General features: G+C 40.3%; 1 protein-coding gene across 1 annotated transcript; it reads right to left on the bottom strand.

Moving 5' to 3' along the window:
- Positions 1-34,320: 34,320 nt before the first annotated feature.
- LIN28B (lin-28 homolog B) lies at positions 34,321-113,961 on the bottom strand. The gene is made up of 4 exons (XM_082251485.1): positions 113,830-113,961; positions 113,260-113,435; positions 66,569-66,753; positions 34,321-34,822 (listed from the first exon to the last, which is right to left on the bottom strand). The coding sequence occupies exons 1-4, from the start codon at positions 113,837-113,839 to the stop codon at positions 34,453-34,455; spliced, it is 741 nt and encodes a 246-aa protein (XP_082107611.1). The 5' UTR covers positions 113,840-113,961; the 3' UTR covers positions 34,321-34,452.
- Positions 113,962-144,179: the final 30,218 nt, after the last annotated feature.

The following is a 144,179-nucleotide window of genomic DNA, read 5'->3' as shown; positions in this document are numbered from 1 at the left end:
TGCAGAACCTGAACGAGTATGAGGGTGAACGGCACAACAGCACCAACTCCAGGCACCCTCCAGCAGGACAAATAAAACTGATACCAACTCCCTTTACCCCGGCAATCCTGGAATGTCTGACCATACTGGGCTCTGCACCAGGTAGACTTCACCTCTCGACCTGTAAAGCACCATGCAGCTAACTCCCCGTGCTGCACTACATGCAAAACGTGCCTACAGCAGGGTCCAGTGCAAAGGAACATTACAGGCTGGCCTGAGTCTACCACAATTTGTGGTCTGGGTATAGTCCCCCAAAGATCTGCCCAGGAGTCCACTAATCTGGAAGCAGCATAAAAAGTCTCAATGGCTATGGCACAGCCGAGTGATGAAGAAATCAATTTGCAATGAATCATCTTGAAAGACATCACTCAGAGATTGAGTAAAAACCTCAATAAAAATGTAAGTTACTCTCAGTAGAGAGAAGGGGTCCATTACCTAAGGACAATTGAAAAAAACGGAAGCTAGTATGAAGTGGAAGGATTTATAAAGGGTAGGGGGGGGTCCCTGCAACATTTATTTTTCGCCAGTGTCTAGTCACTAGAAGAAAGCTGCATAAAACTCTGCCAGAGTGATATAACTGTTTGCCGACCGTATTACCTACATATATGGCAGCAAGGCCACTCTCCTGCGCAGGATTAATATGTACCTACTACTTGATCTTACACTTCGGGTCTGATTATACACAGTGGGAGCTGACCTGTGGGTACTACAAACTCGATGTCTGCTGCCACAAGGCAATCATTAGGCAGAGAGCCAGAAAGGCGATCTGCCTATGTAAACAAGGTGAATTGCCATTCTGTCAGTAACATGGATCAATGCCTTCCCTAAAAAAGCACCTTCCAGACAGTAAACAAGCACTGGCTAGGCACACAGTTAACCCTTTGATCACACCTGATATAAACTTCCCAGCCAGTGTCAATAGTTAAGTGACAGTGCATATTTTTTAGCACTGATCACTGTATTAGGGCTCTTTCACACGGCCGCTCCGCTTGTCCGCAAATCATCCTATTTTTTTGCGGATGATTTGCAGACATAATGTATGTCAATGGCATTGCGGATGTCAGCGGAATTCTATCCGCTGACATCCGATTTTCCTCCTTTCAGTTCTGTTCCGTTTTTTGGAACGGAACAGAACCCTATTTTTTCATCCGTGTAAAAAACGGAAAGGAAGGAAAATCGGATGTCAGCAGTGTCATCCGCTGACATCCGCAATCCCCATAGACTAACATTATGTCCGCATATCATCCGCAAACGGATGGGATAATATGCGGGCACACGGAGCGGATGACACAAATGTCATCTGCTCCGTGAAAAAAAAAAAAAAAAAGTACCGCAGCGGACTAAAGCAGCGGAGCGGCCGTCTGAAAGAGCCCTTAGTGTCACTGGTCCTCAAAAAGTGTCAGCGTCCAATTTGTACACTCCAATATCGCAGTCCCGCTTGCTGTACGCTGCCATTACTAGCAAAAATAAATAAAAAGATAAATAAATATAGCCCATAGTTTGTAGACTCAATAACTTTTGTGCAAACCAATCCGTTTTTACTTACTTTTACTTACTTATTTTTTTTTTTTTAACCAAAAATATGTAGCAGAATACATATTGGTCTAAAGTGATGAAGAAATTCGATTTTTTTACATTTTTTTATTTGATATGTTTTAAAGCAAAAAGTGAAAAAAAAAAATTTTTTTTTTTTCAAAATTGTTGGCCAATTTTTTCGTTTATAGCGCACAAAAATAAAAATCGCACAGGTGATCAAAAACCACCAAAAGAAAGCTCTACTTGTGGGAAAAAAAGGACATAAATTTTATTCGATTCGGGTACAGCGTTGCACAACCGCGCAATTGTCAGTTAAAATACGCAGTGCAGCATCGCAAAAAAATTGCCTGGTCATGAAGGGGGGTAAATCTTCCAAAAGGCCAATCTGTTAAAGAAGCCTGTTTCCTGTACTGTACTGTACAATTAGGAAAAGCTCATTACAATGTTGTTAAATGTATAAAAAAAGCAGTTAGCCAACAACAAAAGCTTTTTGCAACATTATAGCGTGTTGTACTTGTAAATCTAATAATGCAATAACTGATAAATAAAATAACTGAATTATAAAATACTGCACATAATATACAGTATATTGATAGACTTAAAATTACTTTAATTCATAAACAAAACTGCCACCAAATAATACAGTTTACGTATAAGAAATATATACTTTAGTGAAAAATCCCAGACAAATTGAGTTTATCCAGGAACATTATTAGAGTACAACTGGAAATGTATTTTGAAGACACCATACAAGCACAATGAAGTATGTTAAGTATGTATTTTCTTTGTTCCAATCAGTGTGGATTTCCTCTCAAATAGCTCTGCAGAAAGCATTTGCTTCAACAGACCAAAGTCATATTGCACATTTGATTTTATTCACATTGACCTTGACATGAACTTCTGGAGGGATTTTAATTAGGAAGAGAAGCACTTTACACAACCACTAATGAGTACAAGTCTTCAGTTACATCCTAATACAAATGCAATAAAAATAGTTAGCACTTTAAGCTGTGCGCTGTATCCACGTATGTGGGTTGTTATTAATCAGATGTGAAAATTAGATTGTATATATTCTTTGATTGCCCTTTCTTAGAGGTTTAGTTTGAGAGAAACCACAGACAAACTTCCACAAGGAAATGGTGAGACTTAATAAAGTAAAATTTTAAGAAGCACTGAGAAGAGCTTGTGTCCTTTAGAATCTTAACTGCTTCTACTACAAGGTGTCCCAAAAGTCACCATACATAGGGAAAATTGTAGCTAAATGTACTTTCTTTTACAAGATATTCATTACAAAAATGTATAAAATATTCTGTACATGTTGGCCATCTCTTTTTACACACACACAAAGTCTATTCCTCAACTCATGGTGACCACGTTTCAAGATATCTGCTGTTATGCAAGTAATTGCAATTTAAATGTATTCTTTTAAATGATCCATGTTTCTAATTTTTTTCCTGTAAACCACATCTTTTAAATGGCACCACAAGTAAGAATTGAGTGGCAAAACATCCAGGGATCTCGCAGGCCATTGCGTTGTGTTAAAAAAAGATGGGAACTCTCCATCTTTGTTTAACCTCCCTGGCGGTATGATTCTTTTGGATTTTAGTTGCTGAAAGCGGTACCATTATTTTGCATGTAATTCTTGTGAATGAGCAGCCCAAACCTGCTGTATACATTTATTATATATATTATATATATATATATAATGTACACAGTTGGTTTGGGCTGCTCATTCACAAGAATTACGTATATTTATTTATATATATATATATATATATATATATGCGTATATATATACAGTATATATATATACTGTATATATATATATATATATATATATACATAAAAAGTACAGTAAAACTGCAGGAAAGGGCACTGGGGGCAATGTAATGTGATTTTTTTTTATTTTGAATGGTATCAGTGTGTTTGGTGTGTTTTACATTTGAATTTGCCGCCGGTTCCACCCCCCGGCGGACGTCACGTCGCTGGAGACGGAAGCCGGGGCTCGCAGACGATCGGGAGGAAGCTCCGCCGCCGCATACCGCTCGCATTTTTCGCTGGATCCCGGAGAAAAGGTAAGTAAAACCTCTACCAGGATTCAGCGATCTTCCTAGCGCTACCCCGAGTGTGGCTCGGGGTCACCGCTTTTGGCTCTAAAATCTAACCCCGAGTCACGCTCGGGAATACCGCTAGGAAGGTTAAGAGACACAGCATTATGTTATCCTGTAGCATGTATAAATGTAAATATATAAAAAAATATAAAAATAAAATATAAAATATAATATGAAAATGAAATGTGATGTGGGGTTGCGCAGCCTCACAATATTCAGGTCAATATAACAACTCAGCAGTGCAAAAATAATTCCATAGATTCCACATTAAAAAAATCCAATGAATTGTGCAAATACTAATAGTGAATTCAGTGAGTTCATAAAAATAAGCTAAGAAAAGTCCAAACTTTAAATGTGATAAATGCCAACCACCTTCTTATAATTGGGTAGTATCCACGTATATTCTTAGATAATCAATACAGTGCACTTCCACCTCTGTGCGACCATTCTGGGCTCACAGAACTCTCACTTCATTTAGGGCTAATGAGAGCATTTTAATAAAAAGCTCAATGGGCTTCCAAGACACTCCAGTAATCTCCAATTCCAGTAGATAAATACCAAGGATAATATGGTACTGGTCCCCTTAAGACGTCTGTGGTCCCTTTAAACCTCTGATTCATCCGCTCAGCAACATGCTAGAATAAAGCATAGCATGCAATAAGAAGCTCATGTTGCTCTCCGCCGATCTTCTCCTTACTGATGGCACGTCACCGACCACTTCCGTCCACCCCTTATCATAAGAGTTACATTTTTCCTATGTAAGAAGACTTTTGGGACACCCTGTATTTCTGTGCAATACAAAAAATCTCTTCAAACCTAGATTCTTGAACAATGCAAAATCAGAGATAAGCTGTTTAGGAAAATTTTGTCACGTGTGGATCTATGAAAAGCGTCCTAGCTTTTCCTATATTTGCAGCAGGTGAACTCACATAACTGAAACACTATGTAGTTACTGTGTCCAGGCTCTCTCCCAGTGACACCAGTGAGCTAGAAGTCCAATGTCGGCAAAATAAAAACTGAAGGGGATGCAAATTGTGGCTTGAATGTAAACAGCTAGAAATGTTTTTTAGCAGTTGCCTATGGTTGCCAACATTCCTGTATGTAGAGGCAAACAAAAGGAAGAACCCTCAGAAGTGGGGCTTAAGCAGCAACACAAGCTGATGTAGTAGACACTCTGTTGATATCATATAGTATAAAATATAAAACTTTATTTTTACAAAGTACAATAGAATAAAAACATGATCAGAAAGAGTACAAGCTATTCTTATAATTTTACCACTTTAGCAACCTGATAATTGTATAAGTGTTTCAATAGATGTAGTGGATCACCAGTACTGTGGTCCCCAGATGGTGGACATCAAATGCGTTTCAAATGCAATTTTTCTCACCTAGTCTTCTTCAGGGATATACAAAAACCAGAAAGGGGAAATGCATTCTATAAAAGAAACATAACATTAGATATACAGTATTATAGATAAGTATATCACAGAAGTGTATCACTCATTCTATCTGTCCAGGGGTAGTTGGTACCTGTTGCAGTGTAGTATAGCATTGTTGCAGAATAGCCACAATTAGGAATCAGATAAAAACATGAAAGAATGTATACTCAAATGACCAACGAGGGTAAGCAGAATGCATGAATACTCCCTTATTCAGATGGTGAGCTTGGGGTACACCACCCTTCCCATCTGCATTATACTCTGGGATATCTTCTGATTGCTACATTGCTAGATATAATAAAATATTTACAAAAATGTGAGGGGTGTATCCACTTTTGTGAGATACTGTAAATTAAAATCAACAAAAGAAAATTATGTACACATTCAAGCGTAGCCTATGCATTCAAATAGAATAGTAATACTGTTTCATTGACTGTACAGTTTCTTTTCTCCTAACAGTATAATACTATTATACTGAATACAAAATACTAAATACATTTAAAATGCTACCTCAACCAATTCTGAGCGTTTGGCCAAATTTCCTTTTTACATCGGATTTTTGCTTACAAGAAAGTTTGGTAGGAAGAGCTACTAAGTACATGGGAAAAGATCGACACTACAGGAAGTGACAGTTTCCCAACTGACTTCAGGAGGAGATTTCTCAGCAAGGAGCCATGCCTGCACTGTAGGGCTGTCTTCTTTTCAGGTAACAGCTTTATTTGTAAATGAAAAACCCATATACCGTATATACTCGAGTCAACAAGAAAAAAAAAAGTTCCCGGCCGCTCCGACGTGTTTAAGATTTAAAAATTGCGCCGCCCGGCGTATACGTGTCCCCGCGCATGCGCCGCCACCGCTCGGGACAGGCCTGGAATAGCCAAACGTATACCAGCTTTCCCGAGCGGCGGCGGCACGTGCGCAATGACGTGTCGGCGCCGGGCGGCACCATTTTTAAAATGAAGGCGCCTCTGGAACAGGTAAGTGAAACACAGCCGCACTAGTATGCCCGCAACCCTGCATCCTCTTGTACCATGCTTGCCACCCTGAATTCTCCTGTACATGCCAGCCACACTGCATTCTCCTGTACCATGCCAGCCACACTGCATTCTCCTGTACCATACCAGCCACCCTGCATTCTCCTGTACCATGCCTGCCACCCTGCATTCTCCTGTACCATGCCAGCCACACTGCATTCTCCTGTACAATGCCAGCCACACTGCATTCTCCTGTACCATGCCTACCACCCTGCATTCTCCTGTACAATGCCAGCCACACTGCATTCTCCTGTACCATGCCTACCACCCTGCATTCTCCTGTACCATGCCAGCCACACTGCATTCTCCTGTACCATGCCAGCCACCCTGTATTCTCCTGTACCATGCTAGCCACACTGCATTTTCCTGTACCATGCCAGCCACCCTGCATTCTCCTGTACCATGCCAGCCACACTGCATTTTCCTGTACCATGCCAGCCACCCTGCATTCTCCTGTACCATGCCCGCCACCCTGCATTCTCACCCTAGGCTTATACTCAAGGCAATCATTTTTCCCATCTTTTTGTGGTAAAAGTAGGGGCCTCGGCTTATACTTGGGTCGGCTTATACGCGAGTATATACGGTAATAGTGCAGTTAGACAAAGTCCATATCCAGGAGACAACGCATATGGAGATAGGAGCCTAACATCTGACGTCCCTCTGCCATTCCTAGCTACATGGTGGCAAGCTGGTGTTTGTGTTTTGATTGGACATCAGCTGGCATGGCTTAAGTGCTTTTTATATGAGTGGAAATTTACACATTTTAGTAGGAATAAAATGCTTTTAAACAGAGAGCACTATATTCTGTACCTTCTGTTGCATATGACCATTATTCTGCAAATATAGCTACAAAGGAGAGAGTCAGATAGAAGAAGTGGATGATTTACTTGCCACACCACAACGTGTTTGAGTATACCCTAAGGGGAACAGCTTGCTATGACTCGCTGGTCATAACATGAGGTCAGTGGCCAGTGAGCACAGGTGGAAGATTACACGGTCACTTTATGTACTGTAATGATTACGTTTTTTGTGTGAAAACATTTTTTACACTTGCTGCTTTTTTCTGATGAATATATATTTATATATTACTGGTATATATATTATATATATTAATATATATATATTATTTTTTTTATGCGATTGATCATTATATACTGTAAGATTTACAACAATTAATATGAGATAAATAGCACTTGCACTTTAGGTTTAATAAGCAGTTGTGCTGCACTATTAAATGGGTTTATGATTCTTTAAACTGATGTGAAAAAAAGGTTTTTAAGTGCTAGCAGCAATTTATTGAGGATTCACTCATGTTTACCACCTTTATAGATTTATTTCTTTATTTTTTAAACTACCAATATTTGATTGGTTTATTTGCTCACTGCACTTTGGTAGTTAGAGGTTGCGCTGATTAAGACACACACATTAGCGTTATTTGTAAATTGAATTGGACAGCAGGGACCCTTATATTTAAAATTCACATTATATCTCATTTACACTTTGGAGGCATGCACATAGGAGGCTCTAATGTAAGCTGGAAAAATGTTCTATGGTCTGATGAGATCCAAACTGAGCCTTATAGCTAAACGTCATTTGGATGTATAGATATTAAGCATTCCACTGCACTATAAAGCCAGACCTTCTCACTGCTACATGAATGCCAGGTGCCAGGGACAAACACAATGAAGCAATTAGAGACTGCCAGACACTAATGATGTCACTATAATACAAGTCTATGACTAAGCCTTGATGGGTAAAAAGCATCAGAGGAGGTGGTCCAATGGTGGAGACTGCTATTGTGATTGTTCTGTGGAATAAACTTGGATTATAGTGACATCATTGGTGTGCAGCTGACACATTGATGTAATCCAAGTACTGCACACCATCATAAACGCACCATTCTAATGTAAAGCATAGCAGTGGCAGCTGTGGTGATTCTTCAGTAGGACCTGAAAGGCTTGTGAGACTAGAGGGTAGGATAAACTTAGCAACATGCAGAGAAATCCTGGAGCAAAGCCTGATGTTGTTTGCATCTAACCGAAGCCTTTGGAGAAGATTTGTCTTCCAAACAAGACAATGACCTTAAGCATAAAGCCAAAACTGCAGAATGGTTTAAAGTGGTTTTTGCTTTGTTTTTTAAATAACAAACATGTTATACTTGCTTGCCCTGTGCAGTGGTTTTGCACAGAACAGCTCTGATGTTCTTCTTTTCATGTCCCCCACCAACACTTCTGGCTCCCCTACCTCGAGTAGTGCCTCCAGAGAAAGCCGATTGCCCTGGGGGCACCGCTGCATGCTTGCTCCCGAGCCCCTGCTCTATGCATCCATAAGACACATAGAGCTGCAGGTCCCTAACGCCCACGCTCTCTCCTCATTGGCTCACTGGCTGTGATTCACAGCAGTGGAAGCCAATGGGCTTCCACTGCTGTCCCAGCCAATGAGGAGGAAGAATCCCAGGACAGCCACGGCTATCATTAATATCTCTGGATCGGAGGGAGCTCAGGTAAGGATTGGGAGGGCTGGGGGTAATGGCTGCACACAGGTTTTTTACTTTCATGCATAGAATGTTAAGGTCATTTATTAATGTTTAACCTACAGATATGTCTATAATAAGGCTTACCTGTAGCTACTGTAAATATCTCCTAAAGGTGCACCGTTTAGGCGATATTTATTTATGTAGCTGCCGGTGAAGTCACCAGCGTATGCGCTGTGAAGGTACAGCATACCTGTGCTGTTCCTTCAGAGCCCTGTGCCATAAACAGTGGCTCCTGCGTGCATGCGCAGGAGTGGCATCATTGCGGTTTAGCCAAGAATACCAGGTGAAAATGGAAGCCTTGCCAGTGGTGACAGCGAGCTGCTGGGGAGCTTTGTTTGAAGCTAATACAATACGATGCGTACTAGCACATTAAAACATTGTCTTGCAGTAGAAATGTTTTTTTAAATTACTTTCAAGTTTTAAGACCAATAAAACAACACAAAAGCATAAAAACTCTTCAAAGGAAGGGAACACCTTTTGTAGAAAATGAATTAGTCCTCTTGATAAGAAATAGAAATACACATCCAGTTATCTGTCTTTCTGGTAACAATGTACCAGGCACACCTCGGTACATTAAACATTAGGAAGGTTTATGGGTCCAAACCATGATGGAAATGATGGCCTCTGACAGAACCTGGGCATCAACAGCCAATTAGATACTGTGCATCGAGATGATATATTGGTATCTAAGACAGAAGAACTGCTTGAACAGAATTGGGCCATGGAGTGCACGTGATTAGAAGAATTATTCTGAACTGTCAGAATATTGGGAATTTCCTCTAGCTTGAATCTTCATAGAAGTCTTGGTAGAAGCTTGAGCAAAGAAAGCTCATATCAGCAAGTGTCGTACCCATGGAGAAACCTGATCAATTGATAAATATGATTGAGAATCCCTTTATTTGGCTTTGAACCTGTCACTTGTGACAAAGCACTGCCAGATTCACATCCAGAGTACCAGCTTATTGACAGATCTGAAAATATAGGTCCTGGTGGAAAGAATTTTATCCTTAGGAAGTGGTCCCTGAGCTGAGATGTCCAATAAATGAGGGGGATCGCATTAGTGATAGAACCTCTGGCAGTTTCTATTTGGCAAAACCCTAATATAATGGGATTTCAATTTGGAGACTTACAGGAAAAAGTCATGCTCTACCCAGATGACACCATGCTGCTAGTGAGGGACATTGAGGCGGCAATGCACACTGTTACTAGATTTGGGGAATTCTGTGGTATCCTCATTAACTGGGACAGGAGTGCAGCCTTAGGTGACAACACTGCTCTATAGATAGAGTTCATTTGTTACTGAAGTATCACCAGGTGAAAATAAAGGATAAAAAAACTTAAAAAGGAAGTTACATCTAGGGGCTGGTAAACTGTAATATATTAAACTTTTGTTTTTGGGTTAAGATATGCTTTATTTTGAGGATCTGATGCACAGCTAGGATGGGAATGTTTGAATATATCCAGTGACAGTTGGTGTATCCTCTGACAGTTTCTGTTTGTTAGGTGAAGAGGATAAGTCCACACATGAACTGTGCTCAGTGGTTTAGGGCCCTATGGAAGCAGATTATATTACGTGCTCTGAAGCAGTCTTAATGGACAAATCAGGGGAAGAAGGGAGACACTTGTTGTAACCCCCAAGATCAATTATTATTATTATTATGGATTTCTATAACGCCAGCAATTTACGCAGCACTTTACAATATTAGAGGGAGACAGTACATATACAATACAATAAAATACAAGAGGATTTAGAGGGCCCTGCTCAGAAGAGCTTACAATCTACAATCAATGCCTATGCTCTGGCCCATCACCTAAGCCAGTTTAGAAAAAGCATTACTATGGAAGGTAACTGTGGAGAACTAGAGATTCTAGCTGCAGCCACACCTTGGGGGTCCAGAGAGGGATCTTAAGTGGAAATTAGGTAGCTGAGAGGGATTTTACAAGCATCAGGGAGCAACTCAGTCTTACCACAATCATACAAAAAGATGCTTGAAGCACAGGGAAAGTGTAAAACACGTTGTGACTGTAATCCAGTATTAACATGGTGAATTGCCCTTGCCCTTTCTAGTGTTAAACATGCTGCCAGAATCAGGGTCAAGGTCTAGAAAATGACAGGTGTTATCCCCTTTAAGGAACTAGAAACTAATTACAAGCTCATCACCTAGGATCAGATAGTAGATAGAACGCAACATCAGTTCACTAGTTTACCACTTTACCGCTGCTCACGTTGAACCTACTGCGGCAAAGTGGCTGTTGTAGGTCTGACGAGGTAGACCTACGTCGGCAGACCCTCCCCCTTCTAGGCGGCGCACGCGCGCCGCCGGAGGCGCGTTCCCGCTGTATTCAGTCACAGCGGGAGTCGGGCCAGGGGAGGAGCAGCGGCGATCGCCGCCGCTCTTCCCCGATCGTCGGGGAATCGAGTGTGGAGATCTGCCCGCCTGTGTAAACACAAGCGGGCGGATCTCCGAAGTGAGAGGCAGGGTCAGATTGCAGGGTTCAGCATAGCTGAACCCTGGATCTGTCCTTGTGTCACACAGTCACCTCCCCCCACACATGTTAGTAAGCACCAGGCATACATTAACCCCTCCCTCTCCAAAATAATTAACCCCTTCACTGCCAGTGTCATTTTTACAGTAATAGTGCATATTTATAGCACTGATTACTGCAGTAATGTCACTGGTACCCCCAAAAGTGTCAAAAATGTCAGTCAGGGGTCCGATCTGTCCACTGCAATGTCGTAGTCCCGCAAAAAAAATCACAGATCGCCGCCATTACTCGTTAAAAAAAAAAACACCAAAAATGACAGAAATCTTTCCCTTAGTTAGTAAACCCAATAACTTTTGCGCAAACCAATCAAAATACGCTTATTGTGATTTTTTTTTACCAAACATAGGTAGCAGAAAACAAATTGGCCAAAAATTTAAAAAAATTTTGATTTTTACATTTTTTTGGGGGGGAATTTCATATAAAAAAATGTGAAAAGTATTGTTATTTTTTTCAAAATTTACACTCTTTTTTGGTTTATAGAGCAAAAAGTAAAAATCACACAGGTGATTAAATACCACCAAAAGAAAGCTCTGTTTGTGGGAAAAAAGGGACGTCAATTTAATTTGGGTATGGCGTCGCACGACCGCGCAATTGTCAGTTAAAGTCGCACATTGCCGAATTGCAAAAAGTGGCCTGGACGTAAGACAGCAAAATCCTCCGATGGTAAAGTGGTTAAAAAAAAATAAAAAAAATGAGATGCACTGATTTTTTTTTTTTTTAACTAGATCCAGTCACCAATAAAATAATAATCTTCATTCTAAAATTCTCCTTGAACAAAAGGTGCTGTCAGGTTTGCATGAAAGAAAACCCAGGGCCTTGCTAATAGTCAATCTTACCCTCCTCTTGCAGTCCAGACAGTATGTTAACAAACAGCCATGAGCTGAAGCCAGTCCCTGAGCAACAGGTCATCAAAATGCCCCTAAGCCAGTAGTCCCAGAATGGCCTAGAAGGTCTGCTGATTACTGGGATGAAAGGGGTAGAGGTGGAAAACCTTTTGTGAGGAAGAGAAAATATTTTGAACCCTGTGAAAATCATTCTTAAATGAAGTGTTGCAATTGTGGTGAAAGCAAAAGTCATCAGCAAATTTTGGAAATCTGACAATCCCATGGAGGGATGTGTGGGGTCTTATATGAGGTCTGCTGTGAGGGACTAGAGCTTTTCTTTTCTGCAAAACTTTAGCCTTGTGGGTCTGGGTGCACTCACTTTTGTTACCAGCGGTTTGGACATTAATGGCTGTGTGTTGAGGTATTTTGAGAGGACAGCAAATTTACACTGTTATACAAGCTGTACACTCATTACTTTACATTGTAGCAAAGTGTCATTTCTTCAGTATTGTAACATGAAAAGATATAATAACATATTTACAAAAATGGGAGGGGTGTACTCACTTTTGTGAGATACTATACATGAACTTTAATGGCATCCCAATCTTAGTCCGTAAGGTTCAATATTGAGTTGGCCCACCCTTTGCAGCTATAACAGCTTCAACTCTTCTGGGAAGTCTGTCCACAAGATTTAGGAGTGTGTCTATGGGAATGTTGGACCAATCTTCCAGAAGCGCATTTGTGAGGTCAGGCAAGGATGTGGACAAAAAGACCTGGCTCGCAGTCTCTGCTCTAATTCACCCCACAGGTGTTCTATGGGGTTGAGGTCAGTACTCTGTGCCGGCCAGTCAAGTTCCTCCACTCCAAACTCGCTCATCCATGTCTTTATGGACCTTGCTTTGTACACCGGTCCAAATCATTGGGTGGAGGGGGGGGGGATTATGGTGTGGGGTTGTTTTTCAGGGGTTGGGTTTGGCTCCTTAGTTCAGAATACCAAAACATTTTTGACAATTTCATGCTCCCAACTTTGTGAGAACTGTTTGGGGATGGCCCCTTTCTGTTCCAACATGACTGTGCACCAGTGCACAAAGTAAGGCCATAAAGACATATATGAGCAAGTTTGGGGTGGAGGAATCTAACTGGCCAGCACAGAGTCTTGACCTCAACCTGACAAAACACCTTTGGGATGAATTACAGCAGAGACTGCAACAGGTGCATCTGAGGCACTACATCCTGTGTAATGCCTGGTCAGCCTCAAGAACACAGCACTCAGTCTGGGAAGTCTCTGCAAACCTCCATGTGCAATCCATGCAAAAAAGGTAGAAAGGCTAGTGGCAGAGAAGTCAGCTAAAACGCCATTTTATTAATGCAGGTGAACAACAGTCAAAATCCAACACATTTCAGCCATCAGGCCTTAATCATGGCTATCTACAGAAGGTGTAGTAGCAGCCATTAGCACCAAGAACGGGCTACTGCATAGATATTGACAAATCTATGATTGTTACATATACAGTATATGAATATAATTTTCAGTTTAGGAGCTAAAGGGGTAATAATATTTTAGCTGGACTCCAGTTTTACCAAGTCAGTAGACAAGGCTCCCTCTAAACACTAACAACTTTGCCTGGCTGCTCTGAAAATACTAGGTAATCAAGAAGCAGGAAAAGCATTTGTGATATGGCAAGAAGTGGACCTAACAGGTAGCAAAGACAGGGACAATGTTTTGGAAAAAATCAGAGCTAACTAAGGATGGGTAATAGTATGGGGATAGTATGCAGCCATTGCTGTGTACTCTGACCAAGTGGGAACCCAATTCCTGCCCATTGCATAAAGCACATGCATTAATCATTAGACAGTACTGACTAAAGTTAAGTAATTAGTACTTTTCTTAGGTATAGATAGGTAGGTGTGTATGTGTGCAGGATTCACTATTCATCCCTACATTTTCCCCTATTTAATGATTTGTATACTTTTTTACACCTTATTTGTTTAAATGTCCATACTTACACAAAAATCACTATGGTACATTAAGATTAAAATTTAAGAATAAAAATAGCTACCCCTGGACCCAGCAAGTAGAAGGGTACACACATGAGCAGAGATAAGTCTAAGTTTGAGGAAGTGCTAGGACATCAGGCTGTTGTGACTCTCAGAAGCACAAGGCAATCCCTGCTGTACAGAAAGCTAGAACCATGCTGTGTCCCTTGAAGGAAAGGCTTGAAGCAGAGTACACAGCATAGCTCTGGAAAGCTATACTACGCAGCAGAAAAGGATCCAGCTAATACCTGTGATGCATGTCTAGCTAGAAAGAATGCCTCGTACACACGCATCGATAGTTGGCCGTGAATTTTCGGCCAACGTCCGATTTGCCGATTTTCGGCTTGTTAGTATGATGCTTTCGACAACCGACTCCGACTTTTCGTCCGAAAAAAATCTGGTGTGCAGGCTATAAAATTTTTGTTGGCCGTCAACATAACGGCTGATTTTCGTGCAGTCAGTACAGATTTCGGCAGACAAAAATCTGATGAGCAAGACTGGGCATGCTCAGAGAAGAAAAAACGCACGGAAAGTAAACCAACACATGGCATCACTTCTGAAGTAGATTTTTGTTGGCCGAGAAAATTCGTGTGCAGTCTAGAGCACATTTCAACCAACACAACAACACCGGAAAAAAGTCGGACGATCGGTCGGCCGATAATCGTTGCGTGTGTACGAGGCAGAAGGATGCAGAAGGAAGGCTGAATTGATGTCAAAAGTGAGGGCAGGTGTACTTACTTTAATGGCAGTGGAAGGTGGGTTAGAAATAAAGTAAAAGAAAGAACCCTAAAAGAGTAATAAAGTGTAGGCTTTCCCCAAAAACACAATGCAATCAAGGAAATGGCCTTTTACTCACAGCTTGTGATCTCAGATCCTGTAGGGCCCTGGTGAATTCACAAATCTGGGATGACATCATTCATGTAGCCAGTCTTAAAGTGCTAAGAACTGTCCTTGGATTGACTACTACTGTGACTTATGCTGGCCATACACATATAGATTTTTGGACGAGAATGTTTGTACGAAAATTCTTTGAACATTCAATGAATAGATAAATGTCGTTCCAAAAATTGTCTTTTTCTTTTAAAATTCAAGACTAAAATAAATGTAATTTCTGAGCTATCACCACATACGCTGCCTGAAAATTCATTGATCGGGAAAAGTTTTCCTTTCTGCCCCTTCAAATTTTCCCATCATTGCAGTCGAAAACGGACATCGATTTGACCCCACTAATGATTAGAAAATCAATCGAATTTCCTTAAAATGAAAGTCTATATGTGTATGGCCAGCATTAAGGGGAAAAACAGGGCCACTGTAGCGAAGTACCAAATTTGAGGGTTACCCGGGAAAGCACTACACCCACTGACTTCTGGAGAGTTTACCCAGGACCTAGGAATCCAGCATGAAACTAGCAGCAGCTTGTTGAGTCTAAAACCTATCGGCATTGGAAGAGACGCTGTTTTTTCAGGATACTAAACAAAAGTGAATAAGCAGACCTCATTCACATGGGTCTCCTACATTTATTTTACTTAAATACAGGAAAAAGTGATCTAGGAAGTATAAACAAACGTTATACTTCCCAGATCAAGTTCTCCTGCGTTTAAATGTATTTGCGCTTAAATGCGTTTAGATGCATTCTAATTTGCCCTCAGACTCACAGGGAAAGACTTACTAAATAACTGGGGCACTCAAAAACCGGTTCAGCTGCCCATATGGAAGAAAAATATATTTCCAATATATTTAGGGAAAAAATGTGAGAAATATATTGAATATGGCCAAAATTGTAGCATTTCAAATATATTTCCAATATATTTGGGAAAAATAAATTAAAAATGTTTTTTAAATATATTTTAAATATATTTTTCTTCCATGTGGGTGTGCATGGTTGCAATCAACTTCTAAAATCAGCTTGTTCAATTAAGCTGTGGGAATAAAACCTGGAAGCTGACTGGTTTCTATGCTGAGCTGCACAACATTTTGCACTTTCCAGTTTTAGTAAATAAACCCCACAAATTTCTATTATTTCTAAAATACAGTTAAACTGAATGCACCTAAACACAAGAAAACCCAGTGCGAATTATACCATTTAAAATCATTACATGCATTCATATGCATTTAGAAATCTCATACAAACCCATATAAATGCTCTACAATTGCACTCACTTCTGAAAGAGCCCTAAGAAAAGCTGTGTTCTAGAGTGAATGTTGTAGTAAGTAGAACTGTGTTTCCTATATCCATGTAAAATAAATCTCATGTAGAGCTGCACATTCCTGACAGCATTCAACCAGATAAAATCCAAGAGGATGCGTGTAGTGCCCGCAACAGATGTTACCGTGCAGGAACAAGTGTTAAATAATAGACTCACCAGTACTCCAAAGATATATGTTCAAAAATCTATTATGAACACGTGATGTCACATACAGTCAAAATGCCTTGAGGTCCTGCAAGGTCTCCTTCCTCAGAGTGACTGACAATTAACAAACAAGTGCACACAATATACAGTATATAATGAAAACATATCCTGACCAAATACACCTAAATGTTGCAGAAAATCACTGTGCCAAGACAAACATTGATGCAATCGTTTTCTAATCCCTAAAATATTTTGACTGCAAAAAAAATTGAGTACAGGTCTGTAGATATCAGGCAACAACAAGGTGGATGGTGGGGGTGTGTTATGAAGTAAACTATGCTTATGAGTGGTCCTGCTAAATAAGGATCCACCTGACTGTTCTACTTCACATAATTCTTGCTGTCTATTTGCAGAGTGGTATGGCACCTTCAAAATGAGTTTCTGAGGCCCATTCCAAGCTTGAAAGGTTCATGTGACAAAAGCAGGATGTCACTGTATCCTACAGTTGTAACCCTACACTGTGTGGTGTACTGCATAATTGTTTAATATCAGAAATTGTGGACACTACATTTAAAATTAGTATTTTTTTTTTAAGCAAATAATTTACTGTAAAGTGGTTAGCTTCCTCCCTATTAGAGGAGCTGCTGAGATCTCTTGATCTCACCAAACCTTTCTCTAATATCTACAAGACTATCCAGCCTTCTGTACATAAAAGATTGGAGTTCCTGTAATCTAATGGCACTTTTCCACTGCAAGTACCGGCTCGGCTCTACTCGGCCCTGCTTGGCCCGGTTTGCTTTTCCACTGCATGGTACGGTGTTGGAACGGTTCGGTACGGTATGGTTTGCTTTTCCACTAAAGTAGTACTAAAGTTAAGTGGGTGGGATAACAACGATTCTCTGACCAATCAGTGGCTAGTAGTGACTGCATGCAAAGGATTGTGGGATATGGTACCGGGTATGGTACCTGTTGGAACCACAATCGAGGTGGTACTGTTTTTGAGAGCCGTACCGTTCGGTTCCATGCAGTGGAAAAGCGCCGCCGTACCGTACCGAACCGTTCCTACACCGTACCATGCGGTACCAGCAGTGGAAAAGCACAATAGCGAGCCGAACCGTTCGGTTCCATGCAGTGGAAAAGCGCCATAAATGGTGTCGGGAGGTGTCAGACCTGGACGAAGATGACTGGGATGAGGTTTGTGAATATCCTTTCCTTCAAATAGTAACAGCAAGGAATCAACTAATTCAGTTTAAGATTTTACATAGAATCTACCTCATGCAAGAGCCTTAATAGAATTTATCTGAGTATCTCTCCTACCTGTTGCTGCTGTGGGAACAAGTCGACTGATTATATGCATAAACTTTGCATTTTATTACTCACCTTACCACTGTTCCTGTTCCTTTACAAATTCCAAGTTTGTCTACTAGGTTTGGTAGAACCATTAGCCAATTCCAGGGCAACCAGAACTCTACTGGGCCTCCACAAGAAAGGTGATTATCAAAGTTGAAACCGTCCATTATTGCCGTTTTCTAGTCAACTCGGTAAAACCTTTACACAAGGCAACATCTTTATCTCGAGGCTGCCTGAAGAAATTCAGTAAAGTGTGGGATCTCTGGATTAATTCTGCTGACACCACCAATTCCTAAACTGAGACATAACCTCATATCATATTTCACTATACAGCCTGTTGCTCTATTGCTGACCTTTTTTTTTTTTTTTTTTTCAAATATAAATTTTATTCAGGAATTTTCATAAAAAATACATACATTTGCATTCCAAGTGAAATTTACATCACTTTTTAACACGTAATTTAATCTTCATCTTCCACTTTTTACCTCTTATATTCCTTCTCTTTTTTCCCTTCCCTTTCTTTTCCCTCCCTTCCCTCCCTCTTCCTCTCCCACCCGAGAAGAGAAAAAAAAAAAGGGAATCCCCCCACCCCCCCTCCTTGAATTACCCATTTATCCACGGCGAATGACCGAGGCATTCAGTAAGCTCTTCCGGGCTGCTTTTATCCTATTATAAGTTGCTTCCCTTCTTCAGAGACTATAAACTGGCCCCACACATCCCATACTTTCTTATATTTTCCCTGTCTATTCTGAGAGGTTGCAATCAATTCTTCCATTCTCCTTATTTCCTCTACTCTGTTTACCCATTCTCTTATCAAGGGGGGTTGTACTTTTTTCCAATTACTCGGAATACATGCCTTAGCTGCATTTACCAGGTATGGGACAATCGAGTTTTCATATCTCTTTATCGGGATATCCGATAGATGCAGCAAGAAAAAGGCTGGTTTTTCCTCTATTCTGCTTTCAGTAAGTTTCTGGATTATGTCTTTTACTCTTCCCCAAAAGGGTTTTACTTCTGTACAGGTCCAGAGGATATGGATCAGTGTGCCTGCTTCTTTTTTACATCTCCAACATTCACTGGATTCTCTTGGATACCAATTATGTAATTTCTCAGGTGTGATATACCATCTCGTCATAAACTTATAGTTCATCTCTTGAGTCTTGGTACATCTAGCTGGTTTAAAAGCTAATCTTACTATCCTCTGTACCTGCTCCTCTGTTAGTTCACACTCCAAATCTCTCTCCCATTTTCCCACCCACGGGGGTTTGAATTGCTCCTCTGGGTCCATCAGTAAATCATAGGAGATTGATAATGTATGTGATAAATATCCTGGTTCTATACAGTGCTTTTCAAATTTTGTTAATTCTCTACTATACCTCTCTGAGTTCTGTATCGAATCCAGGAAATGATGTAGTTGCACTGCTTGCCAAAATGGCAGGCCATATAATCCATTTCTCTCCAATAATTCACGAATTGAAACCCAGTTATTTTGTATAAGAAATGATGAAGCTTGTTCCTGTTTCTTTTCTCTCAATGGTATAAAGCTTCTGGGATCTAAACCCGGGGTAAACTGTGGGTTCCCTAATATTGGGAATAAGGGTGATTCCTTCTTTGTTAGTTTACTATATATGTTTGGGTGCGAGCATATCCGTAGTGTGTTTCCTATTAATGGGTGATGTTTCAATTCCTTGGGTAACCACTGGAAAACCCATATCGCCCTCTTTAGATCTATCTCTGTTTGAGTCTGTTCAATTTGTATCCATAGTTTGTTTTCCGAGTGGTGCCACCAATCCAATATCCTACTCAGATGTGCTGCATAATAATAAGTTTGAATGTCCGGCAAAGCTAGGCCCCCATTTTTTTTCGGTAGAGTTAAGGTTCTGCGTGCTATACGGGGTCTTTTATGGCCCCATATATATTTCACAAAAAGAGAGTGCATTGTCTTAAAAAAAACACTCGGTATCTTAACCGGTAATGCCCGCACCAGGTACAAAAATTTTGGTAGCACTATCATTTTCAATAAATTACATTTACCGAACCAGGAGTGTAACCCGCCATGCCATTGTTTAAGTAATTTCCTGGTCATTGCCAAAAGGGGTAGAAAATTAAGGTCAAACACCTGTATTAACTTCGCTGGTATGTAAGTCCCCAGGTATTTCACTGCCTCATCCTTCCATCTAAAACCAAAACTGGTTTTTAATAAGTTGATTTGAGCCGCAGATAATCCCACGCCCATTGCCTCTGATTTTCCATAGTTGATTTTTAGATAAGACATGGCATTAAATTTTTTAAATTCCTGTAGTAGGTTTGGCAATGAAATACCCGGTTTAGTCAGGGAAAATAACAAATCATCTGCATAAGCAGCTACTTTATACTGCTTCTCTTTTACCTCTATCCCTTCAATATCCTGGTTCAATCTAATTCTGCACAGGAAAGGTTCCACCGTCAGGGCAAACAATAGGGGTGACAGGGGACATCCCTGTCTGGTACCATTTCTTATTGGGAAAGCTTCTGATAATAGCCCGTTGGCCTTCACCCTGGCTATCTGCTCTGTATATACCCTAGTAATCTTCTCTAGCATATTTTTTCCCAGTCCAATGTGTCTGAGTACGGAAAACAGAAACGGCCATCCCACCCTATCAAATGCCTTCTCTGCATCCGTACTCAGCACTACATAAGGGATCTTTTTTTCTTTTGCTATTTGCATCAAATTGAGGATTCTTGTGGTATTGTCTTTTGCCTCTCTGGATGACATAAAGCCTACTTGATCTAGGTGTATTAATTTTGGAAGGAATTCTGCCAATCTACTTGCTAAGATTTTAGTCAATACTTTTAAATCCACATTTAATAGGGATATTGGCCTATAGCTGCCACATGCAGCTGGGTCTTTACCCTCTTTTAGTATCAATGAGATATGGGCTGTGAGTGTATCTCTCGTCAGTTTCCCTTCCGAGCCTGATGCATTATATAACTTTACCATATACGGTCCTAAGATATGGAACAGTACCTGATAATATTGTACCGTTAGACCGTCTGGGCCAGGTGCTTTCCCAGGGTTCATTGCTTTAACTGCCTGTTTTATTTCCTCTAATGTAATCTCAGCCTCCAAGCTTTCTCGGTCTTCCTCCGAGAGTCTAGGTAGATGTGATTGAACTAGATATTGATCCATATCTTGCTGTTGGGGAGGTGTCTCCTGTAAGTTATACAGAGAAGTATAATATATCTCAAATTCTTTCAATATTTGTGTAGGTAAAGTTTTTTTAATTCCCTCTCTTGAGGTAATATATGGTATATAAGATCTCGTCCTCTGCTCACGAACAGTTCTAGCCAATACTTTCCCACATTTGTTACCCGCCTCGTAATTTAACTTACGGCACCTTTGTAAGGCAGCTTTTGCTTTATACTGCAACAAATCTGTTATCTGTTTCCTGACTAGCTTTAACTCAATCAAGGTTGCATCTATCGGTCTTTGTTTATGTTCTGTCTCAAGTTCCCTAAGTTTTCCTAGGAGTTGTGACAGTTGCTCATTTCTTTCTCTTTTAATACGTGCTCCATGTTTTATAAGGAGTCCTCTCACCACTACCTTATGGGCCTCCCAAAGTATTCCCATCTTACAGTCCGGTTGCTCATTTATTTCAAAAAAGCTTTTCATTTCTTTCTCGACTTCCCTTAGTATCTCTTCTCTTTGTAGTAAGCTTTCATTTAGCCTCCAGAAGCTCCTCCCCTGTGCAGAATTCGCTGTTAAATTATATAACAAGGATATAGGTGCATGGTCTGACCATGTGATACTGCCTATACTTGTATTTTGAACTGATTGTAATTGGGCATGTGGTATAAAAAAAAAATCAATTCTAGAGTAGGTCTTATGCGGTGTAGAGAAAAATGTGTATTCTTTTTCAGAGGGATGTTGTAACCGCCATGCATCTATAAGTTGAGCATTATATAGTGTCTTTAAGATCTTTTTATTCCTTCCTGCTGAAAAAGTCGATGTCGCTGTTGATGTATCCAGTACTGGTGTTAATGGGCAATTAAAATCTCCCCCCATAATTAACTGTCCCTCTGAAAACCTCATAAGCTTCTCTACTACCTTAGATATAAATCTATCTTGTCTGTTATTGGGTGCATATATTGTTGCTATTGTTATTTGTATTTCCCCTATTTTCCCCTTAATAAACAAAAATCTTCCTTCCGGGTCCTGCATTTTGTCCTGGAAAGTCCATGGGACAGAGTTTGCAATAAGTATGGAAACCCCTCTTGCTTTTGCTTGTATATAAGTGGAATGGTATGCATATGGAAAATTTCTATTTTTAAGGAAAGGTAGTTTATCTGTCCTGAAGTGCATTTCTTGTATCAGCGCTATACTAGTATGTAGCTGCTTCAGGTCAGATAATAACATGTGCCTTTTTTCTGGGACATTAAGTCCCTTGACATTATATGAGACCACCTTTACATCTTCCATCATTCGCTTGTGGATAAAAAAAAAAAGACCCCCCCTACCCCCTTCCTACGGGTTCGAGAAGGTCGATCTCTACAAGAGAACGGCCTTCTCTTCCGTAGTTTCGGATAATGAAAAACTTATCCTTATTTCACACGGCCACTTTCGTGCCACTTGTGTGACTTTATTAGTAGGGTCGTGCCCCGAAGTGATTCTCTGTGGATTCTCCCTCACCTCCTCCCGCCGCTTTTTATAAACATATTTGACCATATCATATTCTGAGGTCAACCGGCATTTCTCTCTTTCCCTTCATGGGCTTCAGCTTCCCTTAGTGGGCAGTGGCTTTCCCTTCTCACTAAATTACCAAGAGACATCAAGATACTTGAGCAATAACCCCGGGGACTGGTGGGGAGGGAGTAGGGTCGAGGGGAACCTCCCTCTTCCCTTCCCTCACTTCCCCATCTATCCCTCCCCCCATCCACACAAACGCCATTCATCATAGTATGAGTATCTCAACATTTTCATATTCAATAGTTCAATCCTCCCCTTCTTCCCCTTCTCATCCTCCTTCCTCTCCCCAATAGTGGGGAGGAAGGCGCTTGGCCTGTAGATCCCCTCTTATTCTACCAAATTTAATTATAAGTTAACCTTTGTATACTTCATGAAATACAAAAGAAAGGAAAAAAAAAAGAAAAAAAAACACCCCCCCTCCCCCTTATCACCCATATAATTAGTGACAAGAGGAGTAACTTCCATCCTAGGTTTCAAAACTGTGTCAAAACCCCCCCCCCCTTCCCCATACCACCCATATAATTAGTGACAAGAGGAGTAACTTCCATCTCAGGTTTCAAAACTGTCTCAAACCCCCCCCCCCCCTCCCATACCAGCTATAAATTAGTGACAAGAGGAATAACTTCCATCCTAAATTTCAAAACTGTGTAAAAAAAAAAAAAAAAAAAAAGGCGAGACTGGTATATATATCAAACCAGGCCAACATGGTAATAAATAATAAATAGAACATAGTTCCCATGGGGGGACCTCACTACCGTCTCTTAATGGTTAGGTCTCTTTATCTTCTCTTGGCAATGTCTCTAGTCTTTTCTCACGTTGTTGGTGGTATACCGACGGGGTTTCGTTAGGCAGTCGGCTCAACCAATTCACTACTTGAATAGCTTCCATCTCTATAAACGGAAAGAACGCTATTCTATCTTGGTATGTCCTAAGGTTGAAAAATTTTCCGTTCCTACGGAATGTTACAGAAAATGGGTACCCCCATCTGTATGTACACCCTGCTTTTCTTGCCAGATCTAATAATGGTTTCAGGAGGGCCCTTCTCCTCAATGTCCCTCTGGCGATGTCTGCGTATATCTTGACTGGTACTCCTTCCACCCTTATGTCCTGAGCTTCCCATGCCAACCTTAGAATAGCCTCTTTATGCACATAGTGAAATAGCCTGCAGATCACATCTCTTGGACTTCTCTCATCCTTGCTTCTAGGGCCAAGGATCCTATGTATCCTTTCTATCTCCAGTTGTTCCGGGTATTTATCCTTCATAATCTGCTTAAAGATCTCCTCTGCTACTTCTGCCAGCTTTTCCTTCTCTACCGTTTTGGGTATACCACGTATACGTAGATTATTACGTCTGTTTCTGTTTTCTATTTCCTCCAACTGTAATTGTGTCATCTCGTCTATTTCTCTCTGTATGTCTCTTGTTGCCTCTAATGATGTTACCCTCTTTTCTACACTTTTTCTGGCTGTTGACTCTTCTACTAAGCATGTTGTAATATTTTGTATGTCTTTCCTTATTTCCTGTATTTCTCTTTGATGTGCTTCTTCTATTTTGCTGATCATCTGTTCAATATCCAATTTAGTTGGAAGGGCCTGAAGCATAGCTTTAAGCTCAGCGTTATGGGGTGAGCTCTGTGCATTTATACAAGGTAGATCATTCTCCCTTTGTCTTGTCTCTGGGCTTTCAGGATAATTTTATGATGTCGGGGAGGTAGTCAATGAGCTAGGCGCATCTCCTGACTCTGGGCTTGTTAATGCACTATTTCCACATCCTGCCATTTTTGCTTCTCTTGGTGTTTTGTGGTTATTAGAGAAGTATTTGTCTATTTCTCCTTCTGTTCTACCTGCCTTAGGTTTTGTCACGTTCTTCTTTCCTTTACGTTTTTTAGATAACGTCATCCTCCTCTATCTTAAACCCCCTCCAAGTTTTTAATAGCACCTCCAGGGAATTCTCTCAAAATAAAAAATTCAGTCCTTTTTCCTCTTATATTTCTTAATTGTCAATACCACTTCCTCCACAACTTGCTTAGTAGTTATTGGTATAACGGCCGACGGCCACAGGACATATAATGGAGATAGGCAGTAAAACAGAAAGGGGAATATATTATCTCACCCACGTTCGTGTCCGTCTCCTTCCAGCCAGATTACTATCCTCTCTCCTAAGAATTGTAGTTGTAGAGGGAAATCTGGGTAAATGAACTAACGAGGTCTCTCCGGCGGATTACCTCCTGTGTTTCTCATAGACAGCCGGTATCACCAATATCCCACTACCTCCAGATACCTTGCTCTGCTGGATGTACAGGACACCTGGTCCAGTAAAGCCACGATTTCCGGCCCTGATGTTCAGCTTCTGCCTCCTCCAACCTCTCTCTCCGTCCCCTGCAGTCGGCAATCCAATCTGTCCGCTCCTATAATCTGTTGCCCTTTAAGGCCGCCGTTGCTTCGGGGACGCCAAGCGGGTTGCACCTTCCTTCAGATGTCCCACTCCTTCTCTGAATCCCGGTCACCTCCCCTCCTTCGCCTGTAGCGTAGGCTCTCGAGAGGTCGGTGGCTGAGTCTCGGTTTGGTGACTCCGCTGTTTTACAGCGTCCCCCCGTTGTCTCTGCAAACTCCGGTGGAGGAGGCGTTTCAGCGGGGAAGTTGAAGCAGGTGGCCACCGCCACCTCGGGACCGCCAAACAAAGCGAGCTGGCCGCCGGCTGATCTGTTCCTCCACTAATGCCCAACCACTTCACCTCTACTCCTCCTTCGCCCGAAGCGTGGGCTCCCAATAGGCCGGTGGATGGATCTCCGTTTGCTGGCTCTGCTCTCTCTCTTCCAGCGTCTCTCGGCGCCTTCACGAGCTCCGGCGGGAGAGGTGTTCAGCGGGGAGTCTCACAGCTCTCACTCACATGGTCACTTCCGGGCACGCCCCTTATTGCTGACCTTTTGCTGATTGTGTTTTTATGTGCCTATTGCCCTGGTTGGGTTTTTTCATTTCACATGTTTATACTGGGTAGTTTACTTGCCCTGGGGGGCTTGTTTTCCTTTTGTGTCCCCCTTGGTGTACCTTTCCTTGTCAAGTTAACAAGAGTGTTACTATGTACTTTTCTGGCCTGCTTATTCCCAGTAGGCCATGTTTTGGAACTACCTACTTTTATATACCTTAATAAAGAGAAGTAAAAAAAAAATATATAAAAAAGTGGAGTTTGCATGTTCTCCCTGTGCCTGCATGGGTTTCCTCCATGTACTCTGGTTTCCTTCAAAGACATGCTGGTAGGTTAATTGGCTCCTGTCTAAATTGGCCCTAGTATGTGTATGTATGTATGTATGTATGTGAGTTAGGGACCTTAGACTGTAAGCTCCCTGAGGGTAGGTACTAAAGTGAATGTACAATGTATATGTGAAGCGCTACGTAAATTGACGACGCTATACAAGTGCCTGAAATAAATAGTTAGCTTCCATTATATGTACATAACCTTCATTTTATGTACCTGCACTGGTCTAATTATATCTGGAATAATATGATGAGGGTGTTTTCCTATATGTATATTAACAGAAAAAATGTTTTTAACTTTTGTCATCAATCGTGACCACCTTGGAATCCATAGGAGAACAATATTTCATTATATTATGATTATCATTGTGTTCATAATGAATTTTGTTACGCTAATGTACACATTTATTGTTACACATCCCATACTACAACAATTAATTTTAAGACCTTTATTGATATCTTATTCTAGTCCAAAAGATACTAGCATTGAGATAGAAATTCTGTGGTTTATTGCAAAATGGGCTACAGAACTGATTTGAGTGGATATATGGTGGACAAGGTATTTTGAATTTTGCTACTCTCTAGCAACAACTTACCTTTACTATGCAAACTGTAACGAAACAAAACCTCTGGAAGAAAATTAAAAAGCTAACTATAATGCTTCTTACTAATGAGTATTATGCAGTCATGCTATTAATGCAATCATAGAATAATGGCTTTCCAAAACCAGGGAGTACCTTCACCCTTTTGCAAAAAGGGTTTCCTGCTTTGACAATAATTATCCCTGAGGCAAATCAAGACATGTAAGTGTTCTTGCTAAATTCTCCAAAAAGGAATCATTGAGAATTAAGGAGAGAGGTAAGAAAACAAGGTAATAATGCAACTCCAGCAGTGTCGTGTAAATAAAAAAAAACAAGGCTTTAAATGCCAAAGTTATACGTTTTTATTTATTTTTTTTTAATCAAGTAATTCCTTTAAAACCTCACAATTTCCATGATTGACAGATATAAAAAAGATACTAGGCATGAAATGAAAATATAAAAAATACATGATATGCAGAAAGGCATTCAGTGCTTCGGTCCACTGAGAAGACAGTAAACAGGTATAATAACCCATAACTTCAATTGATTTCCCCCCCCCCCCCCCATTTTTTTGTTAAAGAATACATACAATTCAAGCAATGTGGGTTTATATTGTTGTAAACTTATTTTAATAAACATGGAAAATAAAGTATTCTAAGCTACAAAGTGTTAAACTATATAATAGAATTGGTACATAAAAATTAAGAAATAAGTCAGTGTACTTTGGTCTCTATTGTTGTATACTTTGTTATTTAAAATGCCCAATAGCAATAAATGCTGGCTTCAGAATTCTTTGGCTCACCAAAACAATTCTGCTAAATTAGGGGCAAATTCAGGAGAGATAGTCCTTACAATTACATCAAAACTGGTAAACAAGACTGAAATCAATCAAAAAGCATGCTGTGTACACAGGACAATATTTCTATTACTGGCCTCAGTAGCAGACACATCCTACTGGCTGTGTAATAAGATTAAGGAATGGATTCTTATGAGAATATAGCTTTCTAATACTTAGACCCTAATATGTTATATATAAAGAAGGAAAAAAGTTACAACTCAACCCTGTTGACTCTGAAGACCAGCCTCCTGTGGGTTCATAAGCACTATGATGGACGCACAAATGCCTAGCAAAAATTACAATTTCATCCACCACTTGGGGTACATCTCCCAAAGTTCTGTGTAAATACCCTAGGCCAAAGTTCTATATGCAGTGCCCCAGGGAGCAACCTCAGGAGCCTATGTAGTCTGCAATTTTATTGTCTCTGCAACTGGGTCCATGATGACTCCAATTGCTAGTTCCTTTGAGTTGTGCAGTTTGGTAATTAAAAGAAACCTGTCAAAATAGAAAACGGGAGTGGTTATTGCTGACATATATGAAGATATAAGCTCCAAGGCTGTCATCCTTATCCTTCAATACCTAGTTAATCACTAACCAGATAAATGTGCGTTTCAACACTTTGCTGGCTGTATGCCAGCCCCTGAACTTGCACCTGCATTAGCAACGCCCATACTTCTATCCTGGCAGGCTCTTTTTAAGGAGACCGCAAATTGCACATATAGCACAAAAACTACAGAAAACTGTCTATCAAGCCAACAGAGCGATCCCATTTTTTAAAATGTACTTAATACATAGTGCAGTATACACTAATATAAAAAAAAAACAAAACAAAAAAAAAAAAAATCTGATGAAAATGACTAATATCTCGCTGTTTATTGGCCTTTGTGTATTTAAACAAATGACAACATAAAGAAACCTCTTGCTTTTGTGGTTTATTGTTGCCAAGAGGGTTTTGTGCTACTACAAAGTAGCTGCAGATGACATATGTAGGTACAGCTCTTGGTATATCCAAAAGTCAGTTTATCCTATTTTTTTTTTCTTTTTATAAGCCACATTATTGAAAGATCTACATACAGAACCCAGCTGTAGAGATTTCCCCAACGCTGATCTATCTTATAAAAGGGTTCATTTGACATATATAACTTTGATAAACATTTCTTACAGGAGATAAATTAATTTAAATTACCTTTAAGACTTACTGAGATTCGTTATTTATCTTAATAAAAGAATGCTATTTGCTGCATAAAAATATAGAACACTATCTAAATAAAAAAATACAATGGTGTTATTAGTTGTACAATTTGGGTAAAAGTCTCAAAAGTATTATGGAAATGGAAACACGTTCACATGAAGAAAGTCAGAAATTTTACCAAATGTCACATTGTAGTTATAAATGTCCAAATACAGCATCCCAGCAGAGACTGACAAATAGAAATAAATTAGCATCAGAATGCTCCTAAAGTAACACCAAAATTCCCTCTGCCAACCACAAGCAAAATTAAGAATGCCGTGGTTGAAAGTTTGCTGCAGACTATTAATGACAAAATGTGCATTAATCACTAACATAAAACTTGCAGACACCCTTAGGGTCCTTTCACACGGAGCGGACCATTTTTTTGATCCGCTCCGGCACTTTTTTTTTTTACGGACACAGGTGTCATCCGGTCCGTATGTCCGTTTATCATCCCATCCGTTTGCGGATAATAAACGGAGATAATGCATGTCAATGGGATTGCGGATGTCAGCGGATGATACCGCTGACATCCGTTTTTGCATCCGTTCCGTTTTTTTAAAACGGAAGAAAAATAGGGTTCTCTTCCGTTCCAAAAAACTGAACTGATAGGAAAGGACACAAATCGGATGTCAGCGGATGGTCATCCGCTGACATCCGCAATCCCATTGACATACATTATGTCCGTTTATCATCTGCAAAAAAAGGGATGAAAAACGGACATACGGACCCCGCCCGTGTGAAAGGACCCTTACTATATTTTATTTTAGTTGCTACAGTGTGGTGTGCCCCTAATACAGCCTCTTGACAAATTTGCCATTGGAAGCTCCTAGCATTGACTGCAGTAAAGACAACCTGTCATCAAGCAAAATAGATTTCTGATGGACGTTACCATTGTTTAAACCATGAGCTGTATGCTAATCATAGAGAAACCCCTGTTCAGCAACAATGTGAATGCCTTGAAATTAATATGCAACTTGTCAGGTCTAAATGAGCTTGGGTTTGTTTGATCCCAGTACGAAACCCATGTGAGCGAGCACACCACAGAAATCAGTCACCTGTACTGGGCTAATCATATGAGGCCAGGGCATTCCTCACCCCACTTGGACACGTATACAAGAGGCATGTGTACGTAAGGCTGTGGGACGGGGAATACCTTAGCCACAGATTGCTGTCCCAGTGCAGTGACAGATTCTTAGTGGGCTCATTCACATAGGTTCAGAATAGGATTCCAACACACCCTAGCTCATCTCTAATGGCCACACACAACTAGAAATTTTAATTTTCAGAACCATAGTTTGATTCTCCAATAGTTAGCAGGGAGAAATCAACAGTCATTTTTGACTGTAGTGATGAGAAGCTTTAAAGAAGCAGGATGGAAAACGTTTTTTGAATTAATGGAAGTCTAAACTGTGAATGTGGCTTTCTTCTGGGAAAAATTGTACATGCTATAATACATGTTTAATGTGTATCAGATTCAATTCAAATAGCAGGTCTGGATGATGCTAAGTTAAGACTGAAAACTGAACGGTCAGCAGTCTTTGATTGCTCAGTTCTCAGTCTTAGAAGCAGCGAGGGTCAGATACAGCATTGGATCGATGCTGCATCCACCTAGGTGATTATAAATGTTTTTTTACTTCTCTTTTAAATCAGCTGACTCCAACGATGGCAAGAAAGAATGCCCTGAAGAAGAATATTTCTATGGACATTCAAATGAAAATCTAAAAGTGTTAGGCCAGTTTATGCTATACTGGCGATTTTTGGTATCTCAATCATCCAAGACTAGAGATTTATCATAACAGATATGAAAAAAGGACTCCTAAAGTGTAAGCTATAGAAATGGTATTCAGTAGCAATTAACTGCACACAAATGCAACCTTGGGTGATCGCGTGCTATTAACTTCTGCCACATGCTAGTCCTGAAACTCACATAATAGGAGACTTATTTGTTCTGATAGTGACTGATTGCTACTCTTAGCAATTGCCACATACAAGCTTGTAAGTCACATAATAGGGAGCCATTTGTTCTGTTATCGATTGGTCACTAGTTTCGCAACTAATCACAGATTTTAGTAGCATGACTGGGTTACGAAAAATGCCTGTGTAGCGCAAGCCTTAGACAATGGAAACTTCCAACAGACAGGTATTTAGCCTAATGATAGCCTTCATTATTAAAAAAAAAAAAAAAAAAACAACAGAAAGAGGGCAACAGCTGTGATTTTCACTGTAATAAGTGCTGCGTACCCAGGATCAGTTGCTGAATTCGGTTTGACAGGTTTGCTTTAGGGGCATATTTAATGTACACCTCACACAGCACCTATGATATGTGTACTCTAGTAATAATTCCAGTATAGTAGTGATTCCAGGAAATTCAAGGAAGGTATTAAAGGCATTGTAAATGCATCCTACCCTAATATTCTGATAAAATTCCTTCCATCACATATTAATGCCAAGGAACCCAAAGGCTCTTTTATTATTTATTATTATTATTATTTTTTTTTTTTTTTACAAATTATGAATCCTTAAAAAAATGTCTGACCACTGGTGACTTATCTTACAGTTAACTATGTAGCTCACTGTAATTGCATTCCTTACAATGAATCATGAAATTGTATTAAAATAAAAAAAAAAAAGTACCATTTTATTTGACAGTTACCAATACGACTGGAGCAGCATTGAATATGCTATGTGGTTATATGAGGTAGCCTTTTGCTGTAAACAGAATTAAAAAAAAAAAACAAAAAACAAAAATATAACGTATGTAAGCATTGTGAAAACAACCAAAAAAGAAGTAACATCACAAATATTCACATACAGTAAATAATAACCTTTTACAGTTAACACATGAAATAAAAATACATATAAAATTACGTGATTATCAGAATCGTGGGTTGATATGAAATGTGAGAGGTAGTTACTAACACCAGTACATAACACTTAATATATTAGATATAAATGTCTACATCTATTTGGTTTGCTCTGATATAGCAGGTCTGTAGACGATTCAGTAATGGGAAACAAACATTACATGGTATATTCCCTGAGCTAAGTTCTTAATCCTGAGTATGTTCTGAAATTAGTGATAAAATTTTCATACAAAAATAAAACCTAGTTTTAACCTAGGCTTGGTATGTGCTCACTGTAAGTTCAGACTGAGATGATGTACATATGCTGATGGCAGAATGAGGATCAGTAGCAACCCAACCCCTTCCTGTCCAGTAAATCTCAGTTCAAAACTCTATGTAAACAGGGAATGCCCATTTTTTTTTTCAAATTCCACAATCCTCCTATTGGCAGAAGGTGAGGAGACTTTGGTTTCAAATGTTCAGTGACATCACATGATTTCTTATTCAAATCATACAGTTGCTGCATAACCCACAGAGCCAGAGCATCAGGACATTTCTGAGTGCATTAACAGCACCTGCCTTAGGTTAGGCAATGCCCCTTTGATTCGTCTACATAACTTAAATAAGACAACATTTTTCCTTACTTAAGGCAAGGAAGTACTCCATTATTTCATCACATTCAATATCGTCAAAAAGTTAAACTTTGCATTAGACCATGCTGATAAAAATCAGCATAACCATTGAGAAAACACAGTCATGGAATTCAAGTGTAATGACTCGATATGTGCCTGGTGGATTAAATAATTAGGAGCAGCAACAATTCTGTGTTAATACTGCAAATTCAACTAGTTCAGCTCACTTAAAAGGAATTTAGTACTTTGAAATGGTTTTCATTTCATACCAGGGCAAAACATTTCGCCATGGTACCTTCCTTATGAGCCAAGAGACTTCGAGATGATCAACATTGCAAATAAGCCAAATCTTTGATGGTTGGTTCTACCATTTGCCAGACACAATCAAATCATCAGCAGCAGTATACACATTCAAAACGTTATTCCTCACCATAGAACTGATGTGTATCATGTGGGGATGGGGGGAGTACAAGTGAAGATCCAAACATTTCATACAATTAGTCCACACAAAGAAGTAAAAAATACCACATTTTAAATTCCATGTTTTGGAATTATTCTCTACAAAATCTAAAAATCTCTTGCAGCTTTGGAAAAGCAACAAAGCCAACAATATCTGATGTGAAATCAAGAAAAAAAAAAGTCAAAAATGTGTTTGCTGTGACACATTCATTATTTTTAAGCACAATTGTCTGAAAAGTTTACAGTGTGTCTTTCCATAAGGACACCTGGCTTTGTCAGCTTAGGATCAACCCTTTCAACCCAAAAAGCTCAAATTTGTATTAATCCAAGAAAACAATTGTTTGGCCACAGTTTTCTTGTGCAAGAGAAAATAAGTTGGGTGGTTTATCAGATACCTTACATTGCATGACCGTGTAAATGTTCGCTTTATAACACATACTCACAGTAGCACACAGATCAGTGATAGGCAGGTACAGTTACATGTGCTCCTATATTATGCTTTATACATGAAATTAATCAGAATATACTTTAAAAAAAAAAATCAGCATCATCACGTTTCTAAATAGATTTAGAGCCGGTTCACACGACTCCGACTTGGGACACAACTTGTGTGCCCTCAAGTCGCCCCAAGTCTCTTGTCATCACAAATTCAATGTAAAGCTCCGACTTCAGAAAAGGTTCCTGTACTACTTCAAGGCGACCTCTACCCGACTTGTGCACATAGACTTCAATGGGAGTCGCCTCTAAGTCGGATCCTTATCTATTTTCAAGCGACTATGATCAGACTTTCCAGGAAGAAGAAAAAGATTAGCCAGGCATTCCCCACAGACAAAGTCGCCTATCATTTAAGTCTCTTCAAAGTAGTGCACAAGTCTCTTCCAAGTCTCTTCCAAATCTCTTCAAAGTCACGCTAAAAAGTCTCTCCTTCATGGGGCGACTTTCTGGTCGCGGTAGTGTGAACCGGCTCTTAAGTGCTGCTTTTTTCCACAACTTAGCCCAAAAAAATGCTATTTAATGGTACAATGTAGACTATTGTCTGCAGGTGTATGATTTTTTGCATTGTGGTATGCTTGTAGTAGGGCCAGTGCACAACTTGGAGGTGGAATCAATACATAATATGCCTTGGTTCCTGGCCCACAAGACATCCAGAAGTCATTTTCATGACAAACGGAGGTATTCGCAGACACCTGCTAGTACTTGCTCCTAAAGGCATAAGGCCAGGTTTAATGTTAAATGGGACTTCCTTTTTTTAACGAGGCAGATGGCCTAAACCTGACGAATTAAAAGGCAGATCAGCCACCATATTCTGGCACGTTTTAAAGTTAACATGTGTATACATAACATAAAGAAAACCTGAATCTGTGTGCTACTGCAGTCTGGACCCTAGTAACTAAGATGGGGGCCTTGGTAATGTATTTTACTACTGCATTCTTTACCCCGTACAGTATCACTCAGAGTATTAAACAAAGCATTTATCCTAAATTTCAAGATTATTCGCTGTATGTTCAGAATTTCTCCCACCTGAATTATTTGAGAATACCAAAAGCGATGAAGGAAAATCGTCCTTGACAATGGATCAAAAAAACAATAAAAAAAATGAAAAGCAACAACTGGGATGTTAATACTAGATATAGGTGAGAGGTCACTGAGCCTAAATAGTAAAAACATACTGAAAGCACAATACTAATTCAACGGTGGGAGAAAAGAAAATAAATAGCAGGAGTGTTTGGAAATAATAATGAATATTGCTTCATTCTCCGATGAATGCTAGGAATGCAGTTTGTTGTGAATATACTCACGCATACATACTGTATATACTCATTTGAATTTCAATCAAAAATTATTAGGAGTATACATTAAAAAAAAAAAATTCTCACATACACACACAAATGAGGTAAGAGATTAACACCCTGCATGTTCAGTTTGCTTGAAGTGATTTGTCTTTTTGTAGGTTTAATTCACAGTTCCTAAACAGTAGTTAAAATTCCAGATATGTTGCGAAAAATGAAATGATTTCCCCTGTACTTGTATGAGGTAGAACTTCCAAGAGAAGGTCAGTTTTAAGGGAGACACCAAGACAATGCTAAGTTTTTTTCCTTTTTTGAACAGAAGGCCCCTTCCTGCTTTGTTCTTCAGGCGATGTAGATATCTTACTTAAGGAAGCTTCTTGCGGTGACCTGCTTGAATGTTCTGAGAGCTCCGATCTTCCCTCCTGAGAATATGATGGAGATGAATAGCCAAAAGCACCGCCTCCTTCTCTCTGAAAAGCAGAAGTGGAAGGCTGCAGTTCTGCTTCATATCTTCCCTGAGAGGCTGCTGGATGCTGCGGAACCATCTTGTGAGGGCAGTTAGCTACCATGTGCATTATGCTTTGACAGTAATGGCACTTTTTTGGCTGAGGAGGTAGATTGCACTCTTTAGCATGATGATCAAGGCCACCACAGTTGTAGCATCTAAAAAAAAAAAAAAATAAATAAATAAAAATAAGACACTTTTAGATAAAAAAACAAAAGACAAACCCTTGCATTTCTTGTTCATGTCCTGTGCAACATGAGAAAAACAAAATATTGGTTTTGCACGTGCAACATGTGATTCACACAAGCCAACCTAAAATATATAGTTGTTATACTGATTCCACATACAAGTGATTATAGTAATCACATATAATAGAGCCTACTCTATATACCAGAAAAACTAAACTAAAATGTAAAGAAAAGGCACCTTTTTGTTGGGGGGAAATCGTTTAACAAGAAATGTAAAGTCGTCTAATGGCTTACACAGTCAAACTACACTGATCCAATTTGTCAATGGATATGCCCAGCGTTACAGCATGAAATGGTTGCCAACATCTTGATTCTGTGCACTGCATGCTGAAACTTTGAAATATATTCTATATGTGGTTTTCTTTTCTAAACTTCTTTTGCAAATAGGCTGTAATATACTAAAGAGAAAGCCCCTCTAAAATGTTAAAAATAGGATAGGATTTACAATGAATGCAAAGCCCAAGCAATAAATAAAATACCTTTCCGAAGATGCAAAAAACAAAGTATACCATACCAGTAAATGACAACAATTCATCCATGCCCATAGTAAACGCTTTTTCTATCAACATTATCCCTAAAATCACCACAAGGGGGCAGCATTTACATTTAATTCTCTAGGCAGCCTAACCATACAACACTATTTACAATTTCTGCAAGCATATTCTTCTTTTACATCGGGCATACGCTAACTGTAAACACTATGTGCTTGTAATAGCAGCCTACCACTCCATCTGGTGAAAATATTAAAGCTTTCTTTATACGGTTTTCTACACTGTGCAATAATGTGCTCATTCCAGAATTTTCTGGTGTATTTTTTTTCCTGAAATCATAACATTACTACTAGGCTAAGGAGTTACCATATCATTTCTGGCAACACGCTAAAAAAGAAAAAAAAATCAGTAGAATTCTGTCAATATGTCGCAAAACTCATTTAAGGGATATTAATATTTCCTGAGAAATAGAACAAGAACATTTTAAATGGCTGTAAATTAATTTATCTTTTCAGTTTAAAATTTGATCTATATATATATATATATATATATATATATATATATACACACACACACACACACTAGATTTGTTTTAAATTGGTGCATATAACCTTGAAATAAATACAAGGGTTTGCAATTGTTTGCAAAAAAATATATACATGTAAATGTTCTCCAATCAACAGTAGCTTTCTTAAAAAAATTAAAAAATAAAAATAAAACACAAAAACAAGCAAATGCTTATTAATAAAACTGTCTAAATATTTGCTACATACACCATTCTGCAAAGAAGTTAACTAAAATAAGCTTCACTGATTCAAGCTTTAGATAACTGCTATATAAAAAAAAAAAAATTCTCTTTGTTGCCACCACAGCAGCAGTGCTTTCTACAGGAAGGATTTCCAGAAAACTCTTCCCAATTTAATTGACTGTCTCCCAGAAACCTGCTCAGAGTTTGAGTTCAAACTTCAGGTACCCTAATACACAAAAAAAAAACACTCTGGAATTAGCTTTTTTGCAATAAAATTTTCAGTCCAGACTTAGGAGTTGTGTACATCTTTTTATTATTATTATTAATACTAAACTGATCATGTAATTACAGTAAAAAAAAAAAATAAATAGATCTCCCACTCGCAAGATTGTTGAACAAAGTGAAAATATCCACAGAAACATTTGTAATGTATACAGCCAATTCTTTAGTAAAAACAGTGCTATTAAAATTGATCAGCCTGATTATAAAATTTTGATGGTGATCTAGTTAAATTTTATACAATTATATTAAGAACTCAGAAACTCTAAGTTCTAAATTAAGTAGAGGCTCTTGAGAGAGAATCTATGTATGGGGAGAAATAGACAGGTTTTCCTTCCCAATAACATGTCCTGAAGAATTTTAAAAATATAGAAAATATAGTAATCAATTTTCATAAGCTAATACGAATTAAAATTAAAAATACCTACTCTGGAAATTTCAACAACGTGAAATCTACATCTCCAAGACTAAAAAGAGTTAAAAAAACCTCTGCAATGGTGCTGCCTGTAATTATGGACAAATCAATTTAATCAGTCACTATGGTATGCACTGTGTTATCCGATTCAGTGAACCATTTCAGTCACCAAATGGTCAAAAGAACTTGCAGCCAAGCTCACTACTTCAATCAAGAACATACCTTTTGGCAGATTTATCACCACAATTGTATTTTGGCTCAGGCATGTTTAGGGTATTGCTTCTAGGTTTCATTGTGGGCAATGTTTAGAGCAGAGAGAGAAAAAAATTCTAATTGCTACACAATGTAATCTTCCGGATTCCTAACCCCCATCACATTTGCTTCCCTGCTGAGGCAATGCCTTAGATGCTATCTGCTCCTGTTTATGAGTGGCAGCCAAGGGTGTGGGGGAGGCATTTAGTCCATCCCTTTCAGCATTTCTTTGCTTTGTGTCAATCATTCTTACCAGCTTCACAACTCACACCATTTCTGAGATGTTTTTCTTCTCTTACCAAGGTTTTAAGCAAAATAGCAACCATTCTTGCCAACCAGACCACTCTGCAAAACATGCTATATATGTATCCCAGCTATACAATTTGTAGCACTTAAGCTGAAAAAAAATGACACTGAACTCTAGTTTAAAAAAATATTAATTCAAATATGTATTCTTAATTCTGCCTCCTCCAATTTTATTTTTTATTTTGCTGCGGTGATGTGACTTCCTGTTAGAGGGTGGCTACATTCATTTTCTACGATCCCACGGTATCTAAGAATGCAGTTAATTTCTATTGCTCACTCCTTAGATAGACTATGGGATCTGAATGTGCCTAGACCAGTGCACATGAGCACAACTAACCTACAATGGTTGTTCCAAACAAAATGGAAGAGGGGTGGGGGGGGGGTTGAAAGTAGAGATTTGGGAGCTCATAGAGGATGCTATAAGGAGGCAGAAAAAAACAGTAAGAAAAATAGATTACAGGGCCAATAAGTAGTGGGTGTGTATTGATTATTTTTGGCAAATAAGGCTGCCCAGACATTATACAATTTTCCATTAGATTTATCAAAACCATATAATATGAGGTCAAACCTAAACACTCGATTTGTATGCACTCAGGCAGGTCCTTCCACTACATAGTTGAAGGTAAGAGCCGGTTCACATTAGCGCGACACGACTCCTTACTACTTCGGGGGCGACTTGTGCATTACATTGCACCACGACTTCGGAGCGACTTGCAGGGACTTCACATAATCAAAGTCTATGCAAGTCGCTCCGAGGTCGCCCCGAAATAGTACAGGACCCTTTTTCTAAGTCGGAGCGACTTGTGTCGCTCCTATTAGAATGGGTCCTGTAGCGGTCAATGGACCGCGAGGGAGCGCGACTTGTCAGGCTGACAAGTCGCGCTAATGTGAATGGGCCCTAAATCTAAAGGAAAGTGAAAAGGAAAATTGTATCATGTATGCCAACCTTAGGATATTGTTTAGTTGGTTAGTGCCACTTTAATATGAAAGTTTTAAACCTCTTGACCAATTTATTGAATTTGTTAAACACAAAGAGTAGCAAAATACACAATAGGTCTGCAACATAGCAAAGGTATTCAGACACTCTTTGACCAACAGTTCACTGAAATAATACATTATGAATGTTTAAGGATGAATATTACGTATTTAAATAGGATTTAAATAAATAGTTTACCCATGCCTATTTACTGTTTTTTATTTTTTTTACCAACTTTTACCTGTCAGTGAAAAAAAAAAAAAAAAAAAAACAGGCTTTTTATCTGCATTTTGAATCTGAAAGAAATTGCAAAAAAATCTCACCGATACAATGTTTATCAATTGTACCAGCCACAGGAATGCTATACATCCAGATGTAAAATAATATTCTACTTTTAATAAAATAGCCAGCAGACAGGTCCTAATCTGACATGTTTCGTGCTAGGCACATCTCCTCTTTCTCAATCACTTTCTCCCTTGACGGAGAGAATCTGAGCCAGCACCAGAGATGCGAGTATGGAGCCTGATCTCACCAGGAGCGCCATGTGAAATCCTTGTAAAAGTTACTGGCTAATCGTTCCCAGCAATTTAAAAAATCAGGTACCAGCAAAATGTACCTATTTGATGCATCACCGAACTCTTAATTTCATTATTGCAACCTCACTTAAAGCAGAGCAACTCTAATCCCTAATCCCCCAGAGCTACTCCTGTTTACTACCTCCAGAACTTGAAGGTTTAAGTCATCACTTAACACCAGACATTTTAAACTAAAGAGTCAACTTAAAAAAAAAAAGAAAAACACAGGAGACTCGATAAGTAGTAGGGTGACATCCTCTCTGACATAGCTGTCACCAAAACAGGGGTCTTTCTTGGAAGCTTTTCCTTACATCCTGTTCTTACTGGAGACAGAGCTGAAAAATTGGGCTTTTTTTTGTCTATTTGCAGTGGTCACCAGCACAAATAGAAACTTTGGAAATGCAAACACAAAATAAAATCTGATATGATTTAACCCTTTCCTACTATAGCTAACAGATTTCGGTTAACCACACAGGCTGATTTTTGAAAGGTTCAAACATTTAAATAAAACTAATAGAATATTGTAGCTCTGAAATGACAGGTTCTAGTTTCTGATTCAGTCTATAAATGATCCTTCAAATTAAAAAAAAAAAAAAAAAAAAAACGTTCTGGTACAACCAGTTTGATTCCATATCTTATCTACATAGCGAACAGTATTTTGCAGTGATATTCTAAACATGATTTTAACTTTTGGTTTTATCCGACAGTGAATGGCTGCTGAAACCTAGAATTCATTAGGAAACGTACAAGAACCCTTCCAAAAGCATGTAATTCAAAATTCTGAAAAATTGTTAACGAACAAGCAATTTATAAAAGACAGACATATCATTTAATTCATCTGAACCTCACTATTGCCTTTATGTCATCAAATGCTCTCCGGAGGCTGCAAGGTCTGTCTATAGCTTCACCTCTTCTCTCCTCGCTGACTGCTATGCAAAATGTAATTGCTGACAAGAAGACTAAAAGGGTAAATGACATTTATATCTCCCTAGTCAGAACGTAAAAAGCCCTAGCATCACCTGAGTAGCTTTATATTATACCACGCCAGGGTGCTTGTTTTAGTGTCTGGAACAGCTATTTGCTATCTTTTCTAAAGCTAGCTAGAAAAAAAAGGCAGAAGGGTAGGTAGGGCAAAACAGATCTTTAATCAGGCATCAACACCTTGGGCAAGGCTTCTATTTATTATATCTGAATGCTGTGGGATATAGCAAAACACTTTCAAGTATAAGACCCATATTGTTTGTTAAAAAAAAAAAGGAGCTATGGACGCCACCCTTTGTCTTCAAACCATGCAATGCATTAATAATATTGATTTTCCTTGTCCGAAGCACAAAGGTTAGAATTCTCTTTAAATATCGGTTTAACCTAGTCTATTATATTCCTATTTTTAACCATAAAATGACAGTACAAAAATCTTTGTTAGAGAACCTTGAAGAAAAAAAGTCGATCTTTACATCTAAAGAATTTAAATTACTAGGGAAAAAATGGGCAGACTGGACGGACCACTTCTTCTTTTTTTTTTTATGCCATTACTTGATGTGTCTATGTAAATTAAAAAAAAAATTCTAGGCATGTGCAACTTATGTGTTTCATCCTATGTGAAGGAAAAAGCCCAAACCCAGGCACAGCTATTTTATTATTATTATAATACAGGATTTATATAGTGCCAACAGTTTGCGCAGCGCTTTACAATGTGCGGGAAGACAATACAATTCACCACAGGAGGAATTAGAGGGCCCTGCGTATATTTGTAAAGCTGAAGTTAAGGCCCCTTTCACATTTGTGCAACTGGTCCTGCGATTTGGGACTGCAAAGTCCCATGACAAGTCGTACTCCGTGATTTCCAATGAGTAACGTTCATATCTGTACGACTTCAAGTCGCTACGACTTCAAAGTACTACATTGTACTGCACTACATTTGGCCAATTTTAATGCATTTTGAGGTCCAAAGACATAGGCATTGCTTCAAGTCCAGTCAAAATTGCGGTAAAATTGCATGACTTTTAGGTCGCACAAGGGTGAAAGGGGCCTTAATCTGCCAAGATTTTGCCCTCCCTGGTCCTTTTTCATTAACAAACTAATTTAAACAAAACCTGTTTTCATAACTTACCCTTATTTAGACCCAGTGACATAATTACTGGATCTCAGTGCTTTCCTATGCAATTCAGGCAGATCATGGCTAATGGGAAGGACCAGTGAGGAGCTAAAATAGCGGTAATGCCCACATGTGAGGTTGAGCTTCCATAATTTAAAAAAAAATGCAATCCAATGAATAAAAAGGATTGGCCAGGGACAAGAAAGCTGGGTAGGAAATGACTCGCTGATGCCTCATCAGGAAAGGAGACAGGCTCTATATGCCTTGCTTTTAATGCACACTAAGAAAATTACAACATGCAGTGAAATAAATAAAAATAAGACATTTTTAATGTGTACAAGATTGGTTGTGTGTATGTGTATAAATGTAGACAGATTACTACTAAGTTTATTAACAAACAGCACTACTGAGCTTAAAGTGCAGCATGTCACAAAAGCCAGGTAGGTTACAATAGGTCATTATTTCTTTTTATTTTGCCTTCCTCAAAAACAACTTATAGCCCTTATATATAAGAAAAGTTAACAGTATATTTGTGAGTTCTATAAATAACAGACACTTCATTGCTACATCAGTAATGTAAAAAGGATCAGTACACAGAAGTATCCAAATCCCTATCAATTTATATACAGAACAAGCAATGACATGACTTCTCCAAAACTGCACATTAAAAAGGAGGAAATACTTAAAAAAAAAAACTAACATTCCTGAGATATACAACCTTCCCAGTGCCATTATAAAATTTACAATAAAGGGAGATGAATAATCTTTTAGTAATTTTACGCACTAGCTTTGAAACTAGCCTATAACTTTTGTAATTTAGACTGATGATGAATGGTAGAATCCTTAAGATGACAGGTTGAAAATTGCCAGGAATAAAAGTGAAGAAAATAAATCCTTAGGATTACATCATGTGAATTCTTGTCTGCAAACAAAGCCACACCCTCATATATATATCATCTTATACATCAACTACTGTCTAGCCTAACAACATGCACTACCCTTAAATATCCAGGAGGTGGAGCTTCACTGCCAGTCTAGGAATAATGTGTTCATTAAATGATTTGAATCAGATTTGCTAAAGCTTACATCGATCACTGGGGTTCCAAAGATGAGCAGACAAGTACAGCTTGAGGATGTTTTTATTTACATACATTTTACATACACACTAAATTTATCATTTACATAAACATGGAGAGAGAGAGAGAGAGAGAGAGAGAGAGAGAGAGAGAGAGAGAGAGAGAGAGAGAGAGAGAGAGAGAGAGAGGGAGAGGGAGAGGGAGAGGGAGAGGGAGAGGGAGAGGGAGAGGGAGAGAGAGAGCGAGTAGCTATTGGTCGCTCGCCATTGAATAGTACAGGACCCGTTCTAATAGGAGCGACACAAGTCGCTCCGACTTAGAAAAAGGGTCCTGTACTACTTTGGGGCAACCTGGAGGCGACTTGCATTGACTTCAATCATATGAAGTCCGTGCAAGCGTGCACCGCGACTCCACAGGTCGCCCCACAAAGTCGTGTCGCGCCAGTCTGAATGGGCGCTCAGTGAAGAAAAATCTCCCCAGCAGGGTTCATACAGCAAAAAAAAAAACAGCAATAGGAGTTTTAACCCTTCTCTACTCTTTCCAAAGCTAAGTTTAAATAAACATTTAATACAGAGAGCATCTATTACAGTTTGTGTTCAGAAAAGAATGGTATTCATTTTAGCACTAACTGCCACCAAATATCCATAAGGCTTGGGTCAGAACTAGCATAGCCCTCTGATCATTTAGATGTGGGAGCCTTAAGAACTGAAATAAAAATCCCATTCTAGGGCAGAGGTGTGAGAAACTGCCTTGAGCATACCACCAGCCAACTTCAAGAGGCAAATATGAAAAAGATTATTTTTTAATATTTCTCACCAAACAAAAGTTTTAGTTCTGAGTATAGACAAAAAAGAAAAAAGTACATTGTCCTGAACGGGTTTAATGTGATGATTTAAAAAAAAAAAAAAAAGCCACAATAGACCAAAGCTTTACAGAATTTGCCATACATGAAAAATTAAATTAGATTTCTGAAAAAGAAAATGAGGACTGAAACTGAAATGGACCTCTTACAACTTTTTTTTTTTTAGAAAAACACATTTTTACCAGCCAACATGGTAGAAGACAGAAAGGAACTAGTTATGAAGAGAAGAATCTAGGGAGGCTGCATGAGGTCATGCATAGTGGCATCTCAAGCTGAAGCTAGAGAGGGGGGAAAGCATGAAGAATTCAAGTTTAGCCACTGCTGTTACTTTGTGATTCTAGCTCAAAAGGGCTTCGGGCACTCGAAATTCGATGAATACATACATACTATTCCAAAAAAAGTATCTTGTAAAATCTAGTAAAATTCTAGCAACTTGGCAACAGGCTCACACTGGAGAAGGTGGGTGGCCACTAGCAGTATATACTGTATGCTGGCGGACAGCGATAGCAGGTGGATTAATAGGTTACCCCTTAAATTGCATACAAGTATGGAACTTTTTAAACGTTACTGATGAAATATACGATGCTTTAAATGCTTGCTTGAATTTTCCCATTTCAATAAATCCTCCTAAATGAGTAAATTAGAATGTTTTAGCTTTGAATTGTGTGGGAAGAGGTTAGAACCCTTATAAAAGTTTTATTGCTGTGTCCCAGTTGGGCAGATTCAAGCTCTATGGTTGTCCTGGTGTCCTGGTGATCTACCGTCACAAAGTGTTAGGAAATCCCAATTTTTACAGACGTCACCAGAAAAAGAAGTAGTGATAAATCTTCTAATAGAGATATTTTCTTACTTCCTTATGTGAGGCTAGTACAAAAGTGAGAAAAAATCTCTTCCAACCAGACACAAACAAGAAAAAAAAACAAAAAACTTATATGGATTTTAACTATTCCCTTCTCATTCAAGACCTGAAAAAAAAAAAAAAGATTTACTTTAAATGCACTTTAGAATTTCCCTCCAGCCAATTTTTTTCATTAGTTAGGAAAAGGGATATACTCTCTTTCAGATTGCTGTCTGTGTCGTTGCTGGGGACATCAACTCTCACTATTTGTATAGGGGACCATATTTACCAAGAGTAAAAGTGGGGACCATTGAAAAGTAGAAAAGCCTGTCCCCCGGTAAAATGTTGTAGAGAAGCACCCTTTCAATAAACATTTTTTTTATTTAAGATGTGTCAGATTCGCCAGCAAATTTGACTACTTTGGAAAGAGCCAATTCCCAAGCACAGTCCTCTTTCATTCTTGCACATCATAGCTCTCTCCTATTCTGGAAGAGCATAATTACTGTCAGTGCTGGTTCAGCTTTTCCACCCCTCATAACCTTTTATGTAGTAGTTGGGGGAACAGCTAAAGAGAATATAGAGCATAATTTAAATGGCAGCTGAATCTGCTGGGTCTGCTGACATCACATCCAAGATGGCGGTACCCAGCAACAGTCTTCTAGCATTTAGATGCCGTTACAAAGGATTATAACATGCATAAAATAGGGTAATTTACCACAAAATTTTATAGGAAGATTGATCGCAATTGTGGTATTTGTCATTTCTGAATGTTGCCATTATCTACATGATTTAGTTTTCAATACAGAAATCTTTTATTGCTTGTAAGAGTGATTTCTGCATAAAGAGAGAAAAAAGGCCCATCACCATAGGACCCTAGTAAAAAACCGAGGACTCATGGAGTGGGGTTATAGGGGGATATGCAAGGGGCATCTCCTAAAACGCTTTGCCAGCCTATAATCCTTGTACAATTAAGACATTAGGGTTAGAGGTTACATTCACTTCTAGGCTTTTAGGCATCTTTGGGTAAAGAGTTGGGTTAAGGTTTATAATGGTCATAAGGCTTAGGTTATATGCTATAGGGGTTTGTTGATGAGTATGAGGGTAGGAATCAGGTGAACATATTACACCCCAAACACTGGTTAACATGTAACCAGCTCCTAAAAAGTAAACGTAACCTTTAATGTAAAAGACTGTTAAAAGTAAACCTGTCATGAGAAAAATATGGAGGGTGTCAATATACATAATCTTTCATGTGCATTTTCATTGTTAATGAATAATATGTTGATCCTGCCATTTCAGTGGGCTTCCTGATTTTGAGGGGCAATGCTATTGCTGTTAATCTTCTGTCTGCTGCATTACAACTCTCCGTGCACGTGATCTGCCATTCCCCTGTGATAAAGCTTTCACTTCCTCCTTTCTCATCTGGAAGCCGCCCCATTTGACCCTCTTCATCAGCTTGCTGGGTGGGTGGATGAGGGGCCTCCAGCAGGTTGACTGACAGCTGCTCCCTCTCCCCAGCTATCTACTCCATGTGATAAATCGGCGTTGTATTGCAGGGAGGCTTCAGCAGGGTGATTGATAGAGGCTTCTTCCCCAATAACCACCCCATGTGACACATTATGAAGCCGCAAAATGTATTTGTTTTAATTCAATTACACTTAACATTTACATTGCAAAAATGTGTTCCATGTACTTTATTTACTAATTTTCTTTAAATAAAAATTTTGTTTTTTTTTTCTACAAAAAAAAAACCTGAGCAGACCACAGCACCAATCAACTCTTGTGTAGCCCCAGGAAAAATTTGATTTTTGATTTACCGTAATATCCAGTTCTCTGATGTTCATTGACAGACACAGCTCCTCATCTTCTTGACAGTTAGGTTATGCTGCCCCCTACAGGCGTAGGACACTAGGCAGAAATAAGCTTGACTACACCTATGGTGCAGTCCCAGGGGGTATATTCCCACTCTCAGCTATAGGCATTCAGTTTTGTTACAAGCAGTGTCAGAAGAAAACCAACTCCACAAAGGGGTGGGTGTTGTGTCCATCAATGAATATCAGAGAAACTGATTTTACGGTAAGTCAAAAAATCCCATTTTCTCTTTTGTTCATTGACGGACACAGCTCTTCACCTTCTTGACAGTTGGGATGTCCCAAAGCAGTGTCAAACATGAGGGATGGGAACAGCAAGAAAAAATTCCAAAGGCTAAACCACAGCCAACCAGGTAACATGGAGCTCAAACCATAAACAACTGAAGCCTGAAAAAAACAATACACCCTCAAAGAGGATCAGGTCCTTTAAACAGCAGCCTGAAAAACCTTGTGGCCAAAGGAAGCATCTGCAGATGCCAACACATCCACCTTAAAAAACTTTGTGAAAGTGTGCACAGGTGACCAGATGGCCGCCTTGCAAACCTGCAGCACTGACGCCTGATGACAGAAGGCTCAGGAGGCAATAAGCGTCCGAGAAGAGTGTGCCTTAACAGGGAAAGGTGGAACCTGACCCCTAATGGAATAGGCCTGAATCACTATCTGATACATGTGGAAATGGTCGCAGCAGAAGCGACTAACCCTTTCCAAGATCCATCTGTGAGTACAAATAGTAAATCTGACTTCCGAAAAGACTCTGTAGCTGCCAGGTACACCCTGATTACTCGAACCACATCCAAGGGATGCAAGGCAATTTCCTTAGAATGTTTAGGCCTGGGACATAGAGAAGGCAACAAAATGTCTTCATTCAAATTAAAATCAGAGACAACCTTTGGAAGGAACCGTGGACAGGGACGGAGAACCACCTTATCTCTGTCAATCACCAGATAAGGTGAACGAGAAGACAACGCCGCCAGCTCCAACACTCTGCTTGCAGAAGTAATAGCCACCAAAAAGGCCACCTTCTGGGAAACCTTAAGCAGGGGAAACTCCTGAAGAACAGACAGCACCAAATTGAGGTCCCACAGCGGCAATGGAGACTGCACTGAAGGGGCCAAGTGTTGAACTCCCTGGATAAAGGTGCGCACCAGAGAATGGGTGGCCAATGAACATTGAAAGAAAACCACTAAGGCTGAAACCTGGCCCTTGACGGTACTCAAGGCCAGGCATTGCTCAATCCCCTGTTTGAGGAAAGCCAATATCCAAGCCACTGAAAAAGAATGAGGGTGAACTCAAGAGACTCACACCACACAATGTATGTCTTCCAAGTATGATGATAGATCTTCCTAGAGGTAGATTTTCTGGCCTTTAGCAGCGTAGCAATCACTGATTCAGACAAATCTTTATCCTTCAGCACCTGGCTTTTGCCAGCCAAACCATGAAAGCCAGCGACTAATGCAGGATGGAAGATTGGCCCTTGGGACAGCAGATCTTCCCTGAGAGGTAGTCTTTAAGGAGTACTGGCGACCAGCCATACAAAATCGGCGTACCAAGACCGGAGAGGCCAGTCTGGAGCCACTAGAATGACCGGAATCTCTTCTGCCTTGATTCTGCGCAGGAGTCTTGGCAGAAGTTTGAGAGGGGGGAAGGCGTAAATCAGATGATACTGGCTCCAAGGAGCCACTAAGGCGTCTGTGGCGTCAGCTAGAGGATCCCGAGACCGTGCCACAAACCTCTGTACCTTCCTGTTGAGGTGAGAGGCCAACAGGTCCACCTCGGGAGTATCCCACCGGAGACACAGCTGATGAAACACCATTCCTCTGGTCAAACGCCTGTCGACTGAGATAATACGCATGCCATTTTTTCTACCCCTGGAATGTGTACAGCAGAGAGGGCTGGAACGAATCGTTCTTCCCACCTTAGAATACCGGCAACCTCTCCAAGTTGTCCATCAGAGCAGTCGGAGACTCTGCTTGCAGAAGAAGATCGTCCAGGTACCCCCATACCGCGATCCCCCGCTGACGGAACAATGCTAGTAACGGGGCCCAACACTTTTGTGACGACCCGAGGAGCCACAAACTGATAATGCTCCTCGCCGACGGCCAAGCAGGGGAAGCACTGGTGACCGGCACATATTGGAATGTGAACGTAGGTGTCCTTGATGACGATAGAAGTGAGTAAATCCCCCTGATGTAGGGACGCCACTACCGTGAGAATGGACTCCATTCGGAACTTCTGTACCTGCACAAAGCAGTTTAGCACCATGAGGTCCAGGTGAAATGGGACAAGAATCCTTCTTGTACTATTGGACGTACCTTGCTTTCCTTCCTGGGAATTGTAAACAGATTTGAGTAAACCCCCTGAAAATGTTCCTAAGTCGGAACTGGGACAATCACTCCTTGAAGTAACAAGTCTTGCATCGCCCCAAAGAGACCCATTAAGCGATCTGGGGAAGAGCGCAGGTTGGAAGGGAAGAACCTTTCCGGAGGATAAGACCGAATCTTGATCTTGCCGGACCGAATTACTTTGTGGACCCACTTGGACCAGGGAGGTCCATGGATCCGGAAACCAGCGAAGATGTCCCCCCACCCCAGATACGGGTGAGGGCGGCCATTCATGCAGAGGAAGCCTTGTCCGCAAGTCTGGAAGAGTTTGCTCGTGACCAGACCAGGTCCTCCTGGAACCTCCGGTGGAGACTCTGAAGGGCTTAGATCCCTTGTCTTGAGACCCTGAGGGACGAAAAGGCCGGGGCTCCTTGCCTTTAGAAGCCTGTGTAAGAAGAGTACTCTTCCCCCCTGTGAGGCCCTTAATGATGTCATCCAAAGAAGCTCCAAACAGGGTATCCCCCACAAATGGGAGATCAGACAAGGCCTTCTTAGAACTCTGATCCGCAGACCAGCATTTCAGCCAGATAATACGCCGAAGGACCACTGCTGGGACAGACAGTCTGGTGATCAAGGGTGCCAAATGGACTATTTGATCCGACAGCTCTGCAAAGGCAGGGGGAAGCTGTTCCCCCTCCAGGTCTCGGCATAAAAGTTTAGCCCACTCGGCCAGTGTTTGTGACACCAGGGCGACAGTAAAAACCGACCTAAGTGCTGAACCAGGCACAGTGAACATATGACAGGCCTCAGAGCCTCCAACCTATTATCAGCGGGATTTTTAAAGGCCTGGGACTCTTATATCATAATTAAGATGGCTTTATTTAACCTGGAAAGAGGAGAGTCCACTACAGGTGGACACAGGAGCCCCAACCAGGTCCAGCCCCTCCCAAAAGTTGATTGTCTGGTCGCCGGCCGCGCGCTCCCCCCACCCCCATCGCCAGCTCGACAGCCCAGACCGAGCTAGAAGGTATGGCCACCATATGGTAACAAGTCTGCAGAGGACCACCAAGAAGGGGGGGAGCTGCGTTGGAAGGAGGGGAACCCGGGGGTCTGACCCTCCCAGGGAGGGGCCCACGTCCACCCCAAAACCTCCAGGGTTAGAGGGGGGACAGCTTACCATACCAGGAACAGGGTGGGCACCGCTCCTGACAGACCACCGCTCCATCGGAATAGGGGTGACTGTCGGCCAGGATGAATGTTGCAACTCAGGCCGAGGCCAGATCGTATGCGCCCTTGCGAGGCGTTTAACTCCCGGTCAAGTGTCGCGGCTGACCTAGCCCAGAGCGGAGGCCTGCGCGCGCTTGCTGGCCAGACTGGGGAGACCCTCTGGATCTAGATTATCAAGTCTGTTGCCCAGTCCGGCAGTTGATAGATTCTCACAGGAACAAAATAATGAAGATAGGAAAAAAAAAAATATTTAAAAGTAAAAAAAATTGGCAGGACCAGAAATCCCAGCAAGGAACTAGGTCCTTACTCCTGACTAGGCAGAAAAAAACTGAATGCCTATAGCTGAAAGTGCTAGTATACCCCCTGGGACTGCCCCATAGGCGTAGTCAACCTTTTTCCTGCCTAGTGTCCTACTCCTGTAGGGGGCAGCATAACCCAACTGTCAAGAATAAATAGAAAGCTCAGTTGAATAGTTTGTAAACATATATTAAGATGGCATCCATTCCTGAAATGTTGCAAAAACACATGGAGGGCTAAACCTAGCTAAGGGTTGCTCCCAAGAAAAAATGGGGGAATGGGATGTTTAAGATGCCTTACATCAAGATCATATACCAACCATATAGTAATATGGGTATAAAAATAGTGAAGCAAAGGATGTAGTAAAAAAGTTTTTTACATAAATTCATATAGAAAAAAGACAAATAAACACATGTAGACATATTAAAATATGAAAATTACAACAAATAATGAAGACAATCCTCAATATTTTTGTTGGAAAACCAAAGGCAGGTAGATTCAGAGTTACATACATGCATATATCAAAAGGAACCAAAATTGAGACCCCAAACCCCTACGCGTTTCGACTTGGAGCAGGGGTAACAGCGGGCAGGAAGCAAACCTGGTGGAGACATAAGGGAGAGAGGAGGGGGGTGGGAGCGAAGAAAAGAAAAGAAAATGAAGAAGATACAAAGTAGAAAACAAATAAAAAAGGTAAATGAAAAATCACCAACTGACAAAAAAAAACAAAAAAGAAAAAGAAAGAAAGGGACTTGAGGACATGATATATTGGACCCTCAAGTCCCTTTTTTCTTTTTCTTTTCTTTTTTGTCAGTTGGTTTTTCATTTACCTTTTTATTCGTTTTCTACTTTGTATCTTCATTTTCTTTTCTTTGCTCCCACCCCCCTCCTCTCTCCCTTATGTCTCCACCAGGTTTGCTTCCTGCCCGCTGTTACCCCTGCCCTTTGTGGTTCTTGGGTTAGGATCTGTGGCCCATGGGTTGTACTTGAACAGCTAGGATAATATCATCTATATGATTACATTTTGGACAGAATGCGGGTTATAAAATGTAAGTGTATGGTACATATTATATCCCTTTTGGGCACTATGTATATATATATATTTTCACACATTGAACATGCTGTATATAAACAATTTATGTGTTCCCTACATTGTGTATACAGATATATGTTAGAGGAACTGTGGACCACTACTCCCCCTGAGGAAGACTGCTCCAAGTCGAAAAGCGTAGGGGTTTGGGGTCTCAATTTTGGTTCCTTTTGATATATGCATGTATGCAACTCTGAATCCACCTGCCTTTGGTTTTCCAACAAAAATATTGAGGATTGTCTTCATCATTTGTTGTAATTTTCATATTTTAATATGGCTATGTCTTTTTTCTATATGAATTTATGTAATAAAAACTTTTTTACTACATCCTTTGCTTCACTATTTTTATACCCATATTAATATATGGTTGGTATATGATCTTGATGTAAGGCATCTTAAACATCCCCTTCTCCCGCTTTTTCTTGGGAGCTACCCTTAGCCGGGTTTAGCCCTCCATGTGTTTTTCCAACTGTGAAGAAGATGAGATGTATCCGGCAATGAACGAAAGAGAAAAAAATTAACCTCCTGCAATAATGTCTGCAGGTTCCATCAGAGGTTTCTTGCTTGCTCCACCCACTTATCGCACAAAAAAAGGTATTGTGCAATCCAATATTAATGTTGGTTAAAGCAAATCTATAGTCCAGAGAATACTAGCTTCTACCTTCCAGCTATGTGACCAACAGATCCCTCACCAGCCGCTGGCATTTTCTTTCCTGCCTTTTTCCAGGTGCTGGGTCTTTAGCCTCTTGATTGGACAGCAAGGATTTACACATCTCCTGTGCCTGCACACAGGAGTCATTCATTCCGACAGCACCAGTGCGTTGGGAATGTCTATTGAGTGTGCACAGGCAAGTATATTTTTGCCTTATTGCAGAAGAGACATAGAATGTCCATTATGCAATAAAGAGCTGTCTACTTTTTTTTAAGTGGTTATAAAGGCTGAAGGTTTTTTTTATCTTAATGCATTCTCTGCATTAAAAGGTAAAATACCTTCAGTATGCATCTCCCCCTGCCAGCCCCCAATATACTTACCTGAGCCAAATCTCGATCCATCCAACACTGTACATGAAAGCAGAGGCTTTCTCCCTCCTCATTGACGGGGCCGAGCAGGGAGCGGGGCCGAGCCCTGATGTGTGTCTTTTACCGACGTAGTTGGCTCGGAAGCTAGCACGCAAAATGCACCCATAAAAAGCAGCTTGCTATGGGGGCACTTGGCAAAGGGAGGAGAGTACACCAGCGGGGGCGGGGGCATGAGAAGAGGAGCATCAGGGTTGCTCTCTGCAAAATTATTTTATTTTTTTTGTTAACAAATGTTTACAATCACTTTAACCACTTGCCGACTGCCTAACGCCGATCTACGTCGGCAGTCAGCCCCTCACAGGCAAAGTGACGTAGGGCTACGTCACTAGCTTGTGAGGGTCTAGGGAGCGAGCGCGCGCCCCCGGAGGCGCGCTCCCGCTCCCGCGTGGTCACGGACCCCCCCGCGCGTGTGACCAGCGGACCCGATGTCCGCCGGTCACTCGGCGATCGGCGGGGGAGAGGGAGAATGTCAGGCAGCTTGTGTAAACAAGCCACCTGTCATTCTCCTCGCTGTAAAGACACTGATCAAACGGATCTAGTATGTAGATCCGTTGATCAGTGTCCTTACATCTCAAGCCACAGCCAATCACAGTAGAAAGCACGCCCCTAGGGATACACACAGCCCCTCCCTTCCAAATAAAGTTAACCCCTTCACAACCAGTGTATTTTTACAGTAATAGTGCATATGTATAGCACTGATTACTGTAGAAATGTCACTGGTAACCCCAAAAGTGTCACAAATGTCAGTCAAGGGTCCGATCTGTCCACCCCAATGTCGCAGTACCGCAAAAAAAATCGCAGATCGCCGCCATTACGCGTTAAAAAAAAAACCAACAAAAATGACAAAAATCTTTCCCTTTGTTAGTAAACGCGATAACTTTTGCGCAAACCAATCAAAATACGCTTTTTGCAATTTTTTTTTACCAAACATATGTAGCATAAAACAAATTGGCCGAAAATTTTAAAAAATTTTGATTTTTACTTTTTTTTTGGGGGGAATTTCATATAAAAAAATGTGAAGAATATTGTTATTTTTGCAAAATTGACGCTCTTTTTTTGTTTATAGCGCGTGATCAAAAAATCGCACAGGTGATCAAATACCACCAAAAGAAAGCTCTGTTTGTGGGAAAAAAAGGACGTCAAATTCGTTTAGGTACAGCGTCGCACGACCGCGCAATTGTCCGTTAAAGTCACGCAGTGCCGAATCCAAAATACCCCCTGGTCAGGAAGGGGGTAAAATCTTCCGGGGCTTAAGTGGTTAATTAAAGGTTTAGTTCCCCTAAAAAATGGTTGCATTTGCTTATGATACATTCAAATAAGTTGCAGTGGGCTTATTGGACATTAATAGAACCACTGATTGTAAAAGAACGTACACTAAATAAACTAACTAAAATCTGCAAATTACCTCCAACTACACAAATGCAACAAAATAGACAAGAACACCTTAGTGTTCCTAAGAAGGAAGAGGGTGAATTGACTTTTTTACACATTTGCATTTTCCCCCTTTTTGATTTAGAATACTAAAAAATACAGATGCCAAAATAACACATATAGAGAGATAATTATATATTCATTCTTTTTTTTTTTTCATCTTAATTTTTGAGAAGCAGAAAAAAAAAACTACTTCACAACTTCAGTATTCAGGAATATGCTAGCCACCCTAAAAATTACAACAGAATATAACCTGATTAAGCTCTTACATAATGTTCATAACATGCACATTTTTTGGACTTTGATGTTTGCACCCTAAATATGCAAGCTAATTTTTCCATTTCACTTCCCACTTCAGCCTTTAAACTGCCTTAATCTCCTGCCCTTGGATGTTGACTTTATAAGAACAAAGGTCAGGGGTTATAAAGAGACAGACCTCAAAAGACTGAGACCATCAACTCATGCCTGAAAGAATTCTTCATCACACAAAACAAGCACACATTTTCTCTTAAAAACAAAAAACAAAAAAAAAAACACAATATTAATATTTAAGTTGCACATGCAAGCCCCACATATTAATCTTCAAACTGACATGGTATGTCTTAGCCTACTATTATGCTATAAATTTCCCCATAAAACATCAAAGTGACAACAGCCAAACCTAAAGATTGTTTAATATATAATATAAAAATATAAATGAAAAACACATTTGTACATATGCACACAAACGCACTCACATTCATAACCATGATATATACACACACACCACGAACAAAAAAAAAAATAGAAAAAATGAACAGAAAAATAAAAAATCTTTATCGAGCCTTTGAATGAATGATAGATACAACAACTGACAGATATTAGATTTAGCATGTTGCTTTTAGGTACTACAGCTAGGATTCCATTTGACTATTCAACAACACATGGTATGCTGTAAAACAAAGAGCCTTGGCTGCATAAAGAACATTTCTTTATACCCAATTATGTTAAACAATTGTTGAAATGCACATCATATGTATGCATAACAATAAGCAAATAACCAACATATCATTACTTCAAATTGTATATAGAGTCTCTACAAAAGGGAAATCAAATATTTTAAATTGTAAAAAGCCGAAACTAATCAAATACATCTTATGCCTATATTTTCAAACCCAAAATCGCATCAAAGCAATCCACTTGTGTTCTCAACAACCAATTTCCACTGAAGAACAATACCTGCATGTCAGCCATGCACAGCAGCGGGAATCCCCTCCAGCATGGAAAAGGTTACCATCAAACAGCTACTAGTGAAGATTTTTCATCTTTGCTGTCTTACGATATAATAGTCTATCCACCCTGGCACATCGTCTATTAACTTGCATGCTGTTGTCAGAGCAACTACTGTAAAACAGACATGCTAGTCTTAGTAAAAGGGGAGTGACAGATGATATGTATGCTGGAGGAAGCCTTCATTTACTCTGCAAAGGCCAGGAATGTTTTAGTAAAGGGTACATAGATTATACAGGACACAAATAGTGTTAATTAAAAATATTAAAATAACTGATACAGTGTACAACAAAAAAAATCCATATGTAATAGGAATATATTTATCTTGCAACTGCAAGTACCAAAAATTCTGTGTTCATTGTAAATGAGAACCAGAACAATAAATAAATAAAAATGTAATTAGAAGCACGTCCTTCTGGCTCCTGCAGCTGAAAGCAGATCTCCAATCTGACCGTAGACTATTAATATTCTCACAATGCACTGACAACAGTATAAATTAGATATGGTGCAGTGCAGATGTGCTAACTACAAATCCCTGAGCCATAAGTTCATCAGATGGCAAAAACCATCTTGGAAGGGCACACCACATAACCCCCCCTCCTAATCATTCTGCCCAACACACCTGTAGCGATGTATATTTATGGAGGCCCAGCCCTTTAAGAATTATAAGTTCCACAAAGCCATTCAGATTTCATTCTATCCATCCATTGTATTTATTTTAATTATTCCTTTGAATGGCAGGGCATCTGTCCACACAGCCATGATTCTATTGCAAGGATAGACCATTTGGTCAAGTATGAAGCTGCAGCTGTTTTTGACCAATGAATCATTTGCATCTGTAAACAATGCTGAAGCAGAAGTTTCAAGAAGTGAAGCAGATGTCGTTTCACTGAGTGCAACTCACCAGGCTTCACAGAATGTTTTTCATTAGACAATCATGAGCCTTTACCAACAAGTCTACATTTGGGGTCCCATTTGCCTGTTTTGTTTTTCAGGTCAGCAGTTGGACAGACACTAATCAAAAGAAGCTTGTGCCTACAAGTGTCCACGAAGCACAGACCATTTCTCTCTCACACTGTGAATATGTTCAATGAGATCTTATATTCATTCATCGCTACATGTGGCATGCAAGATTGAGAGAAATATATTACACACTAAAAAGCCAACGTACCTCCGAAATTGGGTAGGACATAAGAGGATTCCCTTTCACCTAACTAGCCCTTTTGCTTTAAAGATAATAAAGGCTGAAGTATAGTGATTTGATCATAAAATTAAAAAAAAAAAAAGCCCATTGTACCCACCTGCCCTAAAGCCCGAGCCCATTTCGCTTACATGTCATAAAAAAACTGAACATTAAATATACTCTATTCAACAAGCACATTTTATGAGATTTAGATAAAAATGTATGCAAATACCAAGAAAAGAGAACAAAATATGTTAAGAAGCTACAAGGTTAGCCCTTTAAGCAAAAAAAAAAGCTGAGAGCTAATTTTTAGTTATTTTTACATATGTATGTTGCACATAAATTTACACAAATCTGATTTCTTCCAAAATTCAATGACAGGATTATACCCTTACCCAAAAGACTGTGGTTGACTTAGGATAGGCGCCCCTGCTCTGCATCTGACTTAATTAGGATCGCAGCATTTAAAGAAGGAACAGATGCTGTTACATTTATTACAATGTAATCAGACAGCATGCTGTTAAACAATAGAACTAGCGGATTACGTGCAAAAAAAACTATGTGTAGGATCACATTATTGCTCACACTCGGAGAAATGTTTTACTTTGTGTTTATGCTAAAGGTTCATAGGACCACGCAGCTTGCTCTTAACCACATGACCAGTCTAGGTGAAAAATAAAAAAGCTGCATCCTCAGCATCCTTTAAAGCTGAACTCCAGGCAAATAGCTAAGCACACAATGAAATGATAATCAAGGGAGCCATTTTACCTGCCAAAGGATTTGTGTTTTCCAGATCTGAGATGTACACTGATGTGCCACACCACATAGTGATGTTTGGCTGGACAGAAGCCCTGATTTTTATCTCATGCAGTTAAACACTTAAAGTGGTTCTAAATACAGGTTTTTTTTTAACCTTAAAGTGAAAAAAACTCCCATCTCTGACTTTTACCTACTGTATAGGTAAGCCTATAAAAGGGCTTACCTATAGGTAGTGTAAATATCTCCTAAACGTACACCGTTTAGGAGATATTTACAGTACATGCAGCCAGTGGCCCATTCCTTCAGAGTCCTGTACCGAAAACAGTGGCCCCCCACGCGCATACGCAGCAATGACATCATCGCGGCTTCGGCCTGTCACAAAAGGCTAAATACCTTTTCCCACACCGCCCATGGGCAGTGACGTGATTCTCCTGTGCTGGTCGGTTGACATCACAGGGGAATCTCGGCCCCTCCCACTTCTCTCCACAGAATGGGGAAGAGAAACGGAGGGGGATCACATGATTGTATTTATGCTGCATATTGCAGCTGAATAGCGGCGGGAGGGGTGGGGAGGACAGGCGTTCTCATGTGGCAAGCAGGGAGGTAGAGAGGGGAGAGACTGTCAGAACAAGAGCAGTGGGATGACAGAGGCACGTAACCTAACCACAGTAATCATGGGTCATCAGCCTTGATTACTATGGTCTGCACAGACAGAGGGACACAGGAACTGGCAGGATCAACCAGGTTTTTTACAAGATAGGAAGGGAAAGATGACCTAATATGAGCACTGTGCTATACAGCATCCCTTAAAGGAACAGGATCATTTTTTTTTTGGTTGTTAAAGCCACTTTAATGCATTCTTACTAGACGCTCATCTCAATTCAGCGATGTGCATGACAGCAGAAGCTCCCCTGGGTCTCTCTCTCCTCATTAGCTCACACAGCAGCGGGGGGCCGAGCTGGGCCGAGGCACGGTCTGTGCGTGAATGGACAATGTCCATTCGCAGGAGCATGGTTCAGAAACGAGGGTGCTTGAGTGTCCCCATAGAAAGAGGCTTGTTATTTGGGTGCATTCAGCAGGAGAGGGGGGGGGGAGGGAATCTAAAAAGAAGAGGATCGAGGCTGCTCTGTCAAAAAACATTGCACAGAGCAGGTAAGTATAACATGTTTGTTATTTTTTTTTTTAAATACAAAGAATCACTTTAAGCTGGTTAATTCAAGTAGAATTTCATTTAACATGTTTCATTATGAGTAATTTTTTTTATTTTTTCTAATCATGAGTGGAGTCAAATAGATGCTAGTTTTTGACCACAGTGAAAGAAAAATTTGAAGGAGCAGGAAGGGAAAAATGTCTTGAATGTACGAATCTCTAACAGTGTACATGGTTTTCTTTCAAAATATTTTATTAAATTTTATAACAAACATAACGCACATAACAAAGAGCAATGCACAGAAGCTGTATGGGTAATAGTATGGAGATATGAGTCTAACAACAACTTAATGAGATCGTAGGAGATACAGGTATGACACCAGTGCATTGAACTACAAAACAAAGAAAAAAAAGAAAAGGCGTATAAATGGAGCGCTGCATAAATGAAAGAGGGAAAACATTTATTCTTAGTAGTCCTCCCAGGGTTCAGGCACCCCCGAGGGGATCTAGCTGTGACCGAACCCAGGGAGAGACCTCCTTCGACGAAGGTTGGGCCAACCAGCTGATTGCCTAGGGGCTGAAGGGGTTAACAGTGAGTGCCCTCATGCAAAATATAAAGAAAAAGTGTTGGGGAAAGAAATTAACTAGAGGGTAGCAGTGAAAAGCATATTGCAAAGGATGGTCAAAGAGGGTACCATGGCAGGGATGTGTGTGAGGGGAAGCAAACCCAGAATGGGAAAAAGGGAAAGAAAGAGAGAAGATAAGACCCTTCACTCCCCCTTGGGGGGTGGGGGGGTGGAGGCAGGAAGGTAGCAGTTCAGGAATAGGACAGGGGTTGAGGGGTCAAGGGTGCGTTAATGAAAGGATAGTTCCACGGATAGGTGTGGATGAGTAAGATAGAGAGACATATTCCTGTTTAGTGGGTGTCCTGAGGCAGGATGTTATGCAGTATGGTTCATCAGTCTGAGGAATTCCGCAGAGTGGGTTAATTCTAACAGTGTATGTGGTTTTCATTTGGTAAAGTCCATTCATTCCAAAATAGAATGTGAAAAGCAAAGGAAATCAAACTATTTTGAAAGTGTTTTCTAAAGTAGAGCTTTCCTTTAAATATCATCAAAAAGCAGAAAGGGATGATTCAAACACTAAATGACTGAACATTCCACAGATGCCAGCACTGAGGTGGGGTAATGAAATGCTAGGACAAAGTGCTGGAAGAGTAGCACATTGTGCATTAAATGTGAAAACAGAACATCTTATTTCCATGTTCTCCTCACTGCTCTGATACAACAATGCCAACATTCCTGCAAGCTTTAAAAATCACAAGCTATATTTTCACCATCTTTCCTTAAAGTGTTAATAAACCCTGCATTCACTGTATCTGGTCTCCCACAGTACATTGAAATGCAATTATTTTAGGAAATATAAACTGCTAAATACCTTTTCTCATCAGCAGTTACAGCAATCTTGTGACTTCTATCAATATCGACCGAGCACTGGTTAAAGCTTGCAGGAGGAGTTTTCATTCTCCCTTGACTGTCTAATGAGGCTACAGGACCCCTGACCCTCTGTCTGCACAGTGCTGATTGGCCCTATGGTTATCACATGTACCCTCCCAAGGGTGCTCTCCAGCAATACACACCAAACTGAGCATGTGCAGAGTGCCCCCAAGGCTCTGTACTATCAGGAGATTGTTTGGGAACAGTAAAAGAAGAGGAGGATATGAGAAGACAGGATTAAACATCCTTTTTACACAATGCAGATAATTAACCCCTTAGGTTCCACAGTGAGTATAACAAGCATGCTTTACTGCATATACAGACTGATTTTACTGTTGTAGTGTTTTACTGTCTGTTTAGTAACACTTTATGATTAACTTGGTCCAAGTCGTATTTTCCTGTTAGGAGCATACAGGTGTTTATATCAGAGTTTAACAACCCTAGAACTGCAAGATGCAGTGGGCTATATATGTGTTATTACAGTGTCCACAAATTGCTAAAAGGTAAAACTTGTAAATAGCAGCAAATCAGTTGGTATTCATATGAATTACATAAAGCATTCTGTAGATGACTGCAAATACCAAGACCCCAGAGTCATGAAAAAGGAGAACAAGTGAATGGAATCATTGGTGCACTTAAATGTGTAGTGCAATCCATCTCTGGTGAATGGATAAACAGCCAGCGCTTATGCATAAACAAAAAAAAAGACTGAAAATTTAAAAAAAATCTGTAAGTGCACAAAATGCTATTCAGTAATCAATTCTTATAACAATTGAGTAAATTTCTCAGATACAAATCAGTATATTTAGGTCATTTGGCACAAAAAAGCACTATGTATGAATTAAGTCAATTCTGTTATTGACAAGAGTTCACACAGTTTTTCTATCTCATTTAGATTCTGCCTCAAGCCACTAAGAAAACTGGAATTCAAAGCTAGAACTAAAACAAGCTTAAAATGACTCCTACCCCTGTCCTAACCAACTATCCTGTAAAAGGAAGATGCATATACTTACCCATTCTCGGGGCACTCTGGTCCGATCATGTGATCTCCCCTGTGGTCAGCTTCAGGGGAGAGGAGAGAGCACAAAAATGGATGGAATGCCTAGACAGCGATGTCACCTAGGCTTTCTTTTTTTTTTTTTTTTCCAACATAGGCTTTCTATGTGGCATCTGTTGTCGGCTGTCCCTCCTCTCCCCTGAAGCCGGCTGCTAGGGGCCATTTGCGTGACCGGATTGGAGTGCTCTGAGAATAGGGAAATTAATCTTCCTTCTATAGGGTAGTTAGTATAGCTGTTAGAAGGAAGGGGGTTGTAGCAGTTTTAGGCTCAGTTAGTTCTAGTCTGTAATTCCACAATTCTACAATTCCACAATTCTAGGACAGTACTAAAAAATCAGTAGACTTCGCAACACAAAAAAAAAAAAAAAGAAAACAGAAGATAATTAAGGTGCTATAGTTCATCCACCCCTCATGATAAGCCCCAGCCTCAATGGTGCCATGCCTTACACCCTATAAGCATCCATTTCTTCTCTAGATTTTTTTTTTCTTTTTTAAGGACATTTGGTTTTGAGGGAATATTTCTAATGCTGTGAATGTAAAATGTATATGTAAAGCGCTGCGTAAATTGACAGCGCTATATAAGTACCTGAAATAATAATAATAATAATGCCTCGTTTCCACTGAGCGGTACGGTTCGGTTCTTTACAGTTCGGATTGGTACACCTTGGTCAGGCTTGCGTTTCCACTGCCAACAGTACCCTTACATGATAGGCGTGGTGTAGCCGGAAAGTAGTGATCGACGTCACTTGATAGGCGTGGTGATAGGCGTGGTGTATGCCGGAAAGTAGAGAATTCTCGCGGGAAAAAGAAAGTTACACAGCGAACAAGAATGAAGGAAGTAATGCAGATTTTGTTCTTGCTTCTTGGCATGTGGCGGAAGTGACGATTCTTTGTCAACCAATCAATGTTCTGCAAAGTCTAGCTCCACCCTGTTGGTACGGTACGATCGTGCTTGGTACCCCAACGAAAGGGTCCCGAAAAAGTGGTACAGTACGGTTCGGAATTAGGGTACCATTCACAACTTTTGACAATGGAAACGGCAAAAATTGCGTACCGTACCGAACTGAACCGTAACGCTCAGCGGAAACGAGGCATTATTTGTAACTCTACATAGCAGCACTAGGGTCATTTATTCGAATCCTAACCCTGGAACTACCTGCCTGGATATTTGCATGGTTTCAGTGTGCTTGCGTGGGTTTCCTCCCCGGCTTTAGACCACTACAGGCTGAATCTGGGTCACAGGAGTGCAGAAAAAGTGCAAAAAATAAAATCTACAAAATACAAAAGAACGTAAAAAAAAAGTCCTTAAATAATTTCTTAATACAAAGGCATATAAAAATGCTAAACGTTTTTTTGCATATATATATATATATATTTTTTTTTTTTTAAGAACTGACCTAACTTTTTAGACAGCTGGGCACCCTGAAGCTGCTCTTAACCCTTACAAACATCTGCTTAATGGTCAGTGGCTATACTGCTTCTAGACTAGCACTTTTTCTTCTAACAAAAAAAAAAAAAAACACACACCAGTTCAGTTCCAAGTTGATCAGCAATTGCACAGGTGGTGATCAATGAGCGTTAAGGTGGGTTTACCTGCTTCGGTCATAATGACAGAAAAAAAAAACAATTTCTACTGAGAAGGCTTAAGGTGGTAAATCACTTGTTCTATGTAAAATAAAAAAAAATAAAAAAAAAGGCTTTGCTACACCACATATTATTCAATATATTACTCATTTAACTCATACAACCCAATGGCTGCAGCTCGTAGAATGATAAATTCGTTCATGCAATATTCTATTTTCAATAGGATCCATCTTTATTTAAGGGCCTTGTGATTACCTCACGTTACCTAGCAACACAAGCACCAAGGTCTCTAAAGCTCTACCTGACACTGCAGATCATGGAAGACCCGCATTTTCAAGTTGCCAGGCAACCATTACATTATACAATCCTAGAGAGAAGCTGAACCAACAATTCAGCTAAGAATATGTCCAATATTGAAAAGAAAAAAAAAAAAAAAAACGTTTGAATGCCTGGATTTAATCACTCCTATTTTTTTTTATTTAATCTGTAAAAAAATATATATATTCGAGGACTTGTGTAAAAGAGCACCTGTTTATGACAGTCAAATATGGTTTAAAAAAAGCATCTGTAATGGCGCTTTTCCACTGCATGGAACCGAACGGTACGGCTCGCTTTTTTGCTTTTCCACTGCTGGTACCGCATGGTAAGGTGTAGGAACGGTTCGGTACGGTACAGTACGGCGCTGCTTTTCCACTGCATGGAACCTAACGGTATGGCTCTGAAAAACAGTACCTACTCGATAGTGGTTCCAAGCGTATCGTACCGGTACTAAATTCCACAACCCCTCCCATGCAGCCTGATTGGTCCTCACTACAAGGCAGTGATTGGTCAATAATCATCACTGTTATTGTTTATGCGGCAGTAGAGGCGGTGCAACCACAGAGTAATCCTGCCCACTACTTATCAGTACTATAAACCGCCGAGCCGGTATTTGCAGTGGAAAAGTGCCATAAGGCACTTGTTTTAGTACAATTTACAAAACAAAAATGTGGGGAAAGACAAACATTGTATAATATTGGAATGATCTATACTTTATGAATATTGCCTAGACTTTTGGGCAGTTAGGAAAAAATTCACTAGCAATTTTTTTTTTCTACCAACTGCAATCACCAAGCACTTTACAAAATGGATGAATCACAGATTTCAGCTTCAAAAAAATGCAGATTTTTAGCGCTGCAGAAAACCCCTTATCCATGAATAATTTACAAAGGGCAGCCATGGAAAAGCACATGTCCCCTTAAAGTGGAACTGCACTGCATCTGAGCACCACAAACCAAAAATGCTATTTAATTCATTTGTATTGTTCAAAGCAATCTCCCCCATCCAACCAGGTCTCCATGCTTTAATTCGTTGAGAAATCATTTTAAAAAACACCACCCTTGCATTTCTGGTCATGGCCATCTAAAATAAGGGCAGATGATTCTTGTATCATTTACTTCTTGGAATCCATCTGCCCTTAGCTCAGGCAAAGGCTGAGCTGAGAACCCTCCCATCTCTCCTGAAGACTCCTAGGATGTATGTCATAATTTGCCTAGTCATGGAAACCAGGAAGTAACTGAAGAAATGTAAAAAAGTTTAAAGCAAGTAAATATAATATATACTTTCCTATCTATTTATAAATGCTAGCAGCATACGGATTAAAAACAGTCCATGTTGATTTTGAGAGTAAAGTTCCACTTTAACCAGTTGTGGATGCTGGGCATACTACACACTCCCATACATAGGGAGTATGTAGAATGCCCTGACCTTTTACCCTGCTGCTGCTTCACAATCGCACTTGCCAGCATTTCTCAAATGACAAAATGATAGCTAGGAGTTGATGTATAAATACTGCTGCTGTATAAGGTGCTGCTATAAAAGTGTCACTAAATCTACATCATAAAATGCTATCAATAAATGGTGTATTACATGCTGTTCATGCTCATTTAGTCACTGTGAGTTTCATTTTTTGTATTCTGCAAAAAACCTGGTTGATCCTGCTGCTCTCTATCTCCCCCTTCTGTCCATGTCCCCAATTTAGCTAGGGATTTTGCAGAGCAGTATTGGCAGCTCTGCACATGCTCAATTTTCAGTGAGTTTCTATGCTGAGCATTTCCTTCCCATTAGATCTGAGCAGCCCATGTAACTATAGAGTCAAACATGTGGGTGTATACACAGTGGTAAATGTCAGCCCACTCCCTCCCTCCTTCTATATGCTCACTAACCAGCTAAACACAATAGAGATGGGATATTACATATAGTTTGATGGAGGCTTCATCTCCCTCTTATTCTAAGACACAGGCTGGAGGGATGTGACACAGCCTGTGACTGGCAGAAATCCACCCACACCATTTTATTGCCAAAAAAATAAATAAAGTTTTGATTTCAAATATATATTAGTATGACAATTTAAAACAGTTTACTTATATTATTTATTTTTTTATTTTATTTTTACTCTGTATTTCAAAGGCGTTTTTTTTGAACATGTGATCAGAAGCTCCTCCTGCTTATGTTTTCCTGCAGACAGGCTGAGAAAGGAAAAACATACTTTGATGGGTTTTTTTAATTAAAATAATTACAGAGCCTTCATCCACATACAGAAATAGAAGGGACCATGTAAATTAAACCAGGGCTTGACAAATTTGCTTGGAATCTAGGAGCCAGCTAAAAAAGTTAGAAGCCAGTTTTTTTTCACGCATGCCGAATGGCTGGCATCTGTTGGCCCACCTGGCGGCCAGTTTTTATTGAACCAGCTGATGTTGCCTGGCAGTCGGTCCATGTGTACTTGGCTTTATGGTGTGATGGGTGGCGCCTCACAAGGAAAGGACAGTGCAGCATGGTGGGGGCGATAAGAAATCCAGTAACTCATGACGCTTAGGCCCCTTTCACACGGGAACCTCCGCTAAGCGGAATCGGCTTGCTCAGTGGGGATTACTGCTGGTACGGCCGGTGAGTACTACTGGTGGGTCTTGCTGGTTGGTACTGCAGGTGGGTGCTTTCTTTCTTTGAACTTTTATGTGCACTGGGATGCATTGTGGTGTATTTACATGTGTTTTACGCGTTTGTGGTGCCGACAAATGCAGATTGATGTATTTTTCATTGCACTGCACTATAATGATGTGAACTATGCTCATAGGATACCCTCAATTTCGGATGATCTATGTAACTGGAATGCAGGAAAAAATGTAACCAACTGCATCTGGCATTAATGGGCTCTCGATCTGCATATACACTATACTGTCAAAAGTATTGGGACACCTGCCTTTACAAGCACATGAACTTAAATGGCATACCAATCTTAGTTCGTAGGGTTCAGTATTGAGTTGGCCCACCCTTTGCAGCTATAACAGCTTCAGCTCTTCAGGGAAGGCTGTCCACAAGGTTTGGGAGTGTGTCTATGGGAATGTTTGACCATTCTTCCAGAAGCACATTTGTGAGGTCAGGTACTGATGTTGGAGAAAAGGCCTAAGACTGGAATGCCATTAAAGTTCATGTAAAGGCAGGCGTCCCAATGCTTTTGACAATATAGTGCAAGGTAAAGCCAGCGTAGCAAAAAATAAAACACATTTTAGCTTTAAAGTAGGCAATTCAAGTTATTGTAGAGTCTTGTTTTAAAAATAAATAAATGAATAAATAAATAAATAAAATAACAAACATGTTATACTTACCTCCTGTGTGCAGTTTGTTTTGCACAAAGCAGCCCGGATCCCCCTCTTCTTGGATCCCTCGTTCCTGGCCCCTCCTTCCTATCGAGTGCCGCACAGCAAGCAGCTTGCTATGGGGGCACCCGAGCCGAGCTGCAGCACCATGTGTCCATTCAGACACGGAGCTGCTGTTTGGCCCCACCCCTCTTCTGATTGTCTCACTGACTGATTGACAGCCGCGGGAGCCAATGGGGCCGCGGCTGTATTTCAACCAATCAGGAGGGAGAGTCCCAGGACTGCTGAGGGACTCATGGACATCATTGGACAGAGATGGGGCACAGGTAAGTATAAGGGGGTGCTGGGGGGGGGGGGGGCTGCTACACATAGAAGGATTTTTATCTTAATGCATAGAATGCATTAGGATAAAAAAAAACCTTCCTGACTTTACAACTCCTTTCAGCTTAGATGTACCAGATTCTTAAATCACTCTCAAAGGGATACAAGATGGTAAAAAGAACAAAAATGTGTATGTCCAGGCAAAACCTTCTTTAGTTTGGAATGAGGAATTTGTTTTTATTTTTATTGCTGTATGTGTCTTTACTGGAGAGATCCACCCCTCTATCTCTGGAATAAAAAGCAAAAGTACATTTCCCCAATAGTACACGTACAGTAAAAATATAATTGGCAGAGATTTAAAGTGGTTGTAAAATGATACCATTTTATTTTTAAAAATAACAAACATGTCCTACTTACCTGCCCTGTGAAATGGCTTTGCCCAGAGCAACCCTGATCCCCCTCTTCCGGGCTCCCCTGCGGGCGCTCCTGGCTACCACTCCCTCCCAGGTGCCCACCAAAGTGTGCAGCTTGCTATGAGGGCACTTGTGGGAGCTCGCTCCCAAGCCAGCTCTCTGTGTCCACAGGACACACAGAGCATGGCTCAGCCCAGTTGCCGCTCCCTGCTCAACTGGCTGTGATTGGCAGTAGCAGGAGCCAATGGCTTCTACTGCTGTCTCTGAGCCAATGAGGGAGAAGGCACATCATAATTTATCCTTTTCTGATTGGATGGATTCTGCCAGCAAAAAATAATATATATATCATACACACATACATACATACATACATACATACATATACATACACACACACATAAACTTTTTTTTAATTATTATTTTTTGATTTTCACAGCTATTTAGTTTTTGCTAGCGTTTTGACATGAAATAAATTAAAGGAATAATAAAGAGCTCACAACAGCCTCTAATCATAAGTATTGTTGGATGGTATCAAGTAAAAGGATCAGTGAACTTACCTATCTCCTTTTGGCTTTCTTTTTTGAACCATCTTTCCCTTGGGTCTTCTTTCACTTCCTATGCAAGGATTCCCTCCTGGGCCTGTTACCCGTAATGATTCAAAGCCTTTGGAAGATCTCTTAAATGTGAACTCTACTGGTTCTCCTTCTTTCAGGCTTCTAAAACCTTCCATATATAGTTTACTCTGGAAGAAAAAAAAAAAACAGATACAGGTATTGCCAAAGTAAACGGTACCATTCGACTACAAAAATGCATACCTAAATATTTAATTTGTAGGTAAGTACATTTTTATTTCCTTATACAAACAGGAATGTTTGGTAAAAGATGAAAAGACGACCTAACTGACAGCTCCCTAATATACTGCATCACAGCTTATCACAAAACAATCTCTGGTCCTTTGTCTGTCACACCACATCTCCTCTTAAAAGTCCCAATACCCAAAGTTTTTTTAGGATATATAAAATATTTACTATACATTATATAGATTTCTATTTTTTTTTTTTTTGTTAACTACGGGATCTAGGAACTACATAGTGTGTAGCATATAAATATATATTACAGATTGAAAAATGTTTTCTTTGCAATAAAAACCCCAAAAATCAGATTTCGAGTGTTTTTATAGTACACAGTAGAGTCAAATTGTTAGTAGATATCTAGTGGTTATTTTCCCCTTTCTAGAATATCTACAAATAAACCCAATGTACAATCCGTACAATCCTAAAAAAACATATTTCCCTTACTATGATTAATTTCACCTATTTTTTATTTACGCACAGTTAAAAATAACTGAAATACAAACACTTGAAAAAGATGGAAAAGAAAAAAAATGTTTTACTCCTAGCCAGGAAGTCCCAGTTGAATTAACCAGTAAAAAGTGGGTATTGCAGCACTTAATAGGAAATATATAACAGAAATACAGACACTCCTTTACTATCGAAAACGCTGCATATGTATATTTTAACACTGAATTAAGACATTCAACAAATCAGATAATAAAACATTCAAGAAAAAAGTGTAGATTTAAAAGAAATCTATGATAAAAACCATTCCATTGTTGATGTTTTTAAAAAAAATCATAACTCACTAATCCTAAGGCCTAGTTTACACTTGCAGCTGGGGGGATGTAAAAACAGATGTTTGAGCCAGAGTTTTTGCCACCGCCCTTTACCAAATACAGTGGCTGGTGGGGTTTGTACACATGCTGTAGTTTCAAAATTATTTTTGCGGCCACGGCAAGAATTATACCTTTGTAGCATTTGGCAAGCAGCACAGCCGCTAAATGCAACCCATTTAAGTGAAGCGTGCTATGTTGCAACTGTGTGCAGGATTTATAGGGTTAAAAACAAGCCATGAGGTGGTGACATATTGCCTCCCAGCTGCCTTTCAAATGCCCTGTAAAAAACATTCCACGCAGATCACACTTTGGGGGCAATACAAATGTAAACAAAATTCAATTGGAACTACTTCTCGCCTAGTACAAGACTATTTGACTGCATATATGGCTTGAAGAGACCAACCTCAAAACTAAGCTCCACTATTAACAATTGCCATAGACCCTAATTCACTGACCAAAAATAAGCATGCAGAACCCAATGGCCACCACTTCTAACTCTGCGAGTCAAAAGGTACATATCCAAAATACAGCCAGGCAGCCAGCATTTTTTTTACAAGATCACCAATTAGCCTACCTATTTTTCTTTGAATTCTATTGAATTTGAATTCTATTAAAATTGAGGACACGATATGCACACACATCTCACATGGATTTCAGCAAACACGTTTCACACATCTGTGCTTAGTCATTGCAATGACTAAGCACAGATGTGTGAAACGCGTTTGATGAAATCCTTGTGAGATGTGTGCGCATATTGTGTCCTCAATTTAATAGAATTCAAATAAAGCAATATACTTTTTAAGATGGAAGTGCTGCCATCATCTTTCTTTCCTCTTCTATAGCCACAACAGGAACTAAGAGAAAATCCCTAAAAGTGAGGTCACCAGAACTAACGTCACCATTGGAAGAGTTTCCTTCTATTCCTGTTCTAGTGACCACTCAAAATGTAAGAAATCTCTCACTTTCGGTGATAAAAGTCACCAGAACAAGGCCTTAAGGCCCGTACACACAAACAGAAAATTGCACAAAAAATACCGCTTTTAAAGCATTTTTATGGTAATCTGATCTGATTTAGTACACAGCTTTCATGCAAAATTATCCAAAAAGACAAACACAAAAGTTTTTCTTGTACAATACCAGATTGTACGATTTTCATTTAATCAGTACAGTTTCGGGCCGAAAATATAACACAAATACAATTTATTTCCAAATTCGTATTCTATATATACAATAGCCTGTGATATCGAAACACTTAACTGTGGCAAAAATTAACTAGAACTAGACGAGAATGCGCTTCCCTATGCACCAAAAGGCCACCTAACTAAAACGTAACCTTTACTATCAATCATAAAAAGGTATGTAAATGACCATAACAGATATACCTATAGGGGGAGGTCAGTGCCACTATATATGAACGGAACGTTCTACCTCTATGTGGTAATATTAACACCTACCAAGTTTGATTGATGAAACTTCTCTTGATATATATACATATAGACCAGGGGTATTGAATTAAAATTCATGAAGGTCCAGTCAGTAAAATTTTCTTCGAGCAGAGGTCCGAATCATATGTTTGACTCTCAATGGCACCTCTGCACAATGGCAAACGTGGCGCGTTTTCATGAGTGCCACATCGCATGGTGCCAAAGTGCGGCGCAATGAAAAAAAAAAAAGGTCAGGGGCTTATTTTTCTGCGTTTCTGCTTATAGGGCAGCCCACTGAAATAAATGGGCCGCCTACACGCGTTACGCAATAATGTGAACCTAGCCCCAGATCCTTCACATCACAATCCTTTTTATTACATCAGTGTTCTCAGTCCCTCTGCACATCCTCCCCCCTTCACATTACAGTCCTCAGCCTCCCTTCACATTCTTGTCTGTGGCCCCTCTTTATATCACCCCCTACTTCAAAGTGCAGTTCCCCGCCCCCTTCATGTCAACCACCCCTTCACATTCCTGTCCTCACCCCCTTTCTAGTATCCCTCCTTCACATTGCAGTCCCCAACCGCCCTTCACATTCCTGTCTTTGTCCCCTTTATAGTACCCCTCCTTCACATTGCAGTCCCCAGCCCCCCTTCATATTCCTGTCCTTGCCCCCTTTATAGTACCCCTCCTTCACATTGCAGTCCCCAGCCCCCCTTCACATTCCTGTCCTTGCCCCCTTAATAGCACCCCCCTTCACATAACTGTCCTCACCCAATTAATAGCACCCCTCTTTACATTCCTGTCCTCATTCCCTTTATAGCACTCCCTTTCCCATTCTTGTCCTCACCCCATTTATAGCACACCCCTTCACATTCCTGTCCTCACCCCTAGCTGCAGCCATAACTCCGGTATTTAACGCCAAAGTAGAGACGTATATTTACAGTTAGGCGGTCGGCAAGTGGTTAAAGCAGCATGGTTAAATAAAACTAGAACCTACTCACTGTATACATGGCAAACATGCCACAGTCCTTAAACAACAAAATACTTTCAATTGCTGTGCCACAAGAAAGTTGGTCATGTACAAAGCTCACCACAATGCTTACAAAATTAAACTCTTTTAGCTTAAAGTAGAACTATAGGCAAAAATTGGATTTTTGACTTACCATAAAATCAATTTCTCTGATGTTCATTGACAGACACAGCTCCTGATCTTCTTAACCATTGGGTTATACTGCCTCCTACAGGGGTAGGACACTAGGCAGAAAAAAGTCTGGCTACGCCTATGGGCAGTCCCAGGGGGTATACTTCCTCTCTCTGCTATAGGTACTCAGTTTTGTTACCATCAGTGTCAGAAGAATTACAACTCCACAGAGGGGTGGGTGCTGTGACTGTCAATGAACATCAGAGAAATGGATTTTACGGTAAGTCAAAAATCCCATTTTCTTTTTCATTCATTGGCATAGACAGTTCCTGATCTTCTTAACCATTAGGACGTCCCAAAGCAGTGTTAAACATGAGGGGTGGGAAAAGCGAAAAATAAATTCCCAAGGCTAACTATAGCCAACCAGGTAAACAGGAGCTCAACCAAAACAACTGGAGCTCACCTGAAAAAACAATACACCCTAAAAGAGGACCAGGTCCTCTAAACAGCAGCCTACAAAACCTTGCGGCCAAAGGAAGCATCCACTGATGCCAACACATCCACTTTATAGAACTTTGTGAAAGTGTGCACTGACAACCAGGTTGCCGCCTTGCAAACCTGCGTCACTGACGTCTGATGACGGAAGGCCCAAGAGGCTCTGAGCGCTGAGTAGAGTGCGCCTTGAAAGGGAAAGGAGGAACCTGACGGAATAGGCCTGAATAACCATCTGTCTGATCCATCTGGAAATGGTCACAGAGGAAGCAGACAACCCTTTCCAAGGCCCCACCGTAAGCACAAATAGTGAGTCTGATTACCTAAAAGACTCCGTAGCTGCCAGGTACACCCTAATCGCCCGGACCACTTCCAAGACATGCAAAGCAATTTCATTTGGATGTTTTGGCCTGGGATACAGGGAAGGCAACATAATGTCTTAATTTAAATGAAAATCAGAGACAACCTGAGGAAGGAATGACGGACAGGGGCGAAGAACCACCTTATTACTGTAAACCACCAAGTAAGGTGAATGACAGAGTAACGCCGCCAATTCTGACACCCCCAAAAAGGCCACCTTCTGGGACAGCGTAAGCAGGGAAATCTCACGAAGATTCTCAAAAGGAGGCTTCTGGAGGATTGAGAGCGCCAAATTGAGGTCCCAAGGCGGCAACAGAAACCGAACTGGAGGGGTCGAGTGCCTAACTTCCTGAAGAAAAGTACGCACTAAGGAGTATGTGGCCAAGGACCGTTGAAAGAAGACTGCTAAGGCCGACACCTGACCCTTGATAGTACACAAGGCAAGTTTCTGCTCAAACCCCCCCCCCCCCCTTTGAAGGAAGGTCAAGAACCGAGCCACCCGAAAAAGAGCAAGGATGAACCCCAAGAGACTCAAACCACGCAATGTACGTCTTCCACGTAGAATGGTAGATCTTCCTAGAAGTAGATTTCCTAGCTTTTAACAGCATTGGAATCACCGACCCAGACAAACGTCTATCCATCAGCACTTGGCATTCAACAGTCAAGCCGTCAAAGCCAGCGACTGAAAAGTAGGATGGAAGACTGGTCCTTGGGACAGCAGATCCTCCCTGAGAGGAAGCTTCCAAGGAACGTGGGCGACCAGCCACACCAGATCGGTGTACCAAGCCCAGCGAGGCCAGTCCGTGGGCCACTAAGATGACTGGAATCCCTTCTGCCTCAATCCTGCGTAGAAGTCTTGGCAGAAGCTTGCGAAAAGGGAAGGTGTATATCAGACGATACTGACCACCACGGGGCGCCCAGCGCATCCACGGCGTCCACCAGAGGATCCCGTGACCGAGCCACAAACTTCTGCACCTTTCTGTTGAACCGGGATGCCAACAGATCTACCTAGGGAATGCCCCACTGGAGACACAACTGATGAAACACCTCTGGATGAAGGGACCACTCCCCTTAGTCCAACACCTGCTGATTGAGGTAATCCACCTGCCATTTTTCCATCCCGAGAATGTGTACGGCGGAGAGGGCTGGAACAAACTGTTCTGCCCACCTTATAATGCCGCCTACCTCAAGAGCCGTCAGGACACTTCTTGTGCCCCCCTGGATTGACATAAGCCACGGCTGTGGCACTGTCCGATTGAATGCGCACTGAACATCCCTGAAAACGATCCATCCAATGTTCCAGGCACAGTCTGATTGCTCGGAGTACCAAGGCATTGATCGGTAGTCTGGACTCTTCCAGTATCCAGACCCCCTTCCCAGCCAGATAGGTTGGCATCCGTGGGGACCACTGTCCAATACAAGGGGAGGAAGGATTTGCCCAGTCGAAGCGCCGAAGAACGAAGCCATCATATCAGGGACTCTTTCATTCCCCAGCTCAGCCGGATCTGATTGTCCAGAGACTGCGGATTCTTGTTCCATTTGGCCAGAATTTCCCTTGCAGGGACCTCATATGGAACTGTGCAAACGGAACTGCCTAGAAGGTAGAGACCATCAGCCCCAGCACCCGCATGCAAGTCTGAAGGAATTACCATCTGCTGGACAGCAGGAGATGAATTACAGCCTGCACTTTCTGGAGTTTGTCCAGAGAAAGGAGCTCTCTGACTAAGGCCAAGTTCAGAGTCAGACCCAGATAGTCCACCTTTGTGAATGGAACCAGAGCAGACTTCTGAAGATTCAGAATCCAGACAAAAACCCTCAAGTTCGTATGGTGATTTCCAGGTTTTCCACTAGAGCAGTAGGAGACCCCGCTCGCAGAAGGTGTTCGTCCAAGTAGCCCAGTACCACGATTCCCCATTGGCGTAACAATGCTAGCAACGGAGCCAACACTTTCATGACAACCTGAGGAGCAGAAGCGAGACCAAAGGGTGAGGCCACAAACTGATAATGCTCCTCTACCACGGCAAAGCAGAGGAAGCGCTGGAGACCGACACATACTGGAATGTGAAGGTAAGCGTCCTTGATGTTGATTGAGGCAAGAAAAATGCCCCTGATGCAGGAAAGCTACCACTTTGAAAAGGGACTCCATTCTGAACTTCTGCATACACACAAAGCAGTTCAGCGCCTTGAGGTCCAGAATTGGACGCACCTTGCCTTCCTTCCTGGGGACTGTAAACAGGTTTGAGTAAAACCCCTGAAAACGTTCCGAAGTTAGAACCGGGACCATCACCGCCTAAAGTAAAAGGTCTTGTACCGCAACAATAAGAGCCTGTAAGCAGACCAGGGACAGTCGCACGTTGGAAGGAAGAACCTTACCAGAGGGTAAGAATGAAAACTTGATCTTGTACCCGGACCGAATGACCTCCTGGACCCACCTGACTTGCACCAGGGGAGTCAACGAGTCCCAGAACCAGCGAAAACATCCCCCCACCCCAGATATGGGGGTGCTGAAGGGGCCTTGTTCATGGGTCTAGAGAAGCCGCTCTTGACTTGCCTGACCAAGTTCGCATGGATCCTCCAGAGGAGGCCCCAAAGGGCTCCAATCCCTTGTAAATCAACCCTAAAGGGATGAAAAAACTTCTTATGAGCCGAGAAGGAGGGCCCACATCTATGACAAGGGCCCTTGCCCTTGGTAGCCTGCAGAAGAAAGGTACTCTTCCTCCCAGTGAGACCTTTAATGATGTCATCCAGGGTAGCATCAAATAGGCGATTTCCTTGAAAAGGAAGATCAGTCAAGGCCTTTTTAGAAGTCTGTTCCACAGACCAGCATTTGAGCCAAAAGATGCGCTGAAGGACCACTGCTGAAACAGAGAGCCGAGCCACTAGGAGAGCCACATCCAAAGAGACATCACAGATAAACTGCAGCCCCTGGACCAGCTGGTCTGCCAGCTCAGCAAAGGCAGCGGGGGGGGGGGGGGGGAGTTACTCCCCTTCCAGGTCACGGCGCAAAAGCCTAGCCCATTTGGTCAGAGTCTGCGACACCAGGCAATGTTGACTATCGGCCTGTGCCGAACTAGCCAGGGTGTACATATTGCGGGCAACAGCCTCCACCTTCCTGTCAGCCTGGGTCCTTAAAGACAGGGGACTCATCAACCAGGATCATGGTTGCCTTGTTTAATCTGGAAATCAGAGGGTCCACCACCGGTGGAACAGTCCACTTCTTAAGAAGAGACTCCTCATAGGCGTATCGCCTAGAAAAATCGCTTAGGGACCCCCAAGGGGACGCTTTGGTCGTCCCTGCTATTTAGTGACAATTTTGTCAAAATAGGAGGGGAAAGGGAACACCTTTTCCACTGTGGATGGCTTGTGAAAGTCAAAAGGAAACCTGCACCTTCGCCACAGTTTCCGCTGCATTCTCCATCTTTAAGGTCTCGCACACAGCTGCGTTCACCAGCGCCTTTTAGTACGCTGTTGCAGAAGTGGAGGAATCCTCCTCCTTATCTGAGAATTCAGGGCGCGTGGTCACAGACCCAGCAGGGTGACCCATGTCCGCAGCGGCAGATCTGATTAGACAGATGAGGCAGGGGCGCTTTGTCAGCCCGTCGCCCAAAAGCCACCTTTACCCGGGACACCAAGGGACTCCAGGACCGCTGTCAGTGCATCGATGGATGGCTGAGGCCACAGAGCAACAATCGATCCTCAGTAGAGAGGAAGAGGACCCCTTTAGACTCACCACCCCGCAGAAACCAGGCACCGTAGCTACCAGGAGAATCTGCACTGCACAAACGGCGATAAGGAAATAAAAAGATCCAGGAGTCAGAGGCTCTTACCGCCAAAAACATCGCCCAGGGGGCTCCATTGTCATGGCCGCTAATATTTTCAGGGGCAAACCACCGAAAAATGGCCACTGGACTATACAAACATGGCCACCATGCATTAAACACACCACGAGACTCTCAGGGACCCACGACCCTAGGCCTAAGAAAATGGCACAGGCAGGAAGAGGAGCCCCCATCGCAAGCATAGCACCCTGCCCCCACCCTAAGGCGATGGACCAGGCCACCCGACAGCTCCAGCATCAGTGAACGAGGGGGTTGACAGATGGGGGCAGGATGGCCCACAGGAACCACCAGACCAATGAGGGTAATGCCTAACGGGAAGGAAGGGAACCCAGGGGTCTGACCGTCCCATGGGGGGACCCACATCCACCCAAAACCCTCCAGGGGGAGAGGGGGTGGTTACCATACTAGGAACCAGGCGGGCACCGCTTCAACCTTCTCTCCATCGAAATAGGGGGCTGTCGGCCAGGATGAACGCTGTGACTCGGGCCTGAGACCCGGTCATATGCAAACTCATAAGGCGTTTAACTCGAAGGCCAGCGTGGAGCTGAGGTCTGCGCATGCTCGCTTGCCAGACTGGGTTGACCACTGGATTTAGATTATCCAGCCCATCATCAAGTCCGGCAGTTGATTGTAGATCTCACAGGAAAAAAAAAAAGTTTTAACTAAAAAGAAAAAATTGCCAGGACCAGAGATCCCAGCAAGGAACTAGGTCCCTACTCCTGACTAGGCAGAAAAAAACTGAGTACCTATAGCAGAGAGAGGGTTTTATCCCCCCCTGTGACTGCCCACAGGCGTAGCCAGACTTTATTTCTGCCAAGTATCCTACTCCTGTAGGGGGCAGTATAACCCAATGGTTAAGAAGATCAGGAGCTGTGTCTGTCAATGAATGAAAGATAAACTTTTTTTTTTTTTGCCATTTTGGATAAATGAAGGGAGGTTATAACCACTGTAAGGTTTAGTTTTGCCATCTTTGCCCCATTGGGGAAATTTACCTTCACATCCAGTCCCATAGCCAAAACAGGAAGTGAGAGGAAATCCCTAGAAATTAGGGGGATGGGAATCTCTTGGGGAATCTCTCTCCTATTGGAAGATTTCCCCTCTATTACTTTTCTGAGCATAACCGAAAATTTGGGATTTTCTTTTAATTTCAATGCTAATGGAAAACAGGAGAAAGAGGGTTAATTTCCCTAATGGATACAGTAAAAGCAATAAAACCTGACTGGAGTTCTAATCCATCACCCTTCTATTCAAAACTAAAGAAATATATATATTTTTTTTGCCTTTAGGGCTCTTTCACACGGTCTTTCCGATCAGGTCCCCCTGTCAGTTTTTCAGGCGGACCTAATCAGATGCTCACTGGACCCCTATGGAGCAGCGGATGTCAGTGGGGACATGTCCGTTGACACCCGCTGCTATCCAATCCGATCCTGTCCGTGAAACCCAGACAGATGGAAACCTTTTTTCCATCCGTCTGGAGGATCGGATGAAAACGGACAGGCGGTCTGTTTTCATCCGATCTCCCATATAGAAGAGAGCGGGGATCTGAAAGGACCTGTCATCCGCCTGCTCAGCGGGGATTGGCGGATCGATCTTTGCTTAGCAAAACAGAGTCCGCCGGACGGAAAGCCCGTGTGCAAGGACCCTTAGTTAAACTTTAAAGATGAACTTAAACTTAATAAACATAAACAATGTACTTAAGAGTGCAGTGGACAGGAAAATAAAATTGAACAACGCTGTATACAATGCAGGTCTCAGGAGTGCATAACACACTGGCCAAAGTACAGAATACAACCAAAATGACTGACCTCTCAGTACAAATACACCCAGAACAGATCTCCTCCAAATCCCCCCCCCCCAGTACATATCTCACTACACAAATAACCCCCCCCCCCAGTATAGACCCCCCACCTTCAAGTCAACCCCCCCCCCCCTCAGTACAGAGCCCCCCTCTCCCCAGTACCGCCACTTTCAAGCTCACCCTCTGGGGACAGATATGCACTTTCCAATACAGACCTCCTCTTTCAGCCCATCCATTCTCAGCCCCACTTTCCACTATAACTCCCCATTCCCTCAGTACAGACTCAACTCCCAGCCCACCCCCTCAGTGCAGACCCCCACCACACTACATTACATAACCCATTGCCAAACTGCCAGCGCAGATATTCCTCCCAGTCCCCAAGTATAGACCACCTCATCCCTTCCAGTACAGAATTTTCTGGGCAGTTCAGAAAAAGGGTAAGTCCTTCCCTTACCCATGTCAGTGACAAAAGCCAGGAAAGGACTATGGGAAGCAATCATGGGCTCTGAAATGCTGCTGGGAGGAGATGGAACTAGGACTGTTGTAATACTATAATCACTACATTGCAGTGAAAAACCACATGTGGTTGGGCAGCCACAGCCTCGGGGCCCAAGGCACTTTGCAAAAGATGAGGGGCAGATGCCCTGGATGCCCAATGCTAGTGAAGGTCATGGCACCAAGCCAAGTGTTCACCTCACATTGAACAAAATGTTAAAGTTGAATTCAATAGCTAAACAAACCATTGGAATACTTAAATAGGGACAGTAATAGCTGTCATAGGATTTGTACCTTAGTTCCTCCATTCCTAGAGATGTACACAGTCCTGACTGGTGACCCAATTTTCTTTGATGCAGTAAGTAAAAAATAATTGGTTATCGCTATACTCACAACCTTTAACTGGACAGTTAAGGAGCAGGAGCAATAACCATTTTGATCACTCTTTTTATTTTGTCACCCTGTTCCTTTTCAGCACATGTTCAAGCAGTACAAATTAATAGGGTAAATACATCACATCATCTAAAAAATCATAGTTAAAATTTCCCAGGGGACCAAGTGCATTTAGTCCCATTCTGATCCATAATCCCTTTAATGAACTACCATGGCCGACTGCTGGCCCCTCCCGTGCCAACCACGCTGTATGCAATTTACAACCAGCTCCAATAAGCCTTGATCCAAAATTCTATATAAGTTTGCGAACCTTATTTTCTTAAAGCAGTAATAAACCGCATCCAAAAAAACAAATTGGGTCTCGGGCAGTTTAGGTCATAGTGCGCTAGTATGCTTTGCATACTAGCACATTATACCAGACTTGCCTGAAAACGAAGCCCTCCAGCGGCACTCTGTCACCGCTGAAGGCGCTTTCACCTCCACCCCGTGTTCTTTCCAGGTTCATAGGCTTCGGCTATCTGAGTCGGCAATAAAGTCACGCTTCCGGGAGTCCCTGGTTTACGGCACAGCTCTGATGGAATACCACAGGTATGTCGTTTCTTCAGAGGGCATGCATCGGTGACGTCTTTGGCTGCATCTAAAGTAAATATCTCCTAAAATGTTTAGGAGATATTTACAGTACCTATATGTAAGCCTTATTATAGGCTTACATAGAGGTAAAAGTCATACATGGGAGTTTACTCCCACTTTAAAGGACAGGTTCACCTTTAGTAGCATGTTACACCCATATTAGGGTGTAAATTTTATTATGCAGCATCCCCCCTCACCCCCTGTGAAACTGAGTGGGGAATCTTCTCCCCTGCTGCTGCTGTCACATTTTAAAACCCAGGCAGCTGTGCTGTGCTCCACTGGCGAAACTGTCATTCATTCACTGTAAATGAGTGAACAAGAAGTCCTGTCTGCCACCTGGTTGATGAGCTCCCTTGTAGTTTACTCACTCTTCCTGTATTTCTGAAACTAACAGCCTGTACAGAGGTATGGGCATAGACCTGCAGGAAGAGAATGCAGGAGCCTGACACTGCACCTGCAATCCACTGATAATGGGTGCAATGCTCTGCAGAGCAACTAAGAAAATAAATAAACCCACATTTTTCTAACTGCTAAAACATGCATTTATGTATTTATTTTTAAAGGTGAACTTAGTCTTTAAAGCATGTTTGTATGGTCTTCCTATGGGAGCTTATATTGTCTGCAAATGCACCTTTTGAGTCTTCCATTAGGAACAGTCCCCCAGCTTCTTCCTGGTGTTCACATCCTAAAGTTGTCCATAGATAAGTCCCTTATTTGTTCAACCAGTGGGTTTAACAAAAAAAAAAATTACTCTCTTCCCTTATCAAAATATTTGAGGTAGATGGGTGAATCCTCCAGGGCCGGACTGGCCTACCGGGAAATTTCCCAGTAGACTGGCAAGTCCCCCCTGCTCTGGGGCTGCTAAGGACCTGTAAAAAAAAATGTCAGCGGACGGCCCGACATGCGTACTGCGCATGAGTCGGCGCTGCTCGGGAAAGCCCGTACACGTTTGGCTATTTCCGGGCAGACATCGTATGCGCAGTGACGTGTTGATGCCAGGCGGTGCCATTTTTAAAAGGAAGGCATCTCCTGCACCATGTCTGCAGCCCCTGCATCGCCTGCACCATGTTCAGAGCCCTTTCATCTCCTGTACCATGTCCGCAGCCCCTACATCTCCTGTACCATGACCGTAGCCCCTGCATCTCCTGTACCATGCCCGCAGCCTCTGACATGTCCTCCTGTACCATGTCCGCAGCCTCTGACATCTCCTGTACCATGCCCACAGCCCCTGCATTTCCTGCACCATGCCCGCAGCTCCTGCATCTCCTGTACCATGCCTACAGCCTCTGACAAGTCCTTCTGTACCATGTCTGCAGCCTCTGACATCTCCTGTACCATGTCCACAGCCCCTGCATCTCCTGCACCATGCCCGCAGCCCCTGCATCTCCTACACCATGCTCGCAGCCCCTGCATCTCCTACACCATGCCCGCAGCCCCTGCATCTCCTGCACCATGTCCAGAGACCCTGCATCTCCTGTACCATGCCCACAGCCTCTGACATGGCCTCCTGTACCATGTCCGCAGCCTCTGACATCTCCTGTACCATGTCCATAGCCCCTGCATCTCCTGCACCATGCCCACAGCCCCTGCATCTCCTGCACCATGCCCGCAGCCCCTGCATCTCCTGCACCATGTCCGCAGCCCCTGCATCTCCTGCACCATGTCCGCAGCCCCTGCATCTCCTACACCATGTCCAGAGCCCCTGCATCTTCTGTACCATGTCCAGAGCCCCTGCATCTCCTGTACCGTGTCCAGAGCCCCTGCATCTCCTGTACCATGTCTGCAGCCCCTGCATCTCCTGCACCATGCCCGCAGCCCCTGCATCTCCTGTACCATGCCTGCAGCCTCAGACATGTCCTCTTGTACCATGTCTGCAGCCTCTGACATCTCCTGTACCATGCCCACACAGCCTATGACCACCTCCTGTACCATGTCCGCACTTTTACCACTTTTAACCTGAATTTGCTCATATATATATATATAGATATATATATCTATATATATATATAAAAAGCCCTAAGTACTTTCATATCTGTCTTATCTATGTATAATAAACTCTTCAAATGTGCTTTAAAATGCATGATTTTCCCTTTTATGAACAAGAAAATAATGGCGTTATGCTATTGGGCCGGGATAATAATGCTATGGGGCTGGTATGAAATTATTTCCAGAGCTGAATTTTATTCCCAGTCCGGCCCTGGAATTCTCCTTCTGTGTCCTTGTATTCTGACAGCGGAGAGATTCCCCTGCTGTCAAAATACACTGATCAGCGCCGCAGGCTAGAGGAAATTTCCAAGCAGAGTGGTTGTAGAGAAGTCAATTGGTAGATCAACTTCTGTACAACCACAGTGCCCATGCATGGATCTAAATTCATCCAGTCCCTGCTGAATCAGCTGAATTTTGATCCATCTATGGGGAGCTTAAGTCGTTTGATCCTAAACTCAACTACAGTCTGAGCTATCAATGTACAGCAAGCATGCATGTTTGCTTTCAGTCCTCCACAATTCCACCTAAGGGAGTAACCAGCAGAAACAACACCATGTCAAGGCACACATACATTTAACAGCGAGCACAAAGGAAGCAGGGGACCTCTAGTTCTGAAGCATCTAGACAGGTTTCAGCTAAGGGAAATTCACATGTATCCGAAAGTTCTTCTACAGATATGCATGGGGCTGGAAACAACCACAAAAACTGGAAAAAGAAGCATAAACAGTAAAACAAATGCCCCCAGCCTTATTAGGTGCTGAACCTGCTTGCGACCACTGTGGTCCAGCACTAACCAAGAAATGCACCGATCAGATGCTTCTAGAATACTGCCAAACAATGCCTCGGCATTGTGTTTACAGAGGAAGTGCCATGAGGTCACAGTACTTCCTGGCAGCTCGGAGGCTAGGGCAGACTTGATTAAGCTGGGTCCTGATTTTCTCAGTGGCAACAAGTCACTGTTGTAGTGATATATTGCTTCCCGATCACAGCAATATTAGAAGTGATCTGTTGTTACTGCAAGTATGTAGAAAAAAAAAGTGTGAAATGAATGTAAATTAAAAAACAAAATGCTTTGGATGACATTAGCATTCCTGTTTGAGTAAATACTCGCATGAATACAATGTCATTCAAAATTTAAAATTCAACTCCCCAAAAAAATAAAAAAACAAGCACCTTGCAGCAGGGCTTTATTTTGTCTAGGGGGAACAGAGAAATCAACTAAAACTATAGTTTCCTTATTCCTTGCTTCCTGGAAGGCAAAACCCTGCAACTCTCTGATGCTTTGGGTAGTGGGCGGATCCCTGACACCTTTACCTACAATGCTGGACAGCTGGTCCTGCATTGTATTTGATGAAATCATGGTGCCTGCGAGTAAGTAGTAGAAACAGGATTGGTCATGGTGCTGCGAGGAAGCCTACAGGAGAGATGGAAATGAATATATTTGCTTTTTTCCTCCACTGCAAAGCTAATTTTTTTCTCTACTGGAGGTCAGCTTTACCAATTGGAAATCTGTGAAAATTTCACCATTTTGCTATTGTGTCAACGCAAACCTCACTTATCCAAATATTACACTAATGATTTACACAATTACACCAAGGGATAGTTAAGCCAGACATACATGGATCAAAATTCAGCCGGGTTCAGCATGGACCGGTCAAATTTCCATCCATGTATGGGCACCCTGGTTGTGCAGAAGTCAGGTTCTTTCCTGATCGATCATTAATGCTAGCTTTAGCTCGCAGCATTGATCATAGTATTCTGGAAGGATCCCTGCATCAGAACACAACCGCACACCAGAAGGGACGCTGTTTGAAAAAAAAAAAAGGGACTGATAAGCTGCAACATTACATTTTTGTTTTTGAGCATATTTATCTATTAAAAGCTCTGCTTTTTTTAGCGATACGGCACTGCATTATTTTATTGAGCGGTCATGTACCCAAATTAAATTTGTGTCATTTTTTTCCCCACAAACAGAGTTTTCTTTTGTTGGTATTTGATTACCTCTGGGTTTTTTCTTTTTTGCGCTATAAACAAAAAAAGGCAGACAATTTTTTAACTTCTGCTATAAAGCATATCCGATAAATATGTTTTTTTAAAAAATTGATTTAATCTAAATTTAGGCCAATATGCATTCTGCTACTTATTTTTTGTAAAAAAAAAAAAAAAAAATCCCAATAGGTTTACATTGGGAATGTTTGACCATTCTTCCAGAAGCTCATTTGTGAGATCAGGCACCGATGTGGACGAGAAGGCCTGACTCATAGTCTCCTTCATCCCAAAGGTTTTCTATCGGGTTGAGGTCAGGACTCTGAGCACACCAGTCAAGTTTCTCTACCCCAAACTCACTCACCCATGCCTTTATGGACCTTGCTTTGTGCATTGGTCCAAATCATTTGGTGGAGGGGGGATTATAGTGTGAGGCTGTTTTTCCATGGGTTGGGCTTGGCCCCTTAGTTTCAGTGAAGGAAGGCGTCAACATACCAAGACATTTTGGACAATTTCATACTCTCAACTTTGTGGGAACAGTTAAACAAGGTCCATAAAGACATGGATGAGCAAGTTTGGGGTGTAGGAACTTAACTGGCCTGCACAGAGTCCTTACCTCAACCCGATAGTACACCTTTGGGATAAATTAATCCAGAGACTGCAAGCCAGGCCGTCTCGTCCACATCAGTGCCTGACCTCACAAATGCGCTTCTGGAAGAATGGTCAAACATTCCCATAGACACTCCTAAAACTTGAGAACAGCCTTTCCAAAAGAGTTGAAGCTGTTATAGCTGCAAAGGGTGATCCAACTCCATATTGAAGCCTCCGAACTAAGACTGGGATTAAAGTTATTGTGCGTGTAAACAAAGGCATCCCAATACGTTTAGTAATATAAATATGTATATATATAAAAAATATGTATATATATATATATAAAAATATGGATGTATATATATGTATATATATATATATATATATATATATATATATATATATATATATATATATATGTACACACACACACATTCACACACGTGATTCTGCACAGAACAGCCACCCTGTAGCAGTAAATCTGCTATGGGGCGGTTGGGAAAGTGGTTATTTTTCATCTTTCCTCTATCACATACTAACTACTTAAATTTACCTTAACTACTAAAATGTACTTAATAATTGCAATATTCTCTAAGGTGCCTAGACACAATGTAGCGCATTTTTTTTTTTAAAGGGCACCAAAAAAAAAAAAAAAAAAGCAAAAAAAACACACATGAAAACATGTGAAGTCGCACTACTAAAAAGAACTGAAAAAATGCATCATCATCATCATCATCATCATCATGTAGCTCTAGTGTGAACCTAGGCTTACATTGGTGCACATTTATCCAAGTCCTGTAGCAGGAAAAAAAGGATTTTGGACTTGGCTGTAAAACCCTTTTATTCGAGTACATCCCCTCTATAATCCCTCCCAATACCAGGAAGCTTGAGTTTTGTAGCAAGAAAAAAGGAGGTCACAACAATAAGACCTGTGCCCCAGACTGTACTCCTCCTTGTGACAAAAAGGTTTGGGCAATCCAGGAAAGCCAACGGAGAGAGTCTGCCAGGAAACTGAGAATAAATCAAAAATCATGTCCCTCTGGGCCATTTTGCTGCAAAGGGCATCACTGGAATTCCCTCCATCTCAATCCTGCAGAGCAGACAAGGAAGGAGCAGTAGGGGAGGAAAGGCATAGATTAGATACTATAGAACCAATCCCACCGAGTCACCAGAGCATTCACAGCACATGCCCTGGACCTGGGAGAAAAGGCACTGTTAATTTTGTTGAACCAGGATACCATATGATCCATGTCCAGAGTCCCCCAATTGTGTCAAAGAACTTGGGATCCAGCAGCTGATAACCGAGGAAATCTGGCTGACAATTTTCCATGCCTAGGATGCAAGTGGCAGAAAGGGCAGCAAGGTGCAGTTCTGCCCAAGACAGATTTCGGTGCCTCCCTCATGGTTGATGTAGGCTACTGACATAGGATTGACTCTTGATTGATTGACAACTGGATTCTGGTTCGGTGACTTTGCAGCTGAAAGGTCTAGCATTGGAGGGACAACCGACTCGCCCACAGTTCTAAGATAGCGTTAGGTAGCTGAGTTTCCGCCAATGAGCCCTGCACCAAGAGGGCACTCAGGACTCCACCCCAACTGGGCAAGGCTGGCATCTGTTGTGAGGACTATCCATGTCTGTGGAGGAAAGGGTTTCCCAAACTCTAGCGTCTGATTGGAAATCCACTAAACCAGGGAGAATCTGGCATTGCAGGGGGATGCATGTTTGTCCCACACAGCCAGAATATTGAGTTGCAACAGTCTGGAGTGAAATGGCTTATAACACTTCCTTGAATGAGGTCACTATGAGACTTAAAACCCTAGTGGAGTAGCTAATTAAGTGACTTGCACAGAGGGTTTGAGCACAAGAACAGAGGACAGGCGTTTGTCCTAAGGCAGGAGGATCCTGGAGAGGGCAGCGCCCAATATCAGGGCCAGCTACTTCCAAGTGAGGAATCAGTTCCAACAATGACTTTAAGAACTTGGCTTTAATGACTAAGCTCTGCAGAGCTTGAACTGTCTGCTGGATATTAGCTAGCAGGGCATGGTAAGACTGTTCCTTCGTCAGGAGATCTCCGACAATGATACCCCCAATTTTAAACACAGCCAGGATCAATACGAGCACCTTCGTGAAGACCTGGGGAGCTGTAGAGGAGCCAAAAGGGAAGGGCAACAAACCGGTATAGTGCATGCACACTGCAAACCAGAGATATCATTGATGAGGTGGAAACTTCTGGGTCCTTAGAAAACGATAGAAGGTTTTGGGATGATGTCTATTCTTGCGAAGAGTTAACAGGTTAGAGTAAAACCCCTGGGAAAAAAAAAAACATTCCATGTCTAGAACAGGGGAAATAACTGCCTGTGCAAGGACCTGCTGGAGAGCAGTGTGGAAACCCACCAAAAGGATCTCTTTTTATGACACAGAAGAAGGCCTACTCGCAGAAGCCAGGAGCTATTTTCTGGGGAGGTAAGTACTCTTGTCTTCAGCTAGCTTGACATACTTGTCTAAAAAAAGGTACTGAAGAGGCATTCCACTTTATAGGGCATTCTCACAAGGAACTTCTTGCTTGATAGTTCCACTGAGCAACAATTCAAGTGGATCCTCCACATGGGAATGGAAAGGATGATCCTCCTGGATAGTTGTTTACCCCATCCTAGAAAAAAAGAACATTCTCAATAGTGACCATTAAGGTTTTATTAAGGTAAGAGAGATGGTCTTACGAGGTCTGGGCAGTTTCAGGGACTCTATGCTATAAACCTACAGTATACTGACCCAGGTTGCTGTAAGGCAAGACAGGAACACACCTCATCAATATAGACAAAAATTGTACCCTTTAGTTTAATTCTTTGAGAAATCTCAGCAGAAAATGCCTCCTCTGAGCCCAATTTAGTAGAAGACTCCTCACTTTCTCCTCATTGCCCCTTTCCTCAAGCAGCTCATCAACTGCAATGCAAAAGTTGAGATCAACCCTGTAGGAGAGCCTGAAGGGGACCTGTTTGTGACCCTCTGCAATCAATGGATTCTAAGAATCTCAAATTCTACTCTTCAGACAAGGTAGCAGAGAATTCTTCCCTAGTCAAAAAAGAGGAAGGTGTGTGCCTGAGGGGCAGACAGACCCCTAGAGGAGGGCAAAGAATCAGAACAGGGGAGACTGGGACTCCACGGAGAGAAGACAATCACTCCCATTCAAGTTGTCAGTTGAATCTAAAAGGATGAGATTCCCTGACCCATTGCCTCTGCACTTGCCATGGGGGTTGCTCTAAGTCTTTCCAAAGAAGGGTTTTTACAACCTTCACAAATGCAGAGATGAGAGGAAAAACCTTCTGTGCCAGTCACTCTAGGCTGATGATAACCCAGGTGGCATCCAAGGATCAAAGTGTTGTTTGTACATGAAATAGGAGATAGAAATGCTGATCCAAAGAAAAGCCAAACTAGGGTGCACATGTGCAAAAAGCCCAGGACTCCGACTCTCCGCAGGTGTATCAGCAGTCCTTATGCGACAGATCAGTGATAGACGAGCCCCAAAATGACACCAAAAATAAAATCCAATATTTAAAAGTAAACCCAAGGGACTTGGTGCCAGCACACTGGGAATCAGCTTTAAAGGGGCTGTGCCTTGCAGTAATGATCAATGGGGACCAAGATTAAAAAAGGGACAAGCACACTTTAAAATTATAATAATAATACAGGATTTATATAGTGCCAACAGTTTGTGCAGAGCTTTACAACAGGAGGACAGACAGTACAGTTACAATACAATCCAAAACAGGGGAATAAGAGGGCCTGGTAGAGACAGGGCTACACCTGCTGATGGACCAGGGCTTTAGACCCATATAGCACCCCTGTATATTCGATCCAGAAAGCTGCACACAAACAAAAAAAAAAGTCACAGTGGCTGTGGAGCAGCTACAGCTTTAAAGAAGAATCTTGCAGGATAAAACCCCAGCAAAAGGGAAAAGGAAGTTCACTCAGGAGAGAGTAAAACATTCAATGATTCATTTAAAAATGGGGAAAAAGTAACTTCATGCTACTGCTGCCTCCCAGGTGCCCCCACAGCAAGCTGCCCTCCGCTCCCTTATCACTGGATTCGATTGACAGCAGCAGGAGCAAATGAATAACGCTGCTCTCACTGAGTCCATTAAAGAGGGAGAAACAGCAGTGTTGCTGCTCTCAGGCACATTGCTTCATGGAGATCAGGCTCAGGCATTTGGGGCAGGTAAAAGGTTTTTTACCTTAACGCAGAGAATGCATTAAGTAAAAAAGAAAAAAAACTTTTAGCATTTACAATCACTTAAACAACACTAGCAAAAGACTGAGGCTAGCTGGGAGTGGGAGGGGTTATAGAGGCAATGTTCCTACAGATTTGTTTTGCCAGTGTCCAATCACCTGAAGGTGGCTACCTATAACGCATGGGTATAACTAAAGATCCTATGTACTGTGCAATTATGAAATCATGCAGATTGCTTTGATAAGTGTCAAAGTCTACCGCTGTGCATCAGTTATGAATTTTAAACTTCTCCAACTTGAACCCTGTGATGCACTACTAATGAAGTTTCCATTGATTCACAAAATGATTAAAGAAGTAAAATGAAAGCTGAAATAAAACCAGGGGTTCTAAAACTTTCTATTGCATGAGAATCTACACTGACAACAGGTTCGCAGTTGCTTTTGCATTGAACAAAAACAATGACAAAAAACATATAGTGACCAGTAATCCCCCAGTAATATACAAGCAAACTTTAACAGGTACCCAATTACTTTTTTTAACACAGATTCAGGGACAACACCACACGACAATGACAAATCAAGTGAGAAGCAGACAGACAGACAGACAGACAAAACCACCACCACACAGATAGCAGATTATTCAGTTTAACTGAATTGTTAGAATAATCCTAGCACTTGTTAACCACTTAAGCCCCGGGAAGATTTTACCCCCATTCTGACCAGGGGGTATTTTGCGATTCGGCACTGCGTGACTTTAACGGACAATTGCGCGGTCGTGCGACGCTGTACCTAAACGAATTTGGCGTCCTTTTTTTCCCACAAACAGAGCTTTCTTTTGGTGGTATTTGATCACCTGTGCGATTTTTTGATCACGCGCTATAAACAAAAAAAGAGCGTCAATTTTGCAAAAATAACAATATTTTTCACATTTTTTTATATGAAATTCCCCCCAAAAAAAATGTAAAAATCAAAATTTTTTAAAATTTTCGGCCAATTTGTTTTATGCTACCTATGTTTGGTAAAAAAATCGCAAAAAGCGTATTTTGATTGGTTTGCGCAAAAGTTATCGCGTTTACTAACAAAGGGAAAGATTTTTGTCATTTTTGTTGTTTTTTTTTTAACGCGTAATGGCGGCGATCTGCGATTTTTTTTGCGGTACTGCGACATTGCGGCGGACAGATCGGACCCTTGACTGACATTTTTTACACTTTTGGGGTTACCAGTGACATTTCTACAGTAATCAGTGCTATATATATGCACTGTTACTGTAAAAATACACTGGTAGTGAAGGGGTTAACTTTATTTGGGAGGGAGGGGCTGTGTGTGTCCCTAGGGGCATGCTTTCTACTGTGATTGGCTGTGGCTTCAGCTGTAAGGACACTGATCAACGGATCTACATAGTAGATCCATGTGATCAGTGTCTTTGCAGCGAGGAGAATGACAGGCAGCTTGTTTACACAAGCTGCCTGACATTCTCCTTCTCCCCCGCCGATCGCCGAGTGGCCGGCGGACATCGGGTCCGCTGGTCACACGCGCGGGGGGGGGGTCCGTGACCACGCGGGAGCGCGCGCTCGCTCCCTAGACCCTCACAAGCAAGCAACGTAGCCCTACGTTAGTTTGCCTGTGAGGGGCTGACCGCCGACGTAGATAGTCGTGCGGCGGTCGGCAAGTGGTTAAAGGATATGTGCACCTTTGTAAAAACAAAAATGAATAAATGCACGTTTTTGCAGGTAAAAAAAATTGCATAATTGTTTTATTTTTTTTTTTACTAGGAGCCTGCAAAGCATTGCACCCGCGACCAGCAGAACACAGGTGCAATGCAGAATTCCTGCAGACTGTCTGTGTAAGCAGTCTGCTTGTACATTGTATGAGCAGGCAGTTACACAAGGACAGAAAGAAACAATGTACGACCTAGTGTGCTTAACAGTGCACAGGCAAAGGATGTCAGTACTTGTAGTTCATTCATTAACTGAACTCTGTGAATGAATGAATGAATGACGCGGCTAGGTGGGTGGAGGCCCGAGAAGATCCCCAGATCACTGTCACTAGAGGCGGCAGGTCAGGGAATGGCTACAGCAGTGAGAACAAGTTACACGTTCCACCCTACAAACGGGTGGAACATGTAACAAAGGTGAACAAACAAAGGCCAAAGGAAAAAAAAAAGAAGAAAAACAAATAGGAAACAACTCTCGTGTTTGTATGTTTTGCTTTAATTTATGACATATAATAAAGCAACACTGTTCAGAGGAAACATCCCCTCAAGGTAAACTAAATACATTACAGAGAGTTTGCAAGTTTATTTTTTGAAGATTCATATTATTCTCTGTTCTACAGCAACTGCCTTACCAAATCCCTTCTCAAACAATTTGCTCAAAGCAACGTTCTACTTTTGTTATAATTATCCAAGCAATCTCTGTGCTGCAATGAAAGCTGCATCATCTGTGTAATAGATTAGATTTTAAAGAACCCAACTTCAAGAAACGTAAAAAACAGTTAAAGTATAGGTTATCCTATTTGTGTATGCTTACATGGGTGTATTTTTTTAATCATAGTCTCTATTCATTTATAGAGGATTTTTTTTTTTTTTTATCTGAAGTACCTTGCTGATCCGGCTTTCTTCCTTGTTCTAAATTGACCATACAAACAGAAGATGATTTGTGTTAGTGTGGTCAGTTTTTATCCTTTGGCTAACTATTCAGGACATACAGAATGCCTGTATTCTGTAATTTGTTCAGCCAACACAACCCCCCCGCCTATGGTACACACACAAGGCCACTTGGATAAGCCACCTGCTTAACCACTTGCGGACCGCGCTACAGCCGAATGATGGCTACAGCGGGGCTGGCTAGTTCTGGGAGGCCGTTATATGACGGCCTCACATGACCCCTGGCGGCACACTCTGTGATTGCTAAGAAGGGGCTCTTTACCACGTGATGAGCTGTGTCCAATCACAGCTGATCACAAATGTAAGTGGAAGCCGGTTGTCAGCACTCCATTCCTCACGCAGAAGAGAGTGATAACTGGCTTGTGTAAAAGGGACACGTACACTGATAATCAGGGCACAGATTATTAGTGTCCTGATTATCAGTGCAGCCCCAGAAGTGCCCACCAGTGCTGCCAATCTGTGCCCATCAGTGCCAAATGCCACCTATCAGTGCCCACCAATGCTCCCTCATCAGTGCTGCCTATCAATGCCCATCAGTGAAGGAGAAAAATTACCTGTCTGCAAAATTTTTTAACAAACTATAAAAACGTTTTTTTTTCCCCCCAAATTTTTTTTCGGTCTTTATTTGTTTCTTTAGCAAAAAAATAAAAAACCAATAGTGATTAAATACCATCAAATGAAAGCTATTTGTGTGAAAAATAAAAGATAAAAAGATCATACGGGAAAAGTGTTGCATGACCATACAATTGTCATTGAAAGTGCAACAGCACTGAAAGCTAAAAATTGGCCTGGGCAGAAAGTGGGTAAAAGTGTCCAGTAGGCATGTGGTTAAGGTATAACTAAAGGCAAAGCTTTTTTTTTTTTTTTTGATAAAGTGGAGAGGGATTAGAATGCTTGTCAGTTTTTATTGCTGTCTGTGTCCCCTATTAAAGAGATTCACCCTATTTGTCTTTTTTACCATTATCGTTAAAAGTAAAAGAAAATCCCAAAATTTGGGGTTGTCCCCAGAAAAAGCAATAGAGGTGAAATCTGCCAATGGTGTGTATGTTCACAACTACTGGTTCTAAAGTCTAAAAATTTTCTTTTTTTTAACCTAAATGCATTCTATGCATCCCCCTAAAAACACTTTCCTGGCTCCTCCGCCATTCCAGCACTGTCCCACCTGCAGCAGTTCTGCACCAAATGTTTCAAAGCACAGCAAGACGCAACGCACAAAGCGCAAATATCTGTGTGTTGTGCTTTAACATGGGTGCATTGCAGTAACCTGTAGTAGTACAAAGTCCCTTCTGGTGGCAGTTTGAACCCAAAGTCAATTGCAGCGGTGTATTTTCCTGATTTTCAGATTGATGGAGACAAGTTTGCAGAGCAGGTTGGCAGTCATTTCTAGAAGAATCTGTGTTTTCTAAGCATAGAAGTGTACTAAAAGATTCCTTGTAGCAAAAAGCAGTATGTATATTGTTTCAGAAAGGGGTCCTTTTAAAGAAAAGTACATCTTTGTAAAATGTTTTGTATATGAATTTTATGTGCAACAATTGCTTCCCCCCCCCTAAATATTGCCAGTCTGAACATCACCAGGACATTTTAATAGTATTATCATCCATATTGACAACAGAGAACAGAATATAATAAGATTCTAGGCTTAGCAAACATATTTTTATTATTTTGGTTCTCACATATTTGAATATATCAAAAATAAATTCCAGTGTACAGCAAGACATTGCATTTTAGTTACATAGCTGTATTTTTATTTCTGTATAATAAAACAACATAAATACCTTATAATTAATAAATATAATTAAAATAATTAATTTGCAATAAATATCTTATTAGACAGGTCTTTTTATCCAGTATAGTAGTTATATTCATACATGCAAGAGAGATAAGTGGTATTGCATGGCTATCTCTTGTACTCCCCTATACTGTCACACTGAACTGAGGAAGAAGGCTGTCAGATCCACAGCACTTCCCGGCCTCTCTGGATCCAAGGGTTGCAGGTTTAAAGCTGCAAAAGCTTCCTTCAGGTCATATGCATCAATTGTGCGTCTGGGCCACCAATGCAGGAGGAAGAGAAAAAAAAAAAAAGTAAAAGCAGCATTTTTTTTTCCAGACGCAAAGCTTGACAATTGCATGTCAATGCACTATCATTCAAAACAAGCATTAACGTTTTTTAAACACATGGATTACCACAACTTAATGGTAGTGTGATTCGGTCCTTAAGGTTTATGAAAACCCATCTATAGCCCATAAGTTCTATAGGATATGAAGACTAGTAATCAACAAACCATCCATAAGTTTTAGCATTCCAAATAGAAGAAACTATTCTTTTTTTTTGGTTTATGTGATCAATCTCTTTTTCCCAACTTCAAGGCCCTGGTCTGTGAGCAGGCTCAAGCAGCAGAAAAGTTGATAGGCTGGGTTTACATGTGAGTGGGTATGGAACTGAGTGTAAATCGCATGGTTTTCCACAACCATAGCAAAAACGTTCAGCACTGGGTTGCATTAATTCTTAATGGCATCCCCATGCACTGAACACTGCAGTGCATTTTCCAGTGCTGGGAGCTGCATAGCGCTATGTAGATTCCCTGCAGTTGTGATTATGTAAGGCTGCATTCACATGTCAGCTTATAATCGCGGGCAGAACCGCAGCGGTTCCGCCCGCGATTCGGAGATTTATTGCAAATCGCGGGACGCCTAGCGTTGCCCGTTGATTTGCAATAGCCCCCCAAACGCCGAGTGATGTTGCCGCGATTTACGCCCGCCGAATCGCGGCAACATCGCGCAAACAAAATCGCGGGACGCAATACGCTCCAAAAAAGTACAAGAGCTTCTTTGGAGCGTATTGCGTCCCGCGATTTTGTTTGCGCGATGTTGCCGCGATTCGGCGGGCGTAAATCGTGGCAACATCGCTCGGCGTTTGGGGGGCTATTGCAAATCAACGGGCAACGCTAGGCGTCCCGCGATTTGCAATAAATCTCCGAATCGCGGGCGGAACCGCGGCGGTTCTGCCCGCGATTATAAGCTGACATGTGAATGCAGCCTAAAAGGAGCAAGGACTCTTTCCCTGATTCTTCCCTTATGTACAGCAGCCCATTCAGATGAATGATCTGCTGTGCCCACACAAACGCAGGGAAACTGGCACAATGTGAACCTAGCTTTGGCTGGCCATACATTGTGAATTTTTTCTTTATAGATTTATTAAAAACCATATAATATTATGAGGTCAAACCTAAACAAAAAACTTTCAATTTGTGTCCAATCAGGTAGGCAATTGGACTACATAGTTGAAGGGAAATATAAATATAAAGGAGATTGTACAGAAATTGTACATGAAAAATTGTATAATGCCTTAATCCATAGGGAAAAACAGTTTAGTTTTGCCCTGACCAACTAGGAATTTATCTATTGTTTTTCCATGTGTATCTTTCTTTTGCCAGTTATAAAATTACACATACTGTATATGGTCACACACACACAAAAACAGTATAGAATTTCTAGGTACCTCATTCTGCATGGCTGCTAATCACACTGCTTTGAGGGAGCATCTACAGATTACTGTATGAAATACAATCACGAACACATGGAAAAATGAGCATGTAAAAATACTTACGTAAAAAAAAAAGAAAAAAATAGTAACCTTTAGACTTAGCTCAGTATTTAAAGGAGTTGTAAAAGCAGAAAGTTTTTTTTTTTTATCTTAATGCATTGTAGCAGCCTCCCCAGCACCCCCTAATGCTTTCCTGAGCACCCTCTCTATCCAGTAATGTCCACGAGCCCTTCAGCCATCCGGGACTCTCCCTCCTGATTGGCTGAGACACAGCCGTGCCGCCATTGGCTCCTGCGGCTGTCAAAGTCAGTTAGCCAATCGGGAGAGGGGAAGGGGCCGAACTGCAGCTCTGTGCCTGAATGGACACACCGAGCTGCAGGTTGGCTCGGGTGCCTTCATAGCAAGCTGCTGGTTGTGGGGGCACTCGACAGGAGAGAGGGGCCAGGAGCAGCAAAGAGGGACACAAAAAGAGGAGGATCCTGGCTGCACTGTGCAAAACCAACTGCACAGGGCAGGTAAGTATAACATGTTTGTTATTTAAAAAAAAAAATAGACTTTACCTACTTTACTACTGAGAGCACTATAGGCTCCTTACTTTTTTTATTCCCTTCAAATTATAATACTAAATAATAATAAATATATATATATATATATATATATATATATATATATATAAAATATATTTTTAGGTTATTAAATAAATATATATAATATTAAAGATTAAAAACAAAAAAACAATGTGTCTTCAAAGCACAGAAGCTTTTGCAGGCCTTAGCTGAAGGGCTAATCACAAAGGGAGCCCTCCCAGTGATGATGGACTTAAATACACTCCCAAGTCTTTATTGGAGACATCAGAATAAAAAATAATTCAGATGAAGTTCTTGGTGAGGTATGATCAATTTCATCTTCCTAAAAGTAACCAAGGATCACTGGATGGCAGGCAAGGATCTCAAGTTCCTCCCATCTCCCATCTCCCAATCAATGTTGCTCCCCTGCATCTGGTCTCCTACACTTGGCTTCCCACACTACTCTCCTCTATAAACCAGTGTTCAGAAGTGTCCACCTTACAATTTTTATAGGGTGCGCAGATAGCATGGTATCAGGGGCTGTTGGATTACATATGCACACATGATCACCTTTTAAATGTATAGACCACTTTTTTGTCAAAGACAATGGATATGTACCACAGAAAATAACATCCATGAGACATCTGCCACTGTTATACAATCTCAATGGGACCTACCAGTAATTTTACTTAATTTTTCCCAAGTGTTTAAATGTGGCGCATGTGGGGCAAACTTAGATAAGTAAAACAATGGCTGTCCATGGGTTGGAAAATGTGTGTGTGTGTGTGTGTGTGGAACAAACACTAAGCAGTGGAAGGCATTGAAAACACCAGCTAGGGGACTCCCAAAAATACAGTTAATGGAGATCACATAAGACCGTCTTCAAATACTAGAGATATTAAAAAGTGATGCATTGGAACCTTGCTTCTCTTCTTTAGCAAGCCATACCAGAAATGTGCCCTTGTGTTTAAAATGTCAGATATTATGTAAAGCACTGCATCAGCCCCAAGCAGATTGCACTTTTATGGACCCAACAGATAGCTTAAAGGCAGGCAAATCAAGCCTGTATCTCCACCTGCGCTCCTAAGATTGTGGCTGCCCTCAACAGGGAGCAGATCAAGTATACAAGAATGCTTACATGCTTCAACTATGCTGTATAGGTAAAATAATAATGTCCTACACAGTAAGTTTTAAAAGAGACAGTATAAGAGCCGGTTCACACTGGGGCGACTTGTCAGGCGACCTGGTCGCCTGACAAGTCGCCGTGGGTCGCCTGCCATAGATTAGCACAGGACCCGTTCTAATAGGAGCGACACAAGTCGCTCTGACTTAGAAAAAGGGTCCTGAGCTACTTTGGGGCGACATGGAGCGACCTGCATTGACTCCAATGATATGAAGTCCGTGCATGTCTCTCCGGGGTCGCGGTGCGAGCTGTGCACCGCGACTTCACAGGTTGCCCCGGCAAGTCGGGTCGCCTGTATGTGAATCGGCTCTAAGACTCACTTTATAGTGGTTCTCTCAAAATATGCAAATATTGGGATTGAAGACCACAAAGCACCAGAATTTGGAATAGTAAGTTATTAACCGTGGTAGATCAGGGCGCTGAGGACCTAGTAAATTGTTGTAGGTGTTACAAACAGGATAGCCATTATGAGCAACAGTGTGGACCAATTGGTTAAAAAAAAAAAAAAAAAAAATTATTGGTTTCCTAGGATCACATCGTTTCTTCTAAAATTGAGATAGGTCATCTGATATTTCAAGTCTAAGAAACTGGGGTTCTCAGAACGCAAGATATATTAAAGTTAGCCTGTTAGGATAAAAGCAAACAAGGTCACACTGCCAACATAATTTTCACAGTATATGTTCTGTCCTTGTCATCATTTTCCTTGCATTAGTACATGGTGAATCACTAACCAGATCCATGTGCATATCAGGTGCCCTAACACCTGATACCCACGTACTATTTCCAGGTCAGTGACTAAGCAGAGAAACAAGAATGAGCAGCTCTAGAGCATGCTCATCAAAATCATGTCTGCATTGGCAGCTTCCAGATTTTCACTTTGACAAGTTCATTCTAAGCTTTGGGCAGCACTACAGCTAAGCCTGTGAGACATTTCTCCTCTTGTTATGCTGTCCCTTAGCTTTTTAAAGTTTGATTTTCATTTTTGATGGCAAACCTTTATGTGGTCCATACAACAGTAGAATTTTGTATCAAAATGTTTTCAGAATAATTGATTTTCTAATAGTTATGGGGCCAAATCCTACTATTTTTTTATTGTGGTTATAAAAAAGAATGGACAATTGGACAATGTGGATGAACAGAAAAATTCCCTGTGAATGTGGTTTTCGTTCAGGAAAAAATCACATGTATAGTACTGAAGCCTGTTTAACCACTTTACCACCGGAGGATTTTGCTGTCTTCCGTCCAGGCCACTTTTTGCGATTCGGCGCTGTGCGACTTTAACTGACAATTGCGCGGTCGTGCGACGCTGTACCCAAACGAAATTTACGTCCTTTTTTTCCCACAAACAGAGCTTTCTTTTGGTGGTATTTGATCACCTGTGCGATTTTTACTTTTTGCGCTATAAACAAAAAAAGAGCGTTTATTTTGAAAAAATAACAATATTTTTCACATTTTTTTATATGAAATTCCCCCCCAAAAAAATGTAAAAATCAAATTTTTTTTTAATTTTTGGCCAATTTGTTTTCTGCTACCTATGTTTAGTAAAAGAAATCGCAATAAGCATATTTTGATTGGTTTGCGCAAAAGTTATTGCGTTTACTAACTAAGGGAAAGATTTCTGTCATTTTTGGTGTTTTTTTTTAACGCGTAATGGCGGTGATCTGCGATTTTTTTTGCGGGACTGCGACATTGCGGCGGACAGATCGGACCCTTGACTGACATTTTTGACACTTTTGGGGGTACCAGTGACATTTCTACAGTAATCAGTGCTATATATATGCACTGTTACTGTAAAAATGACACTGGCAGGGAAGGGGTTAATTTTATTGGAGAGGGAGGGGTTAATGTATGCCTGGTGCTTACTGACGTGTGGGGGGGGGGGGGTGACTGTGTGACAGAAGGACAGATCAGATGTCCAGCTATGCTGAACACTCCGATCTGTCAGTCCCTGTCACTATGGAGATCCGCCCGCTGTGTTTACACACAGCGGGCGGATCTCCAGACTCGATCCCCGACGATCGGGGCAGAGCAGCGGCAATCGCCGCTGCTCCTCCCCTGGCCCGACTCCCGCTGTGAATGAACACAGCGGGAGCGAGCCTTCGGCGGCGCGCGAGCGCCGCCCACAAGGGGCGGAGTCCAGCGACGTAGGTCTACGTCGCTGGACGGGATCGCGGCACTTTGCCGCAGTAGCCTCCATGTGAGCGGAGGTAAAGTGGTTAATATGTCCAGAATTGCATTCAAATAGCATGTATGGGTGAAGCTTTAAAGCATGGGTGTCCAACCTTTTGGGCCACATTGAGTGTAGAGAAATTTTCTTGGGCCGCATATAAATTATATACTATAGTTAAGGTATACAAGTAATAAAACACCGCCGCGACCTCCTGTGCTGCTGCGCCCCCCCCCCAGCACTAGTTTAACACAACTAGTGGATAATCCCCTCCAAGGCTGCCTCTGTGGGCGTGCCTCCGACTCGACTTCCTTCCGCCCCAGCAAAAAAAAAAAAATTGTCAGGGGGCAGTGGGCCGCAGGTTGGACATGCCTGCTTTAAAGTGTTACTACACCCAGGACTCTGCAATCACTATATGTGATCTCCCACAGTACACAGAACATGGAAATGCAATTATTTTAGTAAATATAAACTGCTAAATACATTTTCTTATCAGCAGTATATAGCAGCCTTGTGACTTCTATCAGTGTCTGGTTAAAGCTTGTAGGAGTTTTCATTCTCATCTGACTGTCCTATGAGGCTGCAGTCTGTCTGATCACATAGATCCTCCCAAGAAAAAAAATCTCTCTAGCAATACACACCAAACTGAGCATGTGCAGAGTGACTCCAAGGGCTCTGTTCTATCAGGAGATGGATTGGGGACAGTGGAACAAAGCGAGGATCAGAGAAGACAGGATCAAACAGCCTTTTTACACAATGCAGAGGACTAACTCCTAAGGTTCCACAGTGAGTATAACAAGCATGTTTTACTGCATGTACACACTGATTTAACTGTTGTGGGTTTAGTAACACTTTAAGGGCTTTTGAATCAAATTAGTTGACTCAAGGAAGGCAAGAAAGAATGTCCTAGGTATGTTCTGAATACAATTGTTCAATACATGGTTCATAAGGAACTATATTAGTGTATGGCCAGATTTAGTAGACATCCATTTAAAAGAGGAAAACCTTTGGTTTCAAATTGGGGCATACTGAAAACAAGCCACTTACCAAAATATGCAAAAAAGACCATGTTAGTTGTGAAAAATCAGGATGCCATCTGCTAGGAGAAAATAAACTGGACAGTATCCTCTCTACATTACCAAATGGCTTTATAACCTGAGCCTGCTGTTACTGCTTTGAAAAACAAAACTAATATATGCAAGGAATTAGTAACTGGCTATTTTCTATTTGACAGCAAGAGTGCACTAAGCAGTGCCTAGGAAAAAAAATAGAATGCCAATGTGGTTTTAAAAAGAATGTAAAAAAACAGAAACATCAAAATGCAGAGAATGACTAAGTGACAATGCTATTATGCACTGTACAATATTATATAAGTATACTAAGGTATTTACCAACAATCCTAACTGTCACAGAAAAAAGTGTTGTAGGTATCAAAAAAAAAGTGGAATAATCATCCAGAAGTAGACATCTTTTTTAGTACTTTGAACTGTAAATCGGTGAAGTCTTGTGTTTAATTTAACCCATTCTATGTGCCTATTAGCATAGTGTACCGTGGTCCGTGTAAGTAGAGGAAGTTAGAAATGACAGGCTAAAGCACAGCTCCACAGGGGGTCTGTTTAGTTGGGAAGCAGTAGGCCCTCCCTACACCTATGAGCCTCTGGAAGTCAATCTCTGACTTCAGTATATACTGTGAGGTTTCTCTGCTCAAATATTATTATACAGGATTTATATAGCGCCGACAGTTTGCGCAGCGCTTTACAATATGAGGGAAGACAATACAGTTACAAGACAATTCAATACAGGAAGATTTAGAGGGCCCTGCTTGTTAGAGCTTACAATCAAAAATACCCAATTTTGCCATTTTTCGACCTTTCCTCTGGGATCCTTGACTGCATATGTGGGAAATTGATCTTAGCTGGGTTTAAAGCATCACAATCTAAGACGACCCTTACAACCACACATTTCACACTTTGCTAGGGTGACCACCAAACTATTTGTCAGGCTGGACAGAATGTTTGCAATCCTGCACTATATATGCATGTATTTTAGCTAGCTGGTAAGACCATGCCCCCAGTCCAAGGTTTATAAAAGGGATCCTAGGAACCCAGCAAAGATATACAAAGCAACTATGGGCAAACAGCTAAAGAAAGCTTTTAAACTAGGCCCAACAAGTAAGTGATCAAGCTGGATATTTATACTGTTATTGAAAAAAAGAATAAACGTCAGAAGTTAGGCTGCATTCACACTTGAGCGTAGCGTTTTCGCGCGTTTTTTTACTGCAATTTTCAGGTGTTTTTTTTAGGCGTTTTGGAGGCAGGCATTGACATGTAACAAAAACGCTGGTAATCAGCCCAAAAAGAAGCTCATGTACTTTTTTCAGCTACAGGCGTTTTGCAAAACGCTCAGATGTGAACAGGGGCCATTTAAAGGAATGGGGTTTTACTTGTTGGGCGTTTTGGAACGTTTTCTTTTAGCGTTTTTGGAGCTGAAAAATGCTCAAAAACACCCAGGTGTGAATGGAGCCTTATAGAATAAGAAATAGCCCAATGACCCTGGAATCTATCTTAGAGGAATTTATGTTAAAATAACATTGTTACTGGCAAGTACTTGTGAGTGTACTCCCAAATGTTGCAAATCAACCAAATATATGTATCTTAACTAGTGGAAAGGAAAATTAATTTGTTACAGTAATTATTTCCCAGAGGTCCCTGACTTTAATACTAAATGCCGCTTCACATTGGTGCGATGCGGGAACCCTGCGAATCCACTGTGGGTTTCCGCATTGCACTCAATTCACAGGCAGTTCACACTGCCATATGCAAACTGCTGGGGTTGTCATTACAAAGTTAATGACACCCCCAGATTAGTTTGCATATCGCAGTGCGAACTGTCAATTCTGTCAGGAATTGGATCACATAGGTGTGAACACTCATGTGATCCGATTCTGATGTGGACCAAAAAGGGTCCTGCACAACTTTGGTCCTAATGCAATGCGAATTCAGCCATACAATCTGTATGGCTGAATTTGCATCGCACAGACATTGCATGTGATTTACAGAGCAGAGCGGTGGGAATACCATGTGATGTCTGACATCGTTATAGTGTGAATCGCTACTTATGGCGGGAATACACGATAAGAATAAGGCCGATATTCTACTCGTTAATGCCCAGCCATCAATGACCGATATTGTGAACTAAAAATCCGTTTGAAAAAAACAAAAAATTCTGTTGTCTCGTTTGCGAACGAACGATATTCTACCCGTTGGTGTTAAGGTCGTTCATTTAAAATCTGTAGAACATCATCATGCATGCACTGTTTCGATGGTCGGCGGTCAAACGGACGGGCGATATTTGGCCTGTGTATGTTGGCAACGTTTTCGACCAACGAACACTTTTTCATAAGTCGGTGGTCGAATGATCGGGCGATATTCGGCCCGTGTATTCCAGCCATTAGTGTCACTAACCCGCAAAAAAACATGCAAATTAAAACATCACAAGGAAGTCAAAACTCCTGATCTGCATACTTGTGCTAAATCATTGAACCTAAAAGTACCGCGTCAGCCTGACAGCCAGGTAATATTCAGGGGTGGTCTCTGATGGTAGCTTTCATATCTTACAGCAGAATTCCTTCATATGTATCCATTTTGAAAAAAATATGGAGATATCTTCTCACTAGTGTTCTCTAGGCAAGGATTTAACACTGCCCACCAAAAATAGTACAGTCACAGTGGCAGAATTATCTGTTTCTGTTTACTATATGGGGGAGATTTACTAAAACTGGCGCACTCAGAATCTGGTGCAGTTGTGCATGGTAGCCAATCAGCTTCTAACTTCAGCTTGTTCAATTAAGCTTTGACAATAAAACCTGGAAGCTGATTGGTTTCTTTGCAGAGCTGCAGATTTTGCACGCTCCAGTTTTTGCAAGTCTCCCCCATAGTGTTTATGTAACAGGAATATATGTATTTATTTATTTTCTCAATTGGAAATTTAGAAATGTTGATTCAAACAGTCTTCTCTTTTACATGAAGATTTTTGGGTAATTTTTTTCACTAAATTTGCTATTATTTTAACAGTGATAGCAATTAACATATGCATTTTTGTAGTTTTATTTTCTTTTAATCCCTTACTTGGAGTGGGCAGACAGAATAGAAATAGTTTTCCACAAGTTGCCTTATTTTGTTTAGGTGCATTTACAATTCACAATTTTCCTGCTATCTACTAAAGGTTTTGCTGCAAGCAAGCCAGGATATGCTTTGCAAAAATAAAAAAACATAATTGGGCGAAGTCTGTTGAAACAAATGGCATTTATTTTGCAATATCCAATCTTTAATGAACAGCATTTTGTATCAGTCTTCTTTATTACGTAACCAGATCACAAGGCTGGCTAAACAGAATTACATTTTTTTTTGTCAGATAAGCATTACGTATTTTTAATAAATCGGTCATAAAAAGAAACATGGATGCTTCCACTGCCGACCCCATGAAAATGCTCATTTCCAAGAGGTTTTCCTGACACTTGCTTAAATACAAATTTAGCTATGGACTTGATAAAGAACACGGATCAGAAAAATCAGAAGCCTTTACATGCATACTTGCTCTTGGTCAATCACTGAAGCATGAGGGCCAGCATGACAGCCTAGCAGATAGTATTTTCAGAAGGGAGTCAGCAATAATGAGTTCAATGTTTCCCCCATGACAGATTTCCTTTAAATATTCCAAGGGGTGTAGAGAAGAATAGGTACCGTATTTTCCTGCGTATAAGACGACTGGGCGTATAAGACGACCCCCCCTAATTTTCATCTACCGGTAATACTTATACTTAGGTTACCTTGGAGATATTATACTCGGCGTATAAGACGACCCCCCATTTTTGGGGGATTTTTTTTGAGGTTCAAAAGTAGTCTTATACGCCAGAAAATACAGTAAATAAATACCTGCTACAGCAGATGAACATGTGTTGTGATGCACAGAGCCCTCAATGGTTTGTTGCGGACATTACTCTTTATGGCTTGATTTTAGTATATTACAAAATATTAATCTGACAATTTTTTTTAAAACCAATACAAAATAAGGAAAAAGTACAATAAAGTAAAAAAAATAAAGAGCACTTACAGTGCTCAAGTGAAATACTAAACGAAAACTGCTTATTTGAAGTGTTGTGTGGAATAGGGCATGGCAACTCCCCCACCTCCTGCCTGTTATTTAGAATGCTAGTGGTTATCACCATAATGATTTGCTCCCCTCCCCAAAAAAAAAAAAAAAAAAAAAGCTGTTTTCCCAATAAAAAACTAATAAAGGTGTACACTTTCAGCTAAAACTGGCAAGTCATTAAAAGACAGATTTGAGCCATTACAACTAGCTGAATTAAAATGATTTCATAAAATTCTGCTGCAACATACGTGAGCGAAAGAGTGTTTTTTTTTTTTAATTCTCTCCCTAAGAGATCTCTACAATTCTGCCAATGCCACAATACTGTGTCTAGGTTTAAATGTTCAATGAGCTGAGTAAAGCTTCCTACCCTTATATGCTATATTGCAAATCATTTAGTATTAAAAATATCTGAAATTATTGAGAGGCACTGTATTCTATATTACATTTCAAACACACCTTCGTAATTCTATTTGATTCTTAATATATTCCGAACAATTGATCTGAAGCAACATTCTTAAGCTTTCAAAAATGTCCTCAACTGTCAGACATAAGAAAGACAAGAGAACCTAACAAGAGCATATAGGTGATAAAAAGAAAAATAGAGAAGGTGAGTTTGGAGCACCCTAAAGGATAAAGAAAAGTCAGGACAAATGACTACAGCATTTTTTTTTTCCTCAGCTTCATTGAAGTAGCATTTCCCTATCACTAGTTGAGAACAAAAATTGGCTCATGTAAAGCCTTGTAAAGGGTCAACCTTAGTCTTAATTTGATTGAATCCTATCACTTAGTACCCAGTGCTAGTGGCCATCATCCCGATAAGTAGATACAGAAAGGGTACCCCCCAATGATTTGTGACTTTACATGCCATTAAAGCACTGAACAAAAAATACAACTGTGTAGATAATTTGACAATTTTATTACATATAAAACAAAATATTGTAAACAAACAATTATATATCTAGCACATGACTAGATATATGTGACATTTAAAAATAAATGTCACATATATCTACTAATGTGCTAGATATATAATTGTTTGTTTACAATATTTTGTTTTATATGTAATACAATTGTCAAATTATCTATACACAGTTGTATTTTTTGTTCAGTGCTTTAATGGCATGTAAAGTCACAAATCATTGGGGGTACCCTTTCTGTATCAACCTTAGTCTTAAAGGGAAGCTAGGAAAGGAATTTATCCAGCACTAACTGTATTACTGTCAAATAATTCAACAATGTATGGACTTGGTACAGTAAATCTTTATGGGAAATAGGTTTTCAAATATTTAGACGCATTTGACACTTATAAATAGGATATGAAAATACAAAGTCACAAATGTAAATATTTTCAGTGTTTTATTGCAAAACAGAAAATGTAAAATGTTTTTATATTATTTTGTACTATTTGTAACTAGCAAAATAAGGCAGAGACAACTCTTAAAACATGGGGATTTTATATTTATATATATATATATATATATATATATATATATATATATATATATATATATATATATATATATATATATATATATATAATTTAATTAAATTTAGACAAAAGACAATGCAAACCATGTTATATTATCAGTTTAAAATTTCCAACTAGTGTAGATATTAAAACCAAATATTAAGCTTTACACAGCAATATTCCTTTTGAACTACATCTATTTTCTAGCGCTGAATGTTTAATATTTACAACCGCATATGCAGTTTATATGCATTCTGGCATGAAGCCTGGTGAATAATATATGTTCAAACAACAATGTATGTGTCAGAACACACCGTTCATTGTATTTACCAAACAAAACTAAAATTCAATAGGCATTGCATAACAAAGTTAATAACTAAAAATGCATTAAAGAATTTTAATTGAACAAACTGAATGCATTAAAAAATAATATATAAAAAAAAAATCAGTTCCAATTTCGTTAAACCAATCACTAATTATTCTCCTGACCAGAAACAAACTTAATATTTAGGTCAACTTGTAAATGTAAAACTAAACTTAAATTGCTTGTCAAAGGAATGCGAGTCTTTTCCTCCAGTATAGACAATAGGAGGTAAGCTATTAGTAATAATAAAAATAATACAAATCTATCTATCATCTATTTTTGCCTGCTATACTGCTAGATGTAGACTTGACATGTTGTAGCTTTGGTGAAGTTGAGAGTGTTTATCACTACAATTCTCTTGCAAGAATCCCAACCCCCCATCAGAAGCTTGGTGGGTGGGACCCCTCCCCCACTGTAGTTGCCATGTGAGTTCTGAGAAAATATAGTAACGATCACTATGCTCAAAAAACACAGCTAGCATGACTTGGAAATAAAACAAGATCCTTCCATCTCACATGTAAGAGCTAATAGGGTATTTTGAGTGGTTTAAATTGGCTAAAATGTGACAGCTGCAGCTTGAATCATTTCAATGCCAAAAGACAAAAGGAGACAGGTAAATACACTAAACTGTAATCAGCTTATTGCCATTTAATAATACTAGCATACTGTGCCCACAAAGATCAACAAACATGTCTTCTTCATTCAATAAATGCTATAAAAAGGAAAATATTGAATTAAGGTCCACATCTGCATGTCTGCATATACATGTCTTAGAACAAAGCAGCTTAATATAGATCAGTGACAAGCTTGTGTTAAATAGTCAAATTTAGCGAGTATTGCCATATTTGTTTATATTTTCTTTTCATATTTATTTCAAGAGTAAAAAAAAAAAAAAAAACACACACACAAGAATGTTGATGTCTGATTCATCCTATGAATCACCTTCAATCCTATCTGTGACTCACTGGAGGGAAGTCACATGATTATAACACAGAAAAAAGAGAGGACTGTTTTCTTTCCTTTCTGAGAGGGGGGGAAAAAAAACCCTTTCTGCAAGAGAAACAAAAGCTTGGTATTAGCTGTCCAGGACCATTCATGGGTGGGGCCTGCATGCCAAAAAAAGCTGTAATGGGTTGAGGTTAATCTTAATGGGGGCCCACTTTAACCTCCTGAATGCATCAAAAATGTGAAAACTGCATCCACCTCCCCCACCAGGTTTCCTGCCCCGGTACTGCTCCCAATGACAAAATGTCAAATATTAATTACAAAACTTAGATCCACAATGAGAACAGTCAGTTAAAGGTCACAAACCTGGATTTTTTTTTTCCTTTTACTCTTTTATTACAAACCACGCAGATAATGATCTAAGCACCCAATAGCATGGACTTCTCTTAAACCTTTGAAACTGCACATAATAAATATTAGTGTCTGGGGACTGGAATAAATGAATGGAACCTGTATAATGGAATAATACTGTATACCAGGGGTCTTCAAACTATGGCCCTCCAGTTGTTCAGGAACTACAATTCTCATCATGCCTAGTCCTGTCTGAATGTCAGAGTTTTACAATGCCTCATGGGACGTGTAGTTCCGCTACAGCTGGAGGGCCATAGTTTGAGGATCCCTGCTGTATACGTTATTAGTATGGATAAATGCAAGTCTTAAGACTAGTTTAAAAACATAGTCCATTAAAAATAGGCTTACAATTTTCAGTAATCAGTGTTGAAGCCAAATTTTACATAAATACATTAAACAATTCAATGTGTAAAACCTTGGAGGCTTCATTTATTAAAGTAGCTGAAGGTAAAAGCTTCCATGTTGCCCGTAGTAACCAGATTCTGAAGTTTGGGTTGCTAAGGCAACACAAACATTTTTTGATTAACTTTTTTAATTATCAGATAAAAAAAAGCTATAATTTTACAGGAAGATTGCAGAAATCCAGAATTAAAGGATGTATTTGACCACTTTTAAGTATTTCCCCATACAAGTACTGGGTTCTCACACAGAAACTGTTTCCTTAATACCTATACTTCCATCTTGTGATGTCACTGCATAGACCTAAATGTAACATTCAGTTCAACAAAATATGGACTTCATAGAAAATGATTGACAAATTCAAATCTAGAGCTGAAAGGTGTTACAGATTGATCTTAAATTAGTCAGCAGGGAAGTAACATAACAACCAAGGAGGAAAACAGTGTTACTTTAAGCATAACCAACGTTTCATACTAGCCAAGGAAGTAGTAAGCAATGAACAGCTATGACCCTCACTTCCCTAGTTTGATCAAGAGAGTCTGCAACCTGAGCCAAAGGGTGCAAATTCCTCCCATTCAAAAGATCTTCAATGGAGTGGGGGGAAGGAATGTTAACCCCTTTACTGCTGAACAGACTGATAGCAAATAGGTTTGACTGTGGAAAAAGTCATTGAGACAACATCAAGACAGCCATCAGGATGAAGTCTAGATTTTGGTAAAACACTTATTTTTTTTTTATATATAGCATTCAAGCATTTCTACATTATTTTGTAATCAGTGGTACCCTTTTTCACATAGCAAGAAAAATGATGTTGACTGGGAAAAGATTTATCAGTATCAGGAGATACAATTGCAATGTTTACTTGTCAAATTAGCAACCAAATGCAGTGAAATGTCCTAAAAATGTACACAACTGGATCATTCCAATATATTGGAATATAGAATAATAATGAAACAAAATGCATCTTTAAATGAATCGGATGTTTACAATACCATGTTTACAAGTCAGTGACCAATACTTTATTCATAAACCCCTCAGCTATGTAACAAGAAAGTGTTTTATTGGGAAAAGTAGTATTACTATAGTAATGTTTTAAACAAAGTAGATCCAATTCAATTATCAGCATCAATCCATGCAAAATATTGTAGGCAGTTAATAAAATGTATTACCTTCTTAAAAAAAAAAAGCCTAAACTAAAATATGGCAACTGAACATTGAAAACAACTACCTAAACACGTTGTGTGTTTATTATTGTTTTTAGCATGTGCTGTAAAAGCAAGTACATTTCTACCATCTCAGAAATGCCCACAGAAGCCCTAAAGGTGTAAATAGGAAAAGAGTACATACATACCAACATTTAAAACCTTACAATATGAAAATTCTGCATTGTGGCCATTATATTTAAACCGAGTCAACAAATGCTATTAGTGCTACTTCTCAATCATTCAAAACAAATGAAAAAACATAAAAGAGACAAAACAGTACATTAACTAGTGTTAAAATAATGGAGACATGTTTTGCAATAACAGATAACTAGAGAGCCTGCAGACATCAATTAAATAAAATATGGAACAGACAAAAAAACTGGGGAGCAAGTTCACCTTGTCTACAAAGTGAAGAATAATATTAGATAACAACAATGGATACAAAATGAAGGATGTGTTTAGAATTTGGCAAACTGATATTTAGATCACAGCACCACAAGCACCTAAGCATAACAGAAAAAAATAAATAAAAAAAAAAAGGAGAAAGCAGACATATTTTATTTGTTTTCTTTCATACAAATTATGCTCATGTTTTGCTTTTTACCCCCTAAAATCATATGTGAAGCAGAAGACTTGAGCAATGGCAAGCCCCCCCCCCCCCCAAAAAAAATATATATTTTTAATATATAAAGGAAGATCAGCATGAAACAATCTCTACAGGTAAGGTGATTGATAAGCACACTTTGCTCTCATATATAATAAAAAAATAATAATAATAATAATATTAATACCAACACACACACAGCACATTAGTATAAAATATACATCTTAGTTTATATTTTCTCTCACCTCTACATTTTGTCTCTGAACATTATACTATGCCATAGAAGTGCTTGAATTTAAAATAAACAATATAATAAAGTATTTAGGTACGTCTGCTATGCATTTTGCTCCATTACTTAGATGAATCAATAAATCTGATACTGCATCTTGGAAAACTGAGAATAGATCTTACTGTCTGATGAATACAATAGGGTACTACCACCAGCAATCCATCTACTGTTAAACCAGTATTTACCAAAAAAAAAAAAGTCAACAGTACTAACTATTTCACCATTTATACTGAGGTCACCTTCTCTAAGTAATCAGCCATTTAAGGATCAAAACACTACCTACACAACTGATGAAAAAGTAAGGCTTAACCATATGGAAAAAAAGCATGCTTACTACCACCATGTGAATTTCCTTATGTAAAAAATATTTACAACTTTTATTAGAGCTCTGATAGTAAAATTATGAAACATGGCAGCCCCTTTGGAGTGTATATATATATATATATATATATACACACACACACACACACACACACACACACACATATATGTATGTGTATGTATATATATATATATATATATATATATATATATATATATATATATATATATATATATATAGTAGATGTCACAATATGGAAAGCAAATTATCCATGTTTGTTTCAGAGGGGAGGGCAAAAAAAAGGGAGAGAGGTAAAGAAAAAACACAATACAAGGTGACAATCTACTATTTCCTAATTACCCATGGTTAAACTTAAAGCTGGCAGACATTTAGGCAAGCATCTCAGCCTGTGGTATGTTCATCCCCAGGGACAAATTCATGGTTTGAGGGGCAATTCTCCCTGTTAAATTAAACTCAAAATGCTAATTTCACAAAAGATTAGCCCTATACAAAACAATGTGGATTTTGTTTCATTCTTTAAAAAGTGCAGCTTAGACTATACCTACACACAAAACAAATTTGTGATCATCAAAAACCTGCTGGTTGTGATAATCACCTGCTATTATATAACCCTATATAAAAAAATAAAAATAAAAAAAAAATTGAAAAAAAATAAATAGATAAAAAAACAAATACCAAAACAAACAGTCTAAAAGACCAAAAGGAACCAATACTGTTCTTCAAACACAAAAGCAAAATTTATTTACCAACACCATTTAGTGTTCATGCTCCAGAGCATGAAGATCATTTCCCCTTTGCTGCTGTTTGTATTAATGAACCCCACAGTATTGTAACAAGCTGGTGTCTTCAATGTTCACAAACACTGATTCACCTAGTACAATGTGTTCATGAACAAAGACCTGCTGAAATACACCGTTAACCAATGATCTAAAATATTATGCAGAAAGAACACATTCACCATCTAAAACCAGCAACTGTGTTCTTTCTAAATATGATAGATACAGGGAAAAAAAGGGTATTTTCTAACTAGGACACAGAAAAATGCATATAATATGCCAGTGCTTTTGTATGGCACAACCTACACTAATAAATAAATACAATAAAAAAAAAAGAAAACATACATACACACACACACCACGAAAAAAGCCTAGTGTCACTCTACCCTGAATTTGAACTGTCTCAAAAAAAAAAAAAAATTAAACTACTGCCTTATAAAATATTTCCAAGTTTTATTGTTTTTTTTATTTTTTATTTTAGTGAATGAGAAGAAGATCATATTGAATGTTTTTAAATACAACTTCCCATCAAATTCCAGAAGCAATGACACAGAAAGCATATGTTGGATTAAATAAAAACATATGCTAACCTTTAGAACACATAGTAAATTAGATCAGAAATAGCAAAAAAGAAAAAAAAACCCACACACACATGCATACACACTTTATATGTGACCAAACATTAATAAAAGAGCAGGGAATAAATATACAATTACACAAAGAGGAAGTGTTTTTTTTTTTTAGTTTATTCATCTATAAAAGTAAATTTATGAGATCGTAAAAAGCAATTTAACAACCTGAAGGAGGTTCAAATGAAAAAAGGGGGACTAGGAGACTGATAGCAATCAGATCTGACAATGATTTAAGTAAGTGGATCTCAAACGAAAAAAACAACACACGCCACACATGACCTTGGTTCTTATCAGAAACAGAAGGAAGAGGGAAAAAATAGAGAAAATTTCTAGAAAAATAATGCACCTCCCTCCACCCAGGTTGACTTTACCCTTTACACCTATCTGTGGAACAAGGCAAAGCATTGAGTGGTGGGCCTTGGCTGACCAGCAAAGAGCAGAGATGTCCCCATGTGACCCATCAAGCTCCATGTCAGTAGAGCTTTGTTTCTTTGGGGCTGAACCATGGCCCCAATCAAAGCAATCACAAGAGGGGATGGATCTGTGACAGGAGGGGGGGACACAGTCAATAGCATTATCAATCTAAAGTGTTGATGTGTCGTGTTTGTGACATATTTATTTCATGAGTGATCAGTAATACATATGAGTAACATCTGGCTATAGATCTCTACATAGCTTCTACACATGTTGTACCATGAGAACACTCCTTTTTAATGCTAGTGTCATTTTTTACAATTATCTGAAAAATTAACAAATCTAAAAAAAAAAAAAAAAAAAAAAAAATCAAACTAGATTAAGTCATTTTTAACTAGGATGTGGTCTTTGTGCAATACAGCACAAGTTATTTTACATGGGTCTGGGTGAAAGGACAAACCATGCACAGTCCACACATTAGAAAAGTATAAACATGAACTGCCTCTGGCCACATGCTTTCTTGACTTGAAGACCCTTAAAGAAGTAGAGGAGAAGCTCATATGAGAGTTCCTGCTGTTCATAACCAGTGCAAAAGCAACATGGCCCTTTTAAAACATGGCTATTAACTTTATTATCATTTGCTCCTTGTATTTTAGCAGCTGCTGGGCCTTCCTCCGTGAAGAGAACAAGCCTTGGAGCTCAAATCAAGCAGCTTATGTTGTGATGTATGGAAAGTCAAGATTACTTTGTAGCAAACCCTGCAATTAGACAACTACATAAAAGCTAAACGTGGAGGTGGGGCTACAGTGCAACGTGGAGGTCAGTTGCTTACAGTTACCTTGACCTAAAGTGGAACTCAGGTTTTACTTTCTTCTTTTTAATTAAAAAAAAAGAAAATAACCTGGTTCTACATATCCTGTCCATGCTGCCCCAGCAAGTCCTCTTTAGGCAGAATGACAGTTTGCTCATTTCCTGTGAGCCCAACCTGTCATTTCTGCAACCCCCTGGGGGGGCGTATCATCTTGCCAGCTAGGCTCGCAGTACTCCAGGACTGAGCGGTTCTCAGGTCATTATGTGGGCTCAGTGCTGAATGCACACCCCCCACCTCTGTTGGAGTAGGAAGCTGCAGTGACACTGCCAGACTAGCTAGAAGAATACAGAAAAAAAATGTATAGGTTTTATTTCAAAACAAAAATGAAAACTCAGCACTGGAAGAATGGCCACCTCCTCGGCTGGAGTAAGAACAGGAAGCTGCAGTGACGCTACAACACTAGCTAGAAGACAGGAAAAATGTATAGGTTTTATTTTTAATAATAAAAAAAAAAACTCAGCCCCGGAAGAAGGGCCACCTCCCCGGCTGGAGTAAGAACAAGAAAATGCAGTGACGCTACCACACTAGCAAGAAGAATACAGGAAAAATTTATATTTTTTATTTATAATTAAAAAAAAAACTCAGCCCCGGAAGAATGGCCACCTCCTCCGGCTGGAGAAAGAACAAGATGATGCAGTGACGCTACCACACTAGCAAGAAGAATACAGGAAAAATTTATATTTTTTATTTATAATTTAAAAAAAAACTCAGCCCTGGAAGAATGGCCACCTCCTCGGCTGGAGAAAGAACAGGAAGCTGCAGTGACGCTACCACACTAGCTAGAAGAAAAAAGGAGAAATGTATAGGCTTTATTTTTAATTAAAAAAAAAAAATAAAAAAAAAAAAAAACACCTCCCCCGGCTGGAGAAAGAACAAGAAGATGCAGTGGTGCTACCACACTAGCAAGAAGGATACAGGAAAAATGTATATTTTTTATTTATAATTAAAAAAAAAAAAAACTCAGCCCCAGAAGAATGGCCAACTCCTCGGCTGGAGTAAGAACAGGAAGATGCAGTGATGCTACAACACTAGCTAGAAGACAGGAAAAATTTATAGGTTTTATTTTTAATAAAAAAAAAAAACTCAGCCCTGGAAGAATGGCCACCCCCTTGGCTGGAGTAAGAACCGGAAGATGCAGTGACGCTACCAGACTAGCTAGAAGACAGGAAAAATTTATAGGTTTTATTTTTAATAAAAAAAAAAAACTCAGCCCTGGAAGAAGGGCCACCCCCTTGGCTGGAGTAAGAACAGGAAGCTGCAGTGACGCTACCACACTAGCTAGAAAAATACTGAAAAAAATGTATAGGTTTTATTTTTAATTTTTAAAAAAACTCAGCCCTGGAAAAATGGCCACCCCCTTGGCTGGAGTAAGAACAGGAAGCTGTATTGATGCTACCACACTAGCTAGAAGAATACAGGAAAAATGTATAGGTTTTATTTTTCTTTTTAAATAAAAAATATTTAATCCTGGAAGAACGGCCGCCCCCTCTGGCGGAGTAAGAACAGGAAGCTGCTGTGATGTTACCAGACAAGCTAGAAGACTACAGGAATAATGCATAGGTTTTATTTTTCTTTCTAAATAAAAAATACTGGAGAGTGTGTGGAAGAACACTCATTTCCAAAATATTTCTACTGAACTACTTCACAAACTTGTACCAATTGATATCTGCTTGGTGGAAACCATATCTGGATTAACATCTAGCTGGCTCTATGGACTTAAAGCACAACATTTAGAGCAAAGCCTTCCACTGAGGGCTCCTGGCTTGTATGACCAAGGATAAAGATTATCTCTATATTTATTTAGGTTTACATTTTGGAGAAAACTTTATGTCAAGTTTTTATTGCCATTTGTGCCCCCATTAGGAGATCCACTCTTCTGTACCATGGTCACCAAGAAAAAAAAAAAGGGATGGGAAGTCAATATGTTAGGGTTATCCCCGGAAAAAAAAAGGTAAGCTTCTAGTGGGTACAACTATCTAATGGGGGTAATGCCTGTCACGTTGAAAGATTCCCTAACTTCCTGTGGTGTCTCGGGGAACAGGAACCCATCGAAAAACAATAAAATAAAATAAGGGGTTTGAACCCTTCCCTACTCTGTCCAAAAACGTGGTGGTCCATACACTTTAACGTAAGCAAACATTAACCAAGTTATCGCAGATAGCAGACTACCTGGTCAAAGTGGGTGGCTGGCCGGTGTCTTAGTGGGTGGGAAGACTTACTTGGTGTACGAAAACATCGACTGGGCTCTCCAAGGGATTTCCCTCCCGGCTGGTCATAGAGATGAAACCGAATCCCATCCGCACATTGAACCATTTACAGTGGCCTGAACCATGCAGGATCTGGGTGTCCTCCTCCTCCTCCTCTGGCAGCTTCCCTTGTTCTTCTCCAGCACCTCCTGTATAGAAGAATAAAAAAAAGAAAAGCAATGACACTGAGCAGGGCAAGCATGCCATCCTACTAACCATCTAGCCTGATCGCCGTCATAGAGCGATGGAAGGAGGAGATCGCACTCTTTGCACCCGATTGTCCATCCATTTCCCCGCACGACCCGGGCAGGTGGAGGAGGACTCAAGGTTAAAGAAGAGAGAGAAGGGGGGGCGACTCAAACAAAAGCCTCCCCCCTCCTCTTCTCCCCGCAGCCGCACGCGTTTTATTTTCTAGCTCTTCGATCGGAGTCAGATCGCACCCCCCCCCCCCCCCCCCCGGACTCTACAAGCGCCCGATCGCCTCCCCCCACCCCCCTGCCCGCTAAAGCGAGCGATCCTAAAAGGAAGATGCGGTATACCAACCTTCGGCCATGATGCCCTGTGCTCCAGTAACGAAAGCTGAAAAGTTTCCTTTAGAACGGGGGTGATCCTTGGCATCAATGTGACATCCTGACTGGGAGCGATCCCGAGTTTAGCTCGCATGGTCTAGCGTGCTCTCCCTCTTGTGCTGCTCCCTTCTCTGTGTGCTCGCTCCCTGGCCCCCTCGCTGCACACGTGACTCTGTCAATTACATGCCTTCTTGCTACTAATTTCAGCACGGATCGTGGAAGGGGGCTGGCGGAGGAAGAGCGGCGACCAATCGGCGTCTCATTCCAGGCCAGCACGGAAATCATTTATGAATGAAGCTTTGCGAACACGCCTGCCTTGCCTTACACACACACACACACTACACATACACACTACACATACACACACTGGCCCTAGGTAAACAACGTCACTGCAACACAGGCTTCCCCTATAGGGAGCCACTTTCACTGCTGCCTCCTCTACACTGCACACCTACCCTATATAAACTATATATATATATATATATAGAGAGAGAGAGAGAGAGAGATGGGATCTGGGGGGGGGGGGGGGCGATCTCACCCCATTGCCTGGAAATTAAAGGCAGCAGGCGAGCAGCTTAAACTAAGGTTAGATCAGTGTTCTCCTAAAGGGGGGGGGGGCGGCTGCTGGATCGGACTTCACAGGTTTGCTCCGCCATCTCTTTCCGGGGGAGGGGATGTGATTAATGACTTCCTAAATAAGAGCCCAGCATTGGGAAAGGGAGGAGGGGTAGAGGACCTCGATCAATGTACAGAGAAAAAAAAAATTTGCGATGGGGGGAAAAAAGGGTGGTCAGATAAGAGATGAAATAACCTCCGCAAATTGATGTGCCCAATGCTTCTTCAGGTTGGGATGTGCAGTATGGAAAGTACTGTTCCTGGTAGTCTTCCCTAAAAACATATTCATATCTGTAGTTGTACTGTACTGTCTACCCTTAAACTGTCAGCGCTATATAAATCCTGTATAATAATAATCATTTGGAGAGACTGATTAAAATATATGTCAAGAAAAAAAAAACATATGCAGTTCATGAGTTCATGTCTGCAATACACCCCCCCCCCCCCCACACACACACACACACACACACACCAAATAACAATTCTAAACGCACATGGACACTATTTGTGGGGATAATAAATAGACCCTATAGGTACTCATCCACTCACCCAAATATGGCCAGTGGGGCTTTATGGTCAATATCCAGACTATATATGAAACATAGCAGACCAGAAACAATCAGTCCTTAGGACCATGTAAATGAGCCTCCGGGAATTTCTGTAACCCCAAATAAGCCTATACAAAAATTTATATTGAAAAAATTATTTAACTATATAAATTATTTAAATGCAAAACAAAAATCACCACCTTCAACCACCATAAAAAGACAACATTGTCTAAAGGCTCATTCACATGGTCCTTAAGCTAGCCATTTCTGGTCTGCTATGTTTTTTACATACCCCCCTCCCCCCTCCACCCAGAGTTATCACCTCATCCCTTTAAAAACAAAAATGTATTAATTACACAGGTTCTGTGGCTGATTAGGGTGGTATTTAAACTTACTTAGTGCCTTATCTGCAATAAATGATCCTCAGAACCTGTGTAATTAATACAGTAAACCCCCCTCCATTGCGGGGGTTACGTTCCGGACCCAGCCGCGAAAAGTGAAAATCCGCGAAATAGAAAAACCCTATTAAAATGCATTGTAGGCATGTTTTTTTTTTACTATCACTGTATGTGTAAAAGCATTTTAAGGTCTTTAAACACACTTTTAAAACAATAGAAACTCATTTAAACACATAAAAGATACTGAGAGACATAGCAAGAGCTATGGAAAACACAAAAATATTTCATTTTTAATGATTTATATAGTAAAATAACATTACAAAAAAAAAACGCAATATACCGGGACCACAAAAACTGAACCGCGATGGAGCGGGGGTTTACTGTATGTGTTTAGGTTTAAAGGGTTGAGGTGGCATCCCTACCCCCACCATGCAAGTATAGCAAAATACCTGTTGATCATTCACAAATGCACTCAGCCCTATTGTGAGCAGACGATACAGAGAGGGTTGATTTACTAAAACTGGAGAATGCAAAATCTGGTGCAACTCTGCATAGAAACCAATCAGCTTCTAGGTTTTTTGTCAATGCTTAATTGAACAAGCTGAACTTATTAATATTATTACTATACAGGATTTATATAGCCCCAACCGTTTATACAGCACAACATAACATAAGGGCAGACAGTACAATTACAATAAAATCTAATACAGTAGGAATCAGAGGGGCCCTGCTCTCTAGAGCTTACAATCTAAGAAGCTGATTGGCTACCAAGCACAGCTGCACTAGATTTCACACTCTCCAGTTTTAGTAGATCAACCCCAGAGAATTGATGTAGACTTAGTGGTGTCAGCCCTGCACAGTCTCTCTTGCTAAACTATTCAACCGCTCCTACTTTCATCTATAACAAAATGCTACTACAAGCAATACCCTTTTTCCCCAGCTGCTTGTCCTTAGTGTGAATCGCAACACTATGGGTGAGATTTACTAAAACTGAAGCACTCAGAATCTGATGCAGATGTGCATGGTAGCCAATCAGCCTCTAATTTCATCTTCTTCAACTAAGCTTTGACAGTAAAACCTGGAAGCTGATTGGTTTCTATGCAGAGCTTCACCAGATTTTGCACACTCCGGTTTTAGTAAATCAACCCCTATAAGTTTAAACCAATATTACCAAATGGTACAGTGCTATAAACATCCCCACACAGTGTACACAATAAATAAAAGAGCTCACCCAATTATAATCACATTAAAGGTAAACTACATTTATATGTGTAATGTCCTATTCTCAGATCCCTACACCACAAAGGCTAACATTCTGTAGTCCATGATGAGAATTTGGGGAGCTTAAACGCCTCTTTGAGATAGTATAGGACAGCTCTGAATTTCTGACAAGATGAATGGAGTACTGTCCCTGATAATATTTTTATTTGTACTAACATACAGTTTTTCAGGACATGCTTTTGAGGTGTACCCTCTTCTTCAAGGTCCAAGCAGTACTAATACACAAAATTAGTCGTTTTTTTCTTGCACTTTTCCAGCAGATATAACAGAACACTTTCTATGGTATATTCAGCCAACCAAAAGGGAGCAAATAAGGGAAGTTCATTGTTGGGGTATACATACACTTAAATAAAACGGGTAACACTCCAGTCTCCCCTACTTGTGCTTAAGATATTTAATTATAGAAAATATTATAAGAAACAAACAAAACAAATACATCATGAAACAGCATTCATTACAAATGTAAACTTTTGGTGGTACAATTATTCAGAGGTTATAAAAGGGACGAGGAGTAAATACGTAACACTGAAGCAATCTGACAAAGGAGGTTAAAAAAAAAGTGAAAAGTAATGTTAAAATTCCAGCTGTTACTGGAGGATAGCAAATGATTGGGGAAAGAAAGTACTCCTGCGACCTGAAATGCATTAGTTATGTAGAACATTTTTTGTAGCTATTAGTTGTCTTAAAGCTGATGCTCTAAGGCTCAATTGTTGTACATATTAGTTGTCCTAAAGCTGCTTCCCTAACTGGCACATCTTCTTTATGTTGATATTTTCTAGAAGAGGAGAAAGCCATTCTTTCCTTTAAGTATTCTAATTAGTTTATTCATTTGACCCAATTTGATAACTGTGAAATTTGGGTTCATTCTAATAGTTAGGAATGACCATTTTTTTGCAGTTAGGATTAGATATGTTATTATTTTTAGTAAGTGTAGTATCATCACAACCTAAAATTTAATAAAACACGTGAAAGGACAATCTCTTTCAACATAATATTATTTTTATGAACAAACTAATTCTGTTCCAGAATGAACAAACAAATGGGCAAATATACTACAATTGTAGGTATGTCCCAGTAGGGTCATGACTTTCCTGGAATTTGGGTAAAACCTGTTTATTAAAACAGGAGTTTCACATTATCTAGAAAAAAAATATATAGATCATTTCTTGAGAACAGCAGTTAATGGTTACTTTAGAGCATTTTTAAAGGATTTAAGTAATATGGTTTTCCATAAAATAAGAATTTAATTCTACTTCCTATTTGCATATGTTGTAAAAGAGGGATGCTAACATTTATAATCTAAAATGATTTGTTATATCTGTGAACAAAGATAGGAGTATAGAGCAGGTTTTAAATAATTTTTCAAAAGCAAATCGATTATTGTTTGATATATCTTTATGGAATTTCTTGGTGAGTGCCAATTTATTAATAAAAAACCTTCCAATATTTTTTTAGGCATTGTATCTCTTCTGAAATGATATAAAAGACAAATATTCTCCTTTTAAATGTAGTCCTCCCTTTAAAATATATATATTTTTTAAATAATAGCTAGAGAATCTAAGTAATATATTGCCTGATTTAACTTGATCTAGATTTTGAATGCGTGAGTAAAAAACAAGATGTTTAATTTAAAACACAGTTTCTCTTTAATTTTCTTATGCCACCAGGTGACTTGTAAATCCTGTTTACTTTTTGCCTGTTCTAAAGGGTTTTAAAGACCCATTGTTTTGTGGGATGAGGGTTATGCCACTCAATGACGAGGCCTCTATAGATAGCTTGGTAGTAAGTGTATTAATCTGGGAGGGCTAAGCCTCCTTTTTTCTGTACCTGATAATGGTGTATTTTTTGATTCTGTGATTTTTCTTTTTTTCAGATTAAAATTGTTTAATAATTTATTGTTGTTTTTTTTGTGGTATTTTGATAGTTAGACAAGTCAGCTTATATAATACCTAGAGCAATATAATAATTTTAAATAGATTATTTCTCCCTAATATAGATATCAGTGGAACTGATCTCTGATCAATATTTTTTGATTTTTTTTTTTTATCCACGTTAGGAAGGGTGTGGCAGTATAGTTCCTTCTTGTGTGGAGACATATACATGCACCTACATTTTTTATTTTAAAAGTAGCATTTTTAAAAGGCAAGGATTTGCATATATTTATTGTGTGTGTGTGTGTGGAGGGGGGAGGGGTACATTGATATTAGGAATATCGGATTTTGTCATATTCATTTTGATGTTTGAGAGAAAGTGAAAAGTATCTTTGATTATTGAGGGTAATGATATTAGTGGATTTGTGATAGTAACCAGAGCATCTGAAAACGTGGAAATTCTTTATTATGATTGTTTACAATAATTCTAACACCATTACTTTGTGTAATCTGTTGCAGAAAGCACTCCATACATTGAATATTGACTATTGACAGATAATGGGCAACCCTTTCTAGTTCATTATGTATCGATATCTTTTCTAAAAAAAAGTTCTGATTATTTTGATTTGCGCTGTAGGATTTTTGTGAAAGTCATATATATGAATGTTATAGGAAATCAGAATTTCTATAAAACAAGGCTATATAAACCCTTCTCAAGTCTGTTGAATGTTTTTTCTGCATCCCATAATAGAAAAAGTGTTTTTTCCTTTTTTCTTTTGATGTGGTTTATCAGGTTGAATTTTTTGATTGTATTATCTTTAGGCTTTCTCCCTTGAATAAAGCCTGTTTTGTTGGGTAAATTATGTTGGGAAGCAGTGGTTTTATCCTTTCTGCAAGCAAATTAGCATATATTTTTAAGTAATTATTTTAAAGGGAAATGGGCTGTAATTAGTACAAATATTTAAGTCTCTACCCTCTTTTGGTAATAAAGTGATATTTGCTGTATATAATATAGCTGGGAAAAAGGAAGCAGTGCCACATTTAATTGAAATAATTAGTTAAATAATTTGGATTTATTTTTTAAAATAAAATCAATAGTCAATCCATATGGTCCTGGAGATTCAATATTTGGGTTTTTTGTCAACTCTGAAACTGAAATTGTTGTTCCTGGGAGGATTGATTTAAGCTAATTTTCTGTAAGCTAACATTATATTTTTCTTTTGTCTTTAGTTTGTTGAAATTAGTGGGACCTTAAGTCATATAAGCTTTGGTATATTCTATAAAAGTGAAACAATTTATTCTGTGGAAAGACTATGTTTTCAACTTGATTTTTTATATGTAGGAAGAACCATTGATTTTTATCATTCTGGATAGCGTAGCCCAAGATTTCCCACATTTAGTTACCTCTATGTAGTTTCTAAACGTATAAAAAGTGAGGATCTTATAAGAGGAACTATCCAAAGTATTTTTGAGTTGCAATCTTTTGAGATGGTGGAAATGTTTGTTTGTATCTATAGACTGAAACATTGTTAGTGAAAGATTCTAAAAATGGTATTTTTTTGTATACTTCATTATTCTGTTTAATGGTTTATGTTCTTTTTAGTTAAGAACCAATTTTAATAAAAAGTTTGCATAAGGACACTTTTGTCTGCTTTCCAATAGTTTTAAAAGATGTATCTTGAGGCAATATTTGTTTCAAAGTCATTATGTTAGGTATTTTGAAATCCTTTATTATTTTTTTTTATCATATGAGAGGGGAGCTATTCAGTTTGCAATTATGGACTTTGAGGGCTGGGTTTGGTGGTGTGATTGGTAAGAATATTGGTGCTTAGTCTGAATGAAGAAAATGTTCTATTTTAGTGTATTTCACAAATTAATATGGGATTGGAAAATAAAAGTCAATTCTTGTATATGAACTGAATTAAAGGTTTAAAGGAAGAGCTAAAATCACTTCCTAATATAGGCAGTCATTTTGTGTTTATCTAGGATGTCTAGCATTTTAATAAAGATGGTAACTTGTTTTCTTCTAGGTAAATAAACATACACAAATATAAATCATTCACCAATGATTGCACAAATAAGATAAAAACCTTCCATATTAGTCTGGGTGTGAATGTGTGTTTGATAGGTTTACTTCTATCTGAAAGGCAATTGAGATGCCTTGTGCTTTGCAGGAGAGGTTTGTTGTATGAAACCAGAGGTTGTATTGTCTTCTATTTAAATAAAAAAAAAGTTTGTTGGAAAAATGTGTCTCCAGAAAACTAAACGGAGCTACCTTTCTTGAGCTGGCATATATGAGTATTTGGGACCATGTTTTGGAATGTTAAGTCCCTTAACATTAAGGGACCTGAAAAGTATATCTCTATGTAGTATAGTTGTATAATAGTGGCTTTATATGGCAGAATTGTTAGTTCTATTCATAACATTTTATTGTGCCCAACATACAGATGGAAGAGAAGAAAAGGCGTTTAGAATGTGGGTAACCATTTGAGAAAGAAGGCTAAAGGGTGTTATTACTATTATAGTCCCTATTGTATAGTATAAGAAGCATCACTAATGTCTATGGGCGATGCAGTTGGGGGACACGGGTCTTAGTATAGAAAGAACAATTGCTACCAATGACTACCTTTAAAAGACAGAATACAGTTTTTCACAATATTGAATATACCTGTATACCTAAGTAAATAAACAACAAACTTTGTATAACAAAAATATAGTTCATGTATTCATAAAGTTCACGTTTATAAGTAAAAGATTATTCTCACAAATTTCAGTTGAATATAATGAACTGTAAGATATATATGTGGTCACAAAGTGTGCTAACATTTCCAAAAACACCCTATAAATCAAAGCTTCAAACACAATAGATAAACAAAGCATTGCTTTGTATAATAAGGATAAATGTATAAAGCCCTAAGCTTAGTGTTAAGAGGTATTTGATATTTACAAATGTAGGATTTCATCTTAGCATGTGGCTTTAAAGCCTCCTGTTATTTGTCAAAGCATACAGTAGCATCATAGAATGGACAGGTTTTCCAAGGCCTTATACAAGCATTGGTGGCTCAGTAAAATGTTAAAGTATAATATAGTGAGTAAAGTTTAGTATAGTGATAAATCTCCAATTGTCTCCACTAGATGGAGACAAAAGTACATTCCCTAATACAATAGTGCACTCTCACCGCACAACAAAATGGTGGTGACAAAAAACTATAGCTTCAATGAAAGTCATTGTAAATTTCCTTTCTGTGGCTCTTTAATACACTTTTATTTGTCTTTTCAGAGATGAGTTCCTCATCTTTTTTCCTCTCCAGAATACAGCCATTTCTTATTCTTTCACAGCAGGGAGAGGTAGGAAATCATAAGACACCTTAACAGTTTAGCCAGGTATCAGGGTAGGAGCAATATAATTTTTTTTAAAGATGACACATAGTGTTTTTTATTTCCCCATGAATCCTATAGTAAAAGGTTGTCTCTCTTTCTCAAAGCCATTAAAGCTGCATAGAATACCGTTATGTTTGTTGCCAAGTATCCTAAAGTTGGTCTACTCTGTGTGCTCTGTCAATATAAAAAAGGGTCAGCATCTTCTCATTCAGTATGTTGTTGAAGATTTTAGTGGGGACCTCTTTACATTAGATTTGGGAAATCCCTAAATCAATTTCACAAATAGGAGATTAGGAGGGTTGATTTACTAAATTTGAATTGGCTGTTTACTTTGCATGGGAAATTACCCCTAGCCTAGTGAATGAAGTGAAACTCTGCTGGCCTGCATTATCCAATCATGCGCAAGAAAAAAATTGTTTTGCTTGCACGTAACTGGTATACAAGGTGAATTTTTTACCACATTCACTAAGTTTGGGGGAAAATTTCCATGCAAAGTGAACAGCTTATATGATTGTAGTAAATCCACCACCTAGTCTGGTCCTGTTCTCCAAATCATCAAGAAAGAGATGTACACCGCTCACGCGGTTTGTAACTTCACAGCCAGCCTTGGGTGCAGGACCTCGGATCGCCACTGCAGACAGGTTACAAGAGAAATGGCCACACACCAGGCAATAGCTCACAATGAAAGGCTTTATTGAACAAGGATGCAAGGTACAGCAAAATGGATGGTAGACATGTTTCACACGACTCACAGCGTGCTTGTTCACTCACGTGTGTGAACAAGCATGCTGTGAGTTATGTGAAACATGTCTACCATCCATTTTGCTGTACCTTGCATCCTTGTTCAGTAAAGCCTTTCATCGTGATCTATTGCCTGGTGTGCCTCCAAATCATCAATACAAGTCTTGAGGCAATCAATCTCCATCCAATGTGCGGTACATTTAATTTAAAGATAATATACTTGCTGTATAATTTGTTTTTTGTATTATTCTTTTGCAAAAAAAAAAAAAATATATATATATATATATATATACAGTGGGTACGGAAAGTATTCAGACCCCCTTAAATTTTTCACTCTTTGTTATATTGCAGCCATTTGCTAAAATCATTTAAATTCATTCTTCTTCCTCATGAATGTACACACAGCTCCCCATATTGATGGAAAAACACAGAATTGTTGACATTGTTGCAAATTTATTAAAAAAGAAAAACTGAAATATCACATGGTCCTAAGTATTCAGACCCTTTGCTGTGACACTCATATATTTAACTCAGGTGCTTTCCATTTCTTCTGATCATCCTTGAGATGGTTCTACACCTTCATTTGAGTCCAGCTGTGTTTGATTATACTGATTGGACTTGATTAGGAAAGCCACACACCTGTCTATATAAGACCTTCCAGATCACAATGCATGTCAGAGCAAATGAGAATCATGAGGTCAAAGGAACTGCCTGAAGAGCTCAGAGACAGAATTGTGGCAAGGCACAGATCTGGCCAAGGTTACAAAAAGATTTCTGCTGCACTTAAGGTTCCTAAGAGCACAGTGGCCTCCATAATCCTCAAATGGAAGACGTTTGGGACGACCAGAACCCTTCCTAGAGCTGGCCGTCCGGCCAAACTGAGCTATCGGGGGAGAAGAGCCTTGGTGAGAGAGGTAAAGAAGAACCCAAAGATCACTGTGGCTGAGCTCCAGAGATGCAGTCAGGAGATGGGAGAAAGTTGTAGAAAGTCAACCATCACTGCAGCCCTCCACCAGTCGGGGCTTTATGGCAGAGTGGCCCGACGGAAGCCTCTCCTCAGTGTAAGACACATGAAAGCCCGCATGGAGTTTGCTAAAAAACACCTGAAGGACTCCAAGATGGTGAGAAATAAGATTCTCTGGTCTGATGAGACCAAAATAGAACTTTTTGGCCTTAATTCTAAGCGGTATGTGTGGAGAAAACCAGGCACTGCTCATCACCTGTCCAATACAGTCCCAACAGTGAAGCATGGTGGTGGCAGTATCATGCTGTGGGGGTGTTTTTCAGCTGCAGGGACAGGACGACTGGTTGCAATCGAGGGAAAGATGAATGCGGCCAAGTACAGGGATATCCTGGACAAAAACCTTCTCCAGAGTGCTCTGGACCTCAGACTGGGCCGAAGGTTTACCTTCCAACAAGACAATGACCCTAAGCACACAGCTAAAATAACGAAGGAGTGGCTTCACAACAACTCCGTGACTGTTCTTGAATGGCCCAGCCAGAGCCCTGACTTAAACCCAATTGAGCATCTCTGGAGAGACCTAAAAATGGCTGTCCACCAACGTTTACCATCCAACCTGACAGAACTGGAGAGGATCTGCAAGGAGGAATGGCAGAGGATCCCCAAATCCAGGTGTGAAAGACTTGTTGCATCTTTCCCAAAAAGACTCCTGGCTGTATTAGATCAAAAAGGGGCTTCTACTAAATACTGAGCAAAGGGTCTGAATACTTAGGACCATATGATATTTCAGTTTTTCTTTTTTAATAAATCTGCAACAATGTCAACAATTTTGTGTTTTTTCTGTCAGTATGGGGTACTATGTGTACATTCATGAGGAAGAAGAATGAACTTAAATGATTTTAGCAAATGGCTGCAATATAACAAAGAGTGAAAAATTTAAGGGGGTCTGAATACTTTCCGTACCCACTGTATATGTTATCTACAACTTGTACATCATTCTTTATACCTGACAATTTTTCTTTAATATTATCATTTAGTGAAAAAGAGGACAAGATTTTCTTGAGGTACTTCTTTAAATATAGATCTCTTACTCGTTCAGCAGAAAGTTAGTTTTTAAAGTATTAGTGGAGGTCAGCATCATGGAGTTCAGTTGTGTGTAACTTGTTTTCTGAGTAAGCATATTTCTGCACCATCTTGGCTGCAAGCTGTGTGCTCTGGAGGGGAATCTGTTGGTGTGCAGCTCTTTTTGAGTCATTTATGGTGGCCATACATACTTCTATATTTTTTACAATCAATGTACGATTTGATCAAATCTGCAAACAACTGAATAGCCAGAACTTCTCTTATGATCAATTTAAGTTGGCCATACATTAATCATTTTTTTTTTTTTCATTTAACCATAAATTTGAACAAAAAAATGATCCAATTTCCCAAATCCCCACATTTGAGGTGGATAGGAGAATCACTCCTGCTGTGATATTTTGTTCTGACAGTGGGGAACCTTCCCCGCTGTCAGAACACAATGATCAGTATTGCCGGCTATAACTGCAGGTACTGATCATTCAGGAAAAACCCGACAGGCTGGTTGCACAGAAGTCGGCAGATTGATTTCTTTACAACCAGCCTACCCATACATGGATCGAAATTCAGCTAATCCCTGCTGAACCAGGCACATTTTGATCCAAGATTGCCCCTTAATGACCAGGCCATTTTTTGTGATTCAGCACTGCCTTAATTTAACAGAAAATTGCGTGGTCGTGCGACACTGTACTGAAATAAAATTGATGTCCTTTTTTCCCCACATATAGAGCTTTCTTTTGGTGGTATTTGATCACCTCTGCAATTTTTATTTTTTGCGCTATAAACCAAAAAATGAGTGACAATTCTGAAAAAACAATATGTTTTATATTCTGCTATATAACATTCCCAAAAAAAAAATTAATTTTTTTTGTCCTTTTAGGCCAATTTGTATTCTGCTACATATTTTTGGTTAAAAAAAAAAAATCCCAATAAGTGTATTTTGATTGGTTTGCGCAAAAGTTATCGCGTCTACAAACTAGGGAAAATATTTATTTATTTTATTTTTTTTACTAGTAATGGCAGCGATCTGCGATTTTTAGTGGGACTGCGACATTGCAGTGGACAGATCTGACCCCCAACTGACATTTTTGACACTTTTGGGGGAACCAGTGTCAATACTACCGTAATCAGTGCTAAAGATATGCACTGTTACTGTAATACTGTAATGACATTGGCAGGGAAGGGGTTAACAAGGGTTAAGTGTGAGCCTAGGGGAGTGTTTTCTAACTGTATGGGGGACAGGCTTGTGAAATGACCACAGAGACCTGTGATCCTATATAGAAGGATCACAGGTGCTCTGTGATCCTTTCAGAGAGAAGAACGGTCAGCTGTGTTTACAACAGCTGACCGTCCCTCTCTCTCAGCGGGAGCGATCGTGGGTGCCTGGCAGCAATTGCGCTACTGGTCCTGTGGATTGGCATCCCCGCTGCCAACTCGCTCCCCAGCACCACGCGCGCGACCGACGTAGGGCTACGTTTTTTTGCGCAGTCGAACCAGCCTTCCACAGCAAAACTGCGGCAGGTGGTCGGCAAGTGGTTAAACCCAATTTAGATCAGATTCGATCAAACTGAGTCTATTGGTTAGGCTGGAAGCTTATCAATTGTTTTGTTTTAGTTAACAGCACTGAGATACTTTATTCATACTTTATTCAAATTTGTGTTTTGACTGATCAGATTATGAGATTACATAGTGGAAATAGAGATTCAACTGAAAACTTACAATCATAAGCTATTAATCAAAATCTTCCCCACGTGTGGCATATAGATCAAATGGGTTGATTATTCCTTTTGGGAGAGATCATTCAGAAAATAAACCAATTATTTATTGAAGCGTGTATGGCCACCATTAGTTTCCCCTCAATGTCCCTTCTAGTTAGAAGGCTCCTAAGGCTTTTTTGATGAGTTTGTCCATGTTATGAGTGGCTATCAGTGGTACCTGTCGTAGCTGTGAAAGCTGGAGCTCCCTGGTTCCATGTCTGTCTCACTCTGTGGCAACCCTGGTATTGTGTTTTAGCCATTCGGGACTTGAATTGGACACTTTCTTTATCTTTTCAATCTATATACATAGACACCCACCAAATTTATAGAAGAATACATTTTAAACTTTCTTTTCATCCTTGAAAAAGTATCAAATTCAACATTGTAAAAAGGAATAATGAACCCTACACATTGCTTAGAGGTTGATGACACCTTGTACTGGACTAACATTTCTTGTGCGTTAGGATTCATTGGATATATTTAAAGTCCCTGTAAATTTCAAGCCACAAAGAGAAAAATATGTTTACGACTTAACTGCAATAACATCATCATTGTGTAAAGAAAGATTTACTATGCTCAAAAGCTAAGCAGGATTTCTCTAGATACAAAAGTGTGTAAACATCTATGGCACAAGTTCACTGGAAAAAATGAAAAAAGAAAAACAAAATGATCAGACAAGCGAAACAGAAGCCTAATCCTGGAATTCCTTTGCAGTCTTGAACCGTAAATTTGCAATAGGTTACAGTGTCTACAGGCACTCTATATAGACCTGCCCGACGAGATGTCACCATGTGGAATGTGCCCTGGTGTGTGTGAGCTATACAGTCAGCGACTAAGATCTGCTGAAATGATCTGAGTTCATTAACAAAAGTTTCTACTTGGGTGGAGTCTACAAATAACCTAGCGAGTTCTCATAGTATCATAATTCATGGTGAGTTGTAGAAAGTATTAAAAGTTTTCACTTATTACACCCAAAAAAAAAAAAAACACTCAAGACATTTTAAAATACAACTGTCTTTCTCCAGACAATCTACGTCCAATCATAAACTTGACTACATTTCATAAAACCACCTTCAGGGTCCATATACACATGCTAAAATGTGAATAATGTGCATGGCAAAGCATTTTCTCTAGCGTAGCAATTCCATACATTAATAGCACTCCAACACATTATAAATTAGGACACAATGCATTACATCACAACCCATTTACCACATATTGTGGTATGCTGTGTTGTTAAAAAAAGGTGTATTAAAGCACCACAATGGAATGCTTTAAGTGTGAATGGGCCACTTTTATCGAGAGTTCACCAAAAGTAGTGAGGTGCCTGTAATCTTGATTTTTTTTTACCCATTATCTCCAAGACACAAGATCTGCTTACAAAATACACATTTTAATCTTTATTCGATTTATAAAGCTTACCCATGCACTTGTAGCAAAATGCAGTTAAAAGCAAACCTGATAATAATCCTAAAGAAAATAATAATATTCCAGTGTATTAAGTCCATATCCTGATTGAAAGTGAGGTTGATTTACAAAAGGAAAAGAGACTGTTTACTGAGCTTAGTAAAATGAATCTGGCTTCATTTCAATCTACCGGCCATATGTTAGAAAAAATCTTTTTTTTTAAATATTTCTTTTAATTCCTCTTGCTTATTATTGGATATTCAAAGTGAAGCAAACACAGGTTCGTCTTATTTCCAGTCTTCACTTTAATATTTGAACATCCTTTTATTCCTAAAATTGGTGTTAAACTCATAAAGCAAAAATGTATTAAATTGCAGCTCACCAATTCTTGGATGTGATGTCTGTATTAGATTCTTTTTTAGGCTTTTTCCCCTTTATTTTTACATGTGGCTCCAGCCAGTAAGTCTGTTATTTTTCAACTTATTTTAACCACTTTCTGACCACACTATACGAACAACAGCTACAGAGTTGCCAGTTCTGAGAGGGTGTCATATGACGTCCTCCCCGGAAACACGCTGTATGTGAGCAGCATGTTTTGTGATCGCTGTGTAATCTGGACACTGATGATCACAGATCAGGGTAAAGAGAAAATCAACGGCTCTTTACCACGTGATCAGCTGTGTCCAATCACAGCTGATCACGATGAAAAAAACAAGCCAATTATTGGCATTCCATTCAGCGTGAGAGAAGAGGAGAGCCAATAATCAGTGCAGTCCCAAGAGTGCCTACCAGTGTTACCTATAAGTGCCCATCAGTGCCCACCAGTGCTGCCAATCAGTGCCCATCAGTGCCTCTTCATCAATGTCACCTATCAGTGCTGCCTATCAGTGCCCATCAGTACTGCTGAAAAGTGTCCATCAGTGCTGCCTATCAGTGCCCTTCAGTGCCCATCAGTGCCACCTATCCGTGCCCATCAGTGCCTCCTCATCAGTGCCCACCAGTGCCGCCTCATCAGTGCATCATATCAGTGTCCATCAGTGTCGCCTCATCAGTGCCCATCAATACAGCCTATCAGTGCCCATCAGTAGAGCCTCATCAGCACACATCAGTGAAGGAGGAAAACTTACATGTTTGCAAAATTTTATAACAGACTATGAAAACCTTTTTTTTTCCAAACTTTGCGGTCTTTTGTTGATTTAGCAAAAAATAAAAAACCCAGTGGTGATTAAATACCACAAAAAGAAAGCTATATTTGTGTAAAAAAATGATGAAAATTCCATATGGGTACAGTGTTGCATGACCATGCAAATTGTCATTCAAAGTGTGACAGCACTGAAAGCTGAAGATTGGCCTGGGCAGGAGGGGGGTAAAAGTGTCCAGGCAAGTGGTTAACAGACCAATAGGTTGTCCAGCAGAAGTGGAAATTAGAGGGTTGAGACCACTGACAGGGGTACTTACAATGGTCAGCTTTTATCCAAAAAGAAAAAATTGTTGCTGTAACTGTTTTTAAAGTGTTAGCTGGAATTCATCTTCAATTTGTTAGCAAGTTCAGCTTAATCAGCTCATAGATGATTCCATTTTTTTCGTTTAGAAAAAAACTGACTTGACTGCCCCATCCACAGACTTGATGTGGATGGGGGGAATCCTCCCCGCTGTGCTATTGTTTTCTGACAGTGGAAAGACTTCCCCGCTGTCAGAATACACTGATTAGTGTTGCAGGCTATAGACTCGAGCGGGGAAAATACAACAGAGCATTTTACAATTGGGCGATTGTTCAGCTGGCGTATGTCGAAGGCCCATGACCAAAAAAGGTCTGCCGAATGACATCCGACCAGCACTCTCAGCCAATGGCTAAGAGCGCTGACCAGAATGTTCTGGAGGGGGTCCGCCCCCCTATAAGAACACAATAGCTCAGCAGAGGAGATCACTGTATTAACGTTGGATAGTTAGTACAGTGGCTCCGACCTGAGCGAGTTGAGCGAAAAAAAAACTAGTAGTAAGTACAAGTCTGGTGTCTGCTTTACTACTTTATCCAGCATGCAGACACCCTAATACAGAAGGTGTGTTACTGGCTGGATCACCAGATAGAAAAAAGCCTATAAAAGGAAAACGAATTCAGCCACCACATCTAATGATTGGTAAGCTGCAATATATTATATTTGTTGTTTTGTGGGTTTAATATCACTTTAATTCCCCTATTCATTAGTTTACCAAATTAACCTCAATATCTTTGAAAACGTATAGACAATGATGGATATAATACTATGAACACATATAAGGGCTCTTTCACACGGGCTTTCCGTGTGAGAGCTCCGCTGCGGTCCTTTTTTTTTTTTTTTTCACGGAGCGGATGACATTTCTGTCATCCGCTCCGTAGGTCCGCATATCATCCCATCCGTTTGCGGATGATATGCGGACCTAATGTAAGTCTATGGGGATTGCGGATGTCAGCGGATGACACCGCTGACATCCGATTTTCCTTCCTTTCCGTTTTTTGAACGGAGGAAAAATAGGGGTCTGTTCCGTTCTAAAAAACGGAACAGAACTGAAAGGAAGGAAATCGGATGTCAGCGGATGGTATTCCGCTGACATCCGCAATGCCATAGACTTACATTATGTCCGCAAATCATCCGCAAAAAAATAGGATGATTTGCGGACATACGGAAAGCCCGTGTGAAAGAGCCCTAAGGCTTTGAATACAGGTAGAATGAACTGATATTGATTCTGATTTTAGCTTTGCTGGTTGCACTGGACAGTGGAACCACTTTCTGAATGGATTCTGAAACACCTAAAATCCTACTAATTTGATCAAATCAATACTAACTGGAATTATTCTTAAATTGTGCTACACGCTGTCATATAATAGCAGCAAAGGGAAAAAAAAATAGTGTGGTGCTGACAGCAGCCAATCTCATGTATTCACTCTCTGAGACACATACCAAACGGTGAGAAAAGACAACTGGAACGTGATTGGTTCCTCTGAACTGTGACTTATCTTTCCTACTGTCTCCAATTTTCAATAAATCTGTTATTCACAGGTTTTTCATCCCTCCAATGTATTTAATATGTAATATAATGCTTTTATAATGCAAAGAAACTTGCCAGAGCTGCAGCTATCTATCTATCTATCTATCTATCTATCTATCTATCTATCTATCTATCTATCTATCTATCTATCTATCTATCTATCTATCTATCTATCTATCTATCTCTCCAGAACAAGACAAGGTAAATCTCAAATGTTCACACAGTTTTAATACAGTTTCCCTCAAATGCCCTAACATGTTTGTGACCTGCTTTCCCTGTAAATAAAGGATGATCTGTGAACCCCAATGACATGGAAAGCCTCTGGTGGTAAGCAAGTCATCCAGCATTAGTGAAATGAAGAGCCGGGTCATTGGACCGGTCACTGGTGTCAGATGTTATCGGCTCATTCGTTTCATGCATGCACATCAGCTTTTTGAACACAAATATGTACCTGCATTGTATTTCCTTATGGACACATGTTTACTTGAGTTCCACAGTACATACCTTCCCCATTCAGATTTATAAATAAAGTGGAGCAGACAATATTGTGGTTGGCGTTCTAGGTAAAGAATGACCCCTCCCCCCCTCCCCCTCAGGCACTGTCATGTTGTCATGTAAGCTTTCTCACCCTTTTCACCTCAGAGGAACCCTTAAAATAATTTTCAGGTCTCAGAAAACCACTGATAAAAATGTATAGAGTGACAAGTAAGTTGTACCTAGACTTGACACAAAAGTGATTTTTTTACACCCCCCTGCTGTATATGGAAAATTTTCTTCTGTAATTATGAAATTATGAAAAAGCAGGCAATGAAAACAGTGTAGAGTTTAATCACACTAGAGGTTAGTAGAAAAGACCCTTGCATTGGTAGTCAGAGGGAGGGGTGCCTCTTACACTGGGGATCAACGTTCCTTAGTGGTTATTGGAGGAATGTCACTCTTATAGACAGCTAAAAAGTTCAGTGGTTCCTTTTTAGAAAGGAGAAACTCCACTGGTCCCTCACCACCGACAGTGTCAGTTTACTACTGCCCCAGAGCTATGCAGGCACCGTCAGAGAGGAGGTCACTTTGTCACTGCTCACTATTCAAGGAACCACTAGCAACCTCTAGGGAAGCCCTGGTTGGGAATGCCTGCTTTAGACAAGTCTTTCAAAACCGAGATGCTAACTGCGTGGTACAGCATGTGTTTACGCTGGGGTCATGTTTGATTGTCTATCCCTAGTATATAGTCTGAGCTGTCACAGACAGCTTCTGGCCTCTGAGTAAAGAAAAAAAAGATTTTATATTTAGTGTCAGTGTCCGTGTGGTTAAGGTTGGATTAAAAAAAAAAGGAAAATGCATGCTTTTGTTGAACACGTCTGCACATATATCAATGCCCCTGTTGTGAAGAACCATTGGAGAGGTCCAAGAGAGTGGACTGGTGGTAAATAAGGTAAGATTAAGAAAGGAAACACATTCTGACAATGACTAACAACGAGATTTTGATATCACTGACTTACATTTTGAGGGGCTGTTAAGGTGAGAACTTCTGTTTCTCTGAAGCCATGCTCAGCCTTCATTTTTTTCTAGCCACTGCACTATTGTTTGGGGGCATTGTCCTTTAGCCAGATGCAATAAAATGTATATGCTGACCCACTCAGGTAAAACTCTGTCAAAGGTTCGAGCAAAGTAAGCTGGACGACTACCGCTAGTACTGTGACACAAAACATCGGGAAAGACAGTATTGTATGGTAGATGCATGTGACCCTTTTCTGTAGAGCTCTCCTTCTAGATCCCTCCTATGTCCTATTAGTAAAGCCAGCACCTCTGTTCCCACCTATGTGTTATTAGCCTTAGTCAGTACCTATGTCTGCTCCTACGTGCTATAGCCCTAGCATGTACCTTTGTCTACTCCTACTTGCTATTACCCTTAGCCAGGACCTGTATTCTTTGGTGTGCTTTAGCCTTAATCAGCACCCATATCCCCTCCTATATGCTATAGCAATAGTCAGCCCCTGTAACTACTCTTATGTTCTACAGCCTTAACCAGCATCTGTATTCCCTCCTTTGTGCTTCAGACTTATCCAGAACCTGTATCCACTCCTATGTTCTACAGCCAGTGGGGGCCCGTCCATTAGGGGCGCAGGGGAGCCGCCCCCACCCATGGGTTCGGCCCCCTAATCTACATGCAGGATGCATGGATTCAAATGGGGGATTTTTTTTAAGCACGTGTTTAGAGCCAGAGGCTGGAGCTGGTGTGGTCCATGGTCAGATCCGTCTGCCGCCCCCTCCCCCCCTGACCCATGGAGCACCAGCCGTTACTGTCTACAGCCATAGCCAAAGGAGCAGCTAGCTAAAGAACTACCCTGCTGGATTAGTAGGCACACATTCTCCTCCACACCTAGCCTCTTATTACCTGCCCCTAGATTCTTAGCCATCCATTTGATGCAATTAAAGTGGAACCTCACTCTCCCACTCAACATTGATTATTTTGAACCCCCATCTTGCTAGCTATTGTAAAAAGATAGGAAAATATATTATATTTACTTGTTCTAAACTTTTATTTACACTTCTTTAGGTAGTTCCTGGTTTCTTGCCTAGGCAAATGATGTCATACATCCCAGGAGCCTTCAGAAGGGGAGGAGAGGAGGAAGGGTTTTCTCAGCTAACACTATCCTGCATGCATGCTTGAGCTAAGGGCAGATGGATTCCATTAAGTAAATGATAAATGAATAATTTTCCATTACTCATTACTTGGGGGAGGGGGGGGGATTGGGGGGTTTGCTTTGAATAGTAAAAATGAATTAAATAGCGTTTTCGATTTGTGGTGCTCAGATGCAGTAAAGATCCACTTTAACTACACTTAGGACAAATAGAAAAAAAGGCAACTGACTTTGTATTCAATATTCCCATAATGAAGGGTGTTATGAGTAAATTTACAGCTTCTAAAGGAAGGGACACTTCACAGATTCTTAGGACATTTAACTATTAAATCCCATCCTGATAAGTACATTCAACATCAAATTAAAGCATGTCACCTGCAGGGTAAGTTTTTAGTGATTATAATTTTATCATACTCTGTTACAATAGGTTATGTACTCTTTCTTGTAGATTCCTTTCATTGGCCACCACAAAAAAATCTGATATTCATACATACTTTTCAGAGTAGAATAATTAATAGTACAATTATATAACTCTTCAGGTTGACTAAATGTTTTTGGTTATGAGAGCTTTCATTTAAAGTAAAATACCTAATCAGCCTTTATATCAGTATTATTTTTTACCATTAAAGGATCACTTTAATTGCAAACTGGTTTGCGCTACAGGTTTTAAATTACATTTATTGATACATAGGTAAAATGTCAATAGGTTCTCTAAAAGGAATGGAAGTGGGTCAGTATTTGCCTGCACACAGCCAACTTCCTGTCTACTAATCCTATAAAGATTACTGTAAACTGCCAGTTTTTATTCTTATCCTAACACAGAAGTTTACAATAAATTTTAAAATTCGGAAACTAACATGTCAAATATTTAATTTTCTGTGCAGGTGATTTTTTAATTTATAATTTTAACTTTTAAATTGCTCTTTTGTATAGTATATTTTTTTTTCCCATTTACTGGTCTATCAATAAAATTATATCTCTTTACCTATGGGGTAATAGACAGGATTTTAGAGAAGCAAAATATATCCGGGGAAACCAAAATAACCAACTGTGCAAGTATTGTTTTACATGTAATATGATGTCACAGTGCTATAGTGCTCAAATCACTAAATCAGTAGGTTTAACTCTGCAGAGTGTTGGCAGCATTTCACACTGTTATATATCTGGACATATATGATCCAAAAATGCCTGTGTCCTGAGTTAATTTGGTATGACATGACACCCTAACATTGAACGTCTGTCAAAAAAGCCTAAACAAGAAAACCAATGCAGCCACCACATCTAAACACTGGTAAGTTGCAGTATATTATTTATTTATTTCAGGTACTTATATAGCGCTGTCAATTTACGCAGCGCTTTACATATACATTGCACATTCACATTATATTACAATAGTGTTCTTGGATTTAGAATTGCTTTAAAAATGGTATACAAATTATTAAGTAAACTGGTGCATAAAAAAAACATCAAAATCTGATCTGGTTACAAAGATTTTGAAGACCCCTGGACATGGAAGGGTTGTTTATCCCAGCACTGACAAGATGGCAACTCCATTCATTTTAAAATATAATTTTATATACAGTGCCTTGCGAAAGTATTCACCCCCCTTGAACTTTTCAACCTTTTGTCACATTTCAGGCTTCAAACATAAAGATATAAAACTGTAATTTTTTGTGAAGAATCAACAACAAGTAGGACACAATCATGAAGTGGAATGAAATTTATTGGATATTTCAAACTTTGTTAAATAAAAAACTGAAAAATTGGGCGTGCAAAATTATTCAGCCCCTTTATTTTCAGTGCAGCAAACTCTCTCCAGAAGTTCAGTGAGGATCTCTGAATGATCCAATGTTGACCTAAATGACTAATGATGATAAATAGAATCCACTTGTGTGTAATCAAGTCTCCGTATAAATGCACCTGCACTGTGATAGTCTCAGAGGTCCGTTTAAAGCGCAGAGAGCATCATGAAGAACAAGGAACACACCAGGCAGGTCCGAGATACTGTTGTGGAGAAGTTTAAAGCCGGATTTGGATACAAAAAGATTTCCCAAGCTTTAAACATCCCAAGGAGCACTGTGCAAGCGATAATATTGAAATGGAAGGAGTATCAGACCACTGCAAATATACGAAGACCTGGCCATCCCTCTAAACTTTCAGCTCGTACAAGGAGAAGACAGATCAGAGATGCAGCCAAGAGGCCCATGATCACTCTGGATGAACTGCAGAGATCTACAGCTGAGGTGGGGGACTCTTTGTCCATAGGACAACAATCAGTCGTATACTGCACAAATCTGGCCTTTATGGAAGAGTGGCAAGAAGAAAGCCATTTCTTAAAGATATCCATAAAAAGTGTCATTTAAAGTTTGCCACAAGCCACCTGGGAGACATACCAAACATGTGGAAGAAGGTGCTCTGGTCAGATGAAACAAAAATCGAACTTTTGGCAACAATGCAAAACGTTATGTTTGGCGTAAAAGCAACACAGCTCATCACCCTGAACACACCATCCCCACTGTCAAACATGGTGGTGGCAGCATCATGGTTTGGGCCTGCTTTTCTTCAGCAGGGACAGGGAAGATGGTTAAAATTGATGGGAAGATGGATGGAGCCAAATACAGGACCATTATGGAAGAAAACCCGATGGAGTCTGGAAAAGACCTGAGACTGGGACGGAGATTTGTCTTCCAACAAGACAAAGATCCAAAACATAAAGCAAAATCTACAATGGAATGGTTCACAAATAAACATATCCAGGTGTTAGAATGGCCAAGTCAAAGTCCAGACCTTAATCTAATTGAGAATCTGTGGAAAGAACTGATAACTGCTGTTCACAAACGCTCTCCATCCAACCTCACTGAGCTTGAGATGTTTTGCAAGGAGGAATGGGCAAAAATCTCAGTCTCTCGATGTGCAAAACTGATAGAGACATACCCCAAGCAACTTATAGCTGTAATCGCAGCAAAAGGTGGCGCTACAAAGTATTAACTTGAGGGGGCTGAATAATTTTGCACGCCCAATTTTTCAGTTTTTTTATTTGTTAAAAAAGTTTGAAATATCCAATGAATTTTGTTCCATTTCATGATTGTGTCCCACTTGTTGTTGATTCTTCACAAAAAAATGAGTTTTATATCTTTATGTTTGAAGCCTGAAATGTGGCAAAAGGTCGAAAAGTTCAAGGGGGCCGAATACTTTCGCAAGGCACTGTAACTTGCCTTTGATGCCCATTTATCCAAGATAAACATGCTTATAAGCCAACAAATCCTGCGTTGTCCATGCCACCAGATGCCTCTCCTTGTGCTGTGGGGAAGCTGATACTTCCTGGAATATTTGATGATTTGAGCCTCCTCCTCCAGGAACATGCTGAAATGTCATTTTCATCGAGGTGCTAGATTTGAATGCTGCAAAGGCTATTTTTTGCTGGAAAGTCCGCTTTAACAAATAAAATAATTGTTCCCTTTTTAAAACCTACATCATAATATTGAAGTTGTGCTTTAAACTTAAATGTTACATAACATATACTTAAAGTATATCTAAATCCAAAACCAAATGTGATGTATTGCAGCTTACTAGTCCCTGATGTGGAGACTGCATTTGTTTTCTTTTTTAAATGTATATTGATTTAATTTCACCTGGTAATCTTGCAAATAGCAACAATAGTAACGTCTGTATTTTTCTCTGTATGTATCTCCAATACATGGGAGACAGGGTAATTGGTAATTTGCAAAAGATAGCCAGAAAGGAAGTTGATCTTTGGTGAAGCTCACAGGAAGTGACTGGGACATTGCACTTCTGGCTAGATCAAAAGGTGTTTTCTGCATTTGCTGAAAATGTCCTTAGCTATAAAAGAAAAGGGAAGTAAGGCAGCCACCACATATAAGTATGTAAGCTGCAATATATTGCGTTTTTGTTCTTGGGTTCAGCTATCCTTTAAGTTTTATGTTGTTCTACTTAACTTGCCATAGTTTTTCTTATCCGGGGTATATCTATTAATTTCAATAAATTTAGCTTTTTTTTTTTTTTTTTGGTAAAAACACAAGTTTTCACTAGAATTTAAAGTACAGCTAAAGGCAAAACTTTATTTTTTGTTTTGCACAGGATGGAGATGGATTAGAACACCTACTAGTTTTTTTAATGCTGTCTGTGTCCCTGTTAGGGAGATTCACCCTCTCTATTTGTCCCATTTACCATTATCAATAAAAGTGAAAGTAAAAGAAAATCAGAAATTTGGGGTTTTCCCCAGAAAAGTAAAAGATTGGAAATCTTCCAATCGAGACAATTCTGGTTAACTGGGGGCCCCCAAGGGATTCATTAATTTGCATGGACTTTACTTTCTGTTTTGGCTGGGGGCAGTAAATAAAGGGAAATCTCCCCAATAGGACACAGTTGGCAAAAAAAAAAAAAAAAAACTGACAGGAGTTATAACCTCCCTTACTCTATTTAAACTGAAAAAAAAAAAAAAGGTTTTAATTTAATGATATCTCTTTATATTAAAGGAGATGTACAGCCAAAGCTCAATTGAGTGTACTTCTCCTATGGATCACAGGAGTGCAGTTTATTCAGCACTCCTGAGACTCATTTTCAGGAGAGAGTGAGCTGAAGTCTGCTCTCTGCTGACGTCATAGGCACCGCGTCATCACAAACCGACACCTGGCTCAGCCTCTCAGCATGCCGCTGACAGTCTGAGCCAGCTGCTCCTACCCCCTCCACAGCCCAGCGCTCCTGTAAGCGAAGAGGGGGCAGAGCAGAGAGCGGTGACTGGCAGTCACCAGCTATCTGCTCAGGGAGCTGTCAGATGTAAGCGTTGCTGTTGCTGTCCTACAATCCAGCCCTTATGATATCCACTATTCAAGGGGGTAATTATTTTCTAAAATAGTGGCAACTGATTCAGATAGTTCAATGCTCCCTATAACACAGCCTTTCTCAACCTTTTCAACACAGAGGAACCCTTTAATTAAGTTTCTGGTCTCAGGGAACCCCTGCTAAAAATTACTATATCTACCACTCATGATACATTAGTGTGATGGTCATTAGGAAGAATGCTCCCTATACTTGTGGACATTGGGAAGAAATATCTCTTTACAGATAGCTAAAACCTATCTGAGAGTCAAAAATTGCTAATTTCTCAAGGAACTCCTAGTAACCTCTGGATGAACCCTAGGGTTTCATTGAACCCTGGTTGAAAAACTCTGCTATAACGAAAACCAATATATACTGTACATACATCTGGGTGAGAGGCACAGTAGGGTACTTTGCTGGGCTTTGCTGCTAAGAAGTAACCACACAGACGTTTCATCAGCAAACATGGCTGCCCCCAGTGATGGACCACCATCCTGTATGTGACAAAGGGCACCATCAGCCCCCACAATACAGAATAAGGCCTCTTAATAAAATGAATATGAACACACTTAATCACCACCTGGATACAGCGAGCAGTAAGACCCTTTCAGACCAAGGCAGCCCATATGCACCCAGGGCCTCCTCCTCTATCCTAGGACACAGCTTACTTCTTGAGCTAAAGTTAGACAGCCTCCTAGCCTCTCCAGTCTTTGTCAATAGGGTAATGAATCTAGCCACATGCCCCCTGACTCTGGTCTAATTAGTTTCACAGTACTTACTGGATACCCTCATGTACTTTCCTGATCTTGCTTGTCAGCTGCAAGGTGATACATCTGGCCACACAGTCCTCAGCTCTTGGATTGGTCCCTGGCATAGGAGGTGCCTTATTTAACCATCCTGTGCCTCAGTACTTTTTATAGCATGTTGAAGAACCTCTGTATTTTAGCCTGTTGGTACCTGTTACTGATCTTCTCTATGTTATGGGATCTTTCTACAGTCTGCTGCCTACCCTTTCATGGATTTTCTCCTGTCTGCTGCCCATCATGACCTTTGCTACATTACTGGATACCACTACTGTTTGCTGCCTGTGCTGACCTTTGGTATGTTCATGGATTATTCTTGCTGCCAACCACCAGTCCTGATTTCCCCAGAGTGGCTTCCATACTATTTATCCCATTCCTGCATGTCTGCTTTCTTCCACCTTCAGTCCGCTAACCACATACTACAGCCACAGTATACAGTTTTGTGTATTAAGTCCAGGGGGCAACCTAGTATATGTAGATCTACTAGCTATAAATAAAGAGGACTACTAAAGGTGAAGCTTTATTTGCCCTCTATTTATTCTGACTGGAGTGTCTGCGTTTGGACACTGGGCAGGTGTACTTTGTGTGAATCTGTCTCCCTGCCCCCCTCCAACATTTTCAGTGCAGTGTGCAGAAGCTTTGGGAACACAATGATGATGTCATGCAGGGAAGGTGGGACTCCTGCCTTAATATCTCCATTTTCTCATATACAAAAATACATGAACTGACAAAAAGCTTTTCACCCCTGTTCCCACTTTGGGAATCCACAAGTTTACAGGTAATATTTTTCAGCAAAATGTCATTGAGCAGTCCAGAAGTGTGCAAAATAGCCCAACGTTTATAAACAATATTGTGTTAAATACATGGAAACCTAGTAAAAGATTAGGCTGCATCTCATAGATTTAAAGTAGCACAGATTCTCTATGCCTTGTACATCACATGATAACAAACCTTTAATCCAAATTGTTCTTTTTTTGTACAAATGCAATGTAGTATAATTTTTAAACATTCAGATTCTGTTCATGCCTTCATGCCCCTTTTGTTAAAAGTTCATGTTCATCCCTTGCAACCATGAAAAAAGTGGAAAAAGAAGTCCCCAACCTTTTTTTAAAACACACCGCCAGGAACCGCATTGGTCCTGTGGCACCAAGCTGTTTTACGCATGGGTTATGAATTAATGGAACCCCTGCATGTCTGCTAAAGAGCAGGGCATTTCTGTGTGGGTTGGGGAAGGCACACAATTATGCACGCATTCTCGACCTGCACATATGTGAACCTAGCCCTACACTCTGTTTTTGTTCATTGCATTAAGGAAGTCTATTCATTTTTAGTAGGCTATAACAAGCCTCAATGGATAAAAAAAAGTATTTGCACTTCTGTTGGACAATATGGCACACCACAATGAACAGTGCATTCACATATGCATGGTGCGGTGAACTGAAGGGAAGGTGTGTTTGATTACACTGTACACGTGCTTTGGGGAACCTTTCGGAATGGCAAACTACATGTACAGCATGTTGTAGTGTATTGCAAAAATGCAATTGAACACGCACTGAAAAATGTGAATCCAGCCTCTAAACCACCAAAAGTTTAAAGCAGAACTCCAGCCTTACATTTTAGTCTTTCACAGTTACACAGGCTTTTATTCTGTACTAAAATTGTGTACTCTAACCTTATTGCACACTGTGTTTCACAGATGAGCAGTCAGCATTCTTTCAATCATGGAGGTTCAGCATCACATGTGGGAATTACCTAGGGAAGACTGCATGCAAATTCAGTCTGCCTAGGAATGCCCATAGTCACAAGGACAATTGCGCTACTAAAAATCAGGTGTAAACCTGCACAATACAAATAAGTGTTATAAGCAAAGCAATTGATTTCAGGTAGTTGAGCTCCTTAAGGACCATACACGCTTATCCTCCTGCAATTCATGTGTTTACTGCCATAGATCCAGGCTTCACTTATGCTTCCTATCCTCATAGTCTCTGACTTCCTTCTTGGTCCAGCGCCGGAAGTCTTTTTCAGGGTAGAATGACCTTTTTTGCTGGCCATACATGGTTTGATTTTCGGCTGATTCCTGCTGTATTTCTGAAGGATCCCCAGTTTTCTACCATTGCTGGCACAAGTAGAGGACCCTCTTGTGCCATCACTGGACTAGCTCAAATAATGCATTAAAAAGGTATGTAAATATTTCTGTTTTAAATAAAAAACATTTGGGGGAGCTTTGAGGGGAGGCGGGGGTGACTGGAGTGCTTGAAGTTCCACTTTAACCACTTGCCGACTGCCGCACGACTCTATACGGCGGCAGTCAGCCCCTCACAGGCAAAGTGACGTAGGGGTACGTCACTAGCCTGTGAGGCTCTAGGGAGCGAGCGCGCGCCGCCGGAGGCACACTCCCGCTCGCTCACGGACCGCCCCGCGCGTGTGAGCGGCGGACCCGATGTACGCCGCTCACTCGAAATCGTCGGTTACAGAGGGAGAAAGGCAGGCGGCTAATGTAAACAAAGCCGCCTGTCATTCTCCCTTGTGCAACAGCAGAGATCATACGGTCCTGCTATGTAGGACTGTAGATCTCTGCTGTTACATGAAAAGCCACATCCCACAACAGTAAGAAGCACGCCCCTAGGGACACACATAGCCACTGCATCTCTAATAAAGTTAACCCCTTCTCTGCCAGTGTCATTTTTACAGTAACAGTGCATATGTATAGCACTGATTACTGTAGTAATGTCACTGGTACCCCCAAAAGTGTCAAAAATGTCAGTCAAGGGTCCGATCTGTCCGCCGCAATGTCGCAGTCCCGCAAAAAAAACGCAGATCGCCGCCATTACTCGTTAAAAAAAACAACAATAAAAATGACAAAAATCTTTCCATTAAAAAGTAAACGCAATAACTTTTGCGCAAACCAATCAAAATACGCTTATTGCGATTTTTTTTACCAAACATATGTAGCACAAAAAAAAATTGGCCTAAAATGTTAAAAAATTTAGATTTTTACATTTTTTGGGGGGGAATTTCATACATATAAAAAATTTGAAAAATATTGTTATTTTTGCAAAATTGTCGCTGTTTTTATGTTTATAGCGCATGATCAAAAAATGGCACAGGTGATCAAATACTACCAAAAGAAAGCTCTGTTTGTGGGAAAAAAAGGACGTCAATTTCATTTGGGTACATCGTCGCACGACCGGCGCAATTGTCCGTTAAAGTCACGCAGTGCCAAATCGCAAAATAGGCCCTGGTCAGGAAGGGGGTAAAATTTTCCGGGGCTTAAGTGGTTAAACAGAACCATTGAAATTAAAAGAAGCACACACAATTATATATAGAATTTGCTTTTTGCTCATCTGCAAAGTCAATATTCTTACATTTCCATCCATGCTTTTCCCAACACATGAACAGAAATGCACATTTTATGTGTTTAAAATATGTACAAACTTGTGCAAGATCACGCTTTTATTCGCATTTTATTTTCAGTCACGATACAGTAATTTTCAAATGTCAACTAACTATCAGTTTTTTGAAAATAAGAATTCCTGTCCTGGTTTTTGAGCTTTGTGAACTGAGCCTATAGCGTAAAAAGGTAAGTAGATTAAACCTGATACAAAAAAAAATCAACTGACCTGGATCCTTGGGCAGCTTCTTTACCGGTCTAATCATCTTGCTGCACACCTAGAAGAAGTCAGAACTCTAGTCAATAAAACATTTTGCTTTGCTTACTGTCTTCTTTTTTTCATTACTTCTAATACCAGCAATATATATATTCTCTAACAAGACAGACAGTAAATAGCAGTGAACTCATGACCTGAAATTGTGTCTTCTAATTACCTTACCTCATTTCCAAATCTACAGATGCCAGAATTAAGTGGTGTTCCCCAATAGTCATGAGGATCCCCTATTACAATGAGGGCAGTGTAAACCCTGTTGTTTTAATGTACACAATGACTGGTATCGGATCAAAAAACCCTCAAACTCTCTGCACAATAGAAGGTGTTCTTTCCATGTATTAATATTTGATGGCAAAAAGTAACCAGAGGACGAGTTATTATTCCTCAGCCATGCTTATACTGCACATAGAGGTCAATAGAAGTGACGCTGTTGTAACTGTGGGTCTCTTGATCATCAGGTTAATTAGGCTTTCTGCATTGGTAACATTCATGTCTTGTCATTGATTGCCCACTGCTCAAATTTCTAATCAATCCCTCCCAGCAACTTTAGTGGCAGAAAAATGCAGATGGTGAATTATTGATACTTTTTTTTGTATTCAGTCGTCTCTACTCTTATCTATCTTCAATAAAGTATCAACAGCATAATCACTATATTGACAGTTCAATGCTTACCGCAGAGAAGGGAGGGACTTCAACTATATTCATTCAGCCTCAAAATTAACCATTTATTTTCAAAGGAACACTACACTGAAAATAAACTTTGGGTTAACTGGGCAAATATGAGCCAGGCTGGGTATACAGAGGACTCTATAACTGCAGAATATTTATGTAATAAAATAATAATAATTGGTTTAACCCCCGTTCACACTAAGGCGACCTGTGAGGCGACCTGGTCGCCTCACAGGTCGCCGTAGGTCGCCTCCCATAGGGAAGCTGCGGACCCGTTCTAATAGGAGCGACACAAGTCGCTCCGACTTAGCAAAAGGGTCCGGAGCTTCTTTGGGGCGACCAGGAGGCGACCGCCATAGACTTCAATGTTATGAAGTCCGTGGCGGCCGCTCCGAGGTCACGGCGCGCTGCTCGCACCGCGACCTCGGAGGTCGCGGTGCGAAGTAGCGTCGCTTGCATGTGAACGGGGGCTTAAACATACATTCTTTTCATACTTGAAACATTTGATTTCATTAATATGAAGATGTGAATTTTTAATTGGTTGTAAAGGCAGAAGGTTTTTTTATCTTAATGCATTCTATGCATTAAGATAAAGAAAACCTTCTGTGCGCAACAGACCCCCTCAGCCCCCTAATACTTACC

Source organism: Pelophylax lessonae (genome assembly GCF_965119305.1).
Source record: "Pelophylax lessonae genome assembly, chromosome: 3".
In the NCBI taxonomy this organism is placed as follows: domain Eukaryota; kingdom Metazoa; phylum Chordata; class Amphibia; order Anura; family Ranidae; genus Pelophylax; species Pelophylax lessonae.
The sequence above is the reverse complement of the archived record's forward strand: the minus strand, read 5'-3'. Positions and strand labels throughout refer to the sequence as shown.

What these genes read in the sequence shown, in the direction of transcription:
- LIN28B (XM_082251485.1), bottom strand. An exon ending in TCGATGTTTTCGTACACCAA is followed by an intron (nt 66,754 to 113,259) that starts GTAAGTCTTCCC and finishes TTTTTCTTCCAG; the next exon opens with AGTAAACTATATATGGAAGG. An exon ending in AGAAAGCCAAAAGGAGATAG is followed by an intron (nt 34,823 to 66,568) that starts GTAAGTTCACTG and finishes TTTTTTTTTTAG; the next exon opens with ATGCTACAACTGTGGTGGCC.